Source organism: Ictalurus furcatus, chromosome 20 (genome assembly GCF_023375685.1).
Source record: "Ictalurus furcatus strain D&B chromosome 20, Billie_1.0, whole genome shotgun sequence".
Lineage (NCBI taxonomy): Eukaryota > Metazoa > Chordata > Actinopteri > Siluriformes > Ictaluridae > Ictalurus > Ictalurus furcatus.
The window spans coordinates 15,473,984-15,588,226 of record NC_071274.1 but is presented as its reverse complement, the minus strand read 5'-3'; the positions used below and the strand labels follow the sequence as shown (position 1 = coordinate 15,588,226).

Sequence of the window (114,243 nt, the reverse complement as noted above, 5' to 3'; positions counted from 1 at the left end):
CAAGTCTTGACATGTACAGGTGAGTTTTAACTGCTCCAGGATGTGTCCACCTGTTATCACACACAAATTTCAAAACAGTGCTTTTCCTCATGGCAAAATTAGCCTGTCATACTGCAGAACCTGGAGCTTATTGCAAGCTCGGTGCATGACTGTGAAAAACAATGATCTGGGCTGATATCAACTCATTATCAGATGTCAACACAAACTTATCTTAGTTTAGCCTGACCATGCACCATGACCATTCACTCTTTCCGGCATTGCTTCAGTCGTTTGTGAACTTGACTGTTTACTTGCAATTTGAACTGCATGAGAAAATGTTCATGCAACAGCGCAACACAACTCTCACGAACGTCACAGAATCCCCAGATTATACCAAAATTAAATATAAAGCCCCACGATTATTAAAGAAATCCGGTCTCATGGAAGGAAAATGCAGCTCTTTCAAGAGCTACTGTGAGTATTTACTCATTAAATCATTTAATCAAATCTGTGTAATGGGAAGCTTTGCTCTTTATCATAGGCGATCACTGACTCCATCTAGTGGCCATTTTGCATAACAGGCGACACAATAGGACAGATGTTAGTTTACTACTGGGTCAGAATATAATGAGGTGATCAACAGCATGCAGAGCTGAGTGCAAAAGTTTTCACCGGCTCTTCCTGCATAGTTTGTGTTTGCAGTGCAACACACCAAACCAGCAACAGGAAATATGTTGTCTGGAAAGTAGCAAAAGAAAGTTTTGCCATGAAACGTTTGGTCTCCCGACTTGATCAGAAGAAGGCAGTGTATAACATCAGGTATGTAAAGAATGGCTAAAGATTGGCCTGAAAGTGGGCAGAATAGAGATGATTAGTAAATATTATAACTCGGCGAATACAAAAGATGCTCAAAAGATACACAAAGAGGACAGAGGTTAAAGATGGACCTTTAGGTTATTATATAATATATTGTAAGCAATAAGTAGAAAATTTGTCATGATAAGAATAGGAGATGCAAAATTCTGAACTCGTATCATGTTGCTTTTTTCCCCCTCACACCTAATATCTTAGCATACTCATTTTGACCCTTGTAATACCAAAGGATCTGTGAATGAATATATAATGTTTAATAAAAATAAAAAATAAAAAAAACCTGTTCTAAGGGTATGCGAACCTTTGTAATCAATTGAAAGGAATATTTATTCTTTATACCACAGCGCTGCTGAATATGCCATTCTGATTGGTCACATGGTGGTGATTAACTTCCTATTTTCTAACAGCAGATCTGATAGTAGTTCCGGTCATAAGGCAAATCACAGGTTTAAATTAATGCGCTTGTTCTAACGTTATTGTTTCTATAGTAACAGCTCATTCACAGGAATGCACTGAAAAAAGTGCAGTTGTTGATATGGTGAAATTTTCTTTAAGTACACACATGTTGCATTTTGGAAGGAGTCTCCCCAGTGTAAACACTTTGTAACAGTCAGAGGCAAAGTTGTTTCTTTAGGTTTTCTGCCACAGGAAAGTCTTCAGGACCAAAGAGATTAACCTCCATGAGACGTCTTATTTCAAGAGAGAGAGAAAAAAAGGGGGCGGTGAGGGAATGTCCGTTTATAGTGTCTTACGTAAGAGAGACCCGGAACTAACTTGTTTAATGAACATTCTACAACATTAAAGTGCAAAACCTATTATGGCTTTGAAACGTGTCTAATTTTGTTTTAAAGGTCTCATACAATAGATTTTCATGCGTCCAAGGTCAAAAAACACTTCAATGTGCTCATAATTTTAACTTCAGCATTACCTCCCCCCCCCCCCAGTATCACAAACAACTCGTTCACTGATCTGTTCTAAAGGATTCACTCTCAGCTCCTCCTTTCAGAGAGCATATTCTGCTCTGATTGTTCAGATGTCCCAGTCTGTTGTGATTGGTCTACCATTGTCAGCTAGTTTCAAAAAGGAAACGCCCACTACCATAACGAGTTTCAGCTCCGTCTGTTCGCGAGCAGCTGATGAAGACCAGAGGCGAGGTTTTTTGTTACAAACCTACGTAGGTTAGATCAGGAAGTAAAGTCTGGAATCACTAAAGACTCATTTCAGCTGTTCAGAATCGGTTCCTTCTTTTGGGATTCAATAACTCAGTTTGTCGTGCGCTTTGATTTTTGAAACTTTGCAGATGTTTTTACATTCACAAACAGCTCTATAACACACTACATGAAAGGTGATATTTGAAAAACCATATTAGGTGCACTTTAAATGTAAATACAGAGTGTCCCAAAAGTCTCCACAAACAGGGGAAATGAAGACTTTTTAGTAAAATTTCTTCCAAAATTTTCATACTCAGTTTATATTGTATAGATGTTTTTCAGATAGCTTTTAAGAACACCTTTGACAACAGAAGAATGTATTGAAATCATTCTCACAACAGGATCGGGAAGCTGTCGCAAGGTTGCTGAAACATGGTGAGCACATCACACACACAAACACACACACACACACTCACGACACTGCTGCCAAACTTATTAACAAATTCAAAAAGACTGGAAGTGTTGCGGACCGACCGAGAAGTCGATGTCCACAAACATCCACTGACGAAGGCACAACCGTCGTAGTGCTGCCAAATTGTACATAATCCCCTATGAATGGAGGCTTTTGGGACATGTTGTATAAATGCTTAAAAGTACGATGTAATGCTCTTTAATAAATAAAACATTCAAATCATTGGCAAGACGCTGTGGTATAAGAGGAATAAAACACTTCAAGATGTGCTCTTATAGCAAAATAAACAACTTCAGCACCCTACGGTTGATTATTTTCCCATAACACAATGCTCATCCGTGTTTTTTTCCCTTACTTAATTGGCCCATTTTGTTACTTGTATAAAGAAATATCTGTGAAACCTAACACATTTAATTCCAATTACACTAACAATTGAAGCATGTTTAAATGTCACTGTTGTCTTAAAATCATCATGGCAACCAGTTAATAGCATAATAATCCTTCTATAATAAATGGATATTTCTAGAAGAGAGTACACGCAGATCGAATCAACTTTATCAAAAAATCGTCCCTTTAATTCCAATAAATATGAGAAAAATGAACAGTGATACACACACACACACACACACACACACACACACACACACACACACACACAAACTCTATGTACAAACAGTAGCACCATGCACGTTCATTACACAAACCAGTAATGACGATCAGTCTAGGATTCGCACCGAAACAAAAACACCTCACTACAGAAACACTGTTCACACTGTTCTCAGCAGTAACATACACATCTGACACTTCTTCACTGCTATTATTTTGTCCTAACACGACTATAACGTTGGAGACGATCTTACCTGATGGAGCTGCTTCAAATGAAAATGAGAAGAAAATAACGGCTGTCTTTAGAACACGTATGAAAAGGAATTCTGGAACTTTCACGGCAGTTACAGGAGAAGAACACCATCAGGGCATTTATTAATGTACTGTACAGCTGCAGCTAACACCATGAGACAACACTGTCTCTCTGCATAGTCCACCTATCTGCTATGAAGTGTCACTAGTCTGGAGAAACACTGGTTCTTGGCTCAGATTGATCTGTCCCTGTGGTCAACCGTCACTGTCCTTCTTGAAGTGTCACCTCCCCAAGGCAGAAGACTTTCCTGGATCTTTTTGCGCAGCTTGATAATGATGCACGACGAACATAAGACCGGATGTTTGTGAGTGATGATGGTCATTACAAAGGCACTGGCAGAATCAGACAGCCAAAGGACGAGGCCATGCTGCTGATGGGCTGGGGAGATGCAGGAAGTCAGTCCTGACTGGTGCGTCTCTTCTCCAGCTTCTGTTTGAGCTCCTCTGTGAAAGCTGCTGGAATGTTACAAGTGAGTCAGGCTCAAATTCCTTTAAATATTGTATTAAAATTTCAATTACTTTAATGATACGCACAAGTGTAAAAATGCAGTCAAATAATAATGAGCCTATAATGTTATACTACTACAGACATAAACATTAGGAGTAGTGGGAAAAACTGTGCAAAGTCCAATATAATCCAAAAGAGGCTGTATCACAGTTCTATCAATACATTTTGTGTTTCAGATTTTTACAGTTATTTATACTGAAATGTTTGAATTTAGATTTCTACTGGGGATCCATGTAAAAAAAACCAAAAAAAAAAAACCATTACAACTTATCTTCCGGTACAATGATCAGCCATAACATTAAAACCATCTGCCTAATATTGTGTAGGTCCCCTTTGTGCCAGCAAAACAGCTTTGTCCCATCGAGGCATGGACTCCAGAAGACTTCTGAAGGTTTGCTGTGGTATCTGGCACCAAAATTTCATCAGCAGATCCTTTAAGTTCTGTAAGTTGCGAGGTTGGGCCTCCATGGATCGTATTTGTTTGTCTGGCACGTCCCACAAACGCTCGATCGGATTGAGATCTGGGGAATTTGGAGGTCAAGTCAACACCTTGAACGCTTTGTTATGTTCCTCATACTGTTCCTGAACAATTGTGGCAGTGTAGCAGTGTGCATTATCTTGCTGAAAGAGACCACTGCCATTAGAGAATACCGCTGCCATGAAGGGGTGCACTTGATCTGCAATAATGTTTAGGTAAGTCGTATGTGTCAAAGTAACATCCACATGAATGTCAGGACCCAAGGTTCTCCAGCAGAGTGTCACACTTCCTCCGCTGGCTTGCCTTCTTCCCATAGTACATCCTGATGCAATCTCTTCCCTTAGGTAAGCGACGCACACGCATCAGGCTGTCCACATGATGTAAAAGAAAACGTGATTCCTCAGACCAGGGCACCTTCTTCCATTGCTCCATGGTCCTGTTCCGAAGGTGCTTTCAGCAGTGAAGAGGGGTCAGCATGAACACTCTGAACTGTCTGCAGCTACACAGGCCCATACTCAGCGAGCTGAGATGCACGGTGTCTTCTGACACATTTCTGTCACAGCCAGCATTAACTTTTTCAGCAATTTGTGCTACAGTAGATCTTCTGTGGGATCAGAGCAGATGGGCTAGCCTTCGCTCCCCAGGCGCATCAATGAGCCTTGGGCGCCCATGACCCTGTTGCCGGTTCACTGGTGGTTCTTCCTTGCACTTTTGGTAGGTACGGTACTAACCACAGCATACTGGGAACACCCCACAAGACCTGATGCTCTGACCAAGTCATATCACAAATCACAATTTGGCCCTTGTCAAAGTTGCTCAGAACCTTACGCTTCCCCATTTTTTCTTCTTCCAACACATCAACTCCGAGACCTGACTGTTCACTTGTGGCCTAATATATCTCACCCCTTAACAGGTTGTAACAAGAGTCACTGTTATTCACGTCACCTGTCAGTGGTTTTAATTTTATGGCTGATCTTTGTATATGCTCACTAAATAGGGTACACCATAATGGCAATCTAGAACCTACATGGTGCACTACATGACCAATAAAACAACATTTGACATTCAGGCATTCAACGTGTTTAGTGAATGTCATTATAAATATATATTTGTTTCGACAGCCTTAAATAAACGTATATACATGCACACATATATAGTAAAGCTGATTGTGTAAGGTGTGTGTGTTCTTGTGTGACATGCTCAATGTTATATTTCTTGAGCTTCTCATAAACCTTGTCTCTGTGTGTTTGTGGAACTGAAACGGCATTGTTGAATTGTTGAACGCTGTCGAATTCTTGATTCTGATTGGTTCAGAATACCTGTTCATTTATTTTGATGAGCAACCAGCGAATACGGACATCATGCAGAGGTTTCGCTTAGCAAAATGTTCCTGTAGTTGTGCTCGATACAAAACTACAAAGAGTATGTGAGCTTGTAATCTCACAAAAGTGGAACACTCATCTCAACACTGTATATACTGAGGCCTTATGTCTACTGAAGTCTACACACTGAATCACACCTCCCCGTTGATGATTATTTTCATGAAACAGCATGCCCCATAATGTTTTATTCCATACTCGGCCATCACTGGGTCGAAGGACTGATTTTGTGTGTGTGTGTGTGTGTGTGTGTGTGTGTGTATGTATATGTGTGTTCTATGCGCACACACTCACTCTGTGCTAGCGGTGAGGGCGAGGGTGAGAGCACCAGTCGTCTCATAGGGCTGGATGGCGAACCTGGAGGGCTTAGTGATCTTTGAGATGGGCTGGGAGATTTAGAGTGAGACCTCAAAGTCCATCTCTCTGACCCTGCTCAAAACACACACACACACACACACACACACACACACACACACACACACACACACACACACACGCGCATGCACGCACACACACAAGCACACACACAGTGCAGAAAAATGGTATACATGAAACTTAGACACTGATTGTCTGAGAGTAAAATGCTGAGGTGAGGTGAGGTCTTGTACCTTTCGGGGGCAGTGAGGGTCCTCTGGAGAAAGTGCCAGTGGGTGCACAGTGTAGCATTCGCTCTCCGTTCTCATCGTTGGATGAAATGTATGCTAGACAAGAAATGAGGAATTTTCAGCATGCAAATCAAGAAAGGCAGAGCAAAGCCATGGAAATCAGTAACCAAGAAATGATTCACTAAATGTGCATGTGTGTTGCATTAATACGATTCTCATTAGGATTCTTCTCCAGCATGGTCATGTTTGTCCATGTTTGCGACTTGGCATACTGATGTTCTCTTGATAAGATGCAGTGTGTGTGTGTGCGCCAGACATACTGATATTCTCTTCATAAGGCTCCTCCAGTAGAAAAGGCTGAAGTGTCCCAGCTGTTTTTTCGACTAGTGCGTTAATGACATCATAAAGGGTGGGACACGGGATCTGCCGAGACACACACACACACACACACACACACACACACGGTGATGCAGATGCATTCCCTCCAGTATCAACATCACACTTACTTTATTATCTTATCTAGCTGTTTATACATCCCTACATACCGGGTTTTCCACATCGATGATGTAACCTCCCTGAGACTTCTGGGTAACCCGATAGTGTCTGAACACCGAGCTGTGGAACGTTCAAAAAGCAGAAAGCAGCAGAGTGTGACTGAGAATGTAACTGAATCAGGGAAAGTAAAATAAATAAATAAATAAAACCATGAGAGAGATCCTGAAGTGGTAAAGGAGATGCTACGAGGGAAAGTCTGGGAGTAAAAATAGAAATGCCGTCTACAATACTGTATAGAGAGAGGCGGATAGGGAGAGAGGTGTTTTAATGACGTATCATACCCATTAAGGTCTTGTCGTGTGGTTACTGCAAGTGACGTGCCGTCTCTGCCCGGTCTTAGCAACATGTTCCCACAGTCTGGGTGACGCTCTAACAGAACCTCGGCTTCTGTACGAGAGACAGGCCTGAAACAACTGATCCAGACAGAAAACACACACACACACACACACACACACACTCAATTAATACATAAGTTAAATAGATTGGCTGACAAGTGAATATGATAATCTAATAAGTAATAAAACATGCAGTTATAGGAAAATAATCAACAAACGTTGATGCTGTTTCCACCTCAATGTGGATGATTTTCCTATAGCAGCACATCCTAAAGTGTTTTATGCTGCTTATACTTACACTGGAGACTAGTGGAGACTAATAAATGCTAAATAAACGTCTTTTTGCTGAAATCTTCACCTTCATACGATAATTTTCCTTTCTCAAATACCAACATTAATACAGCACATTAATATAAACCTGTGATTTGCCTTATAGCTGGCAATACTGTCAGAGCTGCTGTTCGAAAACAAATCAACACCTTCCAACCAATCAGAATCAAGAATTCGACAGCATTTTGGTATAAGCAAAAGTACACAAAAACAGTCCCCTACGAAACTATTGGAACGGCAAGGCCAATTCATTGTTTTTGTTAAATACTGAAGACCTTTGGGTTTGAGATCAAAAGATGAATATGAGAAGAGAGTTTAGAATTTCAGCTTTTATTTCCTGGTGTTTATATGTAGATGTTAAACAAAAGTGGAAGGTTTTAGACTGGCCAAGTCAACCACCAGACCTTAACCCAGTTGAGCAGTATTTCACCTCCTGAAGAGGAGACTGAAGGGAGAACACCCCCCCCCCCCCCACCCACTGAACAAACAAGAACTGAAAGAGGCTGCAGTAAAAGCCTGGAAAAGCATCATAAAAGAAGAAACCAACAATTTGGTGATGTCAGTAAGTCGCAGGCTTGATGCAGTCACTGCAAGCAAGGGATTTGCAACCAAATATCAAGTGTCATTTATTTGAATTTACTTAAAGACTTATCCTTTCCTATACTTTTGCTCACCTAGAAATTGGGTGGTCTAATACAGAATGTTCTATGTTTTATGCTGTGGAACACATCTAGATCTAAACACTAGGAAATAAAAGCTGAAATCCTAAACTCTCGTCTCATATCCGTCTTTTAATCTCAAACCCAAATGTCTCTGGTGTATAGCACAAACAAATGAATTGACCTTTCCAATTCATTGTCCCTTCCCATCACCCCTCCCCCCATATTTCATGCCTTGAAATAAAAGAATGAAATTTTTAATAAAACAGAATCTCATTTAAAAATCAACCAAATAGGCTTATCAGCCATCTTGTTCCTCTTGATCTTATGAACACAGAAATTCTACAGAGAATTTATAACCGGAGTAATTGTACCTACAACTAAACAAACAAAAAGATGAAAAAAAAAAAAAGTTAACAGTTGAACAAAAATGATTATTATTATTATTATTAATGACCATTTTTATTCTTTCATTGAACCATGAATATACAAACGACAGCATCTCTGGACGAGGAAATACTTACGCAGGGATCTCTCCCACCAGAGGGAGGGAGAGGGGAGATGAAGGGGCTCTCGAGAGCGATCGTGCTCTTCTTCTCTGTCTCTCTTTCTCCACCACCTCCTTTAGCATGTGCAGTTGCCCGGGCAGCAGGGTTAGAGTCGTGGGCACTGCCAGCTGAGGACCAGATGCAGGAAATCACTTACTGATATGTTAATACACAGATAGAAACGTTGTTCATTTTTTCAATTCATTCATTCCCTTATCAGCACCCTGATAATGTAGGGTTTGTGTATGTCAGCACTTTGGATTTAAACCGAAACAAAGGCAGTAAGGTCAAAACGCAGAATATCGAAGCTTTAATTCAAGGCTTTGGATATCCAGATTGGTGTTTTATTTTCTGAGGCTTCATTTGAATAGCATTAGCCGTAGCATATGAGGAACTACTGTAACTTTAAATAATTTTTATCTTGATTTTAGTGGCACATGTGGCTTTCTGCATTCAAAAAAGATTTTTGCCACCTCTATGAATACATAGGAGAAAAATGTACAACCCCAATTCTAAGTAAGTTGGGACAGTATGGAAAATGCTAATAAAAACAAAGAGGAGTGATTTGTAAATGTACTTTGACTTGTATTTAAAAAAAAAAAAAGTGTAAAGACAAGGTATTTGATGTTTTACCTAATCAACTGCATAGTTGTTTTTGAAGGTAAATGCTTATTTTGAAATTTATGCACGTAACACGTTACAAAAAAGTTGGGACAGGGACCATTAAGACTAATAGCGATGTGACAAGTTGAAATGAGAAGGTGAATTGAAACAGGTGAGGCAATCGTCTAATCATAGTATATAAGGAGCCTTCAAAAACGGCCTAGTCCTTCAAGAGCGAGGATGGGTCGAGGCTCGCCAATCTGCCAACACTTTGAGAAGAACATTCCTCAAAGACAAATTGGTAGGATTTTGGGCATTTCACCTTCTACAGTGTACAATATAATTCAAAGATTCAAGGAATCCGTTCAAATCTCCACATGTAAAGGGAAAGGCCAAAAACCACTTCTGAATGCGTGTGATCTCCAATCCCTCAGACGTCATTGCCTTAAAAACCGTCATGAGTCTGTAATGGATGTCTGAACAGTATATAATAATTCGAGATGTGGAATTTGCATGCTGTCTTATAAATTAAAGATATAACCAAAGCAGCTGGCATTGATGCTTGTTATTCACCACAAGACCACTGAAAGTGACTCAGAATCATTAAGGATTAAAGGACCATTGAGGATCAAGTGCTCAACAGATTACAAATACTCAGACAGTCTAGCCTAAACAGAATATTTACAAAAACCTCAGAGATTTTTTTTTTAACCAAGCAATATAAATCATAATTAAACAGAAAAACGGTTACCATTTGATGCTCTGAACAAAGCCTAAACAAAGATTAGCCTGGACATGATTTGTAGAAAGATGGTGGCATGGGGACTTCTACAGTAGCTGCTAGTGGAACTGAATTATCCGATTTTTTTTAATGCATGTGATATCTAATGAAACTGCTCAGATCTTATCAAAAAGCCTTAACGCTCAGTGAGCTCAGTGAGGCTGTGCAATGGCCGGGGAATTTCCCAGGACAAAAACAGGATTGTTCTTCACTGGCTAAGTCAATCAGCTGACTGGAATGCAACCGAGGATACTGATGATCTCACTCCAAGTAAGACAGAAAGCCTGCAAAAACAAGTAGGAACTTGAATTTTTTTAAAATCACCACAACAAAAGACTTCCATATTCCAGGTCATGATCCTAAAATAATGGCCAGTTATTTTGTATGCATCACCCAATACTGACATTTTGCCTTTTAAGTGTTAACATCAAAAAGTGCGGTACAAAACAGAGCCAATAAATGTGCTCATCAACAGTACGGTATGGTGCAGGAGATAACCCAATGTAACCACAAGTCAAAATAAAGACCACTTAATGCTTTAAACAACTTTTTATTCATCCATCAATTTTCCGTACTGCTTATCCTACACAGGGTCACGGGGGAGCCTGGAGCCCATCCCAGGGAACTCAGGGAACAAGGCAGGGGACACCGTGGATGGGGTGCCGACCCATCGCAGGGCACAATCACACACATTCATACCCTACAGACAATTTGGAAATGCCAATCAGCCTCCAATACATGTCTTTGGACCAGGGGAGGAAACTGGAGTACCTGGAGGAAACCCCCAAAACACGGGGAGAACATTCAAACTCCATGCACACAGTGCAGAGGCGGGAATCGAACCCCCAACCCTGGAGGTGCAAGGCAAATGTGCTAACCTCCATAACCTCCCCACAAAAACAATCTCCCCACAAACAAATATGATCCAATTATGAATGTGATTATGTTGGTCTGCTAAATGAAATTTCTGTATTTCTACATTGTTATGCTCCATTCTGTTATATAGCAAAAACTTATATTACTTATGCTATCTATCTAATAAATATATATATATATATATATATATATATATATATATATATATATATATATATATATATATATATATATATATATATATATATCACTATAGGGTTGTTCCATGTTTTAAAAGTGGATGTTCTGGACTATCTGCTATCTGTATTATGACTGATGATTAATGTTTGTAATATGTTTTATAATGTTGCACTCACATCCACTACAGAGTAGAGGAAGCCTTTCCACAACTCTCGTGCCTCCAAGTTAGGAGCCTGAGAAAAGAAAAAAGAAAAGACAAAAAAAAAAAGACAGTGAGAGGGAGAATCATCTGAATGTTTCATCATGCAATGAATTTTTCATAACGCAAGGATGTTTCACAGCAGTTCAACACAAATCCGTGCAAATCTGTGACTGCTGTATCAATAATTTAGTCAACATTAACCTCGCTGTCTGTAGTTGTAATATGAGGCAGTCATGTGACTTAGTTGGGACAAAGACAGACCCTAAAGCAGTCTCATGACCGTAATTCGGCATACAGAAGTGACTGCCACGAAAATCCTCGTAAAACCAGAAAGACTAAACTTAAGATGAATTTCCAGTTGCAAAAGTGTCACCTACTGTACAGTAAGCTCTAATTAAAAACCAGCGCACTTTCCAGGAAGCAGATGACCAGGAGGCTGTTGGATTAACTCCAAATGTTGATAGTTGATAGATGGATTTATTGAAGTATCTGGAAATCCTAGGAGAAAACGTCATGCCGTCTGTGAGGAACCTGAAGCTTGGGCGTCATTGGACCTTCCAACAGGACAATGATCCCAAGCATACCTCAAATTCCACCAAGGCTTGATTACAGAAGAAGTCCTGGAAGATTCTACCTTGTTCAAATCCGACCATAGATTTTCTATGGGGTTCAAGTTAGGTGACTGTTATCCCCATAGAAAATCTCTGGTGGGATTTGAAGAAGGTGGTTGCAGCATGCAAACCCAAGAATATTACTGAACTGGAGGCCATTGCTCATGAGAAATTGGATAATATTCCTCAGGAACGCTGCCAGAAGATATGCATCTCGTTTGCAGCAGGTCAGAACAGCAAAAGTTTGCTCTACTAAGTACTAAAGATGCTTGCCATGAAGGGGTTGAATACTTTTGAGACCGGAGAAATCACTATAAGTTGCATTTTCAGTTGAATTTGGGGAAACCAATATGATATATATAATATTTGACTTCATGTGAACTCACAGTTAGTTTTATCTCTCCATCCTTCATGCGTAAATTCATTCTAGCTGCCTCCAGATTCCTGTCCCGACTGCAGTCATCGATCAGAGACACAAACCCACTCAGGTCCAGTTTCTCGACATACTGCATGGAAACACACACACACACACACACACACACACACACACACACAAGCTTAAAACTGTTCTCAAGGATAATTCATAAATCTCTTTTAATCTAATATCAACCATCTTAGTTAGACTGAAGACTGTATGTGTGCAAAAATTTGCACCCCCCATGGTTTCTGAGTGAAAAAGTGCAGCAATCAAAGATCAGCAAACAAACAAAAACAATTTGATAATTTTTTTTTTGCATTCAAACGTATATTGTTTAACGAAATCAGATCTCAATGTGTTCTCTTTCCCCTAACGATCCTCGTCATTTTTCATAAAAGAATAGTACAAATTCACTGTATTGCTTACATGAGTGTCTTTCGCATTGTTGAAGAAGTATAAGGTATTGCCACACAAACATGTCCACAGTCGTCGGGACACCTGCGTCATAAGAGAAAGAATTGTGGTTATGTATGAATAATTATTCTAGATTTTACAAAGATTCTCAGCAAGACTTAGTGCTCAATATTTTTCTTTGAATTTTAAGGTGCATTCAGCAAGACTGATCAAACGTTGTCCAGATTAGGTCTCTAAGGATTAAACAGAGTTGAGTTGAACAAGTTATAACCCTATAAACACACAGAATTTGGCTCATACTGATTTAATAATGGTCAAGCGTGCCTTTGCTGTCCTGATTTTTCTTGTAATGACTATTTGAGATTTTACAGTAAACTATGGTATTAGCATCATAAGGTACACGATAAGCCATTCAGCCATTCGAAAGTCAAGTTTTAACCGTATAAACATGCGGAATTCTGGTCATACTGATTTGTGAGACGTAAAACAACATTTTAAACCTTTCCAGGATCGACATCGCTAATTCTGTGTCTGGCTTCATCACCATCAATGAAATAAATTACTCCATCATGGAAAACCGCTATCAGTGTTTATTCTGGGTTTTACTATGTTTGTTGTCGTTAGGTTTTTCGATCCACTGTGTGTTTTTTAGTTAAAGGTATATTTATCTGGCTGCGCTGGGTGCTTAGCGCAATGTTTTTTTTTTCCTTTCTGAACAAACTGAGATTGGGGTGGAGTGACGGGGCGTTGGGGCAAGAGCATAACGATGGCTTAAAAAAAAAAACAAAAAAAAAACCACAACACCCAGAAGTGTTTTTTTCCCCACATGTAACTTTTCATTCAATTCTTTTTTAATGAATTCATATGACAAACATGGCCATGTTCTTGTTGCTACAAACATCCTAATGGAAAACACTGATATTGTAGACTGAGCATAACCATAAATATCAGTTTTCAATAATAATAATAATAATAATAATAATAATAATAATAATAATAATAATAATCCCTCCAGTCTCTAGAAATAAAATTTCTATCTCTGTCCTGTTGTCTTAAAAAACACTGGGTTTAGCATTAAATCCCAATTTTCACAACTTAGAAGACTTCCTATATTTATCATCTGTCTTTTCAGCATCATCATCATCATCATCATCATCATTATCATCCAAACTCTTGAAACAAACAGTGAAGCAGTGTACTTTCTACATAGATTACAGATTCACGCTTTCTCTTAATTCTCTCTGGCTTGTTTTGCCAAATCCAAAGCTCAGGGGCAGCTCAAAGCCCCGAGGGCAACATGGAGCACAGCTGTCTCTCTCTTACACACACACACATCCACACACACACCCTCCATCTATACATTCAACCCTGCCCCCCACCCAACAACCCCCTTCACACACCCACTGCACCTGAACCCCCCGAATATTTATTTTCCAATCTGTCTAGCTTTCTTTGTCTTTGAATTTCGTCTATTACATTTAATTTAAGAGCCAGCTGATGCCTTAAACATTAACACTTAGTCATAAATCATATTATACACACCATGAAGTAGGCAGGGAATGATACAACCAGCAATCTGCAGTGTGTGTGTGTGTGTGTGTGAGTGAGAGAGAGACTAATAAGAGCCCTCAGTGGAGAATGAATGATGACATTGTATACGCCAGAATCCCATTATACACCAGTGATAACAAGATTAAAACAAATATCAATACAAGTTGTTCCTTTTGTACATCACAGTTAGAGACCCTGCTGAATTTATTATGGTACACATGAAAACTTTGGGAAAGTATACAGTATCTGGCCTTATTTTGTGAAGTCTTGGTGAACTTGAACTGCATGTAGACAGCATGTCTTGGTTTACTAATTTAAAAAAAAGAGACCTGGTAAACATTTTATTTTAAACGTTATTATACTTTTACTGATAAGGTGCAAGGTTTGTGTACAAGTGCAATTTTACAAGGTTTGACAATTTTATTTCTTTAAAGGACGCTATATGGAAGGCTATGTGCAAACATTAACCACCCCATACATCAAGAAATCTATTCAAACATGGCAACTGTCTTCCAAATTCGTTGTTTTTGTGGAAGATATTGCCATTTTATTATACGATGTGCTTTGGGTTTCATTTATGTTTGACATATTTTTAATGATTTCTTAGCTTTTGTGCATTAATCAGTGTTTGTAGCCTCTCCCTGGCAATGATCTGTTTATATTTACAGTGTTGTCTATATGTAAACAATATTGTTGTCTCTCAATTTGTAGATCTCGGCATTATAAATACACACACACATAATGCAGAAATCATATATAGGCCTATAATATGCCACCCTGCTGGGAAAAAACCCAATAGAAACCATCACAGAAATTCTAATGGTTTCCACTACAAATACCATTAAAACATTAAAACAATTACCGGTCCTTAATGGTATCCACTAGACATAACATGCCACCAATAGAAGGCAACAAATTACCAGTTGAGACCATTACAGTTTCCATTAAAACCAATACAATTCCCATTATAATCATTACAAATTCTATGAGGGTTTCTTTTTTTTTTTCAGCAGGGATGTCTAACCTAGGCGTTTTTTTGTGTGTGTGGGTGTGGGTGTGTGTGTGTGTGTTCTGGGTCGCTTATTAACGCGCAAGTGCAAGATTAATAGGAATATTAGATGCATTTAATTAACACCGGGTTCATCACTGAAATGTGTGTGTGTGGGTGTGTGTAAGCTGCAGTAAGGTGTGTCCATCCAGGCACCGCAACATTTAATTCTTAGTACCTAACACAAACCTACATACATACATACATACATACACGGGAAAGGGTTTACAAAACGCACATCCAAATCCGCAACCCGCAATTAAAACACCGCATATGTTACTCTACTACTGCGGGAAACAAAATGACAGCGCTAATGTGCGGGTTGGTTTCGGGTCCTCGCGCCTCCACGCAATCCTGACACCAAGAGAAGTTTTTTTTTCTTGATTCACAATGCTCTAAGCTCAGAAATAAAGCTTCTCTCATCCGATCAATCTAACCACTGTCTGTCACTCTGCCTCGCCCACTCTCTCTCTCACACACACACACACACACACTCATTCTCTCTCGCCGTCACTCTCTCTCTCTCTCTCTCATATACACACACACTCTCTCTCTCCTACATACACACACACACACACACATATATTCTCTCTCTCTCTCTCTCGTACACACACACACACACACATTCTCTCTCGTATACACACACACACACTCTCTCTCTCTCTCTCTTTCCTACACATATATACACACACACAGACAGACATGTGTGAAATAAAGCCGGTGGGTGCGACTTCACTGCAGCCGCCTTTAACCCGACATGATAAAAATCACTCTCCTACCTTCTCTTTAGGTCCCCGTTTCTCAAGATATCCCTCATAATAACAGGGCGGAAGCTGAGCTCGGCTTGTCCCGGTCCTCTGCTTCACCGGTGCCGCCATGGCCGTAGCCATCTCGGGATGTGACTGGACCGGCAGCTCGGGGACAAAGCACAGATCACTGATATGGAAAGCCGAAAGGATCAGAACGCATGAAAAGAGTTGTTCACCAGGCGTGCCAAAATCCAAGCACCCTGCACACTGTAGAACCACAAGTCCGTGGGATGGAGTAGGACCTGATCCAGCTCCACCTACCGGGGTGGAGACGAGCAAAAATCCAGGGGGTGGAGACAACTCAGTGCATCAGTGTGTTTCAGGCTGGATAAGTGCATCTTGTGGGTTAGGGTTAGAGTTATAAGAGGAGTTAGATCAGGTCCAGTTGGGTCTATGAACCCATGGCTGTATACACTCACCATCCACTTTATTAGGAACACTTGCCTATTCATGTAGTTATCTCATCAGCCAATCATGTGGCAAAAAATCCTGCAGATACATGTCAAGATCTTCGGGCAATGTTCACATCAAACATCAGAATTGGGTAAAAGTGTGATCTCTGTGACTTTAACAGTGGCATAGTTGTTGGTGCCTGATGGGCTGGTTTGAGTATTTCAAAAACTGCGGATATCCTGAGATTTTCACATACAGCAGTCTCTAGAGTTTACACAGAATGGTGCAAAAAAAAAAAAACACTGAGTAAGCGACAGTTCTGTGGGTGGAAACACCTTGATGATAAAGAGAAGTCAGAGGAAAATGGCCAGATTTAATTGAGGTGCCAGGAAAGATATACTGTAGTAACTCAAATAATCACTCAGAAAAGCATCTCAGAAAGCACAAAACATCGAGCCTTGAGGTGGATGGGCTACAACAGAAGATTCCACTTCTGTCAGCCAAGAACAAGAATCTGATGCTATCATGAGCACAGACTCGCCCAAACTGGACAGCTGAAGATTTTTTTTTTTAAATCACCTGATCTTTTTCCAGGCTTCAACCGTCCATTTTCAGCAAGTGTGTGACCATGATAGCCTCAGATTCTTGTTCTTGCCTGACAGGAGTAGAACTTTATGTGGTCTTCTTGAAGTCGCCATCTTGTTGGAGCCAGAGCATGCACAGTAGATACACCATGTGTCTGCCGTTCACCCACCCATATTGGTGATGGACACGGTACTTGATCACGTTGGGAGCGTGCACGCAAGATTATAGTTTACACAAGTGCACAGCGTTATAGTTTCCACAAGTTTATTGATTTTAAATCAATATGGGTGTTGACACCAGATGGGCTGGTTTGCGTATCTCAGAAACTGCAGATCTCCTGTGATTTTCATCCACAAAAGTTTCTAGAGTTTACACAGAATTGTACAAAAACAAAAAACATCCTGTGTGTGGTGGGTCTGAAGGCTGAAACATCTTGTTGAAAAAATGTAAGTTTCTTTGGTCAGTCATTGTGCAGCCTATCCTGGGGAAACTGTGAACAAGGTGGGGACACCCTGAATGGGACACCAGTCTATTACAGGGCACCACACTGAAAAAAAGAATTTACTTCAACGGACATCGGCTCCATGTGATTGAATTGAGTTACGTTAACACGATTTGTTTTGTGTACACAAAGTATTCTCAAAGCCCTGAATAAAATGAAACTGCCATGCTCTCACCCAAACTGAGCATCTGTTCTAAAACACATGACATAATCATGCTAATGTAATACTATAGTTATTTATTCCTGTCACAGACAGTAACCCAAGCTCAGGATCAACCCATGGACCCTGGAGTTGTGAGGGAGCAATGCTACCACTGTGGCTGTGGTATATTTACCTTCATTATATTGATTTATATATTTCTTTAAATTAAGTAGTAATGTTGTAGGTTGACTGTGGTCAGTGATGCTGCCACAGATTTTGGAAATCACTGGACGAATGTGGATGATCTAAATCTCATCCCATATGTGCCATCCAGTTAAGGTCTCTCCCCAGAAAGTTCTGGATAACCTAGCATTAAAATGGCACTAAATGCCATACCTTGACAGTGACATTTATGAGAATCATTTACACTACATTTATGGAATTTGGCAGACACCCTTATCCAGAGCAACATTCAGTTATCATTTATACATCTGAGCAGTTGAGGGTCTTGCTCAAGGGCCCAACAGTGGCACCTTGGCAGTGATAGTGTTTGAACTCATGACCTTCCGATCAGTAACACAACATCTTAACCACTGAGCTACTGCTCCAGATACATGCCTCCTCCTATATACCACTTGACTGTCTGTCTTATCAGGATGCACTGAAAAGCCTCTCACTGACTAAGCTCCAAGCGAGACAAATTGAGGGAAAAGTCAAGTGTACAGAATACCGAAGCATATGGAATAACGCAAATGAATGCCGATGACTTACTTCTTTCTGCTTGTGCAATACACCCACATGGTGGCATAGCCAGAAATTTAATTTCAGTGGTGATGAGGAAATATGCTAAATAAGATACTGCAGATGAATGAATGATAATCTACCATTAACCAGTCTTGCCATACTAATAATGCTATAATAGGTTTAGGCAGTAATATTACTTTACTTTCTTACATCATTAATATTTCACAGAAAATGATTAAAATAACCTGAAATCATATAAAACCAGATCCATGCTTCTTTTACATTTACTCCTGCAGGAAACCCATCCATCCATCCATATTCTTTACTGCTTATCCTACACAGGGTTGCAGGGAGCCTATCCCAGGGAAGTTGTATGGACACGCTGGATGTGGTGCATACCCATCGCAGGGCTATGGACAGCACTTAATCAGCTGTCTCCTCGATATCCCTGAGCTCAGAGTATTGCTAACTGGCTAGTATCTTTCAAACAGCTAACAAAATTGCACGATCCTGATTCATTAATCATGTGTCTCACCACAGCAGTTGGTAGCCAATAAGTGTGTTTAAATAAACCGAGGGACCACGCTTGGCATGGTTAATTACTGAGTAATCGTAATGATGACTTCACTGACCTGCGAAGAAGCTCATTACTGTACAAAAACCAATGTTATTTAACATGTATAGTCTTCTGTGCAGTGTTACATTGGATATAAAAAATCTACACACCCCTGTTAAAAAGTTTACACCTCTCTGGCTCTTAATGTATCGTGTTGCCTTCTTGAGCATCAGTGAATGTTTGCTTTTGTAATATTTGTGTACGATAGGGCTGCACAATTAATCGGATATCGATCGCGATTACGATTTTGACTGACCACAATTAAATGAACATGATTGACTGCGATTTTGACATTTAAAGTTCATCCTCCGTTCATAGAAAACTCTGCTGTTTTCTCCACTCACATCAAGCGCTTCCTGCACTTACAGCCAATCACATAGCACGGCGCAGGCTGACGTCATTTTGTAGTGCCAAAACACGGAAATGGTATTAGCATTTTAGCGCTCGAGCTGCCAGTTTTTCTGCAAGCTAGGGTGCTTGCGCGAGGGGAAATCATGACACTAGCATGATGCTAAATGGCACTACAGAGGTTGTCGGGGTCATTGAACCTCATCACGCCGAACATGAAAAAACTTTGCAGATAAACTCAGGGCTCTACAGTGCGAGCATTTCACTCGCATTTGCGACTGAAGTACTTTGTGCGACTGTGACTAAATATTTATTCTCACCGGTGCGAGTGACCTGTTCGGAATTGTATAATACAATCGGAATAAAAACTACAGGAAGTCCAAAATGCATCTACACCGCGCAACAGTTAATTTCACACTGCTTTTCATCTCCTCAGTCAACCGAACAAGTGTGTAAATACTGCAGAGAAGCCATTATGATGACAAGTAACTCTGCACATCATCTGCTTCTGTCAACTTCCCAATCTCACAAACCGCCACCTTTTATTGATCACGCAAAATGACCTGAACTTTCACCAGCTCGTGTAGACACAGCATCGGTTGGAGTAAATTAATAATAATGCTAACGCTACAAGGTGGGTTTAATTCAAACTTCTTTATTAAAAAATTCCTCACCAATCATAATCAAGAGTAGCAACTGTTCAGAAGGAGTACGCTGCTGCTGTCCTTCATTAACTCAAATACATAGCGTATTCACTTCATTTAAACTTAAGGTTGCCAGATATCACTAGAAAAGTCACCACCAGTTTCCATGTTTTGATTTAATACCCCCAAAACACAATATTATGAGCAGACATGGCAACACTGTACTGGGGAACCAATCTAAAAGGAACAACTGATAAACAAACAAACAGAAAACTAATAATATGTAAAGACAGAAAATGTGCTTAGTTATAAATAAATATTTTAATTTAAAAATAGCTATTATAAAAACTTCATAAAATATAAATAAAATGAGAAATGAAATAATGTTTAATTACTATGGGTTGCATTTAACATCAATTTGATATTAAGCTTGGTTCGCTATTTCCTTAGAAGGCTATTAGCCTTTTTCCTAATATGGATCATGCTTGTGTTAGTCTACTTTTAATTAGGACTCTTTATTGTTTAAGATATTTTAAAATAAATATTTTATGCTTGTATCAATTAACCAACAGTATTTCTCATTGCTATTATTTTAATTCAGTTAACAGTGACCATGAGCAGAGAGCTTACATTTAACTGTTTATGACAGGCCTCCTGATTAAAGCTTAAACAAAAAAAAGATTGGTATCTGGATATTCTGGGTACAATTTTATTTATATTTTGCTTCTACGAGATGATGCACTTTAAGGACCAGTCTAATTTGATGCAAAGATTTGTACATTAGCAGGAATGTAGCACAACATGGAGGTGAAAGCAGCAGTCTGTTTATTTAAATGTGAAAGTACAATAAAAATATGTTGTCCCTAAAATCAATTAATAATCATGATAAATAATCAAGATCTCAATATTGATCAAAATAATCGGGATTATAATTTTGGCCATAATCGTGCAGCCCTAGTGTACGAGTCCCTCAGTTGTCCTCAGTGTGAAAAGATGGATCTCAGCATCATATAGCCACTGTTGGAAAGGGCTCACATATACAGAAGTTGCTGGAAAAGCAAAGAACATGCAGGACCTGGAGGATTTTTCTGAAGAACAGTGGGCAGTTTAACTGCTCAGGACAAACAAGGGACTCATGAACAACTCTCACAAAACATAAACACAGTCGTGGATCATCCAGGTAATGACACACGGTATTGAGAATCAAGCGCGTGTAAACTTTTGAACTGGTTCATTTGTGTAAATTCAGTTATTATAGTATAGTAGAAAAGAACATTTCTGATGTGATTTATCTTAGTTTAATGTTTTTTTTTAATATCACAAAAACCTGCCATTTCAACAGGGGTTTATATCCATTACATTTATCCGTGAATAAACATTTGGAACAGTCATAAAATATTTCAGGGTAGGGTTCAGTGGTGTATTTACATTTCAAGATTGGAGAAGAGGAAGCACGTTGTGTGCGACGCCCAACAAATTACATGATTAAAGTGTTATATAAACATGTGCATAAGTATAATGTTCCTATTATGATATGTTGTCCTGTAGTCTTGCAGGACTCAGCTCATGTCGACGTTTCACTGCTTATCTTATAGGCTTCTTCTGTTTCAAACGATGGGGAATCCTTGCTATTTAATCAATGTGTGTGAGGCACGCTCATGACATCATGATATAAACATTATACTGGGGTGTGGTGTTATAAACAGATGTCTCATGATAAGAGGGCAGATTCCTCAGGAGCAGAGTCATCCCGCAGCAGTCTACATTCCCTTAAACGCCAAAGAAAACAACTTTGAGAGGAGTAATGTAGACATTCTGGCCAGAGAAAACTTGAAACTTGAAAGACTAGTAAAGAGAAGCAGCTGTGTCAAAACTGAAAGAAATATCTCAGAATAGAGAAGGAGGTCTGTGAGACCATCTATCATCTATTACCAGTGTGGTCCTGGCTTGGTTTCAAGCTAATTAAACATTTCCAGGTTACCTTATGATGTCACAGTTGTGAATAATACACAGTGTAGGAATAGCAGGGATTCACAAGTATTAAGCAGAACTGATGAAGGCATGATTGAAACTTGACACATCATGATAACAAGCCCTGAACAATGTCTTATCTCATTTTAACATGATAAAAAAAAAGTTTATTAAATGATAGTGAAGCTTTTAGCAAATGTAGGCCGTTTTGGAGCTTTTGGCCTTCCATAAACTGTATAGCAAACCAGAAAAAATTGACACGCCTCCTCTGCGTGAAATGTGGCAGCCATCATCTATCTGCAAATAGAGGCATCGTCACAGACACACAATAGTCTACTCATAGCTAATATCTGGGATGGTCAATATGGTAGGCTCTAATTAGGTTGTTCCCTTAAGGCATTTAGATCATAAAGCAACTCTTTTTTTATGATATGGAGGTAAACAAACACAAATAAAAACCTGGAGTTTGTACTTGTTTATGAGGCTAATAGCAACTCTTTCTTCTCATGTATTTTATCATGTATTTTTTTTTTTTATAGGAGTAGGACATTTCATACAAGACTTGACAATATGACAGTCACCAATATTCATAGCTCAGCCATAATTTAATGTTACATAAGGAATAAAACTGTGCTGTTATAGGAAAATCATCACTGATGGGATGGTTACCACTCTGAAGTTGACTATTTTCCAATAACAGCATATCAAGAGGTGTTTCACCTCTTATTCCACAACAATTTGCCAATGCTTACAATTTAGAATTTATTCATGAACTACACATCATACTTTTTATCCATTTCTAGTTACATTTAATGTTGAGGAACACACACAAGACAATTTAGTCCATGTTATCATATGTTAACAGACATAAACATTAATTTAAGATGTAAACATCAGACTCATTTCTCTCTCTCAATGTTAATAAACTTAAAAATACATGACATTGTCTTGTTAGAGAAACTGGAATTAACCAACCAGATCTGAGAACTCAACAGTGCTGTGGTATAATAATAAATATCCTATACACTGTGTTTTGGTTCATTATTTAAAAATAAAAGGAATCCTCAAACTACAGCACCACCTTAAAGAAGACATGTTTAATACAGTGCAAAAAATGATCAGACAATTAGTATAGTTTGGTTATAGTGTAAGAATAACTACAGTTTAAAAAGAGGAATATTTTCATTTTCAGTAGCTGCTTTATCCTGGTCAGGGTTGCTGGGGATCCGGAGTCAATCCTCAGAACGGTTGGGTGGTTGGTTGGTTGGATGGATGGAATCTCAATCTCTCTCTCTCTCTCACACACACACACACACACACTTGATTTTCCCTCTTTTCTCATTTTCAAAACAGCTTGCTTTTCTCCCATAGAACGCTCTAGTCTTCATGTTGGCTTATCCTTTTTAACAACAAATGCAGACTTCACAGGTGAAACTAAAGACTGAAACCAAGAGTAGATGTTCAGAGCTATTTATTATTTAAACAACCAATCTAACAGGACATACCTGGGTAACAAGAAACACCTGTCAGTCAGATGTTCCCAGTATTTTTGCTTACCTCCAAATAGGGTGATAAAAAGCTGAAATTCTAAACTCTCTTCTCATATTCATCTTTTGATCTAAAACCCAAATGTCTTCAGCAAAGATAAATCAATTGGCCTTGCCGTTTCAATAGTTTCAGAGGGAAATGTATATTAATAATGAATATGAGCTTTAATTTAAATTTAAGGATATTTACACACACATTGGGTGAACAGCAGCACTTTTTATATGTGAGCTCAGGGTTTAAAAGTAATTGGACAAACCAACAATCATAAATAAAATAAAAGGTTTTCCTATGCTTAATGGCTTCCAGCACTTTTGAAAAATCACCCCTCACTGTTAACTTTGCAGTCTTTGTCTGAAGCCTTGACTAAACGCGGGTTCACACTGTACGATTTGGTCATCTGAGAAATTGAGAATCTGAAAAGATTCCTGTAATCCTAGGACAAAATCTGTAGTCTTTGATCGCTAGTTTGACGTGTTCCCCGACAGCCGATTAAATTCTGGCAGTGTCAGAAGATTCGGTCCTGTAGTGTGGCTTCTCCTACTCTGTACGAGTATTCTTGCATGCATCCGTTTTTCACGTCTTGACTGTCGTACAGTCCGACATTAATGACAATGAGATCCTACAGTGTGACATGGCTTACAGCGAGGATCGTGTTCATACGGTCTGACAAGAAACAATCGCAAAAGACTATTAAAAATCTCACTGTGTGCACCCAGCTTCAGTATCATTGTGTAAATTAATTTGCAGGTGTAGTCAGAGGGGAAAAAGGCTGTTAAAGTGTAGCAGTGTTAACACAGTCTGCTGCCACCATCAGGTGAAAGGAAAAATCGCAACATGTTGGCTGGCAGGCCACTTATCATGCATTCGAATAGAGAAGCCACGGGCCAGTTAATATACGTCTACGGGGCTGGACTTTGGACACCCCTGCCATACTGGCATGTTTTTAACAGTAGGAGGAAACTAGAGAATCCAGAGGAAACCCATATTGACATTGGGAGAACATGCGAAACTCCACACAAACAGTAACCTGAACTCAGGATCGAACCTACAGCTGAGAGATGGCAGTGCTACCTTCTGAAACCCCCCACCAAATACTACCCAAGAGTAACATTAATCCACGATTCACAAGCAGAGAACAATTTTTCAAAATTCATTTTTCTGTTTTATTTACGATGAAAATATATATATATATATATATATTTTAGTCATATTCACTATAACAACAGGGAACCATTTCAAACAATAACAGGAGAGAGACACAGGCACAAACATTTTAGGCTTTAAAACTTTTCACAGATATAAACTGGATTTCAAAATGGAGCCCTTACAAGACAAGATGTTAAAGATGCATGAAAGTAAGCATGAAATTCATATAACATTATGCAATGCTCTCCAGTAGGCCTAATTGTCTTTGCAATATTTTAAAATAAAGATATTTCATTTTTGGTAGTTAACATTCCACATATGAAAAAGAATTGAAAGAGAGAAAAAAGAAAAAAAAAATATATACATCATCCGGTGACATTTGGATTTGCAGTTTAATACCTCATATAAATACCATACGGAGTGCGAGGCCATCTGTCCCTCCCCAGATTGTCCTCAGAAGCATTACAGCAGAAACGGAGAAAACCTATACATGCTATCACAACGCCCTACATTACAAAAGACCGACAGCTCATTTCTCTCTGCTGATTAAATACCCATTGAAAAAAATGTGCATGTGCTAGAGTGAACTCAGAACAGAAATGGCTCTAGTATAGAAATGGACCAGTTTTAATTAAAGCTGAATAATAAAAGATAGCAGCTAATGAGAAAATCAGAGGAAAAAACAAAACAAAAGGTTTCCTACAGAAGTTTGATCCTGATACGAGGCTAATCCTGTAGTGTCACTTATAAAACAGTCTGTAATGGACAAGCAGAGATAATACTAGCTCAGCCTAGACATGGAAGAATGAAAGATGAGTGAAAACTCTCGATATAAACCCAGATTCTTGCTCTGGCATTTAATTCCTCATTTGATGCATCAAGCAGTTTGTGAGTTTTAAAAAAAGTGCCGGTGAAAAACCCTGAAATGAAACCATGTACACACACACACACACACACACACACACACACACACACACACACACCCCATTAAAAATAGATAAGATCCTGAAATTCAATTACAGCATGCAAACTCGTAACTGGGGAGGGGATTGTGTTACGCCATAAAACCCAGAACACGTACACAGTGTGGATCAAATTCAAAGTGTATGTCACAATAGCTCAATTTCCCTATAAGGAAATTTACAAATTTCATATTACAGAAATGGACCAATCAGTAGCCTGGAAGCAAAAGCTATTTGTTGTTATTTGTAGTTGCTCAGTGGTCACCTCCCAATTCCCACCCACCCGCCAGCTCCTATCACACGATAGCTTCAACCTAACACATGCTTCCTCCGGGACACGTGATCCCAAGCAACCTCATCGTTTCAAAATGCTACTCGTGCTGGATACACTCATCAGAGCAGCGCTATCTGCCCTCTTCCATGTACATGAGCTCAGAAACGCCCACGATTTGCCAGTGTCCCGGTCGTTAACGGGCGAGAGAGGGAGTATTGCATCTCTCCCGCTCAGACAGCACGACCAATTTTGCTACCTCAGCTCTGGCACTGCTGCAATTCACACACTACAGACAACAGAGAGAACCCTTTTCTGTTGCACCACTTGGGAGCCTGTGAAATAGCTATGTGTAAACGAGTGTGCTTTAACTTCACTCTGTAGGTTTACTAACTAGGGGAGGGGAGGGAGAAAAAAACAAAACAAAAAAACAAAACAAAACAAAACAAAAAAAAAAAAAAAAACACCTTACTCCTTTTCTGACTTTCTCTAAAAACAGATCTTTTCATTTGGTATGCAGCTATATTTAAGCTTAAATTGCTTCATGGTGGTGCGCTATTCATTCCAAATCCCACTGCCTGCTGCACAACACACATCAGCTGAGGAGTGCTCGGGTTGACGGCAGAACGGTTTTTCTTGGTGAAATGAATTAGCAAACACGGATCTTCTGAATCAGGAACGAGACAGAGAACACCCTGGACGGTAGGCCAGCCCATCGCAGGGCACAATCTCACATACACTGGAAATGCCAATCAGCCTACAACACGCCACTGGACTGGGGGAGGAAACCGGAGCACCCAGAAGAAACCCTGAAGCACGGGGAGAACATGCAAACTCCCGCCCCTACGCCAACCCCGAAGGCACGAGGCAAACGTGCTAAGCACTAAGTCACTGCTCCTGCAGCCCCCTTGAAGTTAAACATGTACAGTATAAAGAATATACAGATGCTAACCAAACTCGAATACTATATTTTACGTACGATGCAAGGACAGAAGTTCATCTCATAGCGAAAATCTTTCATAGCAGATTTTTTGTTGGGGGAGCAAACACAATGTGCCAGAAGAGGATAAATCATATACATGTTCGTTTATTATAATGTATTAATGCAATTAACTGCCGAGCTACGTAATCATATTACTATAGCTACCTCTTTTGGCCATCATTCTGGTTTCTGGGCCACCAACACTTTTACTTGTTAGTGTGCTAGCTGTAAATGCATTTATACATCATAATGTATTTATGATTTGTCCACCTCTGTATCAAATCATTTCTAGTGATTTTTCATAATGCACGCACGAAGGAAACGAGAGCAATACAGAGCAATATAGGAGTTTCTTGGCCTCGATAAACGAAAAGTATGTGAGAGAAGAGAATTTAATAAATGAGGGGTTCTGTAGTAAACAAGGCAATAACAACAACAACAACAACAACAACAACCACAACAACAAAAAAGAAGCTGAAAATGCTCTGTTAGTTTTTGGTCAGATTGTCGCTCACCTCACATTAATACTCCAGGCACTTCTTCCAATCAAGTGCTGTAAACAAACATCAAGTCTATACAATCTTTCCTCATCATTTCTCCTAACCAGCTAGAGAAATGATCAAGCATTGTGAGTCAGGGTTGCAGAACTGGACTAGAAAACTACAGGGACCTCTGAGCAACACTTATCAAAAAACAAAACAAAACAAACAAACACGTTGTAGGCTGATTATGCTCTGACCATCAGCGTTGTGATCAAAAAATCTGGAGGTAAGTAACTCCTATCGAAGATCAAAATATTTGGTACAAAAAGAGCAGACGAAATCACAACTCAGAAATGCCGGTGAAAAGCTTAGACAGATACTTAAAATGGTTTCTGGGGTTGCATCATCATGGCGCGGCCACTAGAGGGCAGAGGGTACACACACAAAGAAAACCCGATTGATATAAAATACAAAGACAAGCCTGTTTAAATAACTGTGAAGGGAATAAGGAAGAGGAACAGAATCAGCAATGTGCAGCATGATTTTTTTTTTTTTTTTTAAAAGAAAAAAAAAAAAAAGACTGTTTATTATCTGAAGGATTTTTTTTTTTTTTTAGATTTAGGGAAAAATGCATACAGGATACAATATAATCTCTCTTGGCTCGGTTACTCCATCAAGATGGCAGGGTAAGAAATTTGGATATAATAGTGTTTTAGAGACCCACCTCCAATGGCAATCTGACTGAAGAAACGTACTGGAAAAACTGCACAGGAAAGAACAGAATATTTTGAGTCTCATGGCATAGTTCATATTCATACACTGTTCCAAGTCTCCAGCCTTTTAAAACTCTCCATCTTGTCTCCACTGCAACTTTTTTCTCTCTCTCTCGCTCTCTCTCTCTCTCTCTCTCTCTCTCTCTCTCTCTCTTCCCCTCCTTCCCTCGTTTCTCAGTGGGCTTCAGTAAGGAAGTGGTACCACAACCTCCACGTAGTTGCAGGGAAAGTAGCCGCCCTGGCCACGCAGCGTGCCCTCGTACCAGTTCTCATCGATCTGGCTGGTCAGGGTGATGATGTCACCCTCACGGAAACCGAGCTCGCCTTCATTCTCTGGATCAAAGTCATAAAGGGCTTTACAGCAAGGCTGGTCCATTGCTACAGAAGTGAGAGAGTAATTAATTCACCCATAAATTAAACACACGCATACCCAACATTTGACAAACAAACATTGACTACGTTTACATGGACAGCAGTAATCCAATTATTGACCTTATTCTGAATGAGACAATATTCCGATTAAGGTGTTTACATGAGTCGCTTTTAGGATATTCCTTTCATGTTTTACATGTTATAGAACACAGATCAATTTATGGCACGTCATTACATCCCCATGCCACACTGTTCCCTCCAGAATTTTACAAACGCTTCAAGTGCAGTTAATTATTTGTCATGCTGTACATGCAAACAGACGACTGCTTGAAGCCGTGGGCTGCGTCCGAAACTGCGTACTTACCTACTATATAGTAGCCGAAATACGTGTATTTTGCCTACTATATAGCAGGTAAGTATGCGGTTTGGGGTGCAGCCGTGCTCTCGTTTGCCGTAAAACGGTTCAGCACTGCCGTGTGTGTACATGTCCTGTCGCAAATTTCGGTGAAAACTCTCACATGACGTTAATAATGTGATTAAGGTGTGTACATGTCTGTAATACACGTCCATAATGCGGCTAAAACAGAAGTACTCCACATGTCTTAATTCGATTTGTGTTTACTTCGAGTATGACTTTAATCGGATTAAGGTAATCAATAATCGCTGTTTACATGGTAGTTTCTTAATCAGAGTATTGTCTTAATCAGGTTAATATCAGATTATTGTTGTAAATGTACTGATTGGAAAAACTGCCCCTACTACTAGGAGAAAATAAAGACCGCTGTCGATTAGCAGCACAATATGTCTCGGCTTGCTACAATACAAGGGACAGTAAGTGAGATCTGCCTCGCCCTTGTCACTTCTAATTGTTATGATTGCCCTTCTTTATTATTATTATTATTATTATTATTATGTTATACCTTTTCTTACTTATTAGTAAAATTCACTTTTGAAACAAAAGAAGCAAATGTAGAACAAACATGTCTCAGTAGTAGATGGACTACATTTAGCAAGTGGAAAAGTGTCTATATTCTAAACTTGTGTATGTTTTGTCCAAATATTCCTGTAAGAGAGGCAGTGTGGAAAAAAACTGTGCTGTATATTTTTGACTGTACAGTAGGAGGTGTGTGGGTGTGTATGTGAGAGCGAGCCTGTGTGTGTGTGTCAGACTCACAATGGCGTTTCTGGCGTACAGAGGTTCGAGTGGGTAGAGCAGGTGCTGCAGAGATGAAGAAAACAACATCAGTGCTCTGTGTAAACAGTATAAACAGTCGTTCCTTCACCAGACACTCTCTCTCACTTCAGGTTAATAAGAAATAACAATACCAAAAAAAAGAAAAAGCAGCTTGTCGTGTTACAGAAAAACATAATTAATCCACAACTTCTGATTGGAGAACTCAACAGGCACTGTAGTGATTATGACTCATGCTCATTATCACTTTCACTGGAACAGGAAGAGGAGAACACAGGCAGGGCATGAGGGGAAGTGAAACTCACCTGCGTGAAAGCTTGGGGGAACAGCTGTTGGACTGAAGCTCCCGTTAGACTCGGGGTCTGAGTCAAAGCTGGGCATCGGCTTGGGCATTCGCTTCTGACGCGGCTGAGCCTGGGCATAGTCCACTCTGAGACACACACACACACAAGGCAGGGAAGTGGTCAGAAAGAAAGAAAGAATGAAATGAAGGTAAGAAAAAAAACAACTGAGGGAGAAAGCAAGCGACAAAGAAATGAACAGAAAGAAAGCAAGCAGGTAAGAAAGAAAGAAAGGAAGTAAGAAAGAAAAGAAAAATGTAAGATAAAAAAAGACAAAAAGAAAGAAATGAAGGCAAGAAAGCAAGCAAGCATGAAAAGAACAAAGAAAGAATGAAAGAAAGAAAGCAGGTGAGCAAGAAAAATAAATAAAGACAAGAAGAAAACTAAGAAAAGAAAGTGAAAATCAAAGACAAGAAAAAAAGTGACTAAAACAAATGAAGGCTTGAAAGCAAACAAACAAGCAAAAAAGCTGGAAAGAAAACGAAAAAGATAAAAAGACAATCAGAAAGAAAAGAAAATGAAATGAAGGGAGGTGATAAGGTAGCAGCAAAAAGGAGGAGAAAACTGAATAGTATTGAGAGCTTCATACCTTTCTCTCATTTTCTGGGACAGTTCTTCCAGCACCTGCACCGCCTGTTTGTGATACTGCAATTGCGACTCCACCAGAGCAGAGAGCTGGCTCACCTGTTCCACCTACACACACACACACACACACACACACACACACACACACACACACACACACACACACACACAAAGGGAAATGAGGCACACCTCTACGCTCCACCAGAGTATTACATAATACCAAATGTCCAGGTAAAGCGGTGCTGCTCTCCTCAGTGCACGAACAGGTTTCCAATATAAATGCTAAATCCAGCGCAAGCGTACAGAAACAGGACCGAGTGTCGGAGAGAGGTTTTTAAAAAAAAAAAAATTTATCAAGACAATTCTAGTCAAACTCAGCAGTTTCATCTGAGACAAATACAGAACGAATGGAAATTAAACTAGCACACAGCACACTTTTGTTACGGTCTGTGAAAACTCAAGCGTGGCCACAGGTACTGACATCTGGTCCACATGAAAGCGGTTTGCTTTGAACGAGCTACAGTGTGACCGTGTGAACGCGATCCATTCCCAGGAACAGACAGTAAATCGTATGATCGACTGAACTTGTCCGGTTACTTTGCGTTTCATGTTTTACACCAGCAGAGAAAGATGCTGTGGTCTGCAGATAAAGCAGAAAGCCTTACAGATAAATAAAGTGAAGAACAAATGAAAAACAAATGTGATGTGTGATCATCATGAGCTGGAGGTTGGGTGAGTTTACTGATTGTGTCAAACAAAACTTTAGGCCTATTGCTGGCTTTATTGATCATTGTGGAAACATAATTAAATGGCGCAGAGTTCAGAGCAGTCTTGTATGTATTGAGGTGATCAATGAGAGCTACAAGGTAAACAGTAAGACCAGCTTTCCTATAAAGCCGTTCAAGCGGTCTGACGATGACTTTTAAGCTGTATACCAGGGGGAAGTGTGGGAGGACGGGGCAGACCTTGTCTTAATATGAGCATGCTTATGCAAAATATCAGAAATAATTTTCAAGAGCATCGTTGAAGGACAGGAGATCTCAAAAAAATCAGAAATTGTAGAGGAAGCAGAGAACAACGTGGCATCAACAGATTTAAGGTCCTGATAGGATATCATTGTGTTATTGCATTTCTTTTGAGACTGAGACTAAATTGAATGAGCTTATGATCAGAGATACCAATGTGAAAAGAGGACATTGAAGCAATATCAAACCCAGATGTACAGATTAAATCAAGAGTATGACCATGAGTGTGAAAAAAAAAGTCAGATTGAAACAGTCAAAAACAGAGGACCGTTGAGATGATTTAGAACACACTGTCTGTATCCACATGAACAGTAACATTACCAAGCAGGAGAACTGAACCTTAGGAGGATGATATAGTAAAATAATTGTGAGAGGACAGTGAACATCAGCCTTCAGTACCATATATTCGAATGTATTAGTGCTGTGAAAGTCGAGTCATATGTCTCATAATACACTCTTTTCTAAAGATATTGTGCGTGACTAATTGATCACTTTCTGATGTAATTTGATTTCATTTCTGATTGGAAGCAGGAAAAGTGATGAACATTTTGCACTTTAAATTGTAAATGTTACAGCGATCATACTGTTCAAAAGTTTACACCCCCAATGGCTCTTAATGCAATGTGTTGCCTTCTTGAGCATCGGTGAAAGTTTACACCTTTTGGAATAGTTCAAATGTATGAAGAGGTCAAATATGCAGAAGGTACAGTAAAAGTAAAGAATGTGCAGGACGTGGAGGATTTTTCTGAAGAATAGTGGGCAGTTTAACTGCTCAGGACAAACAAGGGACTCATGAACAACTATCACAAAACATAAAAACATGTTGATCATCCAGGTAACAACAGATAAACGGTATTAAGAATCAAGCGTATGTAAACTTTTGAACTGGTTAATTTGTGTAAATTCAGTTATTATTGTGTCTTGTGCACTATATGTAAACATCTGTTATGTGAAACAGCTTATTCAGGGCAGAACTAAATAAAAAACAAAATGAAATTTTTATCATCCCTCTTTTTTTTTTTTTTTTTTAAACAAATTAACACTGCAGATTCTGCAAGGCGTATGTAAACTTATGACCTCAACTGTATGTATATTTCATGATATTTCTTCAATATTGCCCACCCCTAACTACCCCTGAAATATTTATGTATTAATGAAAGAGTCAAATAATAATAATAATAAAATAATACACCAATTTGTATAATATAAAAGATTAAAAAGAAATATTAATAAGGGATGCACATGGTATCATTCAGTCTGCAATTATTTCACATAGGCCTGTGCCTTGTCACGGTTAACAGTCACCATGGTTACAGTCATCAGTGAGGGTAAAAATTTGTTTACTGCCAGTCTTCAAGTGAAGTTGTTCCTTTATTTTTTATTTCATGCAAATCAAAGCAAGACACTAAAGGTTGTGCTCACATGTGGGAATACTATTAAACACCCTGAGCGACATCATATCCTACACGAACACCACATTTATTCCACCAAACATACGCCCGTGTCTTGTGCTGATGATTGAAAGCACACGAGGGGGCTTGAGTAATAGTAGTTCAAGACTCCTTTGGATTACATTCATAATAGTGGCCTCTTTTTCAAAAAGACCCTTTTGTTGAAGTTTGTTATATAGGTGAAAATATTTATTAAAATTCATGAAAAAAGGAAAAAGTTAGAGAAGGTTAATTTTATAGTTATTACAGCGTGCTGTACTGAACTTTTTCTTCTTTTGTATATAAATAAATGGAAGGATATGTTTGTGATTGTATACTACAGGTATGACCTCCCATTTTGTCTAGCATGTTTTGATTTGTACTCCTGAAACAAATGAAAAAATTACAATCGCTAATAGACATAAATGGTAAAACAGTGGTCATATGTTGAAGCGCAAGTTGTAGATCTTTCAATTGATGTGCTTTTTCTTGGTCAAGATTTAATAAGTATATGTTGGTTAATTTATGCTGTAAATGACAGTAAACATAGAAAGGGGTCACCGGTGACATCATGCAACAGGTTAAATGGCTCTTAAGGAATATTTTAACAGCTCAATGAACAACAAAATGCAGAAAATGCCAGAAATGTACAATTATACACACTGGCATTTTATCAAAGGGGTTAAGAAAAGCTCTATAAGTGCAGTTAGAACTATGGATATAATAAAAGCATGCTATTAACTGGTTGATATATTATTCTAGCTTTTCTCTACTTAAAATGCCCTTTCATGACCTGCAGAGGAAGAAAACAACCATTAATGAGGACGAATAAGAAGTGTCCGTTAAACATGCACGGAAACAGTTTGGTGTGCATGAAAACCGAAAATGAAAAAGATACAAGGTCACAAACAAGTAGTATAAAAATAGCCTTAATCCAAGCCCATATTAAAAGCCTCGTTTTTGCTCACATCTAATTTTCATGTCTTGACAGGTCACATTTATGTTTCTAAGTGACCCGCATCATCAAAAGCTTCTGCCCTAAAATTTCCAGGCAATTAAGGTACGTACATATGAGCCACATGAATCATAGAGAAAAACAGGTTATTTGTCATTTAATCACTGCATTAGTGTTAAAATGATCACGCACAAATCAAGGCTTTTACTCTGGGGGTCAGGAGGCAGCTCATCAGCTGTCCATGATCAGGGCAGGAGGGTGGGGAAAAAGCTAGCCATTATTGGCACATCTATGCCATGAGAAATGTGGTGATGTGTGTAATGACCTTCATTACAGTCACAAGGTCACAGATATACATCTGATCTAACACCATGTATAAAAGTGGTTCAAATTGGATTGGAAAAAAAATCCAATGTGCAGCCTGTATTTGAGATGTTCACACAAAAACATGGAAGATGTATTAAAGGTTTCAAAATACAAGGACTAATTTCCCATTATGTTCTAATGCAGTGGTCACCACCTGTTCCTGGAGATCTACTTTCCAGTAGACTTTAGCTCCAACCATAATCGTGCCACCTGACCATCTAATCAGTCTTAAGACGCTCTTGATCAACTAAAACTGGTGTTAGATTTTTGTTGGCGATGAAACCTGCAGGAAGTCAGCTCTCAAGGAAGAGGGTTGGTGACCACTAGAGCTCGAACGATAATCAGTTTTATCAATATTTTCCCTGATATTTAAGCATTTTTCCCCATACTTGGATATCAGTTTTGTAATATCGTAGCTACCAATAAATGGTTGTGGGCATCTTGAGAATTGCGCTCAGAACTGCCATTTTTGTTGGCGGCCTGGATTTCTTTTTTTTCCTTCTTCTTTTTTTAATTAAAGACTTGCTAGAATTATTTTTATGTGCTTTATTTGTTTTAACTGTTTGTTAACCTCAAAGCTTTTAATAAAAAGAAGGCACTTTAGTAACAGTGCACTTATTTTTTGCACTCTTCAAACCCCTCTATTTATTGGTGTATTAATAAGAGTTGTTTTGTTTTGTATGCAAGGAGGAAGTGAAATTGACAAAATTGTTATAAATAAAATGGTTTGTTTAGTTCATTGGTGTTATCATTGTGTCAAAAACAGAAGTAAAACAATGAAAAAATATCTGTTCTGCATATCGGTTATCGGGCACATAAACATGCAAATAATCAGTACCTGTAATTAAAATAATCAATATCGGTCGATGTCTAGTGACCACCGTTCTAATGTATGGAATGCCCAAAGTGATAACCCTATTAAAGTCATCTAGTGAGTAAATAATAATAATAATAATAATAATAATAATAATAAAATACAACTAAATACAATAATTGATTATAGAGGTGTTTGAGCCTTTAGGAAATAATTCCAAAGCAATGGTTACTTTTTTAAAGTCAGTAAATAAAACGTTATGTTACTCTGTTATTCATCATTTACTGCTTGTTTTTACTTTTCACTTTCCCTATTATTATTATTATGTATTTTCTATTTCACTCATGCAGTATTTCAATTACCACTTGGACTGGACTTCACCCTGTTACAAAATGTTATGACACATGACAAGTTGGTGTCCCTGTTGTACATCCCAACGGGAAGAGGCAGGGAGATCATTTGCCTGCAATACTTTTAAAATGGACTACAATTGTTTTCCTCATAGGTTTTGAAGGAGTGGTGGTGAAATGCAGTTGCCTTTTATGCTTTGTCATGCTAAGCAATGATTAATAATGCACCGATATGCTTCAGATGTTTGTCTTTAGACTCTGTACCTGTTCCATTTGGCTGTATCTGAGTCACTGCTTAATAATAGCATTAACACAGCACTAGACCTATAAGGAAACACATGGGTACAGGCTCTGTGTTAGCAGTGGGGAATCTATTCCTGTTCTGACCAACAGCAATTACTAATACACTAACACTTACTTATGTGTACTGTAATACTTCAAATACGCAAGTTTAAGGTTGTTCTCCTGTTTCGTATAGTCATTCATGCAAAATGTGGTTTTCCACATGATGTACCGGCTAGTAATCTTACAGCATTAATAAAGCACTACACTTCCTGTAGATACAGACGTATGTGGATGTGTTTTTTCCGCTATCGACAACAAAGAATCTCTTGGCCAGTAAACTGACTTTCCTAAAGCACAGATGCTTCCTCCACCTATGCCTCTGTCTAGTTTATTGCACTGTATGATGTAAGCAAGCTCCACCTGCCCCAATACACAAACTCCAATAAATGATTTGATAATAAGAAGCATTAATACAAAATTAACAAATGTATTTAAATAAACAATTGGAATAAATAAATAAATAAATAAATAAATAAAAAAAAGCAAACTAAAATCTGCCTGGATAAATAATACATGCCTCCTCATTATCATAATAGCATCGAGCAGATTATGAAATGCTGCATGAGCAAGGGAGAGTAAATGATAAATGAAGGTGTAATATAAAAGACTACTTAACAAAAAGAAATGTATTATATCTCAATGGCTTGTAGGTACACATTAACATGAAACAGGAAAGTAAAAGAAAAAATGCTGTGCTGTTGCTTTTCCTGATTTACTAATACACACTAATGTTTTTCGTTCTGCTGTAGTGTTTTTGTTTTTGCTGTAATGGTTTGGTTCTGCTATAATGGTATGGTTCTGCTGTAGTGTTTTTGGTTTTGTTGTAATGGTTCGGTTCTGCTGTAGTGTTTTTGGTTTTGCTGTAATGGTTCGGTTCTGCTGTAATGGTTCGGTTCTGCTGTAGTGTTTTTGGTTCTGCTGTAATGGTTCGGTTCTGCTGTATCAGTACAGATCTGCTGTAAAGTCTTTGGTCATTCGATAATGTATGTTTTGTATTCATTTATGTTTTTGACTCACTCCATCGCCAATTAATGATCTATCATTTTGGGGATTCTAACGATTCAGCGAAATTTAACTTCACACCTACAGTCTCACTCAAACATGCTGAATACACACTACATGAAAAAATAAACATATTTTAAGAGTGGAGCACGTCTACCCATATTCCCTCCGGTGTCTGAAACATATGTTAATGGCAGGCAGATGGTGAGGGCTGCTGGGTAATTGGCCATGAGTGAGAATGTCCCCTGATATTCTATTGAATCCCCTGAGAGTCGTTATATTAGGACAGGAGATGGGGGGTGGGGAAGCCTAGTGAGTCATACAGCTGAATCCATGTTACTGCCTTGAACATGGGAAACACATGGAGTCCAGGAATCCAGTCAGGCACAAAGGTCTCTGAATTCCAAACACATTTTATGTCTGTATTTGGCTGCTTTTGGGAAATTTTAGCCTTAATCTATACTCACATCAGTTTCTAAGAGATTGTGCATGCTGATCTCTGCAACCTCTTTGGACTCATGGAACTTTTCCAGGGACATGCGCAGCTCCTCATCTGGAATTTTTCCCTGCCGTTTCTTCTTGTAGTCATAATCTAGCCTCCGGCCCTCCACCTTCTTCAGCTGGTGCTGGTGGGGTGAGACAGACAGAAAACAAAATGAGAGGCAAAGCGAGATAGTTAAATGAGAAGGACAGGAAGAAACTGAAACAGAAAACTATGACTTGACTCATTCCTCGAATTTTGGGTGGTTTATCATGACGCCTCTAAAATGTCAGCAAGAAAAAAAAAAAAAATAAAAGTTGTACCTAGTATAGGGGAAAACAAAAAACCAATCCTCTTAAGATCATACCTGGATGTCCCGGAGATCCTTCTCTACGATGGTCTGGAACGGGTCGATGAAGTTCTGCTTCACATCAATATCCAGCGAATCCTTTACTTCAGCCATCCTCCTCATAGCTTCCCCCATCTCAACAAGAGCACCACCTACAGCGCACATGACACACATTCTACGGTCATCCTTCACAGCAGCCGTCTAATGCTAAGCAATGCTTAAATTCATTCTAAACTTTATACAAGAGGCATATTAAAATTAAGCACTTTTTCTAGAATTTATTTGTGCATGCATATTTGTCAAAGTGCAAAAATGGTTAGAAATTGGGAGAGCAGAAAATCTAATAAGAATGCTGAACATGTGACAGGCAAGTGCTATTGCATTAGAATATACGAGCCAATCAGGTTCCACTATGTAAATGAAGGCCTGAGGAAGAGGTGGGCACATCAAGAGTTGGGGCCGTTTCCAATTTGTATATACCTAGATTTAAACTGGATTTCTTGATGAGGGTAAAAGTGTAGGGGTTTTGGGTAACTCGAAAAAAAAAAAAAAAAAATTGTGTTTTTGTTGATTAGCAACAAAGACGAGATGATGAAACAAGAAAATTGATAATACTCGATCAATATTTTGTCTGAGGAAAAGTTAGATTATGATGTGTTGTATAGATAATCTGGGTATTTTTCACATTTAACATATGAAATTTAATCTTATCATTAATCCTTAATGACCGGTTGTCATTTATTCCAATTTCTTCCCTTCCTCTTAGCCTCATTTACTAATTTTATGAACTAGTTTCCCTTATTCACAATATATAAAGTCCTCCTGCACAGGCCCATAGTCACAATCGTGCGAATAGTCTGCTCCGCTAGTGCACACACGCACGTACCGAAGTTGGTGTCCTCCCCCATCTCACGGCCGTATCTGACCATGCTCTCCCCCAAAACTCCCTCTGCCTGTGGATATCCGGTACTCTTCACCTGCCCCCGAATCTTAGACACAGTATTCAGCATGGACAGTTTGGCCCGAGATGCTGACAACAGAACACAAAGCACAGATACAGTGAGATCACATACAAATTTGGGGTTTAAAACTTACTGCAAATTTCAACGCATGTCTAAATACACATAAATTCAATCAACAGCAATGGTTTTCAGCTATCCAAAGGAATTCCCCAGAATGTTTAAAATGTTTTATGCCTGGGAATTTCCCACAGTTCCAGAGATAACGAGAAACCTTTAACGAATGACAAAATCTACGAAAGGTTGTAACATAAGTCCCGTAATGTATACAAGCTTAGTTGCATACACACTTTAGATCTAGTGATTTGTTCAAAAAGAGAGCCCTTTTGTCCTGATTCTAAGAGTTTTTTTTATTTTTTATAAAGATAATCAGGTTAAGTCTTTAGTCTTATTTTACACATCAGAGTCCTCTATCTTTCAGCACCAAATTCAGCAATAAAGCTGAAATAAATCTCTTGCCTTAATTACATGAATTTCTTTCCATTATGAAGTGCATGAATAATTAATTAGCGATTCCACCAACAGCTCAACTCTAAAGGCAGTCTGACTCAGACAGCTTTTTTCTTTGTGCTAGTTACCTGGGTTGGGCTGCAGATATTCTGACGTCCTGGCCAAGACTTCCACAATGGCCTTACTGGTGATATCGGCCTTCTGTAAAACACACAGGGCGGGGAGATGGGAAGGGTGGTGGGTGAGTCATGACTTAACAGTTATGGATGGGTGACACTCAGTATACCTACACCTCACTCCATTAAGCAACAAAGGACAGGAATTATAATTAGAGGTGTGCAGTGGGTCAGATTTGACGCTCGTGGGACAAAGAAAGGTCATGTTTATTAACATAGATGTGCTTTGAACATGACTGATTGCTCGTCCGGTGCTGTGTAATGCCTTTACACAGTTGTGTTCGTTTATTCATCTTGTGTAAATGTTTTATTCAGGGCAGGGTCACCGTGGTATAAATTGCTCAATCGTTTATATTTTGGGAAACGGTATTAACTAGAAAATGTTCTCAGTAGGTACAAACAAAAACAATTGCAGGAGTGGGCAGGACACACTTTCTGTGGCAGCAGATGGTATTTGTTAAACTTTCAACAGGATCAGGCAAGACTGGACAAAATGTTTGCAGTAAGGGTGGGATTGGACTTTATGATGGAGCAGGTGGGACTGGTCAAAATGTTTATGAAAGCAGGTGGGATTGGGCAAAATTTCTGCAGGAGTGGGAGTGATTGGTCATAACGTTTGCAGTAGTGGGTGAGATTGGTCAAGCTTTATGCAAAAGCGGGTGGACTGGTTACGCTGATGAAATGGCCTGAGGAAGAGAGGGGCACATCTAGAGTTGGGGGTGTTTACAATTTATACTTATACTGTGAATCTGGATTTGTTAATGAGGGTAAAAGTGTAGGTGTCTTGGCAGCATTCAGTATTGCTTAAAATGTTTGCGGGAGTTTCTGCAGAAGAGAGCAGCATTGGTCAAACGTTCTGCAGGACTGAGAGGGACGAGGGATTGGTCAAACGTTCTGCAGAAGCAGTGGTATTATTCAAACGTTCTGCAGGACTGAGAGGGATTGGTCAAACGTTCTGCCGGAGCAGTGGTATTAGTCAAACATTCTGCAGGACTGAGAGGGATTGGTCAAACGTTCTGCAGGACTGAGAGGGATTGGTCAAACGTCCTGCAGGAGTGGGCAAAATTGGTCAAACTTTCTGCATTCGTGATTGGTCAAACCAGTGAAAGGAATTGGTCATACATTTCTTAGGAGGGTGAAGGATTGGTCAACCTTTCTGCAGGACTTAGAGGGTTTGGTCAAACCAATTGCAGCAGTGAAACAGGCTGGTCAATACTTTCTCAGGAGATGGTGGGATTGATGACTTTCTGCAGGAGTGAGAGGGATTGGTCAACCTTTCTTGCCTCATGCACACCTTTACTTATAATATTTATTATATAATACTTATTAAAAGGAACGATAACGATGTACACAATTTACGCACAATTTCAATTCAGATATCACATCTAGACTGGCGTTTGTTTAGATAGTTTTACTAAAAGTTGTTTTGGGGAAATACTGCATTTCTCTTTCTGTTTGAAGTCAGCGATTATTTTTTTTATGCAGCAGGTTCCGATTTAATTTGTTAAGTGCCCTTGGGGTTTGGAAAGGCACATATATGACACCTATTATTATTATTCTATAAAATGACTGCTGTACAGAGCTCTATCTCTTGCTAGAGGAGGTTCTGATTTGCCCCTCACCCTCTCCAGGTCCTTGAAGTCTTCATCCAGCTTAGTGCCTTCTGCTCCTCCTACTTTCTCACTCACCATCTGAAAGAAATACACATGTAAGAAAATACATAAATATATTGTATTGTATATGCAAAAGGCAGAAGGCAAAGCAAATATAGTTAGAAAGGCTGAAAGGGAGAGCTATGCAATGTGGACAAAGAAAGCCATCTATAGAAGAGTCATCTAAAGAGATCGATCTCCCTGACCTTCATAAAGTTCTCTTTTATTCAGAAAACACGACACGTTAACACAGACTATTTATTATACTTTACAACATGAACCAGACACCTTTATTACAGTATGTACCCACACTCCTTTCAGGATCTCCTGGAATGCATGAATACTGAACCCAACATGAGGGGACTTGCCCATTAAAGCAAACCACAGGAGGCATTCACAAATAAACTAAATCACCTCCACTGCAATGATAAAATCAGAATCATGGGCTATATGTTACAGCGAAAACTCCACTCAAGTAAGAGGTCATAGTGAGTGTAGGAATAGTTAGATGATGATTTAGAGTGTGTAACACATTCCAACATTGGACTGTGATGGCTTGTGTAGAATAAAAATGAGTGTAGTGTAACAAGATCACCATTTCCTGCATCACATGCTGATATTAATGTCACTTTAGCCTGCAGGCCTTCATTTCTTCAGATACCTGCTGTTCTTTCTGCACGTCTATATTTGTCCATGATGCTCAACAAGTATGAAATCGGAAACTCTGACCCTGATTGAATCATGTTAAGCTTTTAACTAAATGCATTTGCAGTGTAGTGAATTGTATCTTTGCTTAATCTGATTAAAATCTTATCGACGAACTTCCTGCCTTGGTCAAGGTTTCCACTGCATAAAAAAAAAAAAAATCTATGTCATATATACACACACCATTGTATTTAATTTCATTTTCAATTTTTGCAGTCGTGTGCCACTGAGGTTATGCTGTAATATATCAGGAATGGTTTTGGTTGTCAAGTGAGACTTGGAAGGATGTATGTATTTATAATAGGTACATCGTTAAAATGTGCCACAAAACTCTTGAAATGATTTGAGCAATCAGACGTTTTAAAAGGGAGACACATTGCTCATCTTTTTTCAGGCTTCGCATAGGAAACAAGGTCAGCATGGTGCACATGCATTTCTGATCGATGTATGGTATACACTCTACAATCACTCATTCCCTCTCTCAATCTTTGCAGCTCATACAGTAGAAATAGTTCTGTACACCTGTGCTTCTCAAACATGTCCTGGAGGACCCACAGCACTGCATATTTTGCATGTCTCCCTCATCTAACACACCTGATTCAACTCATCAGCTAATTAGTACAGACTGCAAGACCTGAATTGGGTATGTCAGATAAGGGAGACATACAAAATGGACAGGTTTGAGAACCCCTGTTGTACACCACAAATACACAGTATGCCCTCCCTACCCCATTTTTTCTATTTTGTTGCCTTACAACTTGGAATTAAAATGGATTTTTTGGGGGTTTGCATCATTTGATTTACACACCATGCCTACCACTTTGAAGATGCAAAAATATTTATTGTGAAACAAACAAGAAATAAGATTTTTAAAAAAAAAACAGAAAACTTGAGTGTGCATAACTGTTCAACACCCCAGTCTGTACTTCTCCACAACTTTGTCCCTGACCTATTTGGAGAGCTCCTTGGTCTTCATGGTGCTGCTTGCTTGGTGGTGCCCCTTACTCAGTGGTGTTGCAGACTCTTTCAGAACAGGTGTGTATATATATACCCCGAGATCATGTGACAGATCATGTGACACTTAGATTGCACACATGTGGACTTTACTGAACTAATTGTGTGACTTCTGAAGGTAACTGGTTGCACCACATCTTTATTTAGGGTCTTCATAGCAAAGGGGGTGAATACAAATGCACGTACCACTTTCCCGTTTTAAATTTTTAAGAATTTTTAAAAAAAACCAAGTTATTTTTTTTATTTCACATCACCAATCTGAACTATTTTGTGCATGTCCATTACATGAAATCCAAATAAAAATCCATTTAAATTACAGGTTGTAATGCAACAAAAAGAAAAATGCCAAGGCAGAGGGGGATACTTTTTCAAGGCACTGTAAGTGGGGCAGTGAGAACACTTCTCCATGATTGCACATCATCTACAAAGGCTTATATCAGTCAACATTTTTAAACTCCAGGGTCACTCAAAATAGGGCATTAGTATTTTGATGGAATTTAAAATATATGGCGCTGTGAATGAGGATTTTGAGAATGGTGTCCCTATGGATAAGCCGCCACTACCCGATACTTAAGCCGCATGAAACAACCAAGTAACAAACAATCTCTCATATTTCCTGCCCTCTAACTGTAGGGTTCATGCAGTGTTTGCTACACCAAGAACATGTTCCTGGTGTATCAAACAGAGAAAAGCAAATACTTTAATTGCTGTCAAAGACGGCAAGGGTCACTTTTGCAACCACTGCCAAAGTCATCTCTCACATCTTAGTGTTTTCTGTGTAAAGGTTTAAAATTCTATATTTACTAATCACATTTTTTTTTACAAGTAGGTTTTAAACAGAAGTCACCACATGCAGGAGAATCAATGGTGACCTTTCAGTGCTGCTCTTTGTGGTCGATCATCTGCTGTCATGATATGTGTTTACCTAAAAACCTTGCACAGCAACATTTCTTAAACTCACAAACCACACAAATAATGTAATACATAATGAACTATATTAACTAAACGAATAAGAGTTTTGAAAGGCGCTGTTACTATCTATTTTGCCTGCACTGATATTTTATCGAGTACTTATACGTTGACTGAATGATCTGTGTCAGTAACACCCTGTACTGGGCCTGCACTCTGTCACACACACATGTTTAAGTCAGAAGGAGGAGGTCTTTTGTGGCATGCTACAGTCAAAGCAGAATAGCACAACAGACAGTCTATAGTTCATAATGGAGTACAAAATTCAGGCCTTGAAAAGATGCAACAACAGAATGTTTACTCAGTTCCGACACACCAAAATCAACTCCTTACAGGCATTGTAGAGGAGCTGAATCAGTCACTCCAATTTACGAAACACTCCCATCCAACCTTTCAATCTAACATCCCAATTCACTCCTGAGGGTACGGATCAATCCAACCATCCAAATTTCAACACGCTCAAGAGTTGAATCAGTTACTCCAGCTTACGAATCCGAATCAGTGCTCCTGAGTTAACACTCCCATCCAACTGTCCGATCCAACATCTCAATTCAAAACTTGTGAGTAAAACACTCCCGAGGCAACAGAGCAATCCAACCATCCCAATGCAACACTCCCAGGAGCTAAATCAGTTACTCTGGTTTACAAATCCGAGTCAACACTCCCATCCAACTATTCAATCGAACCTCCCGGGCCACCCATCTCCCGGGCCACCCATCTCCCGGGCCACCCATCTCCCGGGCCACCCATCTCCCGGGCCACCCATCTCCCGGGCCACCCATCTCCCGGGCCACCCATCTCCCGGGCCACCCACCTCCCGGGCCACCCACCTCCCGGGCCACCCACCTCCCGGGCCACCCACCTCCCGGGTACACTGATTGATCCAACCAATTTCAACAATGCCTATTAAACGCTCTTGATTCCTGATTAACTTCAACAAAACACTGGGCTTTACAATTATACATTATTGTGGTAGAACAAAATAACTGCAGAACAACAAACTCCTATCTCCTATCTTAGTGACTCCATCTCTGAATCTGAAATATTAGCCTACTTCTTTTCCCACCCACAAATGCCAGAGTACACTGGTATTACGTACACTCTAGGGTAGGGGTTCGTGTTTTCTCACAAGGAACCCCTGTGACTATTTATGGAAAAATAATAATAATAATTTTTTAAAAAATTCCAGACCCCCTGTTCCTTTACATAATCAAACATAATCCAACTTCTCAAATATTAGGGACATCAAATTGTGTACAATAATATTTTGGCTATTTATTTGAGCTTTTTATTCCTGAGCGTTCCTTTCAAAGGACACATTTTTCTAGAAATACTCGTTAGATCAAGATTATTTCTTAGCTCTGGTCCTAAAGGCCCACTGTAGTGAAGAGTTACACACCCAAATAAGACTTTAGGCCATTGGTAATAAGGAGCTGAATAAGGTGTGTATGGGAGTAGGATAAGCTTGAACCTCAGGAAGGAAGTATGCCTCTAGGACTGTAACTGGCACCTTATATCAACACAATACCCAAGTAATGCATTGTGGGATTTCATGACCACTATGGGTATAAAAATATATAATACGATAGCATTCATGATGTACAGCAGCTGACTAAAACAAGTGACAGCTTCAGTAATTCCACACCACTGCTCGCTTTTTCAGTCGTATGTCACAAATGCCCCAGCATTGCTTGCCCGAGTTTGTTTGGTTTGCTGCTAAACGATGGCTGATCATGTGTAACCAAACCATTTCAATACCTACACACACAGCCAACACACTGTCAACAATGAGCATGCTCTCAGACATGTTTGTTTCTCGCTATGCGTCATGAGCATGAGCGACTAACGTTTACGTGTTTACCAAGACTATGCGGTAAGGGCTTTGCATAAATCTGTGCACTTGCCACCAAACTGGAAAACTTTGAAATAAATAACTGTCCTGAAATACTCAATCCAGCTGCTAAAACACAGACTGAGCTGGTCAAACTGGTGCCTGTGCCAGCTGATATTTTTTTGGCTTCCTTATTAATAAATGTTTCAGACTTTTTTTTTTAAAACTGCCTTACCATTGTAGTATCTTCTTAAAACAACTGGTGTACTGTCTTGAAGTAGTAGTGGGTATTCGTAAACACTTTCCATCTGCCAGCACTCGCACCAAGTCCGCCTGTCTTTTCAGACAAAGCCCTATTCGATTCACGTGCGTCGAACATGAGTACAGTTAAAGGGGTCACATTTACCAACACACATCACTGCGAAAGGCCATGCAAAACAATTTTACAAATTTAAGTTTTCCTCAAAAAAAACACAAAAAACTCTGCAAATCACACTGCAAATTTAGAAAAAAAGGTGCAACAAAATAGAGTACATTTGGCCGCAACAATCACAAAAAAAAAACCTCCATGAAATCCTGAACAAACTGTAAGACACTCCTATAAAACTAAAAAAAAGAATAAATGTTAAGATCGCAACACAAATATTGCATCAGTTTTGGCCATCATTTCTAACTCTTCCTCCCAGTCTTCCCCTAATTTAGTCTTGCCAATTCCAACCAGCTCCCATTCATGGTGTTCATCCATCTATCCATCCATTTTCTATACCTCTTTTCCTTCAGGGCCGTGGAGAAACTGGAGCCTATCACAGGGAGCATGGGGCACAAGGCGGGGTACACCCTGGACAGGCTGCCAAGCCATCACAGGGCACAATCACGTACACCTTCACATACCCATTCATACACTACCAACATTTTGGACATGCCAATCAGCCTATGCATAACCATGCACGTCTTTGGACTGGGAGAGAAAACTGGAGTACCCGGAGGAAACCCCCGCAGCACGGGGAGAACACACAAGGCCACGGTGGGAATCGAACCCTCAACCTCTTGTACTCCTGGTCACGGATAGCTGTGGCTTCATCAGGATTCGAGAAGGGTGCGCCAATCAGGAGTCCAACATTTCTAACATTTGCAAACACTGGCTAACACTTTGGTTGTAACCGAATCGAAAATACATTTAAATAAACTGTTATTATTTTGTCTTCTGGAAAAGATGCTGGAAAAGCAAAGAATGTGCAAAACCTGGAGCATTTTTCTGAAGAACAGTGGGCAGTTTAAGTGCTCAGGACAAACAACTCTCACAAAACATAAAAACAGTCATTGATCATCCAGGTAACAGTGACACAGTATTAAGAACCAACCGTATGTAAACTTTTGAATTTGCTCATTTGTGTAAATTCAGTTATTATTGCATCTTGTCGACTAGATGTAAACATCTGTTATGCGAAATAGCTTATTCAGGGTGGGGCTAAATAAAAAAACAAAATGATCCCCCATTATCTTTTAAAGATTTTTTTAAACAATTATTTTGCAGATTTTGCAAGGTGTATGTAAACTTATGACCTCAACTGTAGGATGTAAAACAGTCATTTTTCACCATCTGTATGAAAATTAATTCTGACCTTTTATATTTATGATATATTTAAGTGTTCAGCTGCACAGACCAAAATCTGGATTCGCAAATATTTCTAATGTTTTTTTTAAATACCATTATACTACAGTACACTGCCTTGTTTATGAGTAAATATGTTGGTTCTCAAAAATCCAGGTTTTTACACAAAAACATTAACATAAACGGGTAACACACATTTCATCACAAAGGAAAACACAGAGCCTGGTATTATATTAAGCATCATGCAGAGCTCACATTTTCTAGATTATCGAGTTGTTTACTGAGTGAGGCAGATCCATGCATAAGCTGGATAAGTGTTGGCATGTTTTGTACGAGAACAGAAGACTCTCTGCACTCTGATAATTGGTTTTACTAATAACAACAACAACAACGTCATATACACTGGTTAAAGGTTAAACCACATACACTGCACGGCCAAACTGAGTGACATGACCGAAGCTTTGTCAAACCAGCCTATACACACACACACAAAAAATGATTCATCAAGATGATTCATCTGGCAAGACAGAGAGACTGAGGGTGTGAAAGTGTGTGAGAGAAAACAAAGAGAGAAGGATATTGAATAGTTTTTCACTGTACGAAACTGGAAGCATGAAATGGTGAACTAAAATGGACAGCTCTTTTTAAAACAGCGAAAAACTACAAACACATCGATATGTAACAAAACTTCAAATGCCACATGTACGACGGCGTCAAGGTGTAATCATGGAGCTGTAGGCGGGGTGTTGGCTACAACAGTTTCTGCCAAGTCACACAAACTCACAACAGACTTCAGGGCTCAGGCCTGATTTATTGCCTGATTAACAACCTGCTTCAAAGCAGAAGCGCTGACTGTTTCAGAGAGCAGGATCCTTGTAGAAATGTTACAATGCACAAAGCTGACAGGACTCGGATTGTTTTGCGCTACTGAGGATGTCCACCAAAGAGGTACAACACCATAACGCTAAGGGTTCTGGCCTTACAATGAGAATACTTACTTAATGCGTCAGCCTGCATAACAATAAAAGAAAAGCTTGCACTGAGAGCAAGAACAGATTTTGTGCACAGGTTTTGCAGTGAATAAAAATTGTAAATATTCTATTGTGTGTAGAGGAAGTTTGGGCGATATGAGAAAAATATTGTGTCACCATTCTCAAAGACGGATCTAAATAATTTTCCAACAATACAATAGAACATTTTAAAAAACTTAAAATAAAAAAAATCCTTTTGATCCTGTATTTAATGTCTACAAAAGACGTTTGACATTGACATATACATATACACACACATACATACATACATACATACATACACGCACACATATATACACACACACACACACACACACACACACACACACACACATCGGAATCTTCCTGTATACATGGTTGTTGCCCTAATATGGCAGAGTTGCCATTCCTAAATACCTGGCCTACAACTAAGTATCTGTTAGCACCCACAATTCCTTGTGAACTGAGCATGTGCATATCTCCTTCATTGGATTTTCTGAATAAGTTGTTTACATGCAATAACTTTTTAATTAAAACATGCATATTCCATGGCTGAGAATCAGAATTCGTTGAATCGGAATATTGCCTTAGCCTGAATCGGTCAATCAGATTGTGGCGTTTACATGACTCGGTACTAATTAGAAGCTGCCTCTCTTTTTTGTCCTACTTCAAGTTTCCATGTAGACATTTCCCTTAAAGTGCACTAATTATGGTTTTTCAAATATTACGTTTCATGTAGTGTGTTATGTAGACATTTATGAATGTAAAAAATCTGTAAATTTTCAAAAATCAAAAAGTGCACGACAAACGGAGTTATTGAATCCCAAAAGAAGGAAGCGATTCTGAACAGCTGAAACGAGTCATTAGTAATTCCAGACTGTACTTGCTGTACTAACCTACGTAGGTTTGTAACAAAAAGCCCCGCCTCTGGTCTTCATCGGCTGCATGCAAACAGATGGAGCCGATTCTGGTTATGGGAGTGGGCGTTTCCTTTTTGAAACAAGCTGACAACGGTAGACCAATCACAACAGACTGGGACATCTGACCAATCAGAGCAGAGTATGCTCACTGTAAGGAGGAGTTTAGAGTGAATCCTTTAGAACGGATCGTTTAACAAGTCGTTTGTGACACTGGGGGAAAAGGTAATGCCGCAACTTAAATTATTACATTAATTGTAATAAAAGTGTTTTTTGACCTTAGATGCATGTCAATCTATTGTATGAGACCTTTAAAACAAAATTAGGCACGTTTCAAAACCATAACAGGTGCACTTTAACTACCTAAAGAATACTGCACAACCCGAATACCGAATACTGGGCAGACGGAGACCTAAACTCAGTGAAAATAAATAAATGAATCTCATGATTTAAACCACAAATGCACACTTTGGGACATCATATCACCATTTCCCTGTAACAGAAAACAACATACCAAGGTATGCTATCATGCAAATGCCTTCAGTATTGAGAGATGATATTTTGCATGGTGCAGCGGTGCATGCACAAGGAAGTAAGAAGTCTACACTTCAAATGTATTATTAAGTAAAACAATATATCCGGGGGGTGGGGGGGATCAGCTACAAATGATTTACATGGACACAAAGCACATACACACACAGGGTCTATGAAACACTGCAGAAGTAATAAAGACCAGAAGAGGACAAATGTTATACTGCAACACGATACAGGACAGGTAAACTGGTATCACACCTGCATGGTCATGCAAACTCATTCACAGTTGTTGAAAAAGTTACGAAATGTTTCAAGTTAGTGCAAAGGACATGGATAGCTGTTACAGCTGTGCATTCAAAGGCTTCATGCCTGAAATGCAACAAAATCTTTCGCTCGTCAAAATTCCTACAATGTTGGAAAACACACCCATCTCTCGGGCCTTGTCTCCAGGAATGATCAGAATTCACCACCCAGCATGCTGAGGAGTCTTTGTTAGGACTTGAACACTTCATGTTTTGTTTCGATCAGAACAAAACCTCAGCACGACAACGTAGAACAATTTGTAGAAGAAAAACGACAAGTCAGACACTCTCGTTCCTTCTATTCCTCTAAAAGTTCCCAGTGAATTAAGACTTTCGAACCTGCCCTTGGTTACAGCGGTGTGTGAACAGCGAGCCTGTCACACCGGCCATATTTCAGAAGCTAATAACACGGTGTGGGAGGCAGGTCATCATTTTCAGTTCTTCTTTCATGGAACAGGTTTGACATTTTTAAACTCACCACAGCAGGGAGCCATTTTATGTACAAATGTAAAAAATAAAAATAAAAATAATAAAAAAAAATCTACAGATCTATCTATTTGAATCGGTATGAATATAAGCCCCTGGCAGCAGAAAGAGCAGCACATTGATTTGAATCTGTTTTAATCAAATCCAGCATTTGATTATCAACTATGAGTAGGAGAATTTACATTTCTTTTTTGCCAGAGCGAGATTAACTGTTGGTTAATAATCAATGGAATAAGCCTAGTTCAAGAGCTAACAGAATCCACCAGCTATAACCACACCCACCTATCAACCACGCCGCTCTCCTGTTGTACATTGTGCTTGCGCAAAATATCAATTTGATCGTCCCTACATGATATTACTCATTGTATTATTATTATTATAATCACCAGATCTGCTCACCTTTACATATTTTGTCTAAGAGTTTTGAAATTTAATAACGGAGCACTCTTGTACGAGCTGTCACTCAAAAACAAAAACACCAAAAGATTTGTTTTGTTTTTCTCCACAATGAACTGACAGTTGAACAAATCGACATAACAATCTGGAATGATTTACATACAGTAGGTATTATTCTCTCTGATATTAACAGACACTGCCTGAAAGCCATTATAAATTCTTTATCTTCTATAACTGTATACTACATAATCAAAAGTGCAAGTGTATTATCAGGAATGTATAAGCGTATGAGCATCAGAGTCATTTCTGAATTCATTACAAAGACCATACAGGATTTTTGTGTGATTGTCGTGGCCAATCGCACGAAATTGTTTTGCACAGTCTTTCACAGTGATGTTTGTTGGCAAATGAGATCTTTTAGCTGTACTAATGCTCGATGCACGTGAATCAAAGGGGCCTCTGGCTGAATGCGCATTGTGATGATGTTACGTGGTGCGTCTTTGCCGAAATTTTTTTTTAAATCTGCGGTAATTTTGAAAAATTGCAAGCTCCTCCGAATACTGTTCGGAATTGTATTGAGTTTCCTTAATTTCTGCGATCGCCAAATCCTGGAGGGACTGGTTATACAGAGTGTCCCAAAAGTCTCCAAACCAAGGGGAAATGAACACTTAATAGCAAAATGTCTTAAAATTTTTTTCCCCATTTAGTGTCTTTTTTAATAATAATAATAATAATAATAATAATAATAATATATTTTCTTATTTATTTATATTTTCATTCTCACGGCTGGATCGAGAAGCTGTCACAAGGTTGCGATGGACTTTAACAGGAAACAAGGCGAGCGCACACACACACACACACACACACACACACACACACACACACACACACGACACTGCTGCCAAACTTATTAACAAATTCAAAAAGACTGGAAGTGTTGCAGGCCAACCAAGAAGCGGACATCCACAAACATCCACTGACGAAAACACAACTGACGTGGTACTGGCAAACATATGTATGGAGGACATCCTGTATTTCATTTCTCATACGCTACATTATATTTGTAAATTTACAAATATTTAGACTTACAAGTAACAGCTAACAAGTTGAATTAATATCATTTAAAAATGCTGATCAACTGAATTCAATTTGGGTCATTTAATCATCATTTTTAGCTAAAAACGATGTACATAACCAATTTTTCAAAATTGGTCTCGAATGCTCAGAATATACTTCACAGACAGACAGATCATACAAGCCGTTGTACATATACATGTTTTTAAGAACTTGAGGCTCAAGGCTTCACAGGACAATGGAACTATAATATCAAGGGTTTTAAGGGAAATAATACATGGCTGTAATGGGCTTTATTCCTGTTTGTTCCTGAAAACAGTAAATACAGGACAGACTGAATGATGTAGCAGGAACTAAAATAATGTGTAAACAGGCCGGAATGAACAATCCAGCTTGATGTTTGGACTCAAACCAAAACACGAAAAGCTACAGGAGACACTGATATCATCCCGAAGTGGACATGTGACAGCAGCTTAAACAGCATCATAGTATATGGCTGAGTCCCAAGAGGCTCCCTGTTGGATATACGATACACTGCATTATGGCTGGGCGATATGACAAAAAGATCATATCACGATACTTGAGGACTTTCTGTATTTGTACGATACACATCACGATATATAATTCAGCTAACAGACTGTTCACGAAACAGTAGCAAAATAACGACGACAAAACTGACTTTGATGATACTTTTCTTTAATGCCTACAAAGACAAAGATTATTATTTTTTTTCTTAATTTCATAAAAATCAATGACATCCATTCAGTAGCATTTAATTTGAATGATTAAAAACGTAAAAAATACATCACCATACCAACGATATCTCAAAAGTGTATCGCGTAATCAGTTATTATGAGAATGATAATATATGCATATTGTCCAACCCTACACTGTATAGGGTGTATACAGGTTCTGATATTGTATACTCTATATAGTGGAGTTTTATAGGAAACCGCCTTTTGAGATATTCCCAGTCCAACTTAAACATCACCAACAGCTGGCAACATCTAATCCATGCTTCTAAAGATGCTAAAATCCCAACTAATCTACAGCCAAATTTATGTTTAGACCAAAAACAAAACGAAGGTATGAAGGACTTGACATCAAATGACATCCAAGATTTATTTTGTATTGAAATTCTGAGGTGTTTTTTGTTTTTAGTTTCATTGTGTTGGTCTACTTTCAGTTTGGTTAACGGTTTCTTACATCACCTTTGTGTGTCAGAAACAACCTGCTGTACTGGAGGCAGAACGATTTAGCTAGTCCTTTGTTCATCGTCACCTAAAAAGAGCCATGCAGCAGGGCTTTAGTCCTGTCGTCTGTCTAGCTCTCTCACCTCCTCAACTGTACACTCTCTATTTAAAAAAAGTCAACAGCCGATATCGTCAATAGCCAAGTTTGTGTAGCTGCAATGCATCCTGGAACTACGAGTCCAACGTTTGCTGTCTGCACGACTACAAGGGATTTCTAATTCCTATGACAATGAACATTGCTGGAAAACGGTGAGTGAGAAAAGATGCTCTTTTGAAATTTATATTTGAATCACATATTGTTTCTCCTATCATATCATTGCATCCCTCTGTGATGTCATCGCGGCACACAACAGCTAGCTTCCCTGCTGGAAAAACAAAACAAAACAACAAACACAATAGAAACCATAACAGAAATCTGAATGGTTTCCACTAGAAATCCCAATACAAGCCATCAGCTAACCATTAAAACCATTACCGGTCCTTAATGACATCCATGAGACGTAACATGCCACCAACAGAGCGCAACAAATTAACAATAGAGACCCACAGGGAGGGACCATTACGTTTGAGATATCCAATACAATTCCCATTATAACCATTATAAATTCTATTATTCTATTCTATCTACTAATTCTATCAGGGTTTCTATTGTGTGTTTTTCAGCAGGGTTCTCACAGCAACAAGAAAAATACAACACTGTCTGACAAGTTATCCTCTAAGAATCCCTAAGCATATTAAAATGACTGGGAAGTTAATATGTTGAGTCTTTCAGAGTGGAGTTTTCCTAAAAGTTCTGGAAAATTCTACACACATACTGGACCTGTATTCCTGCTAAAGATAGTTTCCAGCTTCCTGATGATTTGTCATTGATCAGAATATGTTAAAGATTTTCTAAATGACTTTACTATTGTGTTGTTTTCTTTAACAAAACAAACAAACAAAAACAAACAAACAAAAACACCGTATCTTTGATGTTGTAACTTTAATTGAAACCCTGTTTCAATCCACTTGAGCAGCTAGACGTGTGTTCTGGCATCTGGACAGAGCAAGTTGCAGTTCCAGGTTAGATTTTCCTGAATAGCCTAAGGTTAAAGCATTTTTCACAGGTATATCTTGTATGGTGAAGCACAAAAGCATAAAAGTGAAGTGTAAAACCTGCATCTCGGTTGTGTTTAAAGAAATAGGCGTTTATTTACCCCCAGTGTAATCCAACTACAGACTGGGCAGAAGAGAAAAGTTTGAAAGGTTCAAACTTTCCAGACTCACCTGACTTGCTTTATAAAACTGTTTCTTCAAGCCAGCGACAGACATGTTTGCGTCGGCTTGTCCCACTATACACCAGGGGGAAATGTGGAATACGTTCCTCTCTTTTTGGTTGTTACAAACACGAAAAACTCTGCCAAAACCTCTTCTTCCTGCACCAGAACCTTCAAAGAAACTACACGGTGCCTATATCTTTTTGCTCTATCCGTATTCCGTAAGTCCCACCCCCTGAACGAGGATTGGATAATACTTCACACTGTCATGCCAAGTCACCTATTAAACCCTGTCGAACCAAAAGCGTTATAAAAAAGTTGCCAATCACAGAGCAGAAGTCGGGGTTTCTTGCTGAAACGAGATTGTTGTGGCACTTCCTGTTCGCGGAACTTTTACTTAAAAAAAAAAAATGAAAAATTGAATAAATCAAGAACCCGATTGCTAAATGTTACACTATTTGTAACAATCGTTTTAACAGCCATTTAAACCATATAATATCCCACACCACAATTAAATATACTTTGTAAAAGTTTACGTTTCGAGAAGTGTGAAAGTGTTTTAGGATGTGACAGTCGTCTTACTAAGATTAAACTTTAAATACTGGTTCCCTCGTGCTCTAAAAGCATCAAAAACAATAATGTTTACCCCCTACGTACAATATTTACAATAGCGGGGGGTGCTGCTTAGGTAACAAAAGTAACTTCCGGAAAGTTTTAGAAAGCCACGTAGAGAACACGCCCATCGCGTGACCACGCCCCTGTCTTCCTGTAGTTCCTTCTCTTGCTTCTCAAAGCGCCAATTTTGTCGAATAACTGTCATAAACATAGGCCTAGTACAGTGCACATGCAAAAGGCTGTAAACAAATATGTAATGAAAAATAATGAAATGAAACTTCTACATAAAAAATAATAGAAAGAACAGTAAACAGCAATACACTAAACAAAAACAATATGTGGTGTGACAACCCTTTGCTTTAAAAAAAAATAAACATCAGTAGTCACAGGTACTTATAAATTTGTGCAAATTTATAAGGAAATTTCTGGTAAGTTTTATTTAACATCTTGGAAAATCTGCTATGGTTCTTCTGGAGACTTTCCCTGCGTCCCACTTGGCATACTTATACTATGTACTAAAAGTACGTACTCTTTTTTTTTTTTTTTTTTGTGAAGAAAAAGTACATACTTTTGAGTGTTTATTAAAAGAGTATGCAAATATTGGGACGTATGGAAGAGAACGTTGTTGCAGGGAAGAGAACAATGTCACCGTAAACAAACTCCTTGTTTCTTTAAATCTTTTTTTATATTATTCCTTATATAATTTATACTATATAATTTCATTGATCTTTCCCTTGATTTATTTTTTACACATTTCATTTACACCTCTCTAAAATGCGTCCTTGAATGTGAAGCAAACTCCTCCCTCATACAACGAGTTGTGGGAAATATTAGCTGAAAAAGTGTCCACGGATCCACACTTCGAAATAGTAGACTATCCGGGTACTACCGGGATACTCATTTCAACATACTACAATTTGGGACACACTAATTATCATCTTGGGCACTATTTAATACGGATAGTATGCCAATTGGGATGCAGGGTTTGACTGTCAGTTTTTTTTTATGCAAAACCCATCAGTCTTCATTCTGTTTTTGAAAAAGTGGTCTGTTAAGAAATGTATTACTTTCTTTTTTGTTGGAAATGTAATATTTGGAATGCATAAAACAAACATCTTTGTACAAAATTTGTACTAAACAGAGTGACTACGACTTTTTCACAATTCTGAATAAGTGTATTTGTCCAGTTGAAATAGCAGGTTTATATCTCAGTATTATTACTTGTCCAAAACCATTTGATCTCTTCAATAGTAGAAAAAAACCCACTTTATTACATTCTTTAAAGCACATTTTTTAAAAACATGGTGTTACAATGAGATGAATTGTTAAGAGATTCTAACATTTTGTACTAAAACACCAATAAATGTGAAAGGAAAACAAAAATAGGTATTTCTATGGTGTTAAAATAGACCATGAAACGAACAAGACATGTTTTTTGGACACGCAGTTATAAATGGACAAAACAGTTACAGTCCAACCAAACTAAGCTCACATTAAAACAACATACATCAATGAATAATTTTTTATCTTTATTTATTTTTTTTAAACTAGTGTATAGAATATACCTAATATAATTCAGACTCAAAAATCTTATAGTTTAACATTAGAAGAAAGAGGAAAGGTCTTTGACACTTTGTGTGTGACATTCACAAAAATATATACTGTATAATATATAGCTACAGGACACAGTGATTGAGGATACGGGTCTCTTGTTCGGTGCAAAAAGTGGGGTGCCTTTACAGTATGTGTGCATACGTGGGTGTGTGTGAGTGTGTGTGTTTTGTGTCTGGTTGGCAAAGCTAGGAGACTGGTAGAACAGAGACCAGCTAGCTCCCTGAGTGATTTATATAAAATGCTCATTTTTGTAACAGGTGGATGGAAAAAAGATTTTTTCCCCTTCTTACAACCAATAACCAGAGCAAACTAAGCACACAGAGAGATTAGTCTCCTTGTGATGTACCGTACATGTACCTTCAAAAATGATGGCATCGCATGCACCTAAAACTAAAATAATTACATATAAATGTACTGTGCAAACCCTCATTAGTACTATTGATGCCTTCGTTTCTCTTGAATGCTTCATGCTGCTCAGAATTTGAGATTAAAAGTCTAGGGGGTGGAGCTGGACCTGATCCTGATCCAACTCCTCTTATAAGCCTAATCCTAACCCCTAACCTATAAAATGCTGTACAAACACATAACATATTCAGCCACATTGAGTTGTCTCCACTTCTTGGCTTTTTGATTCGATTCCCCCCAAGCTGGATCAGGTCCGACTCCACCTCCTGGACTTTTGGTCCTGTGGCGAGGGGGTGCTTGTAGATTACAGTGGATTTTGAAGAAATTTGAACGTAACAGTATTTGAGTAGTGTCTGAGAATTATCAGAGTGTATGAGTGTTTGATGGTACAGACTACACCAAGCCTTTACATACGGGAATCCTTTCGTCATGCTGAAGTGTATGAGCAGGAAGAGAGGTATGGAGAAACAGGAAGTGGGACACTAAAACAGGTAGCCACAATTTACAAAATAATACAGAGGACAAACCTGAACATGCCCTGACCTCAGCCTGGCCCTGTATGCATGTGTGTGCATGAATGTGTATGTGTGTAATGTGTGTGTGTCACATACTGAGTCATCTTTTTCATCAATGAGTGTCTATGCATCGGCTGTCAGAACAGTTCCAACAGCATGTCAGTCACTCAGATCGGCCATGAAAAAGGGTTCCTGAATGTCGAACAGGTCCATGTACATGTCCTTCTTCACCACTGGGTTAAAAATATGCATCTTCTGACTGGAGTGTCATCACGTGGTCTTTTAACGAACATCCTTTCTGTTAAAAAAAACACTCAGAAAAGTGGAATATCCGATCAGCTGTAACATTTTTCTAAAGAGAACGTTCCTTGTTTGCACTGCCTAGTTCCTGTTGCCAGTTCATTGTTCCTGGCCAAACAGGAAATCCCAAGTCCAGTCCTTGCTTTTTCTTGAAAGTCCTGTTCTCTATTCCTTTTACTCCTGCTGTCTTCTACACCCCCCCTGTCCGTGTCTCTCGGTTCATATACATATATGTATCTATTTATATGCATCCTTCATCAAAATATCTATAAATGAATGCATAAATTCAAAGGAACACAATTCTTACACTTTCTTTAAGTGCCATTTACAAGGACAGATGCACTGGGACTGAGGTTTCTCATTGCATTAAAAAAATAAAAATAAAATAAAAACAAAAGTAACTTAAAAGCAGCACCGAACACTGTCTGAACACTCAAGCCTGAGGAAGTGTGAGCATGTACAAGCCTTCCTTTTCCTTGATGTACTACTTTGTGACACATTTTTATTGCATACTATTAACTATGCCAGCTTGTAGGTTTGGGCGATTTGGCAATATTTCATAGTGAGGACAAGAGATATCATGATATTCAGAAGTGCTCGCCAGGGGTGTAATCATATGAGCATTTGCATGAGTATGTGCCTTGGGTTGTCATTTTCAGTTCCTGAAAACATTAAAACATCGAAACGTAATAACGATAGTATTTGCGTGATTCGTTCGGACTCATTGCAACACGTAACAAAACAGTCCGTATGGGATTTCTGAAGTTTGTTTTTTGATTGTAGCGGACCAAAATGCTTGCTTTTGCTGGGTTTTTTTTGTTTTTTTAATTGCGATGCAATTTGCAGAGTTCTTTTTTTGCACTTTTAATTCAGAGAACTACTTGAATTGGTGACATTGCGATTGAGCAAAATTGTTTTGCACTGCCTTTCGCAGTGATGTTTGCTGATAAACGAGACCTTTTAGTTGTACTCGTGTTCGACGCACGTGAATCAAAGAGGGCTTTTTTGACGTAGCACTCGACGTGGAGAATTATTCAGAGCTAAAGAGAAAATCTTCAGGGCTACAGCCCCAGATGCCCTGCCAGGTTACAACCCTGAGCTGTGCATTTGAATGAAACCAAATGAAGTGTGGCTAACTTCCACTGGTTTGACTCACCAGGGGACGTGTCCCATTCTGCTGTTAGCTCGCTCTGTACCCCTGGATGTGTTTTTGAATCCTGCATTCCCCACTACAAAATACGAACTTCCCAATTACAGTGGAGATTTCTTAAGCTCGGGTTGAGTCAGAGATTTATAGCTGCCTGAATGGATTTCTCTGGCTAGTATGCTAGCTGTATTAGCGAGTGAAACATAGAATGTTTAGGACAAACGTGCTTTTTGCAATCTCCTGAATCGAGATAAAGTTTTGAGATACACTACTTCGTCTGAGAGAGCGTTGCCTTGATTAAGTTTAAACGTTTATTACACCTCATGTGATACAAGTGGTATTTCATGACGGATAGTCTATTAACTTTGGATATACAAGCGTAAGGAATTGAGAGCCTTGTAACAAACGATACGATGCACCGTATCATTACACCCCTAGTGCTAGCATAACAGCATAACATACTGAACCCTTGAAGTCATACGAGCTGCACTTTGATGACTACAGAAACATACAATTTAACATAAAAATAAATACAGTAATTAATTAGTAATATTTCTGCTTGTTATCTTCCATAACAATGAATTTTGCTAGTGTTTCATTGATGATATTTTCAGAAAGGTGTGTTGTGACATTATTCATCATGATATCGATATTGTATCATCATACCGCCCAGCCCTACCAGCACACTCAATGTGTCGATTGTGGAGGTTGGTCCTTTTGTACTACCAAACATCTGGGCACTCACTGGTTCCAAGAAGATTCTTGATTGTCACATGTAACCGACATGGGTTTCGTAAAGCATTTCCGCGAACCAAAGTGCAGTATGTACATTCGGTCGCATACGTATTAAGTGCTGTTATAGGGACATACATTCATAATTAGTCCACGGCGTTAAGCATAAAGGGGAAGGTACGTCGTTTTATTCCAGATGTTACCGCACCTGAGCTGGGTGATCGGAATTGTCTGGTAGAAGTGCATTGAGAAAAGGACCAGAACAAAAATCTGTGCCGGAGGCAGAGGGTCCCTGAGGACAGGATTATGAACCTCTGCCTTAATAGATACTCTTAAATAATACGAAAGTGCTTTCAGGTGTTGTGTGTGTGTGTAGAGAGAGGAGTACTGTGTGTTGGCCCCTATACTAATTTGTGGTGCTCTTTGTACACAATAGTAACTAAAAACGCCAGATTGTCTGGGCTGCTAAGAGGTTTTGACAGGTTTCGATTTCTTTTTAACACTATTCCTTAACACTATTCTTTATAGTCCTCTGTCTTTGACGTCCTCTCTTTCACACGTCCTCTCTCTGCACCAGTGAATCTGATTCTCTTCCTCTTCTGCCATATCTCCACCCCCCTCCCCCCTCCCGGCCCCTCTCTCCTTGCTTCTAACTGTCAGTGGAGTCAGGGAAGTTGATCTCGCTGCCGAACACTTCCCTGTAGAGAGGAGGAAAGCTGAAGGCCGTTTCGGGGTGAAGCAGCCGGAAAAACTCCAGCTTATCGATGTGGAGGTTACAGATTGACTTCATCTGCGGCAGCTTGGACGCCATCTACAAAGCGAGACATCAAAAGAAGAATTGCAGAATTAGCAAATGCTTATGAAATTTTATGAAACACATCATTCCATATAATAGTTCTGTGTCCTATTTCACTGACATGGTCCCATAGGTATTATGTCCAGCAGGGGGTGCTAGTAAGAAACTGTTAAACAGAAGTAGAAGGCGCTTTTCCACTTTGTGGCTCTTCAAGTCAGGTCAAGGGACCGCCAGGGTAGGCCTGTCACCATAACTACTTTTGTTGGACGATATATTGGCCGGGAAATAATTGCGATACACAATATTATTGTCATTTTAAGACCATTTTATGCCACTGATATTAGGGCTGGCCGTTTTTCACAATTCATTTGGTTATTTTGAATGGCTGTTTTAATGCGATTTTCAAAACGTTCTAATCACGATTGTACATGTTTATATATGTGGATTTAAAATTTTAATTAAAACATTCATGAATGCTAATTAAAAGTTTAAACAAATACGAAGGAAAGGCAGCCTTCGTAAACACTTATCGTAAAAGAGTAGGGGTATAACCTCGGTGTCCTGGCGAAATTCCCCCATTGGACCTTCTCTGTTATAGCCCTGTAATGGCTTCTCTGTAATAATCTCCATCTCTGAATTGGCTACATCACTCTCTCCTCTCCACTAACAGCTGGTGTGTGGTGGGAGTTCTGGCACAATATGGCTGTGTCGCATCATCCAGGTGGATGCTACACACTAGTGGTGGTTGATGAGATTCCCCCTCCCATACTGTGTAAAGCACTGTGAGTTTCTAGAAATATAATCCCTATATAAATGTAAGGAATTATTATAAACACCTCCAACAGCCTGCGTGGATCCCAAACACTGCACTCTTAGATTAAAACAACAACAACAAAAAGATTAACAGGCAGCAGTTCGCTGAGCACTGAGCTCATAGCAAAAAGTTCAAATATCACTTCAAAGATATGGAATTGGTACAGGTTTGAAAAGTCAGATATATGTAAAATATAATGCTACATTTCATCTTAAGTAGTAATTCGCCGGTCTGAATTATGTCACTTTCGACAGACGAAGTGGGGAACTGATCACCCCAATGTTTTTTCGTATTTTCTTAGCGTCAAGCTAAGCGGCTAAACCCGGGTTCACACTGTACGATTTTGGCCACGATTTGGTCATCTGAGACAAATTTTGAGAATAATAAAAGATTCCTATAATCCCAGGCCAAAATCTGTAGTCTTTGATCGCTAGTTTGACGTGTTCCCTGACAGCCGATTAACGGACGTTGCGATCAAATTTTCCCTCCGATTAAATTCTGGCAGTGTCAGAAGATTTGAGGCACAGTCCTGTTGTGTGGCTTCTCTTACTCCGTTCGAGTCTTCTTGCATGCGTCCGCTTTTCGCGTCTTGACTGTCATACAGTCCGACATTAATGACAATGAGATCCTACAGTGTGACATGGCTTACAGCGGGGATCGTGTTTGTACAGTCTGACAAGCAACAGTCACAAAGAACTATTCAATGCTGATGTTGTGTGCAACCATGCTGATTTGACGTCACTCCGTAAACGAGGACGGAACGCGGATATGAGAAGAGCCCAAGTTGACTTCTCAATTGCGGTGGCATTTGATGTCACGAAAGACCTGGTCCCTATTTACTCTTTCGAGAAAGAAGGGTGCACTAAGTTGTGCAAAATTAGCAACCGCTATAATATAGTGCAGATAATGTGCAAATATCCTTTAAAAAAAAAACAAAAAAAAAACAAACAAAAAAAAAAAAAAAAACATTGTTTGCACTATTTGCTAGAGATGGTGCTGTTACTATTTTCCCAAAGTCCATTCTAATGAATAAAAAACCGTCTTGAAATAAAGTGCGTAATTTTTCAATTGCATTATGTAAAAACAAACAAAAAAAAGTCGAAATCGTAATTCACAATTGTTAATAAAGTTTTTGTGCAATATGGCCCAGCCCTAACTGATATAATGAAAATATAAGAGCGTAATAATGCAAGTACACCCTTTCAAAGAGCAATGAACTGTTAAGCGTTACAAATATTCAGACATTGGAACTGGAATGTCAAAAAATTGTCATGTCATGTTTATTCATTTCAGTCAGTCGTACTCTGACTATAGCGCCATCGAAAACGCAAAAATTAAACCAAATATTCACACATTTTAGATATGAAATTAAACATGCATCAACAAAAACATGTGAAAACTGCCCTTGTTGTGAAAACCTGACCTCCTGAAATAATAACATTACAATGAGAACACTATTGTAATACAATATTGTTAATTCTTTATGCTTTAGTTCTGCACTGTCCGTGTTTTAGTGCATTGTTATGGAACGCGCGTATTCACAACGTGACTTTCCATTTCCACTACCTAGCGAGTTAATTAAGTTTATTCGCGTCATTTTGTGCAGAAGCAAGTTGTAATATGAGGTTTATGTTGTGTACGTGTCTGATTAACCTCACATGCATATAGGATGTGTTTGGGTGAGTTCATTAACCCGCTAGTAAAGCGTTTCAGTTTACTGCTGTTCATTCACTGTTCAGCTTCAGCTCACGCAGGTTAAGCGGCTCAATCCCCAACATTACTGATTACGACTGGATTATTAGAAACACTAGAACTACTCTTTCTAGATTTTTCTTCTTCAACAAAACATTGTTGGTGCATTGTTGCGTGTCATTTTCTCAACAGTGTGTCTGAAATAAAATCATGCCAGTGCTTGCTCTTCTTAAATTCAAATGCAGCGTTTTCGCAATGGAATGTTCATGTAACTCAACAAACTGTAATTTGACAGTGCTAGAGCAGATGATGGGACAGAAGCAGCGCGGACGGCTGACATGTGGGTGACATTCATTCTTATGTAAACAAACACAACGGGCGATATCGAGGTCGGCAAAAGTGACCTGGGTCACGTCCATATATCGTACGATAAGTCGATAGCGTAATTATCATGACAGGCCTACCCCAGGGCTCATTGAAGACTAGTCAGGGTGTCTACGATTTTTACATTTTGCCACCGTTCCAAATTAGTTTGTAGATTAGGTGATTGGATGGGGTCAAGAACAAGCTATCACTTTCCAACATCCACAACCCAATGCAATCTGATCCACCCAACTAACTAACTCTAACTTCTCTGCTTGTATGACTCTACTCTCAGGCACGTCCACAAAGTGCTAGAACTTTCTTAATTATAACCTGCTTAGCAAATAGATTACATAACATTCCTAGCAAATTAAACAGCATCAACAGGTTTTCATTCGACATTCTAACTCGGTAAGTAACCTACAGTTCTTTTGCCATGTAAACATAAACGCTAATAATAAATTTGAACAGATATTAATTGTCCCACATTTCCATTTCCTTTTACTTTTATAATTTCTTATAAGGATCGTTATGAATTTACACACAGATATAGTATATTCATTTTGGAAGTGTGATCCTTGAGACTTTTTTTTGGTTTAAAAAAATGTAATAAAAAATTAATAGATAATAAATTCACGTATCCTACTACATACTAATTAAACAGAGAGAAAAATGTCATGTCGGATGATCTCCCTCACCTTGTCCAGTTTCTCCTGACTGCCTCCCCCCATGTGCAGGCTGTGCTGCAGGGCCAAATAAACCTTCTCCTGCAGCTTTTGCACCTGCTGACTCTCTGTTAACCACGGGCGATCTGAGAGAGAGAAAGAGTGGAGGAAAGGCGAGGCGATGGTGAGAGAGGTGCAGGAAATCATAGTGTATGTGTATTTGCGTTTGGTAGAGGTTTCGTATTAGACATTAATTAGACACTGGGGGGGGGGGGACAACTTGTGCATGTGAGTGCCTTGCACAACTTGAAAAAGTCCCGTGCACAACTTGAAATGTGCACGGGACTTTTTATTTTCATATATGTTTCCCAAAACATAAACAAACTAGTAGTCCAATTTAAACGTCTGCAACCCTGACCAGGCAGTTACTAAGGATGCTATAAGTGCATCACGTGGCTATGGACTATGTTTGTTTCTAGCAACTTTTTTGTTGCTCGTGTGATTTTTTTTTTTTTTTTTCTCGTTGCGTCCTGTACAAGAGCCCAGTCCTGACGCTCACCTCTAGTTCAGAATGAATTTTAAAATTCTTATTTTATGCATGTAAAGCTCTTACTGGTTTTGCTCCACAGAACATTATTGATCTTTTTCACCCATAATCTCCTACCAGAATGCTAAGATCTTATAATCAACTTCATCTATCTGTCCCCTGTTGTTGTACTAACACAAAGCACGATTGAGCCTTTTCTAAACTCTGGTCTTCCCTTTCACTAGAGGTCCGCTCCATCTTTAACCATTTTTAAATCTCTTAAAATGTATTTTGACTATTTGTCTTATGAGGCTATTTAATGTGATGCTATTATATACAGCACTTTGGATCAACCACTATTGTGTTTAAATGTGCTTTATAAATCAAATTTGACTTGACCTGACACTAGTCTCAACCAGAGGAACCTTTCTGAAAAGCTTTCTTTAAGAAAAAACAACAACAACAACTAATACTGCACCTGTATTTGTACCCATTTAGAACACTTTATCTGTTCATATCATGTATCATGTAGTATGTTACAACCAAAATACTTGTCTGTAGCATACCAGGTGATAGCAAGATGGCGGCACTGAATAGGGCCATCTCTTCCTCACTCAACTGCAGGCGACACAGGCTCTTGGCCAACTCAAAGATGGCATTCACCAGGTCATCACAGCCTACACATACACACACACACACACACACACACACAATATGTCAATGATTAGGCCACCCTGTGCAGAAAAGAAATAAAACTGATTAAGTCATGGGGCTATCATCAACATCTGATTTGCTCCAAATTTTAGAACCTACGCGAACTGATCACGCTCCAGCTACATAATTCAATCTACTAATTGGAAATGTTTAAATTAAGTTTAGTATAAACTATGAAATCACATTATGATGATAAATGTAATATTTTTATGTAAACTTTATGTAATATGTACCACATATTAATTTTTTTCCTCTCTATCTGCTACATCTGTACTTTAGGTGTGTGATTACCACAGACAAGAACGAACATGTTTCCCTTTACTGAGAAAAGACCAGGAAAACTGTTTCCGCAAAGACTCACCCATAATGAAAGTCTATTTCTGTAGCTCACATTTTACATCACTTAATATCACTGAGAAACCACGCACAACACTGCAAGTGTGTATTTCTGGAGTTACACGTTAGAATAGATGAACACGACAGTCCAAGCTTTCATGATTCCCCAGAAATGCAGACACTTACCTAGTGCTTTAAAGAACTGAGGGCTGGCAAATTTGCCGTTGAAAAACATCGTGTTGTTGGTGGAGTTGTACGCACGGCACATGCGGATCAGCAGAACCTCTAAGCAGCCTGGAAGTGTCGACATGGAGACAGAGAGATAGAGAGGAGGAAAGAGGAAAAAGGAGGACACATGCTCCACCCAAAAAAATAAAATAAAATATATATATATATATATATATATATATATATATATATATATATATATATATATATATATATAAAAGAAGAAAGATTTTCTCCAGATAAGGTTTTTTTTAAGTTAATATAATTGTAAAGATATGTTAAATATACAAATAGAAAGAATGGTGAATAAAAATGGTTGTCAAAATGTAATTACATCATATATAATTTTCCAAATATTTTGGACGTTATCATCAATTTAAAAGTTATGTATAGAGAAAAAGAAAGTTGGAGACAAAAAGACAAGAGGGGAGAAATGTTAGCAAACACATCTTTTTTAAAAGGTTTTTAAAACAATGAAACATACAGAACTCTTTCACTGACCTCTTCAATTTGTTTGTGTATATGACCTGATGGCTATGTGAAGATGAGCTGACTAATGTGTTTTATACCACAGCGCTGCAGAATTCTCAGTTCTGATTAGACAGACGGTGTTGGTCTCAGGTTTATACTTATTCTGCTCTTTCAAACATGTTATCATTTCTATAGTAATCTACACAGGTGTCACGAGTTCTCCTTTATGCAGCGCGCTGTGGAGCATGTGAGCGCGCGTGCACGAGCAGGTGCGCGAGCACCTGCTTTCCCCTTGTGGACAATCGTGACATTTCTACACGTGCATTTGTTTATGTTTCTGTCATGTCTCCTCCCCGTTCTGTCATTGGTTGTAGTCTCACGTGTGTCTGAATCGTCCTCAGCCGTCAGCCATTACGAGGCTGATTATCTCTGCATATATACCGTGCGCCTCCCAGCACACAACGCGGAATGTTGAATGAGTTAGATAGTCGATTAGTTTAGAGTCCTTACGATAGATAACCACAGTCACAGTCCATAGTTTCATGTTTCGTTTCATAGTCTTAGTCTTAGTCTTAGTTCATAGTTCATGTCATGTGTAGTTTCGTTTGTTAAGTTCACGCTGGTTTCTCCGCTATCTCCGTTGCGTCACGAAACGTGACAACAGGGACCTTTATAAGTACAAAATCTCACTCTTTAATAAAGAAATAATTACTGAGGTTGGCAACGTGCTGTGGTATAAGAAGGAATAAAACACTTTGTGATGTGCGGTCATAATTGTACCATGTTGATTATTTTTCTATAACAGTGTGCACCGTTCTGATTTATTCCTGACTGAACAGGACGATTTAACCTAGTCTATTTAAATTTCAGATTCTTAAATATATTAATTTGCCTCCTTTCAGCTTTAACTTAACAGTTTTAAGTCTTAAACTTAAACTAAGCAACTTAGATTGAACAAAACGCTGTATACTGACCATCAGAAATCTGAGAGCTGTAAACCGTACATGTATGTAATCTAAATTCAGTGCTGGTCAGTGTGCCATGTCCTGTAGCACTGACCTGCTTTAAGGAGGATAATCTGGTCATTCTGGCAGAGGTCCATGAAGCCGCTGATGCGCTTGGCAAACTCCACCACGTACTGGATGGCGTTGGTGATGTGCACGGCACACTGCTGCCACATCCACTCAGCAGACTGCACAAGACACGATCAATGTGTTAATCAGACAATCGATACTGCGTTAGATCATGATTGTGCGCTCCAAAGATCAAATGTGAATACGTCAGGAAATGAATCCTTTTGTCGATGCTGAGCCAGTGATGTGTGTAATGCTTGTCTGGTGATCAGGATCAAACAAACGGTCAAGCAAAGCCCAATGGACTTGTATCTATCCAGCCATATTTTTATCACAGCCATAGCCACAGCCATATAATTTATCTATTCAAGCTCCGATCCAAACCCGTACCGTATAACCATCCAGTTTTGCCAACTCTTTGAGGGGAAAATAGCTAACGCATCTTCAGAACGTCGCTAGAAGCTGCTAGATGACATCACAGACTAATTAGCATATCAAATCATGCAAGATTAAGAAGGCGCAGGAGTCATCTTTGTTCATGGCACCACAAATTAACTACAGTATACATCAGAAGTGAGTACATGCCTGTGCAATATCACTTCAATGTCAAATGATTCATGATTGTATCACCTTAAAGTAATTGCATTATTTCTAAATTGAACAGTAGGGTATCTGCTCTTCATTACGGAGATTCAAATACTTCGTATGCCCACCGTTATTTCTGATGACAGACTCAATCCTCCTCAGCATGGAGGATACCAGTGTTACACAAATTTCTGGAGAGATGTTCTGCCATTCTTCATGGCAATTTTTTTTCTGCTGCTCTTTGCTGGATGGGTTGTGTTGCTCTACCTTTCTCTTTAAAATACCACAAAGGTGTTCTATTGGATTCAAGTCAGGTGACGTACTTGGCAGATCATACTATAGTTTTCACTTTTTCCTTCTTTAGAAACTGTTGCATGATTTTGGCAGTGTGTTCTGGATCGTTATCATGCTGGAATATTCCTTTTCTGCCAAGCTTCTGGAGACTGGGAGTCATCTTGTCAGCGAGTATTTTGGCATATCCACAGGCATTCATGGTGCCATTTATATATGTCATCTTCCCAACACTTTTTGGATCATGCAACCCTATATCATGACACTCCCACCCCCGTGCTTCACTGTCAGGACTATGCGTTCACTGTAGCAGTCCTGGGCAGGTTCATGGCAAACATGCTGGATCGCATCCTAGCCGAACAAATTCTCATCTGAGCAAAGAACGTGCTCCCAATATTCATCAATCTTCTTTTCATGTTCTTTCATGTTTCATGTTTATTCTTGCAGTTTTGTGCCAAAGAGCAAGCAAGGGTTTTTTTTCTTGAGTTTGACATTAGTCAACGTCCTTCGTATTGTCTGAGCTGTCACAGATAGTCCGATTTCCATTGATAACTCCTGTGTCGTGTCTGAAGCACTTGCCTGTCTGTTCTTCAGCGCTAGATTGTGCAAGTAGGGCACAGTCCGCGGAGTCATTTTACAGTAGGAGGATGGCCACTGCGGCTCTGATTAGTGGTCCTATGACTCGTTCTATACCTCCTGATTACTATTGCAACTGTGTTTTTAGTTCTGATATTTAGTTGGTCACCAATCTACCTGTATCCTTTTTCCCCATCTGTCTGTACATTTACATGGACAACAATAAGTACGCGTCCAAAACTGCATACTTACCTACTACATAATAGGCGAAATACATGTATCTCAGCTGCTACGTAGTAGGTAAGTACGCAGTTTCGGACGCAGCTCATGGCTTCAAGCCGTCGTCTATTTGGACGTATAGCATGACAAATAATTAACTGCACTTGAAGCTATCGTAAAATTTTAAATAAAACACCCAAAACTGTATGTTGATACATGGAATTCTGGAGGGAACGTCGGACGGCGTGGGAACGTAATGACGTGTGCTGTTAATCAAGATATGTTCTATAACATGTAAAACGGGAACATGAAAGGAGTATTCTAAAAGCAACTCATGTAAACACCTTAATCAGAATATTGTCTTATTCAGAATAAGGTCAATAATTAGATTATTGCTGTCCATGTAAACATAGTCTGTGTAAAGTCTGATTTTTCAATTCCTCTGGTAATTCTTTTCCATGTGGATCCATCATGCAGATAGACACAGACCATACGTCCAAAATAGGGAAAGTTCTGGTATTCACAGGTCATTTCATAATTATGTTCATGCAATTATGCTAACTGGAAACCACAGGTGTACTCAATGTTGTTACAATTACCACAGGTTTTCTAACTTGTGTGTCAGTGGGTTCACTTTCATTGCACTGAGTTTCTACTTTTTTTCCCAATGTATTTTCAATATATTATTTCTAAAGTATTTGTTTTTCATTGTTTAGAAGAAGAAATACTCTACTTGTCAACCTAGAAATAATGCAATTATTGAGAGTTGATATAATTTACAATCATTTGACATTTCAGTGATGTTGCCCAGTGGTGTACTCACTTCTGTTGTACACTGTATATACCCATTTGCTAACTAATCCCACCCCAGCTATATATATATTTACAAAATACTATAATTTCTATCAAGATTGCAGATGAAAAAAGCAAAAATAATAAGAATGTGTTTACACATTTATATGTATATATATAAATATATAAATGTGTAAATGTACTGTGTGTGTGTGTGTGTGTGTGTATATATATATATATATATATATATATATATATATATATATATATATATATATGTATGTATGTGTGTGTATATATATATATATATATATATATATATATATATATATATATATATATATATTTAGTTAAGAACAATGGTGATAAGTGATTGTTGGGAATAATTCTGGTCAGTGATTGTTCATTTCTTTATAACTAATAATAATAATAATAATAATAATAATAATAATAATAATAGTAATAATAATTCTACTACTAATAATAATACTAATACAAAATATGAAAACAAAATTATCAGAGAACATATCAGATTTTGGCAGTGCTGCATGAAAAAAACAAGAACACAAAAGAAACAAACCATATCTCAAGGTTTTACTTGTGTAGCGTTACAGATATAAAACACCCAGTCCATGGTTAAGACCTAGCTAATACTGTTAATTATATGTATTCTGGTTCTATAATATTCACTTCTGGTTCAAAGGCCAAAAAAACAGTGCTTAGATAAGGACTCAATATTATGATTGCTCAACTGTGTCATTCATCCCCATGCTTATCACTCATTTGCCTAACTATTCATCAAAAATGAGTCATCGATGTTATTGTCACTGCATGAAACAAGCTGAATAGCAGCTGATTGTCGTGTGTACCTTGAGCTGGAAGGAGCGGGTCTCCTCAGGCGTATATAGGTTCCAAGTTAGTCGTTTCAGCTCCTCTGTGCTGTACTGACACGTCTCTATATGTGACTTCACCACATTCTGAGTGATCCGCTCTGGACACAAAGATCGATTCATCAGCGTTATATCATTTGAGAATATGATACAATATAAAGGATAACTCTTTCACGGAACACACTGTGATGGCTATTATTAAATCAAAGGCTCTGAGGAAAAAGTGTTTCTGATTTTGTGAAATCGAAAGATAAAAATCATTATTATTAAGTCCATGGAGGAAAAAAATACATATGGTGTTCATGAGCTGCTGACAATCGTGTAATAGTAATTTAAAGTGAGAGAGTGTCAGATTGGAACTAGCGGAAAATATGCACTTAAGAAATGAAAGAAGTCTGGATACACAGTGACTGGCAGGAGCTGCAGCCAATCAGGAGAAAGCGAGTGAGCATGTAAGAAAATATACAAGATGAAAAGGGTATAGGATTGATAGAGTGTTTATTTTCTTATTGAACAGGTAAGGAGTTTGTGTGTTCTCTAATATGGGAGTAAGTTGTTCAGCTGGAGCACTCATTATTTTTGTATTTTAAAACTCTGATATATCAGGATATAATGTGTGCCTCATCTTTCCATTCTCTGGTGTACACTTTAACTAGCATGCTAAGACTAGCCACAGGCTGGAGAACAAAGTACAGCGAATAGGTAACAAAATACATGTAGCTGTACATACTATTTACATAGAAAGCTAGAGTTAGCAGGCTAGCTGCATCGATTACCCCCAGACATGTACAAAGCCTAAGCTGCAGTTATTTTGCCCTGGGTATAGTTTAAGTAATAACAGTTTAACCATGTTCCCCCTTTATGGCAATAGCAAGCAACTATATTGTTTTAAATCAGTGTTCATCTTTCTCGATTATCTTTGGAAATTGGGATACCTTGGGAACTTATATGTTAGGAAATGAGCTACCCATGATAATAATAAATAAACAAAACAAGACTATATGGGGCACCCCGAGGACAGATGTTTAATATAAAGTATTTGGCAGTTTGGTGTTATAGTAACCTAAAAAAAATCCAGTCTAAATACATGTAGAAGTTGATTACCATATTCAGAGTCTATGAATTATGTACAAAAGTTATGTCAGTTATGAGGAAATCTGCATGTATTTAAACTTGGCTATGCACCTGCTTAAGTTGATTTTCTGAGTGTGGCATTCAGATTATGCAAATCACCTGCGTGTAGTTCACGCCTCCGAGGTTGCCAGATTTTTCTTGAATAGAAGAAGAGCCTAAGATGGGGGTTTATCAATAGTGTTAGACCAATGCTTTTAAACACACGTTTATACAGCGAATAAAATAGCACTTGATCCAGCACATCCTATTACTGTTTTTTTTTTTATAGCTCTTGTGCTCTGACAGTTACTCATGCGCACAACTTGAAGCCACGAGCTACTAAATCAAGGTCATGAAATTTTAACGTGTGCTGGTTATAATCCATTTGATCACACTTTTCATTGTATTAATGCTAATGTTTTTGCTAATTTGATGCACACTCCTGTAAAGAAACCAATGATGCACTCCACCAATGTCCTCGGAACAAAATATTTTATGGACTTTAAAGAGCCAAAGGTATAAAATAATAAACAGTGTCATATTTATATATTTCTATACTGGTCTCAAGTGGAATTCCATAGGCTTTTGGAATGTATTTACAATGGCCAAAACATAAATTTCGCATCTTGCTCGAGTCGATATTGTGCAAGAATAATGGACCAAGGTCAGAATTGCGCATACCTGAGCCACACCTCGTCCATATCTAACTTGGTTTGTGTTATCACTTTTTATTAGCTTATTTAAAGGCAATTAAACGACTCATGGCTGTAATTCCAGATTCCACATTAGACTATTAACTTACCTGCTCCCAAGATATCAATTAAAACCAATGCATTATTAATGATGGTACATGTCCTTAATAGAGTTGGGTGTAATGCGTTACAATGTAATGTGTTACTTTAATCTAATTCCTTTTTCTGATAACGCAGTAATATAACACACTACCTTTTAAATGTATGTAATTTGATTACAGTTGCTGATGTCAAAAAAATTACGTTACTTGTGTTACAAATTTATTGTTAAAAAAAACAATATTAAGTAAAATGCATTTTAAAATAAATCACGTTTTGCCCTGAAGATTATTTCTTTACCCCCGAATAATTCTCCACTTGGAGAGAGTTTGTCACTTCGTAACTGAACGTCAGTAAAAGAAAAACGCCTGTAATTTTATATCTCCAGTGAACAGAGGCGAGACCAATCAGACAGGGTTTACAGGAAAATACATGGAAATACTCATGTCTTATTGGCTGACAGGTTTCACTTCTGCCAAATGCTAGCACACATTCAATGTGAGGAAAAATGGATATGCGCTGATTTTTATTTTAAACCAATAAAGGGGTTGAAACTGAAACACTAACATCCACTGAGCAGGAAAACAAGGTGTATAAATGTCTATACGAGTTCCAGTTTACGTGAACATGATATGAGAGAGCATAAGGAAAGATAATGTACTTTGCATTACACTGTAGCAGCTAAACCCATACATTGATAGCTTAGCTGTGCCTCCCCTTGGCTAACGACCCCAAACTAGCCTAGTTAGAAAAGTTTTATATTTTATCGGTCTGGTAGTCCTACAAACAGTGACAATCTGTTCATGTCATACATTGACTCGGGATAAAATTACTGGGAGAACTATGACTTTCACTTTGCAGTGTATTTTGATAAGTTTTGAAAGTAACGTGAAAGTAAAGTAATTAGTAATCTGATTACTTTTTATATGCAGTAATCAGTAATGTAATCAGATTACAAATTTAAAGTAGTAATTAGTAATCTGTAGTGGATTACCTTTTTTTTGTAATTTACCCAACACTGGTCCTTAACATAATTATGCTACAGAACTCAGTGACAAAGGGGCAACAGAATGTTCCTTTCTATGTATGTAAAATGTAAAAGTGTTTCCACTGCAGGAACCTGTACAGAAACTCAGGAACTTTTTGAAAAACGTCAAAAGTTCTAGGAACCCTTTTGTGGACCAGGTACTTTCAGAGTAAACCCAGCACATTGCAGACTGATCAAACATGTGCAGTTTGCATCACAACTAAACTAGGAACTCGTTCAGGACCAGTGTAGTATTTGTTAGGGATAGTTCTGCTAATCTGTGGTTCCGCAAGATCAAAAACTTTCCCTGCACCATCTATATTGAGCCAAACACTCACCTATATCAAGCAAAGAGCAGTCATCGGATAGTGCCCCCAGCAGGGTATGCGTGAGCAGGCTGGGCTCAGGAAGCAGCTGGTACTCGTGCTTCACTCGGCCTGTTTCCACTATATCCAGCATGCTAGGCTCTGGAGAGCTCTGATTGGATGAGCTGCTGCTCGCTGCACTCCCTGTTCCACTACTGACCCCGCCCTCAAGCAGGTCGAAGGCACAGTATTCAGCTGCCTCCCCTGGTGTGAGTGGCAGGTCAAAGAGCAGGCCGTTGGGCAGCGTGGTGATGTCGTCTAGATCACTGAAGGAGGTGCTGGAACCTGTGCTGCTGTATGAGCGGCTGAGTCCGCTGTCCTCGCCCGCCTCCTCAGGCTCGCGCGCCAGCTGCTGGTGCCGCTGCACCTCCGCGTACAGGCTGTCACGCTGCTTTTTGGACATGCGTCCAAACTTCACCGCTATGGGAAAACATACATGAATTTAACAACCTTTTGATAAGTTTTTTTATTCAAGATCTGTAATATTTAGCGAGAGTTACTCGTCCAGACATTTGGTGAATCATTTAATTGCTAATTAAACAAAAAGAGAGTGAGAAAAAGACACAGCGAGAGTGAAATCCTTGCTTTTAGCACAGTTTTAGCACATCATGTACTTTTGGATGACTAATCAGTCAGCCACAACACAGTGGAGTCATTCCTGTACTCATTTATCACATGGATAGGTGTTACACAATTAAAAAAAAAAAAAAACTTTAATTAAGCGTGAAGTACCAGAGGAATGAACTTCCTAATGATTTACAGCTGCCAGTTGGTGGCTAGCATACGATTTTATTTGTATAGAGGAACGATGAGGTTGATATCTTACCATCTCGGCTCATGCCTAGTGCCAAGCATTTCTGGAGACGACAGTGCTGGCAGCGGTTGCGGTTTGTACGGTCGATCAGGCAGTTCCTCTGCCGAGAGCATGAGTACATAGCATTGTTCTGCTGACTGCGCCGAAAAAATCCCTGTAAAATGATATAAAAGGTTACCTTGATGACTATGAATGATGTTATGAATGATGTCACTTTGATTGCAGGTCAATAGATTAGCAATACATATACACTCACTGAGCATTTTATTATGAGCACTATACTACTACTGAGTAGGGCCTCCCTTTGCTCTCAAAATAGCCTCAATTCTTCGTGTCATGCATTTCACAAGATGTTAGAAACACTCCTTTGAGATTTTGGTCCACATTGAGAATGTACGATTGCTTTACACAATTCCCGCAGGTGCACTTTCATCTCCTGTTCTACCACATCCCAAAGGTGTTATATTGGATTCGGAGCCGGTGACTGGGAAGGCCATTGAAGAACACTGAACTCACTGTCATGTTCATGAAACCAGACCTTTGCTTTGTTATCATACTGGATGTAGCCATTAGAAGACGAGGTAAATTGTGGCCATGAAAGGATGCACATGGTAAGCGTCAATACTCAAATAGGCTGTAGCATTCAAGCGGTGATTGATTGGTATTAACGGGCCAAAAGTGTGCCAAGAAAACATTCCCCACACCATTACACCACCTCCACCAGCCTGGACTGTGACACAAGGCATGTTGGGTCCATGGTGTGCCTCAGCAGAAATCGAGGTTCACCAGACCAGGCTACATTTTTCCAGTCTTCAACTGCCCAGTTTTGGTGACCCTGTGCTCACTGCACCCTTAGCTTTCTGTTCTTGACTGATAAGTGGAACCTGACATGGTCATCTGCTGTTGTAGCCCATCCCCCTCAAGGTTCAACATGTTGTGCATTCTGAGATGCTTTTCTGCTCACCACAATTGCACAGAGTTGTTATCTGAGTTACTTTAGCCTTTTTGTCAGCTCGACGCAGTCTGGCCATTCTTCTCTGACCTCTCTCACTCATCGACAAGGCATTTCCATCCACAGAACTGCCACTCACTGGATGTTTTTTTATTACACCATTCTGAGTAAACTGTAAAAACTGTTGAAAATCCAGGATCAGCAGTTATAGAAATGCTCAAAACAGCTCAAAACATCTGGCACCAACAATTTTGCCTCGGTCAAAATCACTGAGATCACATTTTCCCCTGTTCTGATGGTTGATATGAATATTACCTGAAGCTGCTGGCCCGTATCTGCATGATTTTATGCATTTCATTGCTGCCACATGATTGGCTGATTAGATAATTGCATGAATGAGTAGGTGTGCCTAATAAAGTGCTCTGTGAGTGTATACACACACTAACGCTTTCTTAAGAAAATGTTGTAGAATATGGTTTAGCATCATCGCTGTATATTATATCAGGTCTTGTATAAGATTCTGTTCTGTGGCCTGTGAATTGACATTCATGAAAATTATATGTCTCAAAGGAAGTGCAAAATAAGATTTCTACCTTGCAGCCTTCACAGGTGATGACACCATAATGGATCCCAGAGGACTTGTCACCACAGATCTTACACGGAATCACCTCTATTTGAGCTGCGGAAATATAATGAATAGACACAGAACATGATCAGAGCCAGACAGGAAGCCGCACACATAAATAATACGGGCTATAGAAAACCAGAAGTCCTGTTGATGCCTCTGAATGGCACAATATAATGGCTTCTTCCTAACGATCTCTAAAACCCACGCTGTGTGCTTTCGGCCATTTCGCCAACAGAATGAAAACATCATGAAAAACAGAAACATGAACGGGGGATGCACCTTTTAAACATAAAATGACACAAAATGTTTAAAAGATTCTACAGTGGCAGAAGACCTTTCAGAAAAAAGGTACCATCGTTAGTCACGCTTTTCTGACAGTAATCTAATGATGAATAGTACTTGGGAGTATAATACAGAGTGAAGCAGCAAAGGTTAGATGCTTCACAGCAGCTCATTAACACGGCAGCTTTTGTGATAGAGCACTTATTAGCACATTTGAATGCTGCTCTGAACAGATGGGGCTGTGCAATGCATTTACGCTAGTGTCTTTGACCACAGAGCCCTAACCAATTATACATAAGTGCAGAAAAGTGTGGGAAAAAACAAAAACAAAAACAAAAAAGAGAATAAAGAAATTAATATAATGGCTGGAATAATAATAATAATAATAATAATAATAATAATTCTGTATTTTCTCTCTTACTACCATTCTCGCACCAGCTCCAAGTCCAAAACAGTCTTCTGTCCATATCATGCGGCCTCAGTTAAAATGACTGCTCTAACATTTGTACTGGTTATCTTTCTCCAACCATACAATGTCATATCACTTAAAACCCTTACAGGCGTCCAGGAGAGAGGGGGCAAAAACGTTAGATAACCAGCACTACTGTAGGAACTGCTGTCTACAAATGAGGAACCAAACACGCTGTTTCGTCTACCTCATTTGGCTCTGCGTAACATATTATTCGATGTTGATAATCGCAGAAGCTCAGTACTGTAAATTTCTTGTATGAATCATTACAGAGGCGAATAAAAAAAGTTATATATATATATATATTTTTTGTTATAAAACTGTTGTTTTTTGTAAATCTACATTTAAACACATTGTAACTGGCTCTGTGAGTGGAAAGTGGTAAATCTGTAGTGGGAAAAATTTAATTTAATTAAATGAGTGAAAAACTTTTTTTGAGCACTTCCTCACTTCGCTTTATACCTCTTAACTTCACTAATGTGATGTACTTTATTTTACAGCCTTTGTACACTTACTAGAACCACGAACTAGTGGAAGTGTCACTCAAACTACCTGGAAAAAAGTTGCTTGCATAAAAGGTGACTATACATATTTGAATCATTTGCCTTTTATTTCTGATGTCTAATTTTTTTAATGCACTTTATAAAACATATTGGAATAAATGAGTGGGGTGTGTTTGCAATATTCAATATGAAAATGACATAACATGTTGACATTGGCACTGTGGCTTTCTCTGGGTATAGGTCTATTTTGCAGATTGCGAAAAGGAACATCATAAACCTTAATAATCTGATGTACACGCTAGAGAACTGCTCATCTTCCATTTTCTATTCTTGTCTCTGACACATCAGACAGCTGAAGGCAAATGACCACGGCATTGTATTCCAGGGCACGAAGCGGAAAAATCAGTAAATCCCCGAGAGCCTCGCCCGCTCCAGCTCTCATGTTTTCAGTTATATAACAACCATCTGTGGGCAGACTGCCTTGATTGTTTTTCATCTCAATCACGGTTTCAAACCCATCTGCATAACTACAAACCTTTTCAGACTGTAACTATGTATCTACAAACACATGGTAATTTTCTCCAGCCCAGTGTAATTACCCACAGTCTACAGATTCTCTCAGTGGTGCTCGATCCAGATACACACCAGTTCCGCCCAGTCAGTGCTTTCTCATGCTTATTGGTATAGACATACGTAGCCTCGTGTGTGACTGGCTGGATGAAATGTTACTCAGAAGCACTTGGCTGTCAGCCCAAATGCGCTTGATGTCCTACTGACACACTTTCTCTCTCAAAAAGCAGGAGACAGCCTAGTGCAATTCATTTGAATAGGCTTTTCCTATTTTGTCTGTTAAGGTGGAACCTAGTCGATACTTCAGACCTACTCTGAACTCTCTAAAACATAAAACATATGGGCAATGATGTAGTAACAAAAACAAAAACAAACCAGACCCATAAATGAATTTGATACTGAGATAATTTCTACATATCAGACGGGTAATTTATCTCTATAGTTGGCTTTTTGTTGTTTGTTGTAAAACTATGTCAGGTTATAATGGCCATCTTTGACTTGCCTGTAGATTAAATCTGCTTTTATTTTCCCCTTCAGTGTATCTTTTCTACATACATCATATATCAAAATAAATGTGAGGAGTCAATATGATCTCACGCTTGCAAATAAATTAAAAAAAAAAAACAACAACCAACCAAAAAAACCAACAATAACAACACTCCATTAATAAAAGATGAGAAGATTAATATTAGGGTTCAAGGATGATTCTAGAGTTTTAAGGTAAGATACAATTATTATTATTATTAATATTATTATTATTATAACAATAGGGTGCCTCTATATATATCAATATCTATATATATCTACAGATCTACCCCTCTCGATCTATATCTATATCGATCTATCTATATTTATATATATATTTTTGGTAGTACGATGAAATCTAAAATGTTTTTGTACTGACTCGATAATGTAGAAGTCATCAAATAAAATTTATAACAAAGTTTTTACTAAAAAAAATAGGGCGCCTAAGACTTTTGCACAGTACTGTATATTTATCTATCTATCTATTTATTCATTCATCTGTGACTTTCTATGTGCTTTCACTGTCTTGCATGTACACAATGCATGTCCATTTTTTTTTAAACATCCCCATATAATTACAGCCTAATCTTTGTATTCTGGAAGATTAAACTTCAGTAAAACTAGTAGAAAACATCTGGAAGACAAGTAACAGCCTTGTAATAAAGGAGTAAAAGTATACTATATGACCAAAAGTTTGTGCACACCTGAGCATCACACCCATATATACTTGTTGAACATCCTGGTCCAGATTTAGTCCCCCTTTGCTCTTATAATAACTTATACTCTTCTGGGAAGTCTCCCCACTAGATTTTGGAGTGTGGCCATGGGGATTTGCCCACTCCGCCATTAAGAGCATTAGTGAGATCAGGCACTATGTCGGACGAGGAGGCCTGGGGTGCAGTCAGCATTCCAGTTCATCGCAAAGGTGTTCAGTGGGGTTGAGGTCATGGCTCTGTGCAGGCCACTTGAGTTTTTCCACACTGACCTTGGCAAACCATGTCTTCATGGACCTCAATTTGTGTGCAGGGGTATTATCATGCATGTATGTTTTTACTAGGCCCCTTAGTTCCAGTGAAGGCAACTGAAATTGTAATGCTACAGCATACAAAGTCATCATATACGATTCTGTGCTTCTAATTTTGTGACAACAGTTCAGGGAAGAACCAAATTTATAACCCCCCCAACCCTATCAATACCATAAAGCATATGCAAATTCAAAACCGGAGAGTTATAATATGAGGCAGGGATAGCTGGGTCAAAACCCACAAGGCAGAAAGAGGATGACAAAGTTTAGCACTTATTGGATTCAGAGGCAATATTTCACACTGTGTGGGTGTATATACTTTATAGTCCATGAACCGGTAATGAAAACTACACAGGGACAGAAAATTAATAACCAGAACTACAGACCGGTTATCTCAGACTAGGCTGCCCTCTGTTAACAGGAAGAGGTAATGTCCTGGCTTGTTGTGCCATCCTACTAGAAAGTCAGCTATTTTAAGAGATGTCCTAAATGCTAAAATGGATACTGTTAAGAATTGTTAAGAACTAAATGAATTTCCTACTATCCGAAATACTTGTACAAAGTCTTTGAGTTATTTAAGTGGTCAGTGTTTAGTTGTTTTCCACACAGCACGGTCTTGATTGCCAGAGGACTGTGGGTATTCCTGTAATGCACTGCTAGCATGCATAAGTTATAACACTGAGAAATAGTTGTGAGCAACGTGCTAGTTTTAAAAGTTATCAATTAACATTGCAAAAGATTAAGTGCAATGTGACATACTTTCTAGTATGAACACCAGTGCACACCTGTACTTTACAATGCTGCTAATGGACACTTTTACTGTTTATGAGACCCTTTACTGTTGCTGCCTTTCACCCAATATCGATTGCTGCTACACTACACAATAGTTAACAGATAACTGCTGCACTAGTTTTCCCCATACAACACTCTTCTGTTGTCCTGTTTATTTAACATGCGCTGTCCTGTGTATTTATTGTTTGTTCTTTTATACTTCTCACACCCTTCTGTATCTGCACTTTATGTAGTCCTGTGTATTGTACTATTGTCCTGAAGAAACAACATTTTGTTCTAATGGATTCATGCTATATAATGGAATAACAATAAAAACCCGACTTAACGTGACTTGACTTATCTTTATGGACCCAACTGGGACAACTTATGCTTTTTGCAACATGGCACATTATCATCCTGAAAATAGCCATTATAACATGGCTAAATTGTGACCATAGAGGGATGCATATAGTCAGGAACAATTCCCAGATAAGCTTTAGCAGTTAAGTAATGCTGAACTGACACTAAAGGACCTAATGTGCGCCAAGAAAACATTCCCCATGCCATTACAACACCACCAGCCTGAACAGGCAGTTTGGGTCCATGGATTCATGCTGCAGATGCCAAATTCTGACCCTGCCAACTACATGACACAGCAGAAATCAAGATTCATCAGACCAGATTATGTTTCTCCATCTTCAACTGTCCAGTTTCAGTGAATCTCTTCCCTAATATAGCTTCAGATTCCTGTTCTTGGCTTATAGGAGTTGAACCCAACATGATCTTTTAATGGTAATGGTAAATGGCACACTTATATAGCGCTTTTAGCCAAAGCGCTTTACACTGTGTCTCATTCACCCATTCACACACATACACACTCACACACCAATGGTAGCAGAGCTGCCATGCAAGGCACTAATTTGCCATCAGGAGCAACTTGGGGTTCAGCGTCTTGCCCAAGGACACTTCGGCATGTGGAGTCATGTGGGCCGGGAATCGAACCGCCAACCCTACGATTAGTGGACAACCCGCTGTACCACCTGAGCAACAGCCGCCCACAGCCGCCCTTTTGCTGTTGTAGCCCATCCACCTCATGGTTTTACATGTTGAGATGCCTTTTTGCTCACCACAGTTGTAAACAGTGGTTATTTGAGTTACTATAGTCTTCCTGTCACCTTGAACCAGTCTGGTCATTCTCCTTTGCCATCATCCTCTCTCATTAACAAGGCATTTCTGCCTGCAGAACTGCCCCTCACAAGATGTTTTTGCACCATTCAGTGTAAACTCTAGAGACTGCTGTGTGTGAAAATGCCAGGACCTCAGCAGTTTCTGAAATACACAAACCAGCCCAGCCATGCCACATGCAAAGTCACTGACATCACATTTTCCCATTATTCTGATGCTTGATGTAATCATGAAGTGAAGCTCCTGCATTGCTTTGTTGCTAGGTGATTGCCTGTTTGATTGAGCAATCCTACTATAAAGGCTGGCAAGAATTTATTAAAGAGCTACCCAGGGGAGTTAGCTGGACTGTTAATCATCCGTGGCTGAGTCCACGTTTGTTCTCCATCAAAAAACTTTTTAAAACATACTTCTAAATAGACTGTTTCTATGCATTTTTTTGCACGTGAGGGCTACCTGCTTAATTATTTTTTTTTTAAATTTGACAAAAAGTTGGCTTTATCATAAAACTTGCCTCGGGTGTTATCACTGTTTGTAGGACCATCAGACCGATAAAATATAAAACTTTTTGGCTAACTAATGCAAAGTAAGTCAGCTGTCCTTATGCTCTGCTCAAATCATGTTCATGTAACTTGGAACTCATACAGTACAGACATTTAAACATCTTGTTTTACTGCTCAGCATGACAGGATGTTAAGTGTTTCAGTTTCTACCCCTTCGCTGGTAAATAAATTAATAAATAATATAAAATACACATTTTTCCACCTCACACTAACTGACTGTGTGAGCTAACGTTGGGCAGAATTAAGACTCGTCAGCCAATAAGACAAAAGTATTTCCATGTGTTTTCCTGTCTGATCTGTCTTGGCTCCCGTTCACTGAATATACAAAATTATTCATGGCTAAAGAAAAAAAATCTTCAGAGCTACAACCCCAAATGCCCAGGCCAGGTTACTCCCCTTGTGCTACCTCACTAACCATTAATTAGCAGGCTACTGAACGCAAAGATATGCAATTTCCTTCTGCATCAGCTCTTCTTAGTGACAGTATCTATGCACACTAATTCATACTACAATGCTGCTGAATCCTTGAATTCTTCATCTGACTGGCAAGAAGGTGCTGATTAATTTCCTATAGCAGCTCTGACAGTATTTCCAGCTGCAGGTTTGTACGGTTTTTATTGATGTCCTTGTTCTAAAACATTATCATTTTAATAGAAACAACTTGCACAGTCACTTGTATGGTGGATAAAAAACATGATGAGGCATTTATTAATAAACAAAAAGTCTCCAAACATTAGCACTTTGCAACAGACAGAGGTTTAGTTGTTCCTTTAGGTTTTTTGGATACAACTTTGTGGTTTCTTTGCAATAATGTGAAAAGCTACATTTTCTTGGTCTTAAGTTCAAGGGAAGAGAAAAAAATAGAGGCTGATGAGAGGATGACTGTTTATACCTGTTATAATGTAAGTATTAACAGATACTACATTGTTTTGCAGACTACACAACACTAAAAATAACTATAAATGGATAAAAATGACCATTCTTTAACATTCTTTAATATTAATGCTATTCATTAACACATAAAACTGTTAGCACTGGCAAACTGCTGGAATAATAATAATAAAAAAATAAATGCCCAGATGCTATGGATTTTTTGAAAATAATCTACTTCGACAAGGTAACAGTACCTCTGCATCACACCACCCAATCACTGATTATTTTCCTATGACACGCTAACTATTATAAAATTCCTATACCTTTTTTGTGTTGTAACAGTCTAAACCATTAAATCTGCAAAATGTTCTCTATTTTTTAAACTGGAATTTCCATACAAATTTGCAGTTTATTGTGTATTTAGTATGTGGTCACAATCAGGAAAAACAATCCTTACTGGAAATTCATGCAAATGTAATTTTCTCCAAAGAGATGATCATGTTACACCTTTCAAGCTAGGCTTGTGTATTTACACAAGCCAAAATTGAAGCTAAACCATCCATCCATCCATCTTCTATACCGCTTTATCCTTTTCAGGGTCACGGGGAAACCTGGAGCCTATCCAAGGGAGCATCGGGCACAAGGCGGGGTACACCCTGGACAGGGTGCCAATCCATCGCAGGGCGCACACACAATCACATACACATTCCCACACCCATTCATACACTACGGACACTTTGGACATGCCAATCAGCCTACCATGCATGTCTTTGGACTGGGGGAGGAAACCGGAGTACCCGAAGGAACATGCAAGGGAGAACTTGCAAACTCCGCACACACGGGGCCATGGTGGGAATCGAACCCCCAACCCTGGAGGTGTGAGGTGAACGTGCTAAGCTAAAACATTTCAATGTTTAAATTAATACGACACTTTAGTCCTGTAATAGTGCATATATCTTCAGTAGTTACACTGTAGTTGCTTGTATACTGTATGTGTAAATACACAATTATTACAGACTACACACCAATCAGCCATAGCTTTAAAACCACCAGAATAATATTGTGTAGGTCCAAATTGCGACACCAAAACAGCTTTGACCAGTCGAGGCATGGACTCAACAAATCATCTGAAGGTGTGCTGTGGTATCTGGCACAAGACGCTAGCAGCAGATCCTTTAAGTCCTAGCCTTTGCTCCCCATGAGCATCAATGAGCCTTGGGCGCCCATGACCCTGTCGCCAGTTCATCGGTTATCCTTTCTTGGACCACTTTTGGTAGGTACTAACCAATGCATACCGGGAACAAAGACCTGCCATTTTGGAAATGCTCTGACCCAGTTGTCTAGCCATCAGAATATGGCCCTTGTTAAAGTGGGTTAGATTCTTACGCTTGCCCATTTTTCCTGCTTTCTACACATCAACTTTGAGAAATGACTGTTCACATGCTGTCTAATATCCCACCCCTTGACAGGTGCCACTGTAACCAGATAGTCAGTATTGTTCACTTCACCTGTCGGTGGTTTTAATACTATGCCTGATCAGTGTATATTTTTTATATCATGCTCATTGGCTGCCATCATCCACAGCTTTGGCAGAAAAGTTCCTGTGCTATCTGCAAAAAGAGAAAAAGGAACTGTGTAACTGTCTTTTTGCCTTCTAGTTAGAATCACGTACAGCTCTCCAGCTGCCAGCCAACCACCTGAGCAAATAAAAACTGTGAAGAAGTATGCTGAAGATGTGTGCTGCTCATTTATTCATTTTTTCACAAATATAATTATGGACTGTCTTGCAAATATGGCTATTTTGTTGTTGTTCATGGCAGATGTGACATTATCGATTTGGAAAATGAATGTACATTGGTTCAGAGGTCTGTTCAGCACTAATGACAATAATGATTAATGACAAACAAAAGTGACTCACCAAAGCAGAAAGACCGGATCCAAGGAACAATTCGGAACAGAGCAGTACAGCTTGTAATGTGTCAATAGCAAGTGGTATGACGCAAACAGGACTCAGAACAGGAAGACATTGACACTCAGAATTTCATTTTATGACAATTTATATTTAAGCACAAAACTGATGACTCCAGGAATTCAGTTATATCCAGGAGGTAACTGTGCATTATATTCAGTAACTGAAAGTACAGTCATGTGAAAAATAAGTACACCCCATGGAAATTGTTGACTTTTTTGACATATTTGGATAAGCAGACATTTGATCATCTTTGAAGCAGTGCCTATTAATAAAGCTGATATACTTGGATAAAACCACAAAGAAAATTAGCTTTTTCAATCATTTACTCAACAGAAATAGATGTGATATTCTTTGGTGAAAAAAAGCACATCTCAGAAGCTAGTATTGCCTCCTTTAACAGAAATAACTTCTTGTAGGCATTTTTGCATAATTGTCCAACAGGCTTACTGGAATTTTTGACCACTCTTCCATGCAATATTCTTTTTCAGTTGCAAGAGTCTTTTCTTGCATGTACTACCTGTTTCAAATCCCCCCACAACATTTCAATGGGATTCAAATCCAGGTTTTGACTAGGCCATTCTGTAACCCTCCATTTCTTCTTTTTGGGCCATTCCTTGGTGGATTTGCTAGTGTGCTTAGAATCATTATCCTGTTGAGAGGTCCGTTTTCAGTTCAATTTCAACTTTCAGACAGATGGCCTCACATTATCTTCAAGCACTCTGAAGCACTCACTTTGATATAATACAGAATTCATAGTTGAATCAATGAATGTAAGCTGTCCAGTCCCTGAGGCAGTGAAGCAACTACAAACTATAAAATGTCCACCACAGTGCTTCACAGTTGGTATGAGGTGCTACTGAAAGGCTGTCTTTGGTCAAACATGTCTTCTGTTACTCTGGCCACACAACTCTATCTTTGATTCGTCTTTCCTTAGCACATTATTCCAAAAGGCCTGGTGTTTGCCTGTATGCTCATTGGCAAACTGTAGTCTTGCAATGGCTTTTTCCTGGCACGCATCCCATGCAGGTCAAATTTGTGCAATCTCTTTTTGATAGTAAAAGCATGCACATAGACACCAATAGTTGCAAGACTTATTAGCAGATCCTGTGGTTCTTGGAGACTTCTTTTTGCATCAGATGGTCTGCTCTTGGGCTGAATTTGCTGGGACGGCCAGTCCTGGACAAATTTGCAGTCTTTTGAAACCTGTGTCACTTGTAGATATTTTCCTTAGAGTGGAATGATGTATTTCAAATAATTTGGAGATCTTTTTAAATCCCTTGCCAGTCTCATAGGCATCTACAGTATTTTTTCTGAAGGCCTTATAGAACTCTTCAGATCTTTTCATGATGACACCACACACCTCAATAGCAAAGGGAACACCAGACACTGGTGTGTGGTTCCACCTGCACTCCCTAAGCAGGGTCTAATCACTGGCACCCAATCTTCAACACTTGATTCTAATTTTATGGATTTGAAGGTGTGATAAATGTAGGGGTGTACTTACTTTTTCCATGTGACTGATCTGTTTTTTTGGTCATTTAAATTGTGAAAATGACTACACAAATGTCCATTTTATGTGTCATTTGATAGAGTGTATCACCTATATAGGCACTGTTTCAAAAATGATAAAATGTTTGCTTGTCCAAATATGTCAAAAAAGCCAACAAGTTCCCTGGGGTGTGCTTATTTTTTCACATGACTATAACTATACAAGTAATTATTGTAAATAGCAAAAAGTCAACAAATACCCACGGTTTCTTGAGAAACAGGGGGTTTTAGAAAATAATTTTTAAAAGTCCTTCATAAGCTGTGAAACCTTAATAAGAGACAAATTACATTTTCATAATATCATTCTCATCTTACAAAGCCTAATTTTCCAACATGTTTGTGTCTTATTCTGTCTGTTCTGTTATTACTACAGTACAAATCTGTTCCCATAATTGCATCACTGTCAAAACCAGTTTGTGCGATAATTACCTAAATCTGTTCTTCTCATTTTAAATGTGTTCAACAACTGTGATCCTTGAATTACAATGTTGAGGAGTACAAAAATAAACGTACTCTACATACACACCATATACACTGTATATTCAGCCCCCTCTAAAACTATTGAAACGGCAAGGCCAATTCTTTTGTTTTTGCTATACACTGAAGACATTTGGGTTTGAGATCAAAAGATGAATATGAGATGACAGAATTTCATTTCCTGAAATTTATATCTAGATGTGTTAAACAACTTAGAACATGGCACCTTTTGTTTGAACCCACCCATTTTTTTTCAAGTGATCAAAAATATTGGAAGATGTGACTGACAGGTGTTTCTTGTTTCCTCAGGTGTGCCCTGTTATATTGATTGTTTAAACTATTAATAGCTCTGAATGTCTAATCTTGGTTTGACCCCTGGTTTTTGCCTGTGAAGGCTGCATTTGTTGTTAAGAAGGATAAACAAATGTGAAGACTAGAAAGCCGTCTATGGGTGAAACGCAGCCTGTTTTGAAGTTTAGAAAAGAGAAGAAATTGCCAGTGCACAAGAATTGGGTATAGAAAATACAACAATTTGGAATGTCCTGAAAAAAGTGTGGGCAGTGGTGGGCAAAGTGTGTACAGTGGTGGCTCAGTGGTTAAAGGCTCTGGGTTACTGATCAGAAGGTCAGGAGTTCAAGCTCCAGCACTGCCAAGCTACTACTGTTGGTACCCTTGGGCAAGGCCCATAACCCTCAATTGCTCAGATGTATAAATGAATGTAATATATGTACTGTAAGTTGCTCTGGATAAAGGCATCTGCCAAATGCTGTAAATGTAAAATGTAAATGAAAAAGAAAGAAACCAATGGTGTACTAACAACCAGACATTGAACAAGTCGACCAAGGAAAACAACAGCAGTTGATGACAGAAACATTGCAAGAGCTGTGAAGAAAAATCGAAAAACAACAGTCAGTGACATCACCAACAGCCTCCACAGGGCAGGGGTGAAGGTATCACAATCCACTGTTTGAAGATTTTGAGTGCAGAAATATGGAGGCCAACACCACAAAATGCAAATCACTCATCAGCAATAAGAATAAGAAGTCCAGATTTCATAAAGAAATACAGAAATGAGCCATAAAAGTTCTAGAACCAAGATTACCCTCTGCCAAAGTGATGGAAAGGCCAAAGTGTTGAGAAAGAAAGGATCTGCTCATGATCCAAAACATACAAGCTCATCGGCCAAGTATGGTGGAGGTAGCATCATGGCTTGGGCTTGCTTGGCTGTTTTTGGATCTGACTGAGTAATCTTTATTGATGATGTAACTCATGATGGGAGCAGCAGAATGAATTCAATAGTCTACTGAAACATTCTGTCTGCCAATTTACAGAGAAACGCATCCAATCCAAAGTGAGAGGAACTTCATCGTGCAACAAAACACACTGCCAACACAACAAAGTTCTTCATCAGGGGGAAAAAGTGGAAGGTTTTCACCAGACCATAACCTAACTGAGCATGCATTTCACCTCCTGAAGAGGAGACTGAAGGGAGAACTGCCCCCCAAACAAACAACAACTGTATGAAGCTGCAGTAAAAACCTGGAAAAGCAACACAAAAGAAGAATGTAACAGTTTGGGTGATGTCAGTGGGTCGCGGGCTTGATTCAGTTATTGCAAGCAAGGTGTATACAACCAAATATTAAGTGTTATTTACTTTAATTTACTTCAAGACTATCTGTTCCTATAATTTTGCTCACCTAATAATTGGGTGGTTTGACACCAAAGGTGCCGTGTTTTAAGTTGTTTAACACATCTAGATGTAAATGTCAGGAAATGAAAGCTGAAATGATGATCAATCGTTTAATATTCATCTTTTGATCTCAAACCCAAATGTCAAATACCATTCCAATATGTGTGTCTGTCTGTGTGTGTGTGTGTGTGTGTGTGTGTGTGTGTGTGTGTGTGTGTGTGTATGTACATGTGATTAGACTATGTGTTACAGCTCCTATTAAAGAAAACATCAACAAATCGATCAGTAAACATTCAGATAATGCATGACAAGAAAAGAAAAATGAGTCATTAAAAAGTAAAGTGCAAATTATGCACTCTAAATATTACACTCTATGCTATTGTCTGACCAATTAAGTTTTGCTTGTATTTTCTCATTTGTAAGTCGCTTTGGATAAAAGCGTCTGCTAAATGAATAAATGTAAATGTAAATGTGCAGAAAATAGGAGCATGGTATAAAACTACGGGAAGCACATTTTCATCATTTAAATGCTTCAAAAAAAATGATGACAGCTAATTACATGTTGTATAAAACTGGCGCCTTACTGAAAAAATGTTTTAAATTATGCACCACACCTAAAAATATTTGAGATGTCATTCTTTTGCTGCTAGGGCATAACAATAATAGTATAATTATGTCATTATATCAAGACATGACCCAAGTGACCTATTTGATTAAATAACAATATTAAACCTACTTTAGACAAGAGTAAAAAACACCAGTATGTAATGTACAACACTTTTTTTTCGCTTTCCACTAGATTTTGAAACATGATTGTGAGGATTTGCTCATTCAGCCACAAGAGATCCTCACTTTGTGCACAGGGGCATTGAACATTTGGGGCCCATTTTGGACCCTTTAGTTCCAGTGAAGGGAAACAATAACGCTACAGAATACAGGCATTCTAAACAGTTGTGTCCTTCCAACTTTGTGGCAACTGTTAAAGTGTGGATTCATCAGTCCCTCCAGGCAGAAATTAACGCAAAATCAAGCAAACTCCGTGATATTCAAAGGAGACGCAACAATCACATAAAACACTTCATGAAATCTTGTACGGACTGATGCATCTTCTGTAACAGCAGACACTCCACAAAATCGAACACATTTTAAAAATCTATTTAATAAGGAAAAACCTATAATCATTGACATGGTGAAACTTTCTGTTAGGAGACATTTATGTAACATTAAAGGAAGGAATCAGTAAGTTTTCACTATAGGAAAGACTTCATGGAGTTTGTGTGTTCCGGGTTCTTGGTAACATGACAAGCTGCATTTTTTTTTGGTTGTAATATTAACTTCAAGTAAGAGGAAAAGAAAGTCTAGTGATCTAAATATAGCTGATAAGTGGTAACAGGAACTAAACTGTTCCGTGCTCATACCATGACATTAAATGTAACTGTAAATGGTTAAAAAGCACATTCATTAAAAAATTCTAAATTGTTGGCAAATAGCTGTGGTATAAGATGAATACACACTTCTGGCTGCGCTTGTCAAGTCACGGCAAACTAGTGACTCCATTTCCCAGAATGCACCACGAACTATGAACTACCAATGAATACAACTCCCAGTGTAACACAGACACGGCACATTCTTCTGAGGACTAATCACACATACCTGTTCCCAATCACACTGACAATCACCACACTACTTAAAGAGACTGCTCATTCACAAGGTCTTCATGAAGTAATACCCTCAGTTGCCTTTTGTCTCTGTCTATACCAAGCCTTCGTACCGTGTCTGTTTATTCTGTTTTTTTTTACTTTGCTTACATTCACGACCTCGTCTCTTTGCCCTGCCCTGTTTGTACTGTTGCCTGATTTCCTGACCTCTGCCTGTTCATGATTATTGACTTCTGCCTTATCCTTTGGACTTTTTGTTGTTTTATTAAACTGCCATACCTGCACTTGCTTCTGTCTGTGCCTCCATATCGTGACAGCGCTGTTATAAGAAAACTGCCAAGCTGTTATTATTAATAAATGTATTTAGATTTCTCCCTGTGTTCAACTAATAGAATTATCAGTGGGTCTCTCACTGTGCAAATCATGGAAAATGAGCAGCTAATAAAGCATGTTACATCTGCTCCCCTTCTATCTGCATATTAATTTAGAATTATAAAGAAATAGCAAGGTTATGCTGCCTACTGTTCAACGTATTATTAGGGATTAAGGAGCCTGATTTGGCCTCTACAGTATAAATGATGTAACATCATTATCAACTAAGGAAAGTATGCAGTAAAAAAACCCAAAAACCATTTTATGCCTGCGTCCCAAAGTGTCTTGATGTACGGAGTCTGATAGTATAGCATGTCAATTGTTAAATATCAAATTGCAAGAAATAAAACACAAACAAACAAAGATATACGTGGAAGTGGAGCGTCAAAAACCTCCACTTGTCAAAAATGTTAATTAACAACACACTCTTGTGGTGAAACAGGTCATCACAGAGGTCAGATCTGACATGGGGCCAATAATACATCCATTTTTGAAGGAGATTAATTAATTACACTGATTTTTTTTGTCATTTGAAAACAATGCTCCAGGGTATTACAAATATGCTTTATACAACCTCTGTAACGCACTACATGTAGAGCATGCTATACAATATTCCCACAGAAAAATGTAGTGGAAGACATTTTGAGTGTAACAAAATAAAAGTACATCTCAGACTTAAATATATTTACTCACGTACAATGAACAACGGGGTGCATTTAATCCCCTTTCAAATCTTCTTACAAGTAAAATTCCTTTAAAAAAGAAAATAAAAAGAAAAGCCATTGATCCTCCCTCAAATTTTTCATTACATATTCGCCCTTGCTTCCATTTTCATACATCCTCATTATTTGTATATATTTAGCTGTCAAAAAAGTAGCTCAGAAGTACAGATGGTAAATGTTCATTTAAGCAAACTCTGTGTAGATTTAAAAATACAAGTCTGTTTCATTTTGAATTAATGAATCTTGACTTCCTTTTGCCACATGAACTGGACATGAATTTGTATGATATATTAAAAATTTCAAGTACATTGTGATTTTTTAGTTGTTGTTTTTTTTTTAGATTGTTATGGTGCATTTAGGACAAAATAAAGCACATCTTGCAGACAGTATGCACCTGTAAGATGTATTGGTGTTGAAAATATTGAAATATATTAATTGGACACACAGGATGATTGTAGAGAGTGAACATTCATATGATTTGAAATGCAAATGTGGGTGCTGAAACCATCTGGATTTGTGTTTTTCTTTCTTTCTTTTTTCTGTCGCACTATATTTACATGCACATCAATATTCTGATATTAATCAGAATTTGGCAATATTCTAACTAGTACTGAGCAATGTAAATGCCATAATCCTATTACCTGATTCTGATTAAGACAATATTCTCCCCAAATTCTGATTCCCAGCCCTGGAATATGCCCATTTTAATCAGACATTTTTGTCGTATGTAAATGCCTTATTTAGAAATTACACTGAAAGGAGATACATGTGCATGCTCAGTCCAGAAAGAATTGTGGGTAGCAACAGATGCTTAGCTGTAGGCCAGGTATTTAGGAATGGCATATCCCTATATAAACCTTAAATGGAATTTGATGTGCAATGTCAATGACTACGTTTACATGGACAGCAGTAATCTAATTATTGACCTTATTCTGAATAGGACAATATTGTGATTAAAGTGTTTACATGAGTTGCTTTTAAAATATTCCTTTAATGTTCCAGTTTTACATGTTATAGAACATAGAGTGATTAATGGCACACGTCATTACGTCCCCACGCCACACCGTGCAAATGTTCCTTCCAGAATTTAACGTATTGACATACAGTTCGTCTTGGTTATGGTACCGTATACAGTTTTGGGTGTTTCATTTTTAATTTTATGAAAGCTTCAAGTGCAGTTAATTATTTGTCATGCTATATGTGCAAATAGACGGCGGCTTGAAGTCATGGGCTGCGCCCGAAACCGCGTACTTACCTACTATATAGTATATAGAAATAAATGTATTTCACCTACTATACAGCGGGTAAGTACACGGTTTCGGATGCAGCCATTCTCTCTTGTTTGCCATCAAATGGTGAGCTCTGCTGTGTGTATGTGTCCTGTCGCAAAATGCACTGAAAACGTCCACACGACGTTACTAATGTGATTAATGTGTTTACATGTCAGTAATGCACTTCGACAATGCGACTAAAACTGGAATACTCCACACGTCTTAATTCGATTTGTGTTTACTTCGAGTATGACTTTAGTTGGATTAAGGTAATCAATAATCGTTGTTTACATGGTAGTTTCTTAATCAGAGTATTGTCTTAATCGGGTTAATATCGGATTATTGTTGTCCATGTAAACATACTCATTGTTACCAGAAGGTCAGAGGTTCAAACCCCAGCACCACTTAGCTGCCAGTGTTGAGCAATGCCCTTGAGCAATGCTCTTAACCTCTCTTAACTTAAACCTCTCTGCTTTATGCATGGATAACAAGCTGGGATATGCGAAGAAAAGAATTTCACTGTGCTGTCACATATATATCTGACAAATAAAGCCTTCGTCAATTCTAATGGACAACAGACCCGGATATCAACTTAACAAGATGGCTTAGCAACTAGTACAAGAATCAGTATATATATATATATATATATATATATATATATATATATATATATATATATATATATATATGTTGTTTTTTTCCTGCAATAAAGACCAATATAATAAACATAGGCTAAATTTTATATAGTGAAGATAGTTTAGAGCACAATTTCCTTGGGTCCTTTTTGATAACGTACACAGCTGTTTAAATCAAAAGAAACACGCAATGTGGTAGGAATGTGTAAGTGGAGCAGACCGGTGTAGTTTCACAAACAAACCGCGTGGCTCTGCACGACTCTTGGTTAAGCCCCGCCCACTGCATCGTCGGCCCCGTCCCTTCCCTCGCCGTGTAACGCGCACTGACGTAAATGGGTCAGTGGAACAGCCGGCTCTTTCCTGCTCACACAGCCGGCCATGCTGGTGCCCAAACAACAACAACAACAACAACAACGATAATAACACAGCAATTCAACTCACAACACCACCGCAAAAAAAACGTTTCAACAAAATATTAGACAGATAGATAGATAGATAGATAACCTAGAGGTAGCGAGTTATTTCGGATCTTATGCTTCATTTAGTTCAAATGTAGGCAAATTTAGTTCAAGTTCAAAGTCATGCATGGAACGGAACTGGAAGACATTAATATCCGTCCATCCCACATCGTGCCATAAGACATACATCACATTTTCCCCCCTGAAGTGTCAAATCCAGCAATGCAGCAGTCTCACGTGTTTGCGACAGTGTACTGTAGCTTTAGATTTCGTGTTTACTTGATGTCTGGACTAAATTGCGCGTGCTGTTTAACGTGATCTACAGTATATGCACAGGCTACATAAAGTCACCTTGCTAATATGAAAGTCACCTACGCCTAAATGCAGACACAACAACAGATGCAGCAATGCATGAATACAACTTCCAACGGATAATAATAAATAAGGCATGATTAAAAATTTATATATATATATATATATATATATATATATATATATATATATATATATATATATATAAATTTTTAATCATGCCTTATTTATAAATAAATAAATAAAAGAGTGCGTGGAGGGATTAGCTTGGTAGCCATTACGCACTTTGAAATACCGGCGCTGCAAACACGCGCACCGCACGTGCGGAAATACGCATATGATACACTATAAACAAACAAATCTCAATTCAGTCTGTGTATTTGTATTTACTTAGGCTGCTTATTTACTTATGCGTTTAAAGCAGCACACACAAGCATTGTGTTCGACCCGTATAGCCGATGGAACAGATCTGGAAAAAAGAAAATAAACCGACTTACCTCTCATTTTTTTGAGTTTTATTTTTCCCCCTTAGATTTTGGAAGTCCACAAGATGCTGAAAAGAAAACAAGTTGGAGAGCTAGCTTAAAGTAGTTAGCTTAAGTAAGCTTATTAAGCTAACCCAATATAACGTTTCAGCTCCGATGGAGCGCATCATCCGGTGGGGGGAAATAATAATAATACTAATAATAGTAGTAATAACAATTTTAAAAACACGTTAAAACTTCCTTAAACGTCTGTGTGGAGTTTAGAATATAAAATAACTGATCAGATCGCGTTGATTACACGTTTGTGCGTGCAGAGCTGGTAGTGTTAGTGCGCGGTGAGTGTGTGTGCGTGTCTCCCTCCTTCTCAATCCAGTCTGCTAACCTACTTTTCGGACGCATGGACTCGCACATGATCTCGCACAAGTCCTCACGGGGACGCGCATCCCTGATCCTTCTTAAGGTGGAACCGCCGAGTCAGCGCGCGCGTCTGTGCGCGCATCAAATAGTTGATGAAACAATATCTGTTTTTAAAGTAACTGTTTTATTTATTTATTTCTTAAAAAATTATCCGGGGTTGATTAGAACAGTAAGAAAAGATGAAAAGAAAAGAAAGAAACAAACAAAAAAATCAGTGTGTTGATATTCATTCATTTAATGTTTCATAATGCGCTATGCGACGTATGTGCAATTATGTTGTTGTTTTCATCGCTGTGACATTTATAATTGCATTTAATTGCACTTCATTGCCTCGAGAGGACAGGAAAGGCAACTTCTATCAGGCTTTGTAGATTTAGCTATTTCTAAAATAATTTATTATTTTTAAAAAAGCACCCTGTAAGACTTGTTTACTTCTTTTCCAGGAAACCAAGAAATGCAACGCTTGTCACCTCTCAAGCATGTGAGGATTTATGCAGCGAAAACGAAGTCATACTGTATTTGTATGCGATTACGACGCACTATCTACATCTAAACTGGCCACGATGGCAATTGCAGAGACCAAGACAGGAAGTGGAAAAGTGTGTGTGTGTGTGTGTGTGTGAGTGCTTACGTGCGTGCGTGTGTGTGCGGGGTGGGTGGGTGGATGTTTGTGGGACTGGGTGTTGACGCAAGAATGTCTAAAACAATCGAACACGTAGGCTTGTGCCATATGCCATAGCAGTAATAGGCTATAGCTCAGCAGTATGGTTATATGTCACAAGACTGTTACTGTACTTTGATGACAGTGGTGTGAAAATGTATTTGCCTGATTTCTTCTGTTTTTGTTTAGATCTCATACTAAATCGTTTCAGAAATGAAAACCAAATCTAACATAGAACAAAGGCATCCTGAGTAAACATAAAATACAGTTTTTAAATGATAATGTTATTTATTGAAGCAAAAAAAAGTGTGAAAATGTATTTGCCCCCGTAGTTACTAAATGGTCTGCACTTATATAGTGCTTTTATCCAAAGTGCTGTACACTGTGTCTCATTCACCCAATCACACACACACACACTCACTCACACCAATGGTAGCAGAGCTGCCATGAAAGGTGCTAACTTGCCATCGGGAGCAACCTGGGGTTCAGCGTCTTGCCCAAAGACACTTCGGCATGTGGGCCGGGAATTGAACCGAAAACCATACAATTAGTGGATAACCCGCTCTACCACCTGAGCCACAGCCACCCTTACTAATTCCAGGGCAGTGGTAGCTCAGTGGTTAAGGCGTTGATCTGCTGCTGTTGGTCGTGAGTTCGGACCCCAGCACCAACAAGCTGCCACTGTTGGGCCCTTGAACAAGGCCCTTAACCCTCAATTGCTCAGATGAATGAGATAAATGTAAGTCGCTTTGGATAACGGCATCTGCCAAAAACACATTATGAGCTGTATTCATGATGGGGTTCAGACACGATCTAACTAGTAAACACAATCAGGCCTGATTACTGCCAGGCCTGTTCAATCAAATCATCATAAAATAGAACTTCAATAGAACTTTTTCAACAGCATGAAGTTGGTTAAAAGGTCTTACTCAGTAACACACTATACCAAAGTTGAAAGAAATTCCAGAAATGATGAAGAAGATGGTGATTGAAATACATCAGTCTGGGAAGGGTTTCAAAACTATTTCAAAGGCTCTGGGACTCCAAAGAACTACAGTGAGAGCCACTATCTCCAAATGGAAAAACTCGGCACAGTAGTGAACCTTCCCAGAAGTGTCCAACTTTCCAAAATTCCTCGAATAGCACAGCAACTATTCACCCAGGAAGTGACAAAAGAGCCAAGGACAATATCAAAGGACCTACAGGCCTCTCTTGCATCATAAATTGCACTGTTCATGACTCCACTATCAGAAAGACACTGGGCAAAAATGGCATCCATGGAAGAGTGGCGAGGTGAAACCACTGCTAACCCAGAAGAACGTTAGGCTCATCTGAATTTTGCCAAAACACACCTTGATGATCCACAAACCCTTTGGGAGAACGCTCTATGGAATGTTGAGTTGAAAGTGCAACTGTTTGGAAGACAGGGGTCCTGTTACATCTGGTGTAAACCAAACAAACAATTCCACAAAAAGGACATCATACCTACGGTCAAGCATGGTGGTGGAAGTGTGATGGTGTGGGGATGCTTTGCTGCTTCAGGACCTGAACTGGATTATGCAGCAAGACAATGATCCAAAGCATAGGAGTAAGTCCTAGTACTAGAAGTAAGTGAAAGACTGAGCTCTAGTTATTGGAAGCGTTTGGTTGAGGTTCTTGCTGCTGAAGACAGCATAACCAGATTCTAAGTTTAAGGGGGCAATTAGTTTTTCACATGGGTGATAGGTGTTGGATAACTTTTTTTTGCTTCAATAAAAAAATAACTGTATTGTGTGTTTAATCAGATTGCCTTTGTTTTATGTTGTATTTTGTTTGTAGATCTACAACTATTTAGTATGAGATATAAACAAAAACAGAAGAAATCAGGATGGGGTAAATAATTTTTCACACCACTGTAAATATCATTTACATTCAGTAAATATTTTACTCTGCTCAGGGTCACTGTGGATCCAGAACCTATCCTTGGACACAGTACACACGGATAGAAAAACAGGCAGACGGACAGACAGACAGACAGATACAGTAGTACTTTATTGATCCCTAAGGGAAATCGTATTGTCACAGCAGCAGACAATACTAACAAGACACACTTATCTGTAAGTAAAGTAGATGCCTACAGTGTCATGTGGAATAAAGTGTCAAGGTAGAGTCTTTATTGATCACATATACGTTACAGCACAGTGAAATTATTTTCTTCGCATACGCCAGCATGTCAGGAAGCTGGGGTCAGAGCGCAGGGTCAGCCATGATACAGCACACCTGGAGCAGAGTGGGTTAAGGATCTTGCTCAAGGGCCCAACAGTGGCAGCTTGGCAGTGCTGGGGCTTGAACCCCTGACCTTCCGATCAGTAACCCAGAGCCTTAACTGCCAAGCCACCACTGCCACTGCCAAGGTAAAATGAAGTGTCCAGGTAATAAAGTGACAGTGAGTTAATATAATATGACATGACATGACATGACATGACATGACATGACATGACATGACATGACATGACATGACATGACATGACATGACATGACATGACATGATATGATATGATATGATATGATATTGCCTTGCACCTCCAGGGTTGGGGTCTCACCTCCACCCTGTGTGTGTGGAGTTTGCATGTTCTCCCTGTTTTTGAGGAGTTTCCTCCAGGTACTCTGGTTTCCTCCCCCATTATTGGCCCTGATTGACATTTCCAAATTTTCCATTGTGTGTGAATGAGTGTGTGAGTGTGTGTGCGATTGTGCCCAGCGATGGGTTGGCATCACGTCCAGTGTGTCCCCTGCCTTGTACCCTGAGTTCCCTGGGATAGGCTCCAGGCTCCCCATGACCCTGTGTAGGATAAGCGGTACAGAAATTGGATGGATGGATATATGCATGGATGGAAAAACAGAATAGTAAAGATGACCATAGACAATTTGAGGTAGGGAGATAATGTGCAAATTATAAAGTTGTTGTACACCCTGGATAAGATGGCAGACAATCACAGGGTACAGTACTCATACATTTGTGGAAATTGAGAGTCACCTATTTGCCAACATGTAGGTATTTGGGAGGTGGGAGGAACCTGGTGGACCCAGAGGAAACCCACATGGACAATATGCGAAAATCCACACTGACAGTAACCCAAGCTCAGGATTGAACCAGGGACCCTGGCGCTGTGAGAATCAATGCTACCCACTGTGCCACTGTTCCACCCATGACTTCATTAATTAATCAGGATTCATATCACCCACTTTACAAGAACAAGGGGGTCTTACAGTATAAATGTTACTTGCATATGTATGCATATGTACAAAAACAAATTACATACAGTTTGATAATCTATGTTTTAAAATTATCTGATTTATTTACCTGATGTACATGTTGCCCTGCGATGGATTGGCATGCCATCCAGGGAGTATTCCTGCATCTCACTCCCACCGTTCCGGGATTCATCACAACCCTGAACAGGATAAAGTGAAGACCTTACTGAAGATGAATGATTAAATGAATGTTTTGTTGTGTGGTGCTAACATTATTATCTTACTGTAGGTACGTAGTATATACTGAGGGACCATATTATAAAATCTCCCAAACGTTGCATTCAATTTACTATTACTATGAAATGTACAGTATGCATAGCATAATATAGACCAGAACTAAGAGCTGGGCCACATTTGGCTCATGTTACACTTCCCATTACTGTAACTGTCCCTTACAGTATGTGCACCAGCTCAGTCATATCTCTAAACCATGTCTTTTTTTCTGCTGGCTATCTATACTTACACTCAAAACAATGGAGGGGGTCCTTTTGTGGCTGAATAAGCTTAATAAGAACTGGAAGTGAAAAACACTCCCTGACGAGTCAGCCTACCACAGGTCAGTTTTGCACGCTGCTCAATTAATATTCATGATTTTACCCTGGAAACTCCCATGAATTGAAATTTAGCCTGCAAGAACATGTTTCTCATGGCTCTGACTGCTGATAAATTTAGTAAAAGTCAGTGTGGGTTTAAGGGCTAGGAATAATCCTGACAGCCTGAGCAATGAGCCTGTTTGCATGTAGAAAGGCCAGGTGATGTAATTCTCTGCCATCCTGTGTTATGAAACAGAGAGGCGATTACAGTAAGTAGGTTAGTGGAGCAACAGTGGAAGTGTGAGTCACTCTCTCCATCTCTCTTTTTCTATCACATACATTGATTGGACAACCACGCTTTCCTTCACTATCTCAACTCAATATAACACTCAAATCAGCCTGCTGAACACTATCTCAAAACCGACCACTTACTCAAGAACAGTTTCTAGTCCAAGATTATTAACATAAAAAAAGCTAGGGAATAATGCACAAACCAGCATGAGGATGGTAGTCATCAGTGCACTACTAATAATGTTTCTTCTTCTTCTAACAATTCCAACTTGATGTAGATCACATCATGTATAACCATTCAAACTTTCTTTAGTCTAGGTCAAACCTTACGATATTCAACTTTTAGGTTTAAATGTTTTCCCACTGAAATATGCTGGTTCCTATATGCTTCCTTTTTTGCTTCCTTCCTTCCTTCCTTCTTATTTCCTTCATTACTTTCTTTCCTTCCTTCCTTCCTTCCTATTTCCTTCATTCCTTTTTTTCCTTCCTTCCTTCCTTCGTTCCTTCCTATTTCCTTCATTCCTTTTTTCTTCCTTCCTTCCATCCGTCCTTCCTTCCTATTTCCTTCATTCCTTTATTCCTTCCTTCCTTCCTTCCTTTACATCAATCAAATCAAAGCATATATATTTACACTTTTAAACTGTTAAGCAATTGAGAGCTTTTCTTTACAATAATATCTTTATGAGATATCTTAATGAGATACATTGTATTTGTTTAAAATGTTACATTCTTTCATCATTTTCAGGTTAGCAATTTCTCTTAGGCAAGTTTATTTTATAAAATCTTTCATTTATTGTTGTTTTTTTTTTTACTATTACTTGGTGCAGGTACAACTAATCACTGTATTTCTTTGCATATTTCATAAAACCTTTTTTAAAAATCTTAAATGTCTATTTAAAAAAAAATTAATGTCACTATCAATGCATCACTTTATCTGTCCTTTTATCCTTCAAACAGCAATATGAGCACCTCTTAGTCTTAAATAATTCTGTATGCTTTACTCTTCTTGGAATAATTAACCAATCAGAAAGCACCTGTTCCTGTATGGATTAAGTTGATCCTCTACTTTCATTCAGTTAATTGATGTCAGCTGTACGTGAGCTTAAATTCTGCTGATGCTGGGCAGAGAGGACATTTGTGAAACATCTGATACTTCAGTAAACAGTAAGACACACTGAATTGTTGTTGTGCACATGTTGTGTCTCCGGGGAATTGAGTGAATTCATCTATACCATTTCATAGCTATGAAGCATGAAAACATTCACCAAGGGAGCTAATAAGTGAACAAGCCAAGTGCATCCAACATGATGATATTAATGAGGAACTAATTTCTTCCCTGTTCTATCCTCAGTTCCTTTTATATTGTATATACACCATTTTTTATTTCCGTACTGATCAATTTGTATCAGTGTATGATCACTCTATATAATGTATCTTGGTCATCCATTAAAAAAAAAAAAAAACCCTTTCATAGTCTTCAAACTCTTTTCCTTAAAAGGCTTAAAATCTAATCCTATGCTCTACTAAAGCTTGTAACTTGGAACTTCTGACCTCTGATTAGGAAAAGCCAAAGAAAACACCCCCTCAAGTTGGAATTCCTAATCTAAAAGTCAGGACGGTCCCAGTGAACCCTAGTTCAGCATATGATGTCATGTCATCATGGATACTCACACCATCAACGGTAAATAAAATACCACTACTTAAAATGAGTTTATATTAGTATTTATTTTAGTTTGATCAACATGGACAAATCCATTCATTTTCTGTATTGCTCATCCTACACAGGGTCACGGAGAGCTTGGGGCCTATCCCAGGGAAATCGGGGCATGAGGTGGGGGACACCCTGGAGGGGGTGCCAACCTATTGTAGGGCATAACTGCACACACATTCACACACTACGGACAATTTGGAAATGCCGATCAGCCTACAACGCATGACTTTGGACTGGGGAGGAAACCGGAGTACCCAGAGGAAACCCCCAAAGTACAGGGGGGGGGGGGGGACATACAAACTCCACACACAGAGCAGAGGTGGGAATCCAACCCCCAACCCTCACATAAACTCACTGTAGTTAGATGGAAGCATTCATGTTTTCCGCCACTTTGTAACTCAAATATGTCGAGCTCATTCTGAATTCAGACTTCCTACATCCAAGTTATGAAGAATGCAGCAATAATTTCACAGAAGGAATGGTTCGGTTAGGGGGAATGATTTAATGGCTTACAACTCACCTTGCAGACAGCAGAGAGCTCTAAAAATGATAAACTACTCCTTTCACTTGCATGCTGCTGGCCACCAACTGAGAAAGTGTTACAACTTCACAAGAGGGTTGGAGAAAATGCTAGTTCTTAAAACTGCTACAATATTAGTAACAAATCAGTCAAACTACGAATGATACAGAATTAGAATATTTCATTGAAGTAATCTATCTTGTAATACATTGTAATAACAATAATGGAGTAATATGGTATGACTAGTGGTTAAACTGGGATTTGAGCCCTACTTCTTTCACATTATTTTCTGCCAATAATGAAGAAAGAGTATACATCAATGAATTGAGTTCTCATTATTATTCTCTATTATTATTATTATTATTATTATTATTATTATTATTATTATTATTATTGTGCCTTTCACATTGACCCCCAGCTCCACTGCCAACTGAGGTCAAGTTCACCAACAGAGGTCAATGTCTATCTCAGCTGTTCAAATCCGGTTTACTTCCTGTTCCTGGACTACTTAAGCACATGTCTTTCATTATAGCATTGTGAAGTCTTGCCAATACAGAATTCTGAGCTGTGTTTATTCTGATTGCCTTACCTATGTTTTATTCCTCAATATTCCTTTTTTGACCACTCTTTTAAATTACCCCTGTTTGTTTGACAATTGATAACTGTCTTTGACCTCCTCATGCTTCTACAGAGTCTGGTGCCATGTCTGGTTTTATGTTTACATAGTACTGAAACTCCAGTTTTGCCTTCATATATAATATAATACAATATCACTGACATTTGTCCATTATAACAGTGATACAAGAGTTCCAGATAAAGACATAACCATGTATATAACATGTTGAGGATGGCTCTAACTATTTGCCACCCCACAGCCCATGATGCAAATGTAAATTTCTTTTTTACCGCAACCGTAATGAGAAGAAAAGGAACAGTCAGGCTTATTGTGAGTGAAATATAAACCAGAAGGACACTGACCTGTTTTCATTTGAATAAAGTAATGAAAGATGCACCCTGTTATTGAATGTTTTATAATTACAGTTCCAGTGTGCTTCATGTATATTATTTTATAATGTGTTACATTTGTAGTGATTGAATGAAAGGCTCTTAAAGTGATTGCTCGCTCTCTCTCTCTCTCTCTCTCTCTCTCTCTCTCTCTCACTGTTTCTCAGAATTCCAAATATCCACAGGGATTATGTCTGAATCACACTCCTGCCTGGTGGTGTAATCCTGCCCTCCTCCCCATCTCCATTAATCCCTCTCATTTTTCCCCTTTTGAAAGCCCTCTAAGGTGAGCTCACTTGGGCCTGGTAATCTGATGTGACCACAAAGGGCCACACAACCAGGTCAGTGTGTCAGGAGAGCAAGAAAAAACTATGTTTTAACATAACTCCCTCTCCAGACTCTTCCTTATCAGCTCTAATTTTTACATTCTTCTTATTCTGCTCCCAAATCCCAAATTAGAAACAGAGTTAAATGACTACATTTTTACATTATTAGGAACTGCCAGTGGGACTTTGGAGCATATTTTGGGCAGTGTGATTTCTGCCAAACTGACTAATTTGGGCTTGCATGTGGCATATTTTACTAGTACTTCTTGCTCTGTTAATGAATTAGGCTCGTATACTGCAAGACCTTTTACAATGGCTAGGTTAGAACCAATAATTTTACTTGGGTGACAATCTAATGATCCCCATTGCACATACTGATGCAATATTTATTTATTGTCTAGCAAGCTACAACAGCCATAGTTATCTTATGAAGGATGTTAGTGTAATTAATTCAATATCATTATCTAACAGTAGCTAATAACGAACTGAAGAAATCCAATGTTATGCCTCCAAATAATGAATATTATGAACATACAAAAAAGGCTTGACCAATGTTTGCCCACCTGTTTGTTCACTGTGATCAGTGAATAGTTTTCTTCCGTGCTAGCTAGCTAAATTAGTCTATACCTTCACGACATGTGGACAGTGATGAAATGAACTTGCCAGAGATGTTGTAGTGGGTGTTCCAGTATTAATCAAATTCGCCTATCACAGAGAGATTTTATCAAGTTGTTTTTTGTTGTTGTTGTTGTTTTTTTGTTTTTTGTTTTTTTTACAATTTTGCAATCATATGGTAATGATCGCATCATTGGTAACTGCACTGACAACAACAACAGGAACATAATAATAATAATAATAATAATAATAATAATAATAATAATAATAAATGTCTTTTTTGTAGTGGCCATATTTGACATTAGGGTGGCACTTGCCATGCCCATGTATAATTCATCTATGAATAGAATTTGAAATAGAAATTTTCAGCACACTTTCTAATAGTGCTTGATCATGACTTAGTAGCTGAGTGTATAAAACATGTACCTAACATAGTAAAACTTAACCGGGTATATTCTAAAGAAAACCATTTGTAAACATTTGTAAAAACCTTTAAAAAGCATTAACATTCCATTAGTTCCTCAAAAATGATGATCTGTTGTACCTCCTGCAGGAGAAGTTTATAGAGCTGGTTGGACAAGACTAGGGCATTTCCATTAGGCTCTTGCCAAAACAGTTTGGCAGGTTTAATGTCAGGTGAATTGACAAGAAGTTCCTTTACACAGAGTCACAGAGTCTCAATCTTCTAAAGATTTCTCTACGACGTAATATTCTACAGTAAAAAAAAAAAAATTCAAAAGTACAACTTTTGATTGGCAGTGCAAATATCATTTGCTGTTTTCAAATATAAAATACTCAATCCTCTGAGAAATCCAAGCCATGATAAAAATAACCCTCTGAATCTGACAGAACAAACTTTATTAGGACAACATGATTTGGACATGGGGGAAATTTGTTGACAGAGAGGAGGCCCCCCTCTTGTCTTAATACGCCCTGTAATTTCCGAAAGGATGTCTGGATCTGGATTTGCAGTGCATTAGACTGGGAATGCACCATATGAGAAAAATGCAGACCATAATAAGTGCTTTAAAACTCTTTGCAATGTTTGAAAATGTTCCAGAATACCAATTTTAATGTCCAAGACATCAGGCAACAATGGTCCTTAAAACTGCACACACACAGTCAGTACACATCCACAGGTAATTTTGCAATCTTTGTAGCCCTGACAACACCATTTACTAGTAGTTCAGGGTGACAGTAAACTGTGCAACCAGTTTGTCCACAGTGTTTCACGTCGAGCTTCTAGATAATTAATCATTCAGCTGAAACTAAAAGCAGTTTAAATTTGACTATAAATGTATTCTCCTTAATTAATCTACTCATATAATTAATCAAATTAACAATGATGTGAAAAGGTAAGTACCAAACCAAAAGCTGCATATCTCCTTTGAGAAAACTGTACATGCTTAGAAAAAAGGCATGGTAAAGGCTTCTTTGGATAGTAGTTAAAGGTTCTTAGCATCCTAAAAGGCTTCTACTTGAAACCATTTCTAATAGGGAAACACTCAGTTTTAGGGTTCTACATAGAATATTAAGGGGATTCCCCTGAGGGACAACCTAAGAACCCTAAGGGTTATAGATTTAAGCTTTTTGTGCTACACAGCATTCCTACATAGAGTCCCCTCTGAAAGTATTGGAACAGCAAGGCCGATTCTATTGATTTCACTATACGTTGAAGACATTTGTGTTTGTGATCAACAGATGAAAATGAGACGATACATTAGAATATATTTTGTAGATCAGCTTTAATTTCCTGATATTTACATCTAGATGCGTTAAACAACTTAAAACATGACACCATTGGTGGCGGACTACCCAATTTTTGGGTGAGCAAAAGTATTGGAACAGATAGACTTAAAGTAAATTAAAATAAAGAACATATTTTAATATTTTCATATATTCATATTTGGTTGCATATCCCTTGCTTGCAGTAACTGCCTTAAGCCAGTGACACTCACTGACCACCATTTTTCTTGTGTGTTGCTTTTCCTGGCTTATACTGCAGTCTGTTACATTTGTTGTTTGTTTCAGTGGGACTCTCCATTCAGTCTCTACTTCAGTACGTGAAATGCTGCTCAAGTGGGTTAAAGTCTTGTGATTGATTTGGCCAGTCTAAAACTTTCCACTTTCCTCTGATGAAGTCCTTTTTGAGTTGGCAGTGTGTTTTGGATCATTGTCTTGATGCATGATGAAATTCCTCCCAATTAGATTGGATGCATTTCTCTGTAAATTGGAAGACAGATTAGTAAACCCATTCCAGAAGCAGCCATGCAAGCCCAAGCCATGACACTACCATGTTTGATTGATGAACTTCTATGTTTTGGATCATGAGCAGATCCTGTCTTTCTCTATACTTTGAATTCCAATTTGGACTTCTGATTCTTATTGCTGATGAAAGGTTTGCATCTTGTGGTATGGCCTCTATATTTCTGCACTTAAAATCTTCCTCGAATATTGGATTGTGATACCTTCACCCCTGCCCTGTGAAGGTTGTTGGTGATGTCATTAACTGTTGTTTTCGGTTTTTCTTCACAGCTCTCATAATGTTTGTCATCAACTGCTGTTGTTTACCTTGACTGACCTGGCCCATGTCTGGTTGTTAGTACACCAATGGTTTCTTTCTTTTTCAGGACATTCCAAATTGTTGTGTTGGCTATGCCCGAAACTTGTGCAACGGCCCTGAAAGATTGTCTCTCTTTTCTCAGCTTCAAAATGACTTGCTTTTCTCCCATAGACAGCTGTCTGGTCTTCATGTTGGTTTATCATTTTAACAACAAAGGCAGTCTTCACTGGTGAAACCTAGGTCTCAAACCAAGAGTAGACATTCAGAGCTATTAATTCTTTAAATAATCAATTTATCATGGCACACCTGGGCAGCAAGGAACACTTATCAGTCATATTGTATGTTTTTGATTACTTGAAAAAAAACGGGTGGGTTAAAACTAAAGGTGCATGTTCTAAGTTGTTTAACACATCTAGATGTAAATATGAGGAAATGAAAGCTCAAATTTTGATCTATCATCTCATGTTCATCTTTTGATCTCAAACCCACATGTCTTCAATGTATAGTGAAAACAATAGAATTACTCTTACTGTTCCAATGCTTTCAGAGGGAACTGTATAAAGGTCTGACTGAATTCAGCAACATAGTGTTCACTATGTGGTTTTCCTGTATTTTCTGGGCCCATCTGCCCCTTTGCCCATTGCTGAATCATTTAGCTCAGTGATTAAGTCTCTGAACATAATGCATGGTATAGGTCAACATTAGCCTGCATAACAAAAGGCCAAGTGCTCATCATCTCCAGATCTCCAGATTTCTATGTTTTTCACAGATCAGGGGCCAGATCGTGCCAAAATGGGACCACTGCAAGAGAGAAAAAAGGCATCAAGTAGGAAAAACAAATACATTTCCATACTATTATATTACATTTCCATACTTTAACTTAACAATATTATAATTCAAATCTATATTTTTTAAAAATTCATCATATTTTAGAATGTTCATAAAGATACCAAACAATATGGCTAAGAAACTAAGAAAAGTAGGTAATTTGGTAGGCTGATAGTAGCTTTAAATGGTTTTAGCGCAAACTGTATCAGAACAGATGCTCACAGGACCATGCGAGGCATGTAAAAGGGATGGACAATAATTCCAAGGTGGCGCTGCCATGGAAACGAGGGAGCAGACATGCATGCATGTGTGTGTGTGTGTGTGTGTGTGTGTGTGTGTGTGTGTGTGCATGCCATGGCTCAGATGAGTCAGCGTCAGATGCCATATCAGACTGGCCTATATACCTACAGAGATAAGCAAACATAGATAGATAGATAGATAGATAATTTAATCAAAACACAAACTGAAAAATCATCAAGCATCTCATTCCATTTCTCTTCTTCTCCTCTACAGGGACTGCACTGCTCTCTATCTGGCCTGGTGGCCTACTTCTGCTGTCATTCCTCCCTCCTCTTTTACTCTTCACCATAGGTCAGGCACTCTCTCATTCTCTCTCATGCTTCCTACCTCCCCTTTCTGTCTCTTTCTGCCTGTCCTTATGCCTATTTCTTTTTTTCTCTTCACCACACATCAATTCCTCTCTTTTTCTATCTGTTCCTCTCTTCTAATTCACTCCTCTCTTTGAATGCCATCTCTCCCAGTTTCCCTTTAGCATCACCATCTATCCTTCTCTAAGATCCCTGTCCTTCTCTCTATACATCCCTTTAATTTCAAATACATGCTCTCCATCCTTCATCTTCTCCATTGCCATGGTTACCAATCTACTTATTTTATCCATGTCTATCCAAACAAACAATGCCTTTCTCCATTAAGTCTATATTAAATGTTCCTCATTCTTGGATCATCTTTCACTGTGTTTTTAATAACTCTTCTCTCCAGCTCTCACCAGCTTCCTGGGGGTCACTGAGCAGTCAACATGAAGTCCTGCTGTGTATGATATTGCCAATCCAGAGTAATTATGCACTGTTTATATTGCTGTCTCATTCTGTCTCACTAGGTATATTTAAGACTAGGAAGAGGTAGAATACTAATAAAGCATGTATAATTCTTATATCTCAATAGCAATATAGGAAGTACCGAGTTTAATTAAAATGATATAGAGAGAAAAAATAGAGAGAGAGATATAAAAGTGCTGACTAAAACGTAGTCACAATTTGGCCAGTAACAACATGCCACAATCTGAGTGGAGGACAAATTACAACACTGAATATTGCTCCATATCATCTACATTGCACTTGCACAGCAATGTTGTAGTACTATATTTATTGTGATATTTATTGTCATATCTATATTTAACATGATATCTACTTAATTACAGTGGATATAAAAGGTCTAGCAAAATTTTGCCATTCTTCCTCGCAACAGCATTCAAACTCTGTCAAATTGGCTGGGCATCTCCTTTCCACAGCCCTCTTCAGGTCACCCCACAGATTTTTCATTGGATTTAGGTCTGGACTCTGGCTGGGCCATTCCATAACCTTGAACTTGTTTTGGATAAGCCATTCCTTTGTTGAACTGATGGTCCGCTTTTGGTCGTTGTCCGCCTTAAAGGTGAAATTCCTCTCCATCTTAAGTGTTTTAGCAGAAGCCTTAACTTTTTGTGCCAAAATTTACTGGTAATAGCTCCAATTGGAGCTATTCTTTATTCCCTCCACCTTGATTAAAGCCCCAGTTCCAGTTGAAAAACAGCCCAAAGTATGGTGCAGTTACCTCCATGCTTCCCTGGGGGAATGGTGTTCTTTTGGTTATGTGCTGTGTTTTTTTCTTCTTTTTTTTGGCAAACATATTTTTTGTTATTATGGCCAAAAAAATCAACTTTTGTCTCATCAGACCATAACGCATTATTTCACATGATTTTAGGAGATTGGTTGTATATTTAAAAAAATTTAGCCAGGCTTGGATGTTGTTGTTGTTTTTTGGTTAAAAGAGTCTTCTGTCTTGTCACATATGAAGACATATGAAGAATTTGCAAGACTGTTGTCACATATAGAGAGAAACCAGTAGCAAATTATTTTAATGTTACTGTAGGCCTCTTAGCAGCCTCCCTGACCAGTTTTCTCCTGATCTTCTCATCAAAATTAGAGGGACGTCCTATTCTTAGTAGTGTCACTGTTGTGCCATATTTTTCTTCACTTGTTGATTATTGTCTTTACAGTGTTCCATGCTATATCTAATGCCTTGGAATATTTTTGTAACCCTCTCCTGATTGATATTTTTCAACAGTGAAACTCCATAGTATCTGCTTTGTAACCTCTTTGCAGCCCATAGCTTTTCCAGTTGGGTTTTACCAAGAAGATGTCTGGAAAATCCTATAGGAATAGCTATATTTTACTTGGGGGTAATCAGTCACTTTAATTGATGGCAGGTGTATACTAATTAGTATTTAACATGAGTTTGAATGTAATTGGTTGATTCTGAACACTGTCACATTCACGTTCCCATTCCCATTATAAAAGGGAGTGCACACTTACGCAAGCTGGCTATTGGAAGTTTTTTAGGGTTTTCTTTTTCCCCCCCAAAAAATTCTGATTGTTTGTCACTTGATTTTTATATGTTGCAATTTCACAAAAAAGGGTTCTGACATGATTCAACTTAGTTGAATTTTTTACATTACAAAAACCTGCCATTTTAACAGGGGTGTGTAGACTTTTCATGCAATTATGAGTCATTAGTCATTCACTGAATTCCTGATGTTTTTGACTCAAATTTGGCTTAAACTTCAGCCCCTAAACTCCCAGGATGTCATATGAAGGCCTGGCTATATTCAGTAATACTGACATTTAATACTTCCTGCATTTTCTGGGCCATTCTGCACCTTTGTACAAAGCCATCCCATCATGAGATGCTATTATCACTGAATCATTTAGCTCAGTGACTAAGTCTTTGAACATGATGCATGATGTAGGTCAACATAAGCCAGCATAATAAAATGCCAAATATGCATCTTATCAGATATCCAGATTTTTATTTTTCTTCCACAAAACAGGGACCAGATTGCATCAAACCTTTCCTTAGACTACTGTAAATCTTTATATATAAACAATGACAAATTATATTCAATTAAATTTTTCTCTGTTTTCACAATGTTATACTTGATGACCTATGTTGAATTAAAATGAATTTAGAAAAATAATGTATTAATAAAGCACATGGAAGTATCCAAATTATAAACAGTGCCATCCTGAGACGCTCAAGTCACTCTCTGCTGCAACAGTAGTTCCTTTATACTGTTGAAATTAAGGAACATTCATAAGTGGGTTATTAGCCTGCAGCTAGACCCCAAATACCACAGACAGAGACATGTCTTCATCTCACTGAGGGGGTACAAGTTGTAGCTCACTGGAAATGTGAGGATTTTACCCAGGGGTCTATAAGAGAGAGACTGTCAACATGGACTCCTTCCGCATCATGTACTTTTGGCACTGAAGTGGCCAGCAAGACCTTGGTTTCTCTTACTGTTCTCACTTCCTGTCCAAATAGATCTGTTGTCCCGAATGGACAGAAAGATTAGGTCACAAGGTTACCTGCGATTGTGGGTTTGGTCTTTCAGAGTGAAGTGCAGGTTGTGCACTCCTGAATGCAATGCCTTGTATTCAGGTCTTGTATGCTCTCAGGTTCCAAAGATCCCATTTACTGTATGTGAAAGGTGTATGTGGCATCCATTAAATATGCTACAATATGTTTGGGCCCAGTCCCTTAGTTCTAGTGAAGGAACATTGTAATGCTACAGCATACAAAGATATCCTGTACATTTCTGGGTTGCCAAGTTTGTGGCAACAGTTTGCCACAATGTAGCTCTGTCACTGCACAGGTCCAGGGTTTGATCTGGACCACATCCATGTGGGTTTCCCCCAGGTTCTCTGATTTCCTCCCACCTCCCAAAAATATGTCCGAAGGTTGATTGGCGACATTAAATTGCCCCTAGATATGAATAAGTGTGTGAATGCTTGTATGCACAGTGACACCACGACTGACATCCCATCCAGGGTGTATTCCCGCCTCATGCCTACTGTTCCCTGGATCCACCATGACCCTGACAAGGATAAAGCACTTACTGAAGACTAATGTTAAACATTTAAGCAGCATGCTACCTGACATGACTTTGCTGTAGCATTCAATCCAGCATTATTTTTGCTCTACCTTTTAAACAAGGTTACTTTAAGCTGACAAATTTAATTACCTTCACTATTTTCTTTTAACTGTAGTGATCAATTGTTTTTATAATGATAGATGCATGGCAAAAATATCTGAACTTGTGGAGGCAACTGTCAAATAATTTCAGTACACATAAGGGATCATTTTCTGAAGTGCAAAGAAGCATCAAAACTGTTAAAACGCTAAAACTGTTCTTTGACTTCTAATGATTTTGCATCCTGTATAACTATTGCCTTTACCACTTTTTGAAGGAGTGATGTCATCAGGTAAGTGTTGTAAAGGTCTCAGATAAGACCTAGAGGAGATGTTTACACTTTGCAATGACCCCTGAACTTGATGAACATTTGTTTTATTAAAAGAATATTGAAATCAAGACACGATCACCCAGCTAACCAAAAACAGTACTAGAACACTGAGTATTAACAAATGTTACAAGGCAATTACATAGATATGGGGGGAGGACAAATCAAACTTTTGTTGAACCAAAATTTCCTAAAATTGAAACAATCAGAGAACATAACATGTGCTAAGTCTATTAGCTGTGTTTAGGCTCCTCAGTCCCTCCTTTATAATAATAACCTAATAATATGTAAGGCAGTCATGAGCCCATAACATATTGCTCAAAGCATTATTTAGATAGTGACACTAGACAATCATGGGTATCATGTATGAAGAAGAGGAAAGAGCTATCTACCCTCTTTTGCATATGTGAGCTCACAAATGCCTGCAATTGGCTAGTGTCTGTGGGATTGACAGGAGAGAAAGTTTTCCTAAGAGTGCTTTCTTTTGAGTATGTTACAATACTCTGTGATGAAGCATAAGCAAAATGTCGAAAATATGTGGTTGCCTGGCTTCACGTTTATTGTAAGAAGCAGGTGTTAGTCACCTTTTTCAGGTGGTATCTGTCATATGATTAGGGAGAGCTGGCTGGTGGCAGGTGGTAAAATTTGGAATAAAAATAGAGAAAAACAAACTTTGCAAACTTTGCACTGAACTCTAAGACCGTTTTATTTCACATTACTCTCTGATGAGTGAATAAGTAAAAAAAATACTATGACACTAACCTATACACCAAATAACCTTTCATGCTAGGCTTGTGTATTCACCTGAGCTGAAATGGAAGCTAATACTTTTAAATGTTTAATTTAATAAGACACTTTAGTCTTTAAGAAATAAATAAATAATAATAATAATAAAAAAATCTGTAACAGTGCATATATCTTTAGTAGTTACATTGTAGTTGCTTGTATACTGCATGTGTAACTATACAAATATTAGAGACTATACACTGATCAGCCATAACAGTAAAACCGTAAAAGTTCCGATGCTCACATTGTAGGTCCTTTCAGGGGTGGAAATGGGTCAGCAAGAACACTCTGTCCAGTCTGTGGCTATGGAACCCCATATGCAAATTTCAGCAATTTGTTCTACAGTAGCTCTTTTGTAGGATCAGGGCCAGATGGGCTAGCCTTCAATCCCCATGCGCATCAATGAGCCTTGGGTGCCCATGTCCCTATTGCCGGTTTACTGGCTGTCCTTCACTGGAACACTTTTGGTAGATACTAACCTCCGCATACTGGGAACACCCCACAAGACCTGTCATTTTGGAGATAATCATAATGTGAACTGCTTCACAATATCATGTAGAACCTATTAGAAGTACCTAAACTATCACTGTCAGAAAAAAATAATATTGTACAGGTCCAGTTTTTATTGACCAAGGTACAATTTATGTAAATGGTCCTAATTTAATGGAGCTAATTTAATTCACAGGAGCTAAGAAGGTTCATTCGAATGGTCAGGGTCGTTCATCATTCTAACATTCCTGAGATTAGTTAGTGACTCATTAATGGGATGAATACAGTAGGCCCTTTTCCTCAATTATAGCTTCAGCTACTGACATACTGACACACTTAGAAAATTACTCTTTACCCAAAGCCCAACTTCATCATGTCCTGAGAATGCCTGTTGTTCATTCACTGTAAATGTTTTTTATTCTCTGTGTCACAGTGACCCACAAAAGGGACATAAGCAGGTCGGTACATGGCACAGTTGGTCACCCAATATTTCTCTCAATTTTCTACCTTATTTACCAAGGCTCCATGCTGTGACCTTTTGTCCATGCTGTATGCTTCTCC

The 114,243-nt window shown here is 38.6% G+C and overlaps 3 protein-coding genes across 5 annotated transcripts; all 3 read right to left on the bottom strand.

Annotated features, from left to right (window-relative positions):
• Positions 1–1,982: 1,982 nt before the first annotated feature.
• On the bottom strand, positions 1,983–16,567 carry stap2a (signal transducing adaptor family member 2a). 2 transcript variants are annotated; one of them, XM_053652053.1, is made up of 11 exons: positions 16,254–16,567; positions 12,888–12,959; positions 12,430–12,549; positions 11,407–11,463; positions 8,767–8,918; positions 7,200–7,331; positions 6,909–6,978; positions 6,684–6,786; positions 6,367–6,459; positions 6,053–6,187; positions 1,983–3,849 (listed from the first exon to the last, which is right to left on the bottom strand). In XM_053652053.1, exons 1-11 carry the CDS (start codon positions 16,362–16,364, stop codon positions 3,791–3,793), a joined length of 1,104 nt encoding a protein of 367 aa, XP_053508028.1. In that variant the 5' UTR covers positions 16,365–16,567; the 3' UTR covers positions 1,983–3,790. The 2 variants fall into 2 exon arrangements, with proteins under 2 accessions (XP_053508028.1, XP_053508029.1); XM_053652054.1 differs by having other exon boundaries at positions 1,983–3,846.
• An 11,952-nt stretch (positions 16,568–28,519) lies between these two features.
• On the bottom strand, positions 28,520–55,736 carry sh3gl1a (SH3-domain GRB2-like 1a). The gene is made up of 10 exons (XM_053651025.1): positions 54,666–55,736; positions 41,267–41,335; positions 39,597–39,669; positions 38,886–39,029; positions 38,018–38,151; positions 37,637–37,795; positions 30,887–30,990; positions 30,262–30,386; positions 29,939–29,983; positions 28,520–28,770 (listed from the first exon to the last, which is right to left on the bottom strand). Exons 1-10 carry the CDS (start codon positions 54,708–54,710, stop codon positions 28,577–28,579), a joined length of 1,092 nt encoding a protein of 363 aa, XP_053507000.1. The 5' UTR covers positions 54,711–55,736; the 3' UTR covers positions 28,520–28,576.
• Positions 55,737–59,181: 3,445 nt separating this feature from the next.
• rorcb (RAR-related orphan receptor C b) lies at positions 59,182–95,540 on the bottom strand. Of its 2 annotated transcripts, none has more exons than XM_053651023.1 (10): positions 95,079–95,540; positions 76,670–76,755; positions 75,137–75,278; positions 74,284–74,730; positions 70,994–71,115; positions 67,648–67,780; positions 66,076–66,183; positions 65,406–65,516; positions 64,347–64,459; positions 59,182–60,794 (listed from the first exon to the last, which is right to left on the bottom strand). In XM_053651023.1, exons 1-10 carry the CDS (start codon positions 95,083–95,085, stop codon positions 60,633–60,635), a joined length of 1,431 nt encoding a protein of 476 aa, XP_053506998.1. In that variant the 5' UTR covers positions 95,086–95,540; the 3' UTR covers positions 59,182–60,632. The 2 variants fall into 2 exon arrangements, with proteins under 2 accessions (XP_053506998.1, XP_053506997.1); XM_053651022.1 differs by lacking the exon at positions 95,079–95,540 and adding an exon at positions 77,411–77,633.
• Between the last annotated feature and the right edge of the window lie 18,703 nt (positions 95,541–114,243).

Coding starts and splice junctions, on each gene's coding strand:
- sh3gl1a (XM_053651025.1), bottom strand. CDS start 54,710: ATGTCTGTCGCTGGCTTGAAGAAACAGTTTTATAAAGCAAGTCAG. Junction 41,336..54,665: donor AGTTTTATAAAGCAAGTCAG/GTGAGTCTGGAA, acceptor TATTTCTTTCAG/ATGGTGAGTGAGAAAGTAGG. Junction 30,387..30,886: donor TCCCAGAAAATGAGAGAAAG/GTATGAAGCTCT, acceptor TGTGTGTCTCAG/AGTGGACTATGCCCAGGCTC.
- stap2a (XM_053652053.1), bottom strand. CDS start 16,364: ATGGCTACGGCCATGGCGGCACCGGTGAAGCAGAGGACCGGGACAAGC. Junction 6,979..7,199: donor ACACGACAAGACCTTAATGG/GTATGATACGTC, acceptor AACGTTCCACAG/CTCGGTGTTCAGACACTATC. Junction 6,188..6,366: donor ACCCTCACTGCCCCCGAAAG/GTACAAGACCTC, acceptor TGTTTTGAGCAG/GGTCAGAGAGATGGACTTTG.
- rorcb (XM_053651022.1), bottom strand. CDS start 77,453: ATGGACAGAAGACTGTTTTGGACTTGGAGCTGGTGCGAGAATG. Junction 75,279..76,669: donor TCACCTGTGAAGGCTGCAAG/GTAGAAATCTTA, acceptor ATCATTTTACAG/GGATTTTTTCGGCGCAGTCA. Junction 67,781..70,993: donor CCCGCTCCTTCCAGCTCAAG/GTACACACGACA, acceptor TGTCTTGTGCAG/TCTGCTGAGTGGATGTGGCA.